The sequence below is a fragment of the Bufo bufo genome, chromosome 1 (assembly GCF_905171765.1).
Source record: "Bufo bufo chromosome 1, aBufBuf1.1, whole genome shotgun sequence".
Taxonomy (NCBI): domain Eukaryota; kingdom Metazoa; phylum Chordata; class Amphibia; order Anura; family Bufonidae; genus Bufo; species Bufo bufo.
In genome coordinates this window covers 783,818,861-783,963,039 of record NC_053389.1, presented here as the reverse complement: position 1 = coordinate 783,963,039, position 144,179 = coordinate 783,818,861, and the positions used below count along the sequence as shown (strand labels likewise).

The following is a 144,179-nucleotide window of genomic DNA, read 5'->3' as shown; positions in this document are numbered from 1 at the left end:
TGCTCCCACTATTGACAATGTTTTGAGGCAAGCCACTCTGGATGGAAATCCAGATTTGATTAAATGGTCTTCTGAAATGTACAATGCATTTGATTATCTGAAATGTTCGCTCATGTCGAGTCCAGGGCTGGGCCTCCCTGACTATAATATGCCCTTCCACATGTTTGCACGCCAAAATTGTAAAACCATGGCGGGTGTACTGACACAAGAAAACGGAGGCAAGTTGCGTCCTTGTGTGTTTTTCTCAAAGGTAATGCCCACCTCTGTCCAGGGGATGCCGGCATGTCTGCGTTCTCTTGCAGCCTGTGCTATGATGGTAGAGTCGGCAAATTCTTTCACAATGTGACATTACACCATTTTGCACACCACTCATGATGTTGTAGGCCTACTCAAGGACATCCGCACTCAACACAGCAGGCAGCTGAGCTTATTGCACTCACTAGGACATGTATTCTACATGCTGATAGACCTGTCACCATTCATACTGAGAGTAGGTACACACATGGGGTAGTGTGGGACCATGATATGATCTGGCAGAGGAGAGGATTCACGGCAGCAGATGGTAAGGATCATGTCTCACAGGGCAATGCGCTGGCAGTTAAGATGGCGAAATGAGTTGCCAAAAGCAACCTCACAGGTTTGTATAACCATTGGGAGATGCCATGTTTGGCATCTCCAACCCCTGAGATGCTGCAAATACTTACTGATCTTCAGTGGTATGTCACTGAACAGGAACAGCAGGACTGGTGTTATCCAGTATTGCAGAAAAATCCTGAGATAGGATTAGTCTGCGAAGAGGGGAAGTTATGCATTCCCCAACACAGTGCTTCCATCTTAAGTAGCACATTTCCACAGAGTAGGACATTCCACAGAGTAGGACATAAACAGCATTGAGATACTCATGGGTAGGCCTTTCCCCACACCATGGGCAAGACGCCCCCTGGTGGTGCAGGAAGGGGACTTGGACCTGATCAGAGAGAAGTACTAATCTGATCAAAGTCCTCAGTCAAACTGAAGAAAAAGTGGCTTGTAAGTCTCCTTCTCTTTCACAGGAATCAACCCGTCCATTCCGGATAGGCAACCAGGTGATGATCAAGATCTTAAAGAAGGGAAAGGAACCAGGAAGTTTCACCTACGGACAACCCACCGAGGTAGTCATGATCACCAGAACAGCGGTCCTCACTGAACAATCGCCCACGTGGATCCACGCCACAAGGATTAAGTTGGTGAAGAAAAGAGAGGTACTAACGGGGGCAGACAGCCCTGACCTCCAACGAGGCCCAGAGGTACTAACGGAGGCAGACAGCCTTGACCTCGAAGAAGATACAGAAGGGGTACTAACGGAGGCAGACAGCCTTGACCCCCAACAAGATGACGCAGTCGGGAAATTCCTCGAGATGGCTGAGATGTAGTGCCTTAATAATTGTAATTTTGTGTCTCCTACTTACTGTCCCATGGCTGTGGAACAGACAGATATACCTGGAAACAGAATGCAGAGGGGAAGACAGTCTATGCAAGACAAAGGAGAACTTATGGCTGTACCTGGCCAAAACTCTGAACTTAACTGACTTTTGTCTCCAAACCACTTTATCGGCATCTAACATTTTGGAGACATGTCTGGTAGCAGTCCCCACCCCACTAGACGTATGGACGGAGCTCCTACGTTCCCAATGGAACGACACAGACTTGGAGGATCATGATGTTAAATATGGATATGTAAATCCTTATCATGCTTGTTATGACTGTCCTACATATGAGAATCTGCAGAGTAATATGATAGAAGTAATTACAGGTCTTGTCACAGCAGCAGAAATATGTTATAACTTCACCTGTGATGAGACACTATTGCCTCCCTGCATACAAGCAAAAATGCAGAATAAGATTAAGCCAAATATTTGTGATAGAGATTTAGGTAGTTGTAAAAAGATAATATCAGGAAAGAATATGCAATGTAATATTACAAAAACAGTACCATCCCTAGACAAACATGTACCTCTACCAGCAGGATGGGTATTGGCCTGTGGGAATACTAGTTACACATACATACCGGCCAATATTACAGAGGGACCCTGTACAATAGCTAGGCTGACATTAGCAATGATACCGCTATTCCCAGCAATGCAGACACGACACACGAGAGACACTTCCCTACAGTTACCAGAAAATTGTGACTATAATGTGAATCTCCTCTCTAAATTAGAATATATGAGTTTAGGGGTATCTTTGATAGGAGTACCAGGGTTGGCCATATATAACCACAGGACAATATCAAAACTTGCCTGTTTTATGATAAAACAGATAAATGTCACTAGTGCAGTTCTGCAAGATATGCTGCTGGATATACAATCGTATGAAAAGGCTATCTTGCAGAATAGGGCAACTATTGACTATTTATTGCTCCAGCATGGTACAGGATGCTCAGCGTTCGCAGGGATGTGTTGTTTCAATTTATTAGATCACTCCCGTGGAATAAAAGATAAAATAGGCCAATTAGAGGAGATGAGAAAACATATAAAACAGGATGTTGACCAAGGTTGGTGGGACTGGCTTTTTGGCTGAATACCTGACTTTGGTCAAATAAGATATGTTTTAGGAGTGGTACTCGCCGTGGTCGCTGCAATAGTGTGTCTCTGCTGTTGTCTGTAGTGTGTGCCCTCCCTTCTAGCCATATGTCAAAAAGGTGGCCGAAAGAGGGGTACACCCAACATCCCTCTATACTCCGGTAGAGGTAGAAGAGGTAAACACAACCTCAACAAAGCCTGAGGATTATACTGCTGGAGGGTATATGGAATACCTAAAGGCTTATAAGCAAACCAAGGAAGAGCAGAGAAAGAACCATATAGTATATATATATATATATATATAAGGTTCTAAGAGGGGATTTGATGGGATATATGTGACTCCATTTTGTCTCATTTAGCCACGTGTATTACATTTGGTTAGTGCACTACAAAACCTCCCTCCCCCTATGGAATGTGAGACACTTCCTTAAACTGTTTCATGAAATCCATACATGTTGAAAGTATGAACAGCCTTCTAGCCATAAAAGGACATCTGGCTCAACTGTATGCTAGCCTATGTGTATATACCTGATTGGTCAAATGCTGTTACTATGAGTCAGCTATGATGTTAATGCAGAGCTTATGTGTGACCATACTATTGGTCAAATACTAATGCTAACATATGATTGGATGTAAAGGAAGCTCAACCCCCTCTATTAAAACTGTTTGCCAGCTGTGAATAAACCAGAATGGATTGGAAATAGACATGTGTTCATGTGGTCTATCTTCTTCATTCTCCCGGTACCGGTAAGACTTAATTCAAGCTGGCCACTGAAATCATGTGTCAGGGACACACCGTTAGGGAAGAGAGTAAATTTTCCTTACAGGGTCTAAATGTGAGAGTTATCCTTTAACACTACTCCTAAAGTCAAAGATACTGCAGCCTTCTTATTGTCCCACAAGCTAGAAGCAGGGAGGGATCATGTGTACTGAAATTCGAAATTACGAATATACAGTATATCACTATATTCTAAATATTCGCGAATTCTTTAAGTGCCTATATTCACGATGAAAATTCGCAATTCGAATATTCGTGATCAACACTAGTGATATATTCCCATTTTTGGTGTGAGGTACACCTGCACTGCATACGTGACAGCAAAATTAATATAGTTAATCTGTCTGTTAGTTCGGTGGGTGACCTCACATAATGAGGAGAGCATCAAATAAGGGACGTGGCCCTGGTCATGGTGCTGCTGGTGCTGGTGGAGCTCCTGTTTCAGGGAGAGGACGTGGTCGATCTGTGCCAGCTACATATCCAAATGAACAGGATGTTCAGCGTCATTTTGTAGGCCCAAATACCGGTGTACGAATGGTGAGACCAGAGCAAGTAGAGGCGGTAGTTGATTGGATGGCTGACAGTGCCTCGAGTTCCTTCACATTGTCTCACATTGTACCCCCTACCCACCCGCGATCCCTGGCCCTGAATGTCAGCATTTCAAAATTCCTGGCCTTTGAAATGCTGTCATTCCATCTGGTGGAGACAGAGACTTTTGGTGTTGCTGAGCCTCAAGCCGGGCGACATCTCGTAGCAGCTCTGGGGCTATCCAGTTTGACACATATCCCTTGCCTGGCGCATTTGTTGAATTTGGTGGTGCAGAGGTTCCTGAAAAATTACCCTGATATGTCAGAGCTAGTGCAGAAAGTGCGGGCTGTCTGTGCACGCTTTCGGCCTTCACACCCTGCTGCTGCTCGCCTGTCAGCGTTGCAGCGTAACTTTGGCCTTCCCGCTCACCGCCTCATATGCGACATACCCACAAGGTGGAACTCCACCTTGCACATGCTGGAGAGACTGTGCGAGAAGCAGCAGGCCATAGTGGAGTTTCAGCTGCAGCACACACGGGTGAGTCACTCTGCAGAACAGTACCACTTCACCACCAACAAGCGGGCCTCCGTGTGGGACGTGATGCGCTGTTTCGAGTACTCCACCAACATGGCCAGTGCCGATGACGCAGTCCTCAGTGTTACAATACCACTTCTATGTCTCCTTGAAAAAACATTTCGGGCGATGATGGAAGAGGATGTGGCTCGCGAGGAAGAGGAGGAGGAAGAGGGATCATTTCCATGGTTATCAGGCCAGTCATTCACAAGTGGCTTGGAGGGTGGGTTCCTGCACCAACGGAGGCCAGGTACTCAACTGTCCAGCCAGGGCACAGTTCTGCAGGATGAGGAGGAGGAAGCGTGTTCACAGCAGGATGGCACCCAAAGCAGCTTATGGGCATCAATGGAGCATGGCTGGGGGGATACAGAGGACACAGACGAAACACAGAGGACAGCTTGTCGTTGCCTCTGGGTAACCTGGCACACATGAGCGACTACATACTGCAGTGCCTATGCAACGACCGCCGAGTTGCCCACATTCTAACCAATGCTGATTACTGGATGGCCATTCTGCTGGATCCCCGCTACAAGGACAACATACTGTCCTTATTTCCATCACTGGAGCATGATCGGAAGATGCGCGAGTACAAGCACACGCTGGTAGACTCACTGCTGATAGCATTCACACCTGACAGCGGGGGCTCAATGGAAGCACAAGGCGAAGGCAGAGGAGGAGGAGGAGGAAGAAGTCGCCAACGCAGCTGTGGCACCGCCAACAGTACGTGAGCACATGCCTACACATACTGACTGATATGTCTGCCCCATTCAACTTCTGGGTCTCCAAATTGGGCACATGGCCTGAGCTTGCCCTTTACGCCTTGGAGGTGCTGGCCTGCCCTGCAGCCAGTGTATTGGCTGAACGTTTGTTTAGCACGGCAGGAGGCGTCATCACAGACAAGCGCAGCCGCCTGTCCACAGCCAATGTGGACAAGCTCACGTTCATTAAAATGAACCTGGCATGGATCCCACAGGACTTGTCCATACCTTGTTCTGAGTAGACAAGTATCCTCCACAAGTAGACAGCCATTGTTATACTCCAGCGCACTTTCTCGCTGCATTCTCTTTTCCATTTCCCAATGTTTTGGGGTCTTCCCAAATTTATAAAATAAATAAATAAATAAATAAAGGGAAAAAAAATTAAAAAACAACAAAAACAGTGTTGGCTACCTCCTCCTCCTCCACCGCCGCTTCCACCGCCTCCTCAACCTCCTACTCCACTTTGACCTCCGCCTCCTTTTTATTTTCTATTCTATGTTATTTTAAGTCATTTCCCTATCCACATTTGTTTGCAGGGAAACTGTCCTGCTATTACCCCCATTTTGCTTCCTTTTGCAGCCCTCAAGCCCTTACTATGACGATTTTACAGCCATTTTAGTGCACCAAAGTTCAGGTCCCCATTGACTTCAATGATGTTCGGGTTCGGGTTCAAGTTCTGGTCAAACCCAGCGAACCCGAACATCCAGGGGTCCGCTCATCCCTATTTATGACCTCTCAGTAGTTTAGAGATAAGGGTAATTAGCTGACTGCACAAAGTAAAAGTGAAAGTACCAGTTACACAGTTAGAAAAACAGTTAACCCTTTGTGACTGAACAGCTCAATATTTTTAATAAAGGCCAATTGAAAATATGATTTTTAGCCAAAAGTAAGTTAAATGCAATCATAAACAAAAATAGATTCCCAAGTTGTACATAGCCTTTAAACTTATTTTTACACTATTTAGACAAAAAAAACTATACATATGTGGTATCGTTGTAATCATACTGACTCAGAGAATGAAGGGTATGAGTCAGTTTGGCCACAATAGGAACGCCGTGGTAGCAAAACCAGTAAAACGGTGGAGGAATCGTGTTTTTTTTTCCAATTCCACGCCATTTGGAATTTTTTTTTACTGCTTCCCATGCCATAATAAATAGTGGCATTAGAAAGTATAATTTGTCCCGCAAAAAATAAACCCTCTGAACGGAAATATAAAACAGTTATGGCTCAAGGAAGATAGGGAAGAAAAATAAAAACACAAAAATGAAAAAACCTCCGGTATCAGACTATGTACACCTTTGAGGGCATTTTTTTATGACTGTATTTTACTCATTTTGGGCTAAAAGTCATGTTTTCAGTTGGTCTTTATTTTAAAAAATGGAGCCGTTCTGTCACAAAGGGTTAACTGTTTGTCTAGCTGTGTGAATGGTACTTTCACTTTCATTTTGGGTGATCTAATAACCCCTATCTCTAAATTACTAAAAGGTCATAAACTCAGATAAGAGCTAAACTTTAATGAGGTCAGAGTTCACAGATAAGGAGCCGTCAGCTCTCTGTCTGATAGAGTAGAGAGAAAATTCAGATCCTGCTACTAGATAAACACAAAGCTGTGCAGGGAAAACGGCTCATCATTTTTAATAAAGACCAATTGATAAAAAGATTTTTTTTGCTCAAAATTAGTACAATGCAATAATAATAATAAAAAAATCACCCACATAGCTTTTAAAGTTACAGTACATCTTTGGTATGTGTTATTTTCTGTTCAGTATGTAAAGCAAGTAGGGGAGGGGGGGGGGGGTTCTATGCTACAGAAAAATAGAAACATAGAAGACAGCAGGTCCATTTAGTCTAGGATAGACATATGTTTATCCCAGGCAGGTTTAAGATAGCTTACTGTCAATTTCTCAACCGCATCTGCTGGTAGTTTGTTCTGGGGCTGGACTACTCTTTCAGTGCAAAAATATTTTCTTACATTGGTTCTGAGTCTCTGACCTTTTCCCCAAGAGACCAGGCCTTTTAGTTTATATGTCCCTTCGGCTAGGTACAGTTGCAAGAAAAAGTATGTGAACCCTTTGGAATGATATGGATTTCTGCACAAATTGGTTATAAAGTGTGATCTGATCTTCATCTAAGTCACAACAATAGACAATTACAGTCTGCTTAAACTAATAACACACAAATAATTAAATGTTACCATTTTTTTTTTAACACACCATGTAAACATTCACAGTGCAGGTGGAAAAAGTATGTGAACCCTTGGATTTAATAACTGGTTGAACCTCCTTTGGCAGCAATAACTTCAACTAAACGTTTCCTGTAGTTGCAGATCAGAAGTGCACAATGTTCAGGAGTAATTCTTGACCTCTTTACAGAACTGTTTCAGTTCGCCAATACTCTTGGGATGTCTGGTGTGAATCGCTTTCTTGAGGTCATGCCACAGCATCTCAATCGGGTTGAGGTCAGGACTCTGACTGGGCCACTCCAGAAGGCGTATTTTCTTCTGTTTTAGCCATTCTGTTGTTTATTTACTTCTATGCTTTGGGTCGTTGCCCTGTTGCAACACCCATCTTCTGTTGAGCTTCAGCTGGTGGACAGATGGCCTTAAGTTCTCCTGCAAAATGTCTTTATAAACTTGGGAAATAATTTTTCCTTTGATGATAGCAATCCGTCCAAGCCCTGACGCAGCAAAGCAGCCCCAAACCATGATGCCCCCACCACCATACTTCACAGTTGGGATGAGGTCTTGATGTTGGTGTGCTGTGCCACTTTTTCTCCACACATAGTGTTGTGTGTTTCTTCCAAAAAACTCAACTTTGGTTTCATCTGTCCACAGAATATTTTGCCAGTACTGCTGTGGAACATCCAGGTGCTCTTGTGCAAACTGTAAACGTGCAGCAATGTATTTTTTGGACAGCAGTGGCTTCCTCTGTGGTATTCTCCCATGAAATCCATTCTTGTTTAGTGTTTTACGTATCGTAGATTCGCTAACAGGGATGTTAGCATATGCCAGAGACTTTTGTAAGTCTTTAGCTGACACTCTAGGATTCTTCTTCACCTCATTAAACAGTCTGCGCTGTGCTCTTGCAGTCATCTTTACAGGACGGCCACTTCAGCAGTGCTGAACTTTCTCCATTTATAGACAAAATTATCTTACTATGGACTGATGAACAGCAAGGCTTTTGGAGATACTTTTATAACCCTTTCCAGCTTTATGCAAGTCAACAATTCTTAATTGTAGGTCTTCTGAGAGCTCTTTTGTGTGAGGCATCATTCACATCAGGCAATGCTTCTTGTGAAAAGCAAACCCAGAACTGGTGTGTGTTTTTTATAGGGCAGGGCAGCTGTAACCAACACCTCCAATCTCATCTCATTGATTGGACTCCAGTTGGCTGACACCTCACTCCAATTAGCTTTTGGAGATGTCATTAGTCTAGGGGTTCACATACTTTTTCCACCTGCACTGTGATTGTTTGCATGGTGTGTTCAATAAAAACATGGTAACATTTAATTCTTTGTGTGTTATTAGTTTAAGCAGACTGTGATTGTCTATTGTTGTGACTTAGATGAAGATCAGATCACATTTTATGACCAATTTGTGCAGAAATCCATATAATTTCAAAGGGTTCACATACTTTTTCTTGCAACTGTACATATCTGCGTCAGAAGCTTCATAGGGAGACTTAGTCACAGATTCCATCAAAAGATTTTTTTACAGTAAAATTAAAGGGGTTCTGCACTTTAATTTAACTGATGATCTATCCTCTGGGCGTGGGCGGGACTAAGCTCTGTTCACTTGAATGGAGCTTAGCCCCGCCCAAACTAGTTAATACTAGTCGTGACGTCAGTGGGCCGGCGGTAAACAGTGAGAAGGCCGCGGCGCTGCTGGAGCGCCGCTGCCTTCTCAAACAGCTAATCGGCGGGGGTCCCGGGTGTTGGACCTCCGCCGATCAGAAGCTGATGATCTATCCAGAGGATAGATCATCAGTTAAAACAAAGTGCAGAACCCCTTTAAGGCAACCATGATGGGACACCATTATAGTCAATAATTATTATTTAAGTATTTAGATTTTTTTTATTCCTTTCGGAACAAAAAATGGAAATACGAGTACAAATGCGGTCATAGCCTAACTGTGGAAGTCCTACTTGGGGAACCACCACTATGACATAAAGATAAAACTTCATCCAGTGATGTCTTCTCTGATGTAGCCCTTCTTTTTCCTCATCTTCTATATTCAGACCAGCCAGCCATTACGTTTTCTTTCAGCTGCCCCTCGTCTCTGGAAAGTTTACCACACAGATACTTGAGATTCCTTGCTTTTCGATCATCCTTCCACCCTCAGTGCCCCAACGTTAGGCTAGTCTCCCACCTGCGGTGTGTATTCCAGAAGACTGTTCCAGCAGAGAACAGCCTGCCGGAATTCTCCAGATCTGGCACTGCTGGATGCAAATGTATTGCCTGCTGGCCCCATTAAGTATAATGGGGTCCGGTGGAGATCTGGTCACCTGTACTATAATGACCCCTTTAATGCTGAACTACTACCCCCTCTGTAGTGCCCCCAGTAATGCCGACATGTATATAAAAATAAATAAAAAATGCTCACTTGGTCCAAGTGCCTAAGGGGGCCGAGAGGACACCCTAAGCAAAAATGTAAAATTGGAACCCTAGGACAAGATAGCCTGCCTGTTGCCCATCTCTCTCACTCAATTCCTATGCTTTATAAGAGAGCAGCTTGTTCACCACCCATCCTTGATATTAGCATAGCTATAGGAGGTGCAGAGGTATCACTTGCACCTAGGTCCTGGGACATAGGGGGAAAGGGGCCCTTCTTGACTTCTATGGGAGAGTATTTTGGGCATGCTCTGTGACCTGTGGAGAGGTCAGGAGGGAGAAGATAAGCTCTGACAATCACCTACTGTGAATGGTGGATCCTGTCTTATTTGTACACAGAGGTGATATCTAGAGATGAGCGAATCAAAGCTGACAAAGTGGAATTCGATCCGATTATCCTAAAATGGCGGCTAAAATGGCGGCTACACGTGTTAGGACATGGGGAAAGGAACTCTGGTTAGGCGAGATGACTCATAATGCCATGCATACAGCCAATCAACAGCCAGCCCGGTGATGTCACAGCCCTATAAATACGGTGCCTATTTTGGATTTAGCCATTTTCTAGCGTTCAGAGTGCATGGACAGACGTGAGAAGGCGCTAAGGACAGCAATAGGAAAAACCAAATTGTGACAAAAAACCCTGAAAAAACTATTTATAAGTGCAGGGAAAGATTATTTGGGATCCAAATAGCTATTATACAGCTCTGTCATTCCAGCAATTTGTTCTTGGGGTACAAGTGCTATGTTTAAAAGCCTTTAGTGGCCTACATCTGTGGAAAAACAAAAATATATACGCAGTTCACTTCTGCAGCTATACAGTCATGTGAAAAAATTAGGACACCCTTTGAAAGCATGTGGTTTTTTGTAACATTTTTAATAAATGGTTATTTCATCTCCGTTTCAACAATACAGAGAGATTAAAGTAATCCGACTAAACAAAGAAAACTGAAGAAAAGTCTTTTCAAGATCTTCTGTAAATGTCATTCTACAAAAATGCCTATTCTAACTGAGGAAAAAGATAGGACACCCTTGCCCCTAATAGCGAGTGTTACCTCCTTTGGCTGAAATAACTGCAGTGAGACGGTTCTTGTAGCCATCTACCAGTCTTCGACATCGGTCTGAGGAAATTTTACCCCACTCCTCAATGCAGAACTTTTTCAGCTGTGAGATGTTTGAGGGGTTTCTTGCACGTACAGCCCTTTTCAAGTCACCCCACAGCATCTCAATGGGATTCAAATCTGGACTTTGACTTGGCCATACCAGGACTCTCCATTTCTTCTTTTTCAGCCAATCTTTGGTTGATTTACTAGTATGTTTTGGGTCATTGTCATGTTGCATGGTCCAGTTCCGCTTCAGCTTTAATTTTCTAACTGATGGTCTCACATGTTCTTCAAGCACCTTCTGATACACAGTAGAATTCATCGTGGATTCTATGATGGTGAGCTGACCAGGTCCTGCTGCAGCAAAGCAGCCCCAAACCATGACACTTCCACCTCCATGCTTCACAGTTGGTATGAGGTTCTTTTCTTGGAATGCTGTGTTTGGTTTACGCCAAACATGTCCTCTGCTGTTGTGTCCAAATAATTCAATTTTGGACTCATCTGTCCAAAGAACATTATTCCAGAAGTCCTGGTCTTTGTCAACTTTATCGCTGGCAAATGTCAGTCTGGCCTCGATGTTTCTCTTGGAAAGCAAAGGTTTCCTCCTTGCACACCTCCCATGCAAGTTAAACTTGTACAGTCTCTTTCTGATTGTAGAGGCATGTACTTCTACATCAACAGTAGCCAGAGCCTGCTGTAGTTCTCGAGATGACACTTTAGGGTTTTTGGATACCTCTTTTAGCATCTTGCGGTCTGCTCTTGGGGTGAACTTGCTGGGGCGACCAGTCCTGGGCATGTTGGCAGTTGTTTTGAAAGCCCTCCACTTGTAGACTATCTTCCGGACAGTGGAATGGCTGATTTCAAAATCTTTTGAGATCTTTTTAAATCCCTTCCCAGACTCATAGGCTGCTACAATCTTTTTTCTGAAGTCCTCTGACAGCTCTTTTGCTCTCACCATGGTGCTCACTCTCACTTCAACAGTCAGGAGCACACCAAACTAAATGTCTGAGGTTTAAATAGGGCAAGCCTCATTCAACATGCAGAGTAACGATCTACTAATTATGTGCACCTGGTGTGATATACCTGTGTGAGATCTGAGCCAATTTAAGAGGGAATACATGTGAGGGTGTCCTATCTTTTTCCTCAGTTAGAATAGGCATTTTTGTAGAATGACATTTACAGAAGATCTTGAAAAGACTTTTCTTCAGTTTTCTTTGTTTAGTTGGATTACTTTAATCTCTCTGTATTGTTGAAACGGAGATGAAATAACCATTTATTAAAAATGTTACAAAAAACCACATGCTTTCAAAGGGTGTCCTAATTTTTTCACATGACTGTATGTGGTGAAAGCGTTTAGTGGCGTATTTCAGTACAAAAAGAAAAATAGATACGCAGTTTACTGTTGCAGTTATTTGCAGTAAAAGCTTTTAGTGGCCTATTTCAGTACAAAAAGAAAAATATATTCTCAGTTCACTTCTACAGTTATATGTGGTGAAAGCGTTTAGTGGCCTATTTCAGTACAGAAAGAAAAATATATTGTCATGACAGTGAGTAGGGATAAGTGCAGCCCTAAACTCCACCCCACCTCTGTCCCTGCCTACTTGCATGGTCCGTCCTAACCGGCGGCGTACAACTTGGCGGCAGTCCCTGTAGTGGTTACCCCGGAGCGTAGAGGGGTTTCTACCGCTGGAGGGTGTCCTTTTCCCAATTATTGAGGAGTCTTCTCAGCATCCAGTAGTGATCCAAGTAAAGAAGCTCTTACAGGAGCTAGTGTGATAGCTGTATAGTTGTCACCCCAATAAGAGACAAGCCTCTAGATTGAGAGTGAAGAAGAACTAACTTTACTGATGGCCACAGCTCGGCCTTTTATGCAGGAACACAAACTACAGTAACCAATCAATATACAGTAAAAGAAAACGCACTCACAAAACAGGGGCTTTGTCACATAGCTTACAAGTAGACACTGGGTCTTTACCAAGACAATGGCCAAGAGTGTTATCTTGTGTATTGTAATGAAGTAGGTCAGTCTTGTGGTTAGAGCAGACTGAATATCTGGAAGTGTGTGTACACATAGATGTCTGCGTCCATTGTTAAGAGTAGGTATCCAAGGCCCTGGCAAAAAAACATCTTTGAAACAGGGGGATCTGTTACAGTCCCTCGCTTAGACAAATGCAGGGGCCTAAGAAGATAAAGAAGTACCGTAACAGAGTCAGGAAAGCCAAGGTCAAAGTCAGGAAGTCACGCAGATACACAGGGAGTCAAAACACAATCCAGAGTAAGAAGCCAAGAGTGCACGTCAATTCCAGGGAGGTCACAAGGTCGAGGTCAAAAACAGAGCCGAGGTCCAAACACACACAGAAAGGCGTAATACAAAATGCCAGTGAGGGTAGCAAGACGATCACAGGCAACCTGTGGCCAGCAGGCTGCCTGTTTAAATAACAGGTGAGTCAGGCTAGCGTCACGTGACTCTGATTGCTCATAACACAACTGAGCACCAATTCATTAACATCAGCGCTCAGATCCCCTGCTGCTCATTGTCTAGGGGATGGAGGATGCCGACCACGCTGAGGAGGCGTTGCGCAGCCGGGTTCTCCCCGCCCCCTGGTCCCCATGGAGACGAGGATGCTGACCACGTTCTCGCTCCGCTGTATGCGCTTGATACCGGCGGCGCTGCAAATGAAGAGCGCGCCGCCGGCTCTCCGTGACAAATATACGCACTTCACTGTTGCAGTTATTTGTGGTGAAAGCATTTTGTGGCCTATTTCAGTACAAAAAGAAAAATATATACGCACTTCACTGTTGCAGTTATTTGTGGTGAAAGCGTTTAGTGGCCTATTTCAGTACAAAAATTAAAATATATACACATTTCACTGTTGCAGTTATTTGTGGTAAAAGCGTTTAGTGACCTATTTCAGTACAGAAAGAAAATATAAACTCACTTCACTGTTGCAGTTATTTGTGGTGAAAGCGTTTAGTGGCCTATTTCAGTACAGAAAGAAAAATATATATGCACTTCACTGTTGCAGTTATTTGTGGTGAAAGCATTTAGTAGCCTATTTCCGTACAAAAATAGAAATATATACGCATTTCACTGTTGTAGTTATTTGTGATGAAAGCGTTTAGTAGCCTATTTCAGTACAAAAATAAAAATATATACACATTTCACTGTTGCAGTTATTTGTGGTGAAAGCGTTTAGTGGCCTATTTCAGTATAAAAATAAAAATATATACGCATTACACTGTTGCAGTTATTTGTTGTGAAAGCGTTTAGTGGCCTATTTCAGTACAAAAAGAAAAATATATTCTCAGTTCACTTCTGCAGTTTTATGTGTTGAAAGCGTTTAGTGGCCTATTTCAGCACAGAAAGAAAAATATATTCGTTGCTTTTAGGGGTGTTTTAATTTGCTTTAACAGAGAAGAGAAGTGCAAGGCCATGCACAGAAGAGTGGCAGAGGCCTAAATGTTTTTGGCGCAGGCAGAGGTCGCAGCAGAGTAAGGGGGCGTGGCAGCAGGAGTCGCAGTGAGAGGCCTGCACTCCCAGTGTCATCTATCGGTCGTGTCCTGACCAGCATCCCACCGGTTCTTGATTGGTTAACTTGGTCATCCACTTCATCCCAAGTGACATCAGACACCCCCAGCCAACAGTCGGTGGGTTTATCAGACACAACCCTTATTTGGCATGGCCCGAGAGCAGGCCCTGTGCCCTCACCTCAACCTGCCTCTGTCCCTTGCTGTTCCCTCAGTCACAGAAGTATTGTATTCTGTGGGCTCAGCTCCACTATACAGCCAGGACAAGCTACTAAAGGACAGTCAGCAGCTACTGCCCAGCCAAGATCTGGAGAAGACATCTGCCACATCCTCCACTTGGCGGGCAAGTAGTGATGAGGAGAGTGGCGTGGGAGCCGATGTTGCGAGCGGTCAGGATCCTGACCCAGAGACAGTTGAGGAGGACATCAGTGACATGGAGACACGTGATGATGTAGCTGATCGCACTTGGGAACCGGGTGACGAAGGGGCTTCATCATCATCGGGAGAAGAGGGCGGCAGCTTGCCCATGATGCAGTGGTGGAGACAGCAAGTCGCTAGCGTGGCCGGGAGTCAGCAGGGTGGCAGCAGTGGGAGGGCGGTAGCCAAACGTGCCTGGGGTAGACCACCTGCTTTGCAGGAGCCTATATGCCCGGGAAGTAGCGGTGCATCGGTTCGTGGAGGCAGCGGCGGTAGCAGTCAGTCAGTGCGTAGTGTTGGGGGTAAAATCACCTACTCGGCCATGTGGCAGTTTTTTGTTAAGCCGCCGGAGGAGGTTAACATGGCCATATGTAGAATATGTGGGCAGAAGGTGAAGCGTGGCCAGGGTGCCAATGTTGGCACCATCGCCCTGCGTCAAGATATGCAGTATCACCATAAAGTGGCCTGGGAGAACCGTGGCTCTGATGTGGTGGTCCAGCCTGCTGCAGCAACTGCGGCATCACCCAGTGGCACGCACGCACTCAGTTTCAGACAGTCAAGGCTCCACCACCTCAGCCGAAGGGAGCTGTCTGTCATTCCCATCTTCTGCTGGTCCAGATGCTCCTGCTCCTCCTACTTCTCTTCAGTCATTCCCTTATCAATCGATCACCAAAGTGATTGCCAAGAGATAGCAGTATGCGTGCACTCATCCAACGGCGCAGAAGGTCAATGTGCTCCTGGCCAAGTTGCTGGTGCTGCAGTCCCTCCCTTTCCAAGTGGTGAACTCTGCACTTTTCAGAGAACTAATGGCTTGTGCCGAGCCGAGGTGGAGAGTCCCAAGGTGTCATTTCTTTGCGAAAAAGGCAGTACCAGCCCTGCACAAATATGTAGAACAGAAGGTGGGTGAGTCCTTGAGCCTGTCGGTGTCTGCCAAAGTGCATGGCAGGGCGGACAGTTGGAGCTGTAACTAAGGTCAGGGACAATACATATCCTTTTTGGCCCACTGGGTGAATGTGGTTCCTGCACAGCCATAAAAGCAACTTGGTCAGGTCACGCCGCTTCCGCCTCCACGTTGTCATGCCGTTGGTCCTGCGACAATGTCCGCCTCTGCCTCCTTATCCTGCACCATGTCCTCAGCCTCCACTGCAGGAAAAAGTCACAGTGCCCCTCCAGCATACCACATGTGCAGGGCACGGCTTTGTCACGCTGTTCTGCACCTGGTTTGCCTTGGCGAACAGAGTCACACAGGGGAGGAACTGCTCCGTGTCCTTTGTCAAGAAATCGAATCCTGGCTTTCTCCCCGACAACTCAAAATCGGAACCATGGTGACCGACAACGCAAAGAATATTGTGTCGGTACTGCGTCAAGGAGGGCTGAGCCATGCGCCCTGCATGGCACACGTGTTCAATCTGGTTGTCAAGCGGTTCCTGAAGTCTTCCACCTATCTTCAAGACATCCTAAAAATGGCCAGGAAACTTTGCATGCACTTCAGCCACTCGTACACCGCAAAAGCACACCCTCCTTGAGCTGCAGCGGCAGAACGGCATCCCCCAAGATAGGCTGATATGCAACGTTTCCACCCGCTGGAATTCCACCCTCCATATGTTGAACGATTTCTTGATGATCCAAGTGGATAGGATATCATTTTGATGTCAGCCAGTGGCAGCTCATGCGTGACAACTGCCGTTTGCTCAGGCCCTTTGAGGACGCCACGTTATTTGTCAGTCGCCAGGACTACGAGATGAACAAAGTCATTCCACTGCTTCATGTCCTGGAACAGATGGTGGTAACAATGACTGGTCAGAGGACAGGAGATGTGGCGACTAGATCTCACGGCCACATGAGCCCTGTGGGGGCTGAACTGGAAGAGGAGGAGGAGGGGGAGGAGGATATTGGAGAACAGGCAATGTGTAGAGAAATGGGTTGTTTTTCTACTCAGCTGACAGGAGAGGAGAAGCATGAGCAGCCAGAGGAGCTACAGAGCGATGAGGAAGACGAGACAGAGGACCCAGACACACCGTGGCAGTATGCACTGGAGATGGAGGCATGGAGTCCCTCCGAGTCACTTGCGCAAATGGCCCGATACATGCTCACTTGTTTGCGTAGTGACAGACGAATTGTCGCCATTCGGCAGAGGGATGACTTCTGTCTCTCCTCCTTGTTGAACCCTCGCTACCGTTCCAAAATGGAGGCCTTTTTTTTCACACCCACTGAGAGGGAGGACAAACTGAACTACTACAGAGACATCCTATGTAGTCAGTTGGCCGCTGCCTATCTGCCCCATCGTCCGTCCTCCCGCAGGTCTGACCGGGGGGGGGGAGGCCCTCTGTGGTCACGTTCCACTGCCATGGCTGCTGGGGAGGGGTGGGGTGGCAGGAGCAGTACCAACTCCATCAGCAGCAGCCTGAGTCTACAGTCACTGATGAGTAGCTTTCTTCACCCGCATAGTGAAGAAACTACTCACCAGCAGCAGCAGCAGCAGCATGTAGACCTGGAGCAGGACCTGAACCAGCAGGTGGTGGCATACTTAGACAGCACCCTGCCAACCCACATTGAAGATCCGCTGGACTACTGGGCAGCCAAACTGGATTTGTGGCCGCAACTAGCAGAGTTTGCCCTGGAAAAGCTGTCCTGCCCGGCCAGTAGTGTAGCATCAGAGCGGGTGTTTAGTGCGGCGGGGGCCATAGTTACCCCAAGGGGAACTCGCCTGTCCACCCAAAATGTGCAGAGACTGACCCTTGTCAAGATGAATCAGGCGTGGATCAGCCAGGATTTCCACCCACCAATGCCTGATGCATCTGATTAGATCATCCATGCCGCCTCACCCAAACCTTGAAAAAAAGAGACCGGTTTCTTCTGGCTACCTGCCTCAGCTACTACTCTGATGCTGCAACCCGCCTGATGCCACACATCTGATGCCAAGTGCTCCTTCTTTCACCCACCTTCGTCAGCGGGTACTGGTATTGCCACCCACCGCCCCACTCTGCCACTTTGTGGTCTCCTGATGCTGATGCTGCCAACTCCACACTATGTCACCTTGACACTCTGTGGTATACTGATGCTGCCATCTCCACACTATGTCACCTTGCCACTCTGTGGTATACTGATGCTGCTGCCATATCCACACTATGTCACCTTGCCACTATGAGGTATCCTGATGCTGCTGCTGCCATCTCCACACTATGTCATCTTGCCACTCTGTGGTATCCTCCTAAAGCTGCCGCCACCTCCAGACTCGGTCATTGTGCCACTCGGTGGCCTCCTCATACTGCTGCCACCTCCAGACTCTGTTATTGTGCCACTCAGTGGCCTCTTTATACTGCTGCCACCTGCAGACTCTGTCATTGTGCCATTCGGTGGCCTCTTTATACTGCTATATAATAAAAAAAAACAAGACAGCACTACTCACTGAGTCCTTTCAGCTAATCCATTTTGTGGTGGTGCCCACAGTATCGAGTCCTGGCCTCTAGGTCTCCTTAAATAATAGCAATGTTGTAGAAAACTGCGGCACTTCAATGATACAAAAATTCTTCTTATTTTATTCACAACGAATGTAGCAACATTGCTACTCTTTATACTGCTGCCACTTCCAGACTCTGTCATTGTGCCACTCGGTGGCCTCCTCATACTGCTGCCAATTCCTGACTCTGTCATTGTGCTACTCGGTGGCCTTCTCCTGATGCTGCCAACTCCAGACTCTGTCACTGTGCCACTCGGTGACCTTCTCCTGATGCTGCTGCTGCCGCCACCTCCAGACTCTATCATTGTGCCACCCGGTGGCTTCCTCATACTGCTGCCACCTCAATACTCTGTCATTGTGCCACTCGGTGGCCTCCTCATACTGCTGCCAACTCCGGACTCTGTCATTGTGCCACTTGGTGGCCTTCTCCTGATGCTGCCAACTCCAGACTCTGTCACTGTGCCACTCGGTGACCTTCTCCTGATGCTGCTGCTGCCGCCACCTCCAGACTCTGTCATTGTGCCACTCGGTGGCCTTCTCATACTGCTGTCATCTCCAGACTCTTTCATTGTGCCACTCGGTGGCCTCCTCATACTGCTGCCACCTCCAGACCCTGTCATTGAAACACTCTGTGGTCTCCTCATGCTGCTTCCACCTCACCACTATGTCATAGATCCACTCTGTGGACTTCTCATGCTATTCCCACCCTCCCCACTTCATGACTGGTCCACTATTTTGGCTTTCGGCCTGGCTGACATCATCATTTATTTGACCTATCCTCTGATCTGTCAGAAGGAAGGAAAAAAGAGACGCACAACGGATCCTGTCTGTGTAGCGCGCTGTAAGGCCTGTATGGTCCCATCAGAATTGGCTTATGATTTGGTAGCCAAAAGCAGGAGTTGGTACTAGTGTTGGTCGAGCACCAAAGTGCTCGGGTGCTCGAGTAGAACACCTCGGGATGCTCGGGTGCTCTACCAAGCACCCGAGCACAATGGAAGTCAATGGGAGAACCCGAGCATTAAACCATGCACCCCTGCTCTGAAGAGGGGAGGGTGTCTGGTTCACATGAAAAGGTCAGAAATTGATGGAAACACCACTGAAATAGTTTGGGAACAGCATGGGGAGGATGTCTAGATGCATCTTTGACTGAACGATGTTGTCCGAGTAGTATGCCAATTTTACAGACTGACAATAATACGCACAAAACCAAAAATAAAATCGATTTTAGAGGAAATATTGTTAGAAAACATTCTTTCCTGTATATTTACTTGTATATAAAGTGCAAGTGCTGCCAAAAGTTGCAAGGAACCGGCACTACAATACACCCTTTATTGCACATAAAGGAGGGCAACATACACACCCTTGAAAAATTATGATTGATGGCCTGCTGTTGACCCTCAAAAACTATTGGAGCAAGGGCCTGCTGATCTGACCATGTAAAACATTAGGGGCGAGAGCTGGCTGCCGATGTGACCATGTAAAACATTAGGGGTGAGGGTCTGATGCTGAGCTGAACCCAGTCTAAAACTTTAGGGTCGAGTGCCTGCTGCTGATCTGACCTTCTAAAATATTAGGGGCGAGGGCCTGCTGCTGAGCTGATCCTCTAAAAAATTTGGGGGCGAGTGCCTGTTGCTGATCTGACCATCTAAAACATTAGGGCCGAGTGCCTGCTGTTGATCTGACCTTCTAAAACATTAGGTGCAAGGGCCTGCTGCTGAGCTGACCCTCTAAAACATTAGGGACTATTGCCTGCTGCTGATCTGACCCACTAAAACATTAGGGGCGAGTGCCTGCTGCTGATCTGACCATCTAAAACATTAGGGGCGAGGATCTAGTGCTGATCTGACCATCTAAAACATTAGGGGTGAGGGTCTGCTGCTGAGCTGACCATCTAAAACATTAGCGGTGAGGGTCTGCTGCTGAGCTGGGCCTCTAAAACATTAGGGGCAAGTGCCTGCTGCTGAGCTGAACATCTAAAATATTAGGGGCGAGGGCCTGCTGGTGACCCTCTAAAACATTAAGAAAAAGGGCCTGCTGGTGACCCTCTAAAACATTATGGGTGAGGGCCTGCTGGTGACCCTCAAAAACATTATGGGCGAGGGCCTGCTGGTGACCCTTTAAAACATTATGGGTGAGGGCCCGCTGCTGAGCTGACCCTCTAAAACATTAGGAGTGAGGACAGCCTAATAAGCATGTTGATATGATGGAAGAGGAGGAAGAGAAAAGTGAGATTGAACCATATACCCTTTTTAGTGGTGAAAGGGGTGCTTGGAAATACAGTGCATTCAATACACCATAAAAACAACATTTAGACTGCCTTTATGTTCAGCCGCTTTCCTCTGGTGGAGTAGAGAAGTCAGGGGCAATCCAGGCATTGTTCATTTTTATAAGAGTCAACCGGTCAGCATTTTCAGTTGAAAGGCGTATGTGCTTATCAGTTATTATGCCCCCAGCAGCACTAAATACACGCTCTGACAAAATGTTGGTGGCGGGGCAGGCCAGCACCTCCAAGGTGTAGAGTGCCAGTTTGTGCCACGTGTCCAGCTTCGACACCCCATAGTTGTAAGGCACAGAGGGATCACTGAGGACGCTGACATCGTCTGCTACATACTCCTTCACCATCTTCCAAAATTCTTCACTCCTTGTGACACTAGGTTGAGGGTGCTAGCGGGGTGTCATAAAACTGTCCCAGGCCTTGGAGAGTGTTGCCCTGCCTCTGTTGAAACTGCTGTGTGTTCCCCTCGTCTTCACTCCAACTACTGCCATATATACTGGTGGACTCAGAGGCCTTTAGAAAACTTGTAGCCATTGGCACACCGCAATGGAAGGTCCCCAGAAGGTAGTATTTCTCCCATAAGCGCATCCCGGAGCTATATGACCACAGACATGTGGTCTAGCAAACAAGGGAAGGGAAGGTACATAACTTATATACTACCCACTGAAGGAATCTTCTGCCGTCAAGCATGTAACCCGTGGCACCCGTGTGCATTTGATGCTACCGCCACGGATTGCATGCAGGCCTGCCTCTTCTCCTCCTCCTCCTACTCCATCTTCCGTCTTCTCCTCGGCTGACTCCTCCTTTTCCACTCCTACCGCCTCTTCCGCTACGCCCCCTAGCTCCCCAGAACCTATTTGACGTGTCAGGTGAGACGTTGCCATGCTGTGCTGTGGCTGTTGTGCCTGCAAGCCAAGACCCACACCGGTCCTGCACTCCTTTCAGCTCTGCGGTCACAGGCCAATCAGTGGCTATCCCCGCTCAATTTGACAGTTGGTTAAGTGGTGTGCGACAACGGTGCCAATCTGCTGAGCACGCTGAAACAGGGCAAAATGACACACGTGCCGTGCATGGCACACGTCCTGAACTTAGTCGTGCAGCGATTTGTTGCAAAATACCCTGGGGTCCAGGACGTCTTGCGGCAGGCCTGGAAAATCTCTGGCCATTTTAGAAGATCTTACACGGCCATGGCTTGCCTTGCTGATGTTTAACGGCGACACCACCTGCCCATCAGACGTCTGATTTGTGACTGTCCGACGCACTGGAACTCCACCTTGTTTATGCTTGATAGGCTGCTCCAGCAGAAACGTGCTGTTAACGACTACCTGTACAAACTCTGCGGCAGGACAGGTTCTGGGGAGCTTGTTTTATTTTCACGGCGTCAGTGGCTGCTCATGCACGACGCATGCAGACTTCTGCAGCCATTTGATGAGATCACCAAACTGGTCATTTGCAGCCAGGGTGCCATCAGTGACATCGTACCTTACACCTTCTTTCTGGAGCGTGCATTGCGTTGTGTCATTGATCAAGCCGTCGAGGAGCAGGAGCAGGAATATGAGGAAGTCGCAATGCTGGATGAATTCAGAGGGGGGGCTACTCCATCTGAGACAACTCAACAGAAGTCTGAAGAGGAGTCAGAGGGGGTTGGTGACGGGGTGGAGGAGGAGCAAGAAGAGCAGAGTTTAAACTTTTCAGGGATCCCTGGTGTTGTCCGTGGCTGGGGGGAGGAGACGGAGGACGACATTATCCTGGATGATGAGCAGGAGCCAGGCCACTCCACCGCTTCCAGTTTAGTGCAAATTGGGGCCTTCATGCTCCAGTGTTTGAGGAGGGACCCCTGTATAAAAAGCATATAGGGCAAGGACCAGTACTGGGTGGCAACGTACTTAGACCCCCGGTACAAACACAAAATGGCGGACATGTTACCAGCATCACAGAGGGCTGTCAGTATGCAGCACTTCCAGGCTTTTCTTTGAGAAATGCTGCATTCTGCTTCAATTCCTGAATCATTTTGCCCACGTAATGTTTGGGGCATGGGCAGGATGCTATATATATGACTCCTTGTGTTTTGCAAGTGATCAATTGTCTTATCACGTATTCTTTTTTGTCATCAGGGTTTGTGATTTTTTTAATACGCGGGATGTATTTACAGAAGGAGCAGTCTCCACATGGTGTTGTTCCACAGTATTTTTCTCTAATTCGAATGTTTCCTGTTCCTTTCTCCTTCAGGTGGCTGTGCACTAGTTGATCTTTCAAGTTTGGGCCTCTCCTATAGGTGACACTTGGATTGACGGTAAGTACTGTTTTGAGATCTCTCTCTGTCTGTATAATGTGCCAATGTTTTTGCAATATACTATATATTTCCTTATTATACCCATCAAAGGTCCCTATACATCGGATGATCTCATTCTTTTTGGGGGGAGTTGTTTTCAGTAAGTCATCCCTATTTGTAGTTTTTGCTCTATTATAGGCTCTTTTTAGGGGTGTTGCCGGGTAGCCTCTTTTTTTAAATCTCTCGAGAAGGTGTCTGCTTTCTCTTTCAAAGGTTACCTCATCGGAACAATTCCTCCGAGCCCGGAAATACTGACCCGTAGGGATTCCCCTCTTGAGTGGCGGAGGATGCCAACTCGTCCAATGTAGGTAGCTGTTAGTGGAGGTTGGTTTTCTGTATACCTCAGTACCAAGATGTCCCTTTCCCATAATTCTTATTTTTAAGTCCAAAAAGACAATTTCTCTCTCCTGTAATTCATACGTATATTTCATACCTATATCGTTATTGTTTAACACCTGGGCGAATTCCCTAAAAAGTGATCGTCCACCATCCCAGAGGATGAGGATGTCGTCTATATACCTGCCCCAAAATATAATGTGGCAGGTATATGACGACATCCCCTCCGTGAAAACTGTGTTGTTTTCCCACCACACTAAAAATAAATTTGCATATGTGGGGGCACAAGATGTCCCCATAGCGGTGCCATTAATCTGTTTATAATATTGTCCCTGAAAGATAAAAAAAATTGTGCTCTAAAACAAATTCCAACATAGATATTACTAGGTGATTGTGCTGGTGAAAATTACTACTTTTCGTGCTAAGAAATTGGTGAACTGCGTTTAGACCAAGTGAATGTTGTATGTTACTGTATAGGGATTCGACATCCAAGCTTGCCAGTATAGTATTTGGTGTCATTGTCATATCATTGATTTTCAGGAGGAGATCTTTAGTGTCTTTAATGTAAGACGGTAGGGTGGTCACAAATGGTCTTAATATTTGGTCTACATAATCACTGATGCCCTGTATCAAATTATCATTCCTGGATACTATCGGTCTCCCTGGGATAGGTGTCTTATTTTTGTGCACCTTGGGGAGTGCATAGAAGGTGGAGATAGTTGGGTCTTTTTTAAGGAGGTACACTAGTTCATCTTTTGTTATTAGATCCCTAGATCTTGCATCCAACAAAAGTGTCTTCAATTCAGTGGTATAATCCTTAGTGGAGTCATTGGGGAGTAATTTGTAGGTCTTTCTATCTCTTAGGAGTCTCTGCACCATGTCCACATAGTCATCTCTATCCTGGATGACTATGTTGCCCCCTTTGTCGCTGGGTTTAATTACGATGTCTTCATTACTCCTGAGTTCTTCCAGCGCTTTCAGTTCATGAATATTCATATTCGAGTCAATATGGTCTTTTCTAATTTTCAGGGATTTGATATCCTGCGTAACCAAACTTACAAAGGTATCAATCTCTTTAAACTGCGCAAATGGTGGAGTAGTCTTGGATTTGGGTTTTAAAGTCGAGAAAGGGGGGTCTGGAATGACACATTGCCCTTCATTCTCTCTCAACAAATCCTCTAGGGTCTGGACACATCTCTCTTCATTTTCATGCATTTTTCTTAGATCCCATTCTGCTTGTTTGTGTACTTTATGTAGGGCTAATTTGCGCGCAAAGAGATTGATGTCCTTAATCCACAAAAACTTGTCACTTTGTGGAACTGGAGAGAAAGTAAGACCTCTACTCAAAAGGGTCCTCTGTGATATTGTCAGGGGGAAACTGGACAGGTTAATGATTTGTTTATCATTCTCCTCCTCTATTGAAGAGATGGCTTCTATTTGCTGTATCCCCATTTCTCTCGATCCCTCAATTGGATCCCTGCCTGCCCTAAAAAAAGGGGGGCTATAGGTGTGCTCATCTGTGTATTTGCCTGTGTTATTGGCGTTTGTGTGACAGATGGATTCAAACCCAAGTTGGGGTTTGAATCCAATGATAAGTAATACTTTTCCTCGCCTGATATAAAATGCGCATAATGGCAATTTTTTGCCATACCTGTCAATACTTTGACACTTTCCAAAATACACATTAATGGTGTAGCTTCTATATTTGATTGAAATACATTAGATTTTGGGAAATCCCCCTGCGCTACCGTTGTCTAAGTTCGTCGACCTACCTAAAGGGAAGGTCCGCTGCTCGGTAATCTATTAAGGTCCTGTTGTCCCCCTTAATTGTAATGATATGTACTACACACGTGTATCGCCCGTATGGGTGATGTGAGAAACCGGCGCTGGGTGACGAGCTTAATAGCGCTCCCAATAGAGCTTTAATGCTTTGCTAATTCTCCTTTTTCGTTGTAAGGCCTGTGGTCTAAAGGGTATACTAGGATTGCCCTGTCAGCTTCCAATATATATATATATATATATATAAAAATATATATATATACAGTCAGGTCTATAAATATTGGGACATCGACACAATTCTAACATTTTTGGCTCTATACACCACCACAATGGATTTGAAATGAAACAAACAAGATGTGCTTTAACTGCAGACTGTCAGCTTTAATTTGAGGGGATTTACATCTTAATCAGGTGAACGGTGTAGGAATTACAACAGTTTGCATATGTGCCTCCCACTTGTTAAGGAACCAAAAGTAATGGGACAGAATAATAATCATAAATCAAACTTTCACTTTTTAATACTTGCTTGCAAATCCTTTGCAGTCAATTACAGCCTGAAGTCTGGAACGCATAGACATCACCAGACGCTGGGTTTCATCCCTGGTGATGCTCTGCCAGGCCTCTACTGCAACTGTCTTCAGTTCCTGCTTGTTCTTGGGGCATTTTCCCTTCAGTTTTGTCTTCAGCAAGTGAAATACATGCTCAATCGGATTCAGGTCAGGTAATTGACTTGGCCATTGCATAACATTCCACTTCTTTCCCTTAAAAAACTCTTTGGTTTCTTTTGCAGTATGCTTTGGGTCATTGTCCATCTGCAGTGTGAAGCGCCGTCCAATGAGTTCTGAAGCATTTGGCTGAATATGAGCACATAATATTGCGCAAAACACTTCAGAATTCATCCTGCTGCTTTTGTCAGCAGTCACATCATCAATAAATACAAGAGAACCAGTTCCATTGGCAGCCATACATGCCCACGCCATGACACTACCACCACCATGCTTCACTGATTAGGTGGTATGCTTAGGATCATGAGCAGTTCCTTTCCTTCTCCATACTCTTCTCTTCCCATCACTCTGGTACAAGTTGATCTTGGTCTCATCTGTCCATAGGATGTTGTTCCAGAACTGTGAAGGCTTTTTTAGATGTCGTTTGGCAAACTCTAATCTGGCCTTCCTGTTTGTGAGGCTCAACAATGGTTTACATCTTGTGGTGAACCCTCTGTATTCACTCTGGTGAAGTCTTCTCTTGATTGTTGACTTTGACACACATACACCTACCTCCTGGAGAGTGTTCTTGATCTGGCCAACTGTTGTGAAGGGTGTTTTCTTCACCAGGGAATGAATTCTTCGGTCATCCACCACAGTTGTTTTCCGTGGTCTTCCGGGTCTTTTGGTGTTGCTGAGCTCACCGATGCGTTCCTTCTTTTTAAGAATGTTCCAAACAGTTGTTTTGGCCACGCCTAATGTTTTTGCTATCTCTATGATGGGTTTGTTTTGTTTTTTCAGCCTAATGATGGCTTGCTTCACTGATGATGATGTATTTATTGATGATGTGACTGTCACGAGGGTATCAAGAGCCACGTCTGACTCCGTTATACCCGGGGTCAGGAAGTCGCAGCGGGTGGCTGCGCGCTCTATATCTAAAGATCACAGTGTTTCTTAGTGATTGTTTTCTGTGTTTGCCTTGCTATCCTTTTTGTCTCTCTCAGGGATCCGTAGCTTCTCCTCCTCAGCTGTTTCTTGTCTGCCACTCCCTACCTCCTTATATTCTCCCCTCACACTTCTCTAGTTGCCAGTTATAGAGCTTCCTGCCTGGACATCTATACTGACCCACTGGAGTGGTTAATCCTGGTTGTCGTTCCTGTGTGCTACCCTCCGGATCCCTGTTTGGCTTATTGTTGTCTCCTGTTGTCGCCCACCTGGGAATATATGTTGAGTCTGTGTTGTCTGTCCTCCCCTTGGTGTTTTCCCTTAGAGTTAGTGGTGCGGACTAGTGTTCCCATCGCCCTGTTCACTACCTAGGGCTCAGCTCAGGGAAAGCCAGGGCTTTAGGCACGTGATCGGCGCACGGGTGAGGAACCCGTCTAGGGACGTCAGGGCAGCCAGGTGCCAGCCGCCAGGTGAGTCAGGGGTCACCATCTTCCCTCTCACTTGGGCAGGGCCTTCCTCGTTCCCTCCCTCTGTGTCACGTATGTGATATCCACGCCGACCGTGATATTATAACTGGCCCTTACTTTTTGAGAAAAAAATAAATAAATATTTTTTGTTTGTTGTTTTTTTTTCTCTCTCTACTTAGAATCCAATATGGATCCTATTGATGCCTTGGCAGAACAGCTTCAAAGCCTGTCTTTGGAGGTGGCAGGATTGAAGGCGTCTGTTCTCCAACAACAGCAGCAAATGCAGCAGACCGCACCCCCAGCGGTGGCTATGGGTAACCAGGTTGTCACTGAACCCAAGGTTGCTCTTCCCGACAGATTTTCTGGGGGAAGGGACAAATTTGCGACGTTCCGTGAGGCCTGCAAATTATATTTTAAGTTGCGCCCTTACTCCTCAGGTCATGAAGAACAGCGGGTAGGGATTGTCATTTCCCTGCTTCAGGGGGATCCGCAATCCTGGGCGTTCTCGTTACCGCCTGGTTCTCAGGCTCTTCGGTCAGTGGAGGGATTTTTTGGGGCTTTGGGTCTCATATATGATGACCCTGACCGAGTCGCCCTGGCTGAGTCGAAGTTACGGAGACTCCTACAGGGAGATCGGTTAGCAGAGGAATATTGCTCAGAGTTCCGTAGGTGGGCTACGGATACTCAGTGGAACGACCCGGCTCTCAGGAGTCAGTTCTGCTCTGGGTTATCTGAAAGGGTTAAGGATGCACTGGCGCTGTATGAGACCCCCCTTTCCCTTGATGCTGTTATGTCCCTCTCTATCAGAATAGATAGACGTCTTAGGGAGAGATCGAAAATTCCGGAGCAATTGGTTACCTCTCCCAAGCAACAGTCAGCCTGTACTGACTTAGATGAGCCTATGCAGCTAGGCGGAACTTCTCGTCAGTTCCGTCCTCCCGAGGTTCGCCGTAGGGGGGGACTTGTTTTTTCTGTGGGGGGAGGGGTCATTTCATTAATGTCTGTCCCTCCTTTCTCAAAAACAAAAGACCGTCGGAAAACTACTAACCCCGGGCTGTGCGGAGGATGTCAGCCGGGGGGTATACGTTTCCTCCATACGAACATCTCAATTTGTGTTACCAGCGGTCATTGTATTTGGTGTTAAGACGGAGTCTATTTCTTTTTTTCTAGACAGTGGAGCAGGGGTAAACTTGATTGATGCCCATTTTGCCCGCACTATGGGTTTGTCTCTCTGTACGCTGCAGAGACCTATTCCCGTATTCGCTATAGATTCTGCTCCTCTGTCTCAGAGAAACCTCACCCACATTGTTCGTAATTTACACCTTCGGGTAGGAGACCACCATAATGAGTGTCTTTCATGTTACGTTCTGGAGGGCCTTCCCTCTCCGGTGGTATTGGGTCTTCCCTGGTTGGTAGCGCACAATCCAGTGGTGGATTGGCAGGCCAGGGAGATATTGGAGTGGAGTGAGCATTGCAGAGAGAATTGCTTAAATAACAATTGCTTAATCGCCTCCATAGCTTCCCTACCTACATTTATTTCGGACTTTGAGGACGTTTTTTCTGAAAAGGGTTGTCAGAAACTACCACCTCATCGTCCTTATGATTGCCCGGTTAACCTGATTCCCGGGGCAAAATTACCCAAGTCCAGGTTGTATAATCTTTCGGGTCCCGAGAGACAAGCCATGAAAGATTATATCTCCGAGAGTCTGGCTAAGGGACACATCAGACCCTCTTCTTCACCCGTGGCTGCAGGGTTTTTCTTTGTTAAAAAGAAAGATGGGGGCCTGCGTCCTTGCTTAGATTTCCGTGAGTTAAACCAGATAACCATCCGTGACCCATACCCTCTTCCTCTCATTCCTGACCTTTTTAATCAGATTGCGGGTGCTAAGTGGTTCTCCAAACTTGATCTTAGGGGGGCCTACAATCTGATTCGTATCAGGGAAGGGGATGAGTGGAAGACAGCTTTTAACACCCCTGAGGGGCATTATGAAAATCTAGTTATGCCTTTCGGTCTGACCAATGCCCCTGCTGTCTTCCAACATTTCGTTAATGATATTTTTAGTCATCTCATCGGCAGGTTTGTAGTCATATACCTAGATGATATCTTAATTTATTTGGCTGATCTGAAAACACATGAGGTGCATGTCAGGCAAGTACTGCAGGTCCTACGGACGAATAAATTATATGCGAAAATTGAAAAATGTGTCTTCGCTGTTCAGGAATTACAGTTCCTGGGATATCTATTATCTGCTTCAGGTTTCCGCATGGATCCTGGGAAGGTCCAGGCAATTTTAGATTGGGATCTTCCTGAGAACCTTAAAGCCCTACAACGGTTTTTGGGTTTCGCTAATTTCTATAGAAAGTTCATTAAAAATTATTCAGTGATCGTTAAACCCCTTACCGACATGACTAGGAAGGGGACGGATTTTTCCAAATGGTCTGACGCCGCTAAAGATGCATTTTCCTCTCTAAAGGAGAGGTTTACCTCGGCACCTGTTCTAATTCAACCTGATGTCTCCCAGCCTTTTATTGTCGAGGTAGATGCGTCAGAGGTGGGAGTGGGAGCTGTATTGTCTCAGGGTCCGTCTCCTGGCAAATGGCGTCCTTGCGCTTTCTTTTCCAAAAAATTATCTTCTGCGGAGAAGAATTATGATATTGGAAATAGGGAACTGTTGGCGATTAAACTGGCGCTTGAAGAGTGGCGTCACTTCTTAGAGGGAGCAATCCACCCCGTCACGGTGATTACGGATCACAAGAACCTTCTGTACCTAGAATCGGCTAAGCGTCTCACCCCTAGACAAGCTAGGTGGTCGCTATTCTTTACCAGATTTAACTTTGTAATCACCTATCGTCCTGGGGCAAAAAATACCAAGGCAGACGCATTATCTCGTAGTTTCCCTGGAGGGGGTAATGTTTGTGATCCGGTACCTATTTTACAAAGAGGAGTGGTTGTCTCTGCTGTACACTCTGTTCTAGAGGGAAAGGTGTTAGAGGCTCAGGGGGACGCCCCGGCCTCTTGCCCCTCAGAGAAATAGTTTGTACCGTTAAACCTGCGTCTTGAATTATTAAAAGAACATCATAATTCGGCACTTGCTGGACACCCAGGTAGTAAAGCAACCTTGGAGCTTTTATCTCGTCGTTTTTGGTGGCCAAGGTTGCGTCAGGATGTAATGGATTTCGTGTCTACTTGTTCTACTTGTGCACGCGCGAAAGTCTCTCATACACGTCCAGCAGGGTCTTTATTGCCACTTTTCATCCCCAATAGGCCATGGACACATCTGTCAATGGATTTCATCACTGACTTACCGTTGTCGGCGGGTAAAACAGTTATCTTGGTAGTAGTAGACAGGTTTAGCAAAATGGTACACTTTATTGCGCTACCCGCACTTCCTAATGCTAAAACTCTCGCTCAGGTGTTTATCAGTGAAATCGTGAAGCTTCACGGGGTCCCTTCCGATGTGGTTTCGGATCGGGGAACCCAGTTTATTTCTAAGTTTTGGAAAGCTTTTTGTTCCCGTTTGGGGGTTCACTTGTCCTTTTCCTCAGCTTTCCATCCTCAGTCGAATGGACAGACTGAGCGTACCAACCAAAACCTAGAAACATATTTAAGGTGTTTTGTGTCTGAAAACCAAGAGTTGTGGTCATCATATTTACCGTTAGCTGAGTTTGCCATAAATAATCATTATCAGGAGTCCACTGGCAAGTCACCATTCCTTGGTGCATACGGTTTTCATCCCCAATTTTGTACTTTCAAAGAGGGGGGGTCTTCTGGGGTTCCCGAAGAGGAAAGGTTTTCTTCATCTCTTTCATCGGTATGGCAGAAGGTGCAAGTTAACTTGAAAAAGATGAGTGGTAAATATAAATGCATGGCCGATAAGAAACGGTCGCCAGGTCCGGACCTAGGAGTGAATGACTATGTGTGGTTGTCTACTAGGAATATTAAGTTGAAGGTTCCTTCTTGGAAACTGGGTCCTAGGTTCATTGGTCCCTATAAAATAGTAGCCGTCATTAACCCTGTGGCTTTTCGCCTGGAGCTACCTCAGACTTTTAAGATCCATAACGTCTTCCATAAATCGTTACTCAAGAAGTATGTTCCACCTCTAGAACCATCGCCGCTGCCACCTCCTCCTGTTATTGTGGATGGTAATCTGGAGTTTCAAATAGCCAGAATTGTTGATTCTTGTCGGGTCCGCCGCTCTCTTCAGTATCTGGTGCATTGGAGGGGTTACGGTCCCGAGGAAAGAATGTGGGTTCCAGCGTCAGAGGTAAACGCCAACAGGTTAATTCAGACTTTCCATGCCTCTCATCCGGAGAGACCTGGTCCTGAGTGTCCGGAGGCCCCTCGTGAAAGGGGGGGTACTGTCACGAGGGTATCAAGAGCCACGTCTGACTCCGTTATACCCGGGGTCAGGAAGTCGCAGCGGGTGGCTGCGCGCTCTATATCTAAAGATCACGGTGTTTCTTAGTGATTGTTTTCTGTGTTTGCCTTGCTATCCTTTTTGTCTCTCTCAGGGATCCGTAGCTTCTCCTCCTCAGCTGTTTCTTGTCTGCCACTCCCTACCTCCTTATATTCTCCCCTCACACTTCTCTAGTTGCCAGTTATAGAGCTTCCTGCCTGGACATCTATACTGACCCACTGGAGTGGTTAATCCTGGTTGTCGTTCCTGTGTGCTACCCTCCGGATCCCTGTTTGGCTTATTGTTGTCTCCTGTTGTCGCCCACCTGGGAATATATGTTGAGTCTGTGTTGTCTGTCCTCCCCTTGGTGTTTTCCCTTAGAGTTAGTGGTGCGGACTAGTGTTCCCATCGCCCTGTTCACTACCTAGGGCTCAGCTCAGGGAAAGCCAGGGCTTTAGGCACGTGATCGGCGCACGGGTGAGGAACCCGTCTAGGGACGTCAGGGCAGCCAGGTGCCAGCCGCCAGGTGAGTCAGGGGTCACCATCTTCCCTCTCACTTGGGCAGGGCCTTCCTCGTTCCCTCCCTCTGTGTCACGTATGTGATAGCCACGCCGACCGTGATAGTGACTGCTGACAAAAGCAGCAGGATGAATTCTGAAGTGTTTCGGGCAATATTATCTGCTCCTATTCAGCCAAATGCTTTAGAACTCATTGGACGGCGCTTCACAGTGCAGATGGACAATGACCCAAAGCATACTGCAAAAGCAACCAAAGAGTTTTTTAAGGGAAAGAAGTGGAATGTTATGCAATGGCCAAGTCATTCACCTGACCTGAATCCGATTGAGCATGCATTTCATTTGCTAAAGACAAAACTGAAGGGAAAATGCCCCAAGAACAAGCAGGAACTGAAGACAGTTGCAGTAGAGGCCTGGCAAAGCATCACCAGGGATGAAACCCAGCGTCTGGTGATGTCTATGCATTCCAGACTTCAGGCTGTAATTGACTGCAAAGGATTTGCAACCAAGTATTAAAAAGTGAAAGTTTGAGTTATGATTATTATTATGTCCCATTACTTTTGGTCCCTTAACAAGTGGGAGGCACATATGAAAACTGTTGTAATTCCTACACCGTTCACCTGATTTGGATGTAAATACCCTCAGATTAAAGCTGACAGTTTGCAGGTAAAGCACATCTTGTTTGTTTCATTCCAAATCCATTGTGGTGGTGTATAGAGACAAAAATGTTAGAATTGTGTTGATGTCCCAATATTTATGGACCTGACTGTATAATTGGGCCATATCGGGGTATATACCGTATATCCAGATATTTTGGCCATAGATCTGGCTTTCCACCAAATTTTGTGTATTACACCTAGTATCCGATATCGGTTACTTTTACTATGGAAAGTACCATCTTCCAAGGCAGATACTAAGCACTGAAGTCATGAAGAAGGACCGAAATTGTTATATGGTCTGAAACGCATTGACGAAACTGTCCTATATTTGAAGATTTTAACCGAATGAATAAAGTTTTTCCTGCTATGACGAGGAGCTGGATTTTCCTTCTACATATTAAGCATTGTCTACCAATAAGATGTTTCACTATTTCCCCAGCCTCAGATGTGTTGTAATTGAGCTGCAATATAATATACCCAAGGATCTGGTATGGCTAATCCTCCTTGTAATTTAGGTCTCTGTAATGTAGATAGTTTTATGCGCGGGATACCTTTTTTCCATATTAGGTCTCTAAAGATCGCGTTAACCCTATAGAAGAACCTAAGTGGAATCCATGTTGGTGCATTGTGAATGAGATATAACAGCTGAGGCATGAGAATCATTTTGATGAGATTGGCTCTGCCAATCACAGTAAGAGGTAATTTGGTCCACGCCTGTATTTTACTTCTGAACCTATCAAGTAACGGTGTCAGATTTAATTCTTCAAATTCTCGCATATCAGCAGATATTCTCACCCCCAAATATTTAAACGATGTAGCAACTCTGAGATCCATTTCATCTACCGGGGTTGAATTTACCTTGTTAGGCATTACGACAGATTTTGACCAATTTATAGTCAGTCCAGACAGCTTGCCAAAATCATTTATGACTTTAATAGCTTCTGGAAGAGATGTTTCCCATTCCTTTTAAAAATAAAAGCAAATCATCCGCATATAATGTGACCTTTTCAGGGAGATTTCCAAATTGAAAACCTTTCACTGAGCACGCAGTTCTCAGAGCTTCTGCAAATGGTTCCACTGCCATCGCAAATAATAGCGGCGACAGCGGACTTCCCTGTTTTGTTCCCCTATAAGTATGAAACAAATCTGAAAGATTGCTATTTACTCTCACTGATGCTCTGGGGCATGCATACAATAATTGTTCCCATCCTATAAACTCAGGGCCAAATCCCATTTTTCTGAGTACAGACCTCAGGTAATTCCATTCCACGCTATCGAATGCTTTGGCCGCATTGAGAGATGCGACCACCGCATTCGAGGTATGATCCTGGCTCGCCTGAATATTTAAATACAATCGTCTGATATTTACCGCTGTTGACATATTTGGCATGAAGCCAGCTTGGTCAGTATGTATGAGAGACATTATTACCATATTTAAACGGTTCGTCAACACTTTTGCTAATATCTTCACATCCACCGGAAGTAAAGATATGGGTCTATAGGAGTCTGCTTCCAAAACATCTTTACCTGGCTTTGGTAATAGCACAATTATGGCCTCATTCATAGATGGCGGTAATCTGCCTTATTCTTTAGCTTCCTTGCATACTTCCAATAACTGAGGTAAGACTATGGAAGCATATGTTTTATATATTTCTGTCGTTATCCCATCTTTTCCTGGGGCTTTGTTAGTAGACATATCACTCAAGGCTATTTCCTTTTCATTTATCGTAATAGGGCCATCCAGCATGTTTCTTTGTTCCTCAGAGAGGGTGTTTATGTGCAATGGTTGAAGGAACCTCTGTAACTCCTCATCTGATGCACACATCTTAGCTTCATATAGAGAAGAGTAAAATGAGTGCATGATTTTAAGTATGTGCTCTGGTGATGTATGAATGTCCCCCTCCTTGTTTTTAAGGGCAGCTATATATGTTGTTGGGCTTTGGAGATCATTTCTACCAATTGGCCTGCTGTTTCCCCTTCTTCGTAGTATCGTTAGCCATGTTTTTAATCCAATTTTATATCTTTAGTTATTTTAAACATATGGATTTGACCTGTATTTGTACTGGCCTTCAGTAAAATTTATAGCTATTGACCGTCTAATATACCTCCGGCCACATAATCGCTTGATCTTTTATGTACGGAGAATGCATAATTTTTGGGGCCTGTAATTTAACTGGCCAACAGTAAAATTTTTATACGGTGACCGCATAATGTACCTCGAGCCACATAATCTGAATTTCTTTTATGTCAGTGACCTAAAATATAACTTTTCTAGGCTCCAACAGAGCACATTTTAGAGAATTTCCCTTTAAGACGCATAAAAATGTCCCCTGATTAAGAAACATATTTTTTGTTGGAATTTTTGTCATTAATCCCCCTCTAGTATGTCACTGTCCATGTTGTGGGACTATTTGTGAACTTCTACTAAGTATTTGGTGGCTGCAAATATGAGCAAAAGGTTTTTCAGGTTCACCTTCCATTAACCACCTCAGCCCCCCTAGCTTAAACCCCCTTAATGACCAGACCACTTTTTACACTTCTGACCTACACTACTTTCACGGTTTATTGCTCGGTCATACAACTCACCACCCAAATGAATTTTACCTCCTTTTCTTCTCACTAATAGAGCTTTCATTTGGTGGTATTTCATTGCTGCTGACATTTTTTTTTTTTTTATATTAATCAAAATTGACCGAAATTTTTGCAAAAAAATGACATTTCTCACTTTGTGTTGTAAAATTTTTCAAATAAAACTACATTTCTATATAAATTTTTCTCTAAATTTATTGTTCTACATGTCTTTGATAGTCTTTGATAAAAAAAAATGCAATAAGTGTATATTTATTGGTTTGGGTAAAAGTTAGAGCCTTTACAAACTATGTACAAACTATGGTGCAAAGAAATAAATTTACGCACTTTGACTTTCTAAGCACCTGTCATGTTTCCTGAGGTTCTACAATGCCCAGACAGTAGAAACAACCCACAAATGACCCCATTTCGAAAAGTAGACACCCTAAGGTATTCGCTGATGTGCATAGTGAGTTCATGGAAGTTTTCATTTTTTGTCACAAGTTAGCGGAAAATGATAAAAAAAAAATTCTTACAAAGTCTCATATTCCACTAACTTGTGACAAAAAATAAAATTTTACATGAACTCACCATACCCCTCACGGAATACCTTGGGATGTCTTATTTCCAAAATGGGGTCACTTGTGGGGTATTTATACTGCCCTGGCATTTTAGGGGCCCTAAAGCGTGAGAAGTAGTTTGGAATCCAAATGCGTAAAAAATGCCCTGTGAAATCCTAAAGATACTCATTGGAATTTGGGCCCCTTTGTGCACCTAGGCTGCAAAAAAGTGTCACACATGTGGTATCGCCGTACTCAGGAGAAGTAGGGCAATGTGTTTTGGGGTGTCTTTTTACATATACCCATGCTGGGTGAGAGAAATATCTCTGTAAAAGACAACTTTTCAAATTTTTTTATACAAAGTTGTCATTTTACAGAGATATTTCTCTCACCCAGCATGGGTATATGTAAAAAGACACTCCAAAACACATTGCTCTACTTCTCCTGAGTACGGCGATACCACATGTGTGACACTTTTTTGCAGCCTAGGTGCGCAAAGGGGACCAAATTCCAATGAGTACCTTTTAGGAGGGCATTTTTAGACATTTGGATTCCAGACTTCTTCTCACGCTTTAGGGCCCCTAAAATGCCAGGGCAGTATAAATACCCCACATGTGACCCCATTTTGGAAAGAAGACACCCTGAGGTATTCCGTGAGGGGCATGGCGAGTTCATAGAAGATTTTTTTTTTGGCACAAGTTAGTGGAAATTGATTTTTTTATTTTTTTTATCACAAAGTCTCCCTTTCCGCTAACTTGGGACAAAAAGTTCAATCTTTCATGGACTCAATATGCCCCTCAGCGAATACCTTGGGGTGTCTTCTTTCCAAAATGGGGTCATTTGTGGGGTGTTTGTACTGCCCTGGCATTTGAGGGTCTCCACAATCATTACATGTATGGCCAGCATTAGGAGTTTCTGCTATTCTCCTTATATTGAGCATACGGGTAATGATATATATTTTTTTTGTTCAGCCTCTGGGCTGAAAGAAAAAATTAACGGTACAGATTTATTCATTCGCATCGATCAATGTGGATGAAAAAATCTCTGCCCAAAAATGTTAAAAAAAAAAAAAGGAGGGGAAAGGCGTCTGCCAGGACACAGGCGCTCCGCCCAACATCCAAACCCACTCAGCCCGTATGCCCTGGCAAACCCGATTTCTCCATTCACATCAATCGATGTGGATGAATAAATCATTGCCGGAAATTATTATTATTTTTTTTATATACAAAGTGTTTGCCAAAGCATATGAACACCGCCCCTCAGCTCATATGCCTCGGCAAACGTATTTTTTTTACTGCAGAGGAGAAATCTCGTCTTGCAGCGCCGCATACACCGACTTTTGTGTAATCTGACAGCAGCGCAATGCTTCTGTCAGAATGCACATCAGTGCTGCAGCTGGTTGATCGGTTGGTCCACCTAGAAGGTAAAAAAACAAAAAAAAAAAAAACAGGCCGCAACGCAATAAATTTATTAACATTAACTCTATATAACATTTGAAACAGAACATGAACTTTTATAAACTTTATTGAACTTTTGGAACATTAACTTTTTTGCTTACCTGTGATTTATTTTTGTTTTTTTGTTTTTACCTTTATAGGACAAACCTCTCCTTCCCCATGGGACAATGTGCAAAGCGCAAATCGCCCAGAGATGTGGCGAAGTACATTATGCACTTTGTCCCAGGTGAAAGGAGAGGTTTGCAGCAGCTCTGTGTGAAAGGGCCCTAAGACCCCTGTGTGCCTGTCCTGTGTCAAGAGGTTTGCAGCAGCTCTGTGTGAAAGGGCCGTAAGACCCCTGTGTGCCTGTCCTGTGTCAAGCAATCCCTATACTAAGTGTACCTGTGTGTGGTAATTCCGGAAACACTCCCTTAAGCATAGGGCAGGGTGGTCAGGGCAGTCAGGACAGAAATAGCGGGTGTCACGCCTTATTCCACTCCTGCTACAGACACGACATCTTTTTCGGGGTGGCGCTTGGTTTGAGGTACCAGCAACAACATTGGGGAAATGTCGCTCATGTAGACGGCTCACTACACTGGTGGTTGGGGCCACAGAACCTCCTGGATACAGGAGGTTCTCGATGATCTCTTCCTGAAATTTGAGGAAGGATCCTGTTCTCCCAGCCTTACTGTAGAGAACAAAACTATTGTACATAGCCAATTGAATTAGGTATACAGACACCTTCTTATACCAGCGTCTGGTCCTGCTGGAGAGTAAATAAGGAGTCAACATCTGGTCATTGAAGTCCACCCCTCCCATGAGCAAATTATAGTTGTGGACACAGAGGGGCTTTTCAATGACTCCAGTTGCTCGTTCAATTTGGATTGTCGTGTCTGCGTGAATGGAGGAGAGCATGTAAACGTCACGCTTGTCTCTCCATTTCACCGTGGGCAGTTCTTCGTTACACAAGGCAGCCCTCTTCCCCCTTGCAAGACGGGTGGTAACGAGCCATTGGGGGAAGCCCCGGCGACTAGGTCGCGCGTTGCCACAGCAGGCAATCTGTTCTAGAAACAATTGCCTGAAGAGGGGCACACTTGTGTAAAAATTGTCCACATAAAGGTGGTACCCCTTGCCAAATAAGGGTGACACCAAGTCCCAGACTGTCTTCCCACTGCTCCCCAGGTAGTCAGGGCAACCGACCGGCTCCAGGGTCTGATTTTTACCCTCATAGACATGAAATTTGTGCATATAGCCTGTGACCCTTTCATAGAGCTTATACAATTTGACCCCATACCGGGCGCGTTTGCTTAGTATGTATTGTTTGAAGCCAAGGCGTCCGGTAAAATGTATCAGGGACTCGTCTATGCAGATGTTTTGCTCAGAGGTATACAAATCTGCAAATTTGGTGTTAAAGTGGTCTATGAGGGGCCGAATTTTGTGGAGCCGGTTAAAAGCTGGGTGGCCTCTGGGACGAGAGGTGCTATTATCACTAAAGTTCAGGAAACGCAGGATGGTCTCAAATCGTGTCTTGGACATGGCAGCAGACAACATGGGCATGTGATGAATTGGGTTTGTGGACCAATATGACCGCAATTCATGCTTTTTTGTCAGGTCCATGTTGAGGAGAAGGCCCAGAAAAGTTTTAAATTCGGAAACTTGGACGGGTTTCCACCGGAAAGACTGGGCATAAAAGCTTCCCGGGTTGGCGGCTATAAATTGAGTGGCATACCGGTTTGTTTCTGCCACGACTAAGTCAAAGAGCTCCGCAGTGAAGAACAGCTCAAAAAACCCCAGTACCGATCCGATCTGAGTTGTCTCAACCCGAACTCCAGACTGGGCGGTGAAATGGGGAACTACTAGTGTGGCTGAAGATGGGGGCTGCCAATCAGGGTTTGCCAGCACCTCAGGGACTCTAGGGGCTCTACAGGCCTGTCTGTGTGGTGGCTGCGACAGGGGAACTACTGCACGTGCTACCGTACCAGCTTCAACTGCCCTTCTGGTGCTCGCCACTTCACCATGTTCTACGGCAGTGCTGGTACTAGGTCCAGGATGGGCTGCGCTGCTGGTGTATACCTCACCACGTAATCCGACAGCGCCAGCCCCACTCTGCTGCTCTTGAAATGGATCCTGCGCAACCTGTGGTCTAGCAACAAGGGGCCGGGTACGACTGGTGCTATCAGGGACCTCAACCTCATCGTCCGAACTTTGGGTCAGACTGCCACTGCTTTCTACAGGTTCGTATTCTGACCCGCTAGATTCGTCAGATGAGGATTCCCATTCCTCATCCGACTGGGTCAGAAGCCTGTAGTCCTCTTCAGAAGAATACCCCTTACTTGCCATTTGGTCAACTAAATTAAGGGGGTATTCCCTGAGACTACCCAAGAAAAAAAGAAAGCCTGTCTTACAAATGGGAGGCTAGCGAAGTACCGGAGGCCGCTGAGATTGATAAAAAATATCAAAACTGATTTTTTTATCGCCGCAGCGCTTGTGTAGTGATTGTGCAGTGATAAAAAAAAATATATATTTTGTCACTGCGGCGGGGTGGGCGTGGGTGAACGCACATGTGGGAGACCGATCAGGCCTGATCGGGCAAACACTGCGTTTTGGGTGGAGGGCGAGCTAAGGTGACACTAATACTATTATAGATCTGACTGTGATCAGTTCTGATCACTTACAGATACTATAAAAGTACAAAAGCTGATTAGCGATACGCTAATCAGCGAATCAGTGACTGCGGTGCGGTGGGCTGGGCGCTAACTGAAGCTAACTACCTACCAAAGGGGCCTAAACTAATCTAAACCTAACAGTCAATACTGGTGAAAAAAAAAAAAGTGACAGTTTACACTGATCACTTTTTTCCCTTTCACTAGTGATTGACAGGGGTGATCAAGGGGTTAATTGGGGTGATGGGGGGGGGGGGTTGATCTGGGGCTAAATGTGTTGTGTTTGGTGGGTACTCACAGTGATGTGTGCTCTCTGCTGGGACCAACCGACGAAAAGGAACCAGCAGAGGAGCACAGAAGCCATTTAACACATTATATTTATAAATATAATGTGTTAAATGGCTTGTGATTCGATTGGCTGGCAGGCGGTGATCATTGGCCGGCAGGCTGGTGACGAACTTCTCCTGCGACTTTTCCCGGCCCGCACTGCGCATGTGCGGGCCGGCTATGCGCGTAATGTCGCGTCTCGCGAGATGACACGCTGATGCGTCTACGAGGAACAAACCAACCGCCCGCAGGACGCATCCCTGCGTTAGGCGGTCGGGAGGCGGTTAAAGTGAATGGGACCCACTGCAAACTTGCGGTTCGCGAACAGTTGATCGGGTTCGCTAACTGTCCCGGCCAATGTTCGTCCATCACTAGTAATGTAACTGTCAGCAGCGGACACTGTCTATGGAAAAAGTACATTGGATGTCACAGATATTTTTAAGCTGCGCACACGTTAGACAGGAGATGTAGCACAGATAATGTTGCTGTCTGCAGTGGCCAAACAATTGCAAGCTATTTAGAGCAGGTTGCGCTAAAAATATATATTTCTGCCAGATACAACTATAGTCCTTATAGGACTTTTGGGTCTCTAACAACTCTGTCACGGGGGCTTTACTTGTATAACCGTTTAATAGAACAGGTTCTGTAGACATCTATGTGGAATCAGCTGACGACGGTGTAAAAGGGGTGCGCTTCTTCTTGACGCTAACATTGACCTGTAAGGCTGACTTCATACTTGAGTGTGAAAAAGGCAGGATTTTTGGTTTTAGTTTAAATATAAAAAATCACATGTGAAATTAAAAATAACATCATCAAAATTAGTTAAAAATATGTTTTATTATGCCATTTTCTGATGACAGATTCCCTTTAAGAAGACCCCAACATTATGATACATATGAGCTCTGTTACAAAATTAGCAGTGAAGTCTAGAAGCTTCAAGTTGTGTATGTCACTGTCACTTAGCAGGGACAGCCGTCTTTGTGTTGATGTCTATGACTTCCGAAAAACGTGTAGCAACTTCACAAACCAAAAACATCCGTGCCTCCCGACAGCTGGGCTTGGAAAAGCTGATTGTCCCAAAAATAGCTTCCCTATTACTTAAGGCAAGTATCGATAAATAAAGTATTGAGGCTCTCATAGTCCATCATGTCTGGTTACTGCAACTCTCCAGCTGTTCACAGGACCCGACCAAGCTTTTCTCTGGCAATCTTGCTAAACATGGGCCGGATCTTGTTAGCAGGAAGCAGAAAGTTTTTCTAGATAAAGTCAACCCTGCAAAAGAAAAGGAGGAAGTTGTTCTAAATGCATTATAGAAGCAGATTTTATGAGCAACACATGGAAGGGATCCCAAAGGAGGCACAGAACCACCACCGTCTCGATGACAGCTTTTTGATTCTTTTTCATGTACCCCCGGGCTGCTGCTACATATCCAGAAGCATAGAGGGAGAGTCTGAAACGTAATATCATATTTTATAGCTTCTGTCCATCATTACTCATAGAGAACTGCTATAGAAAACTAGTCAGAGACGTGAGTATTTTATGTAAGTTACTAATTTACTAAAATTATAGTTGGCTAACGGTCGGCTAATTGAACACAGTCAACTACTGGCTGATTGGGGATTTCTTCTACGGGATTACCTACAGTATTAAGACAAATATTTGCCCTCATGATCTTGACTTTATCTGTGCCTTTATGTGTTCCACCAGAAACCTTACTTACATGTGTCTGAATGGATGTGAGCAGCTTGTCTTATAAGGTTCTTCCACTTTTAGAAAGTTCAGGTTCTTGTAGATTATAATGGTGCCTACAGGGTGGAGTTTGACTGCTACGGGAAGAAATGAAAGCAATTGTTTAAGGGTTTAATAGGACTGTGAGAACAATGTGAATCACAGCTTGAGATTGACAGATACTAATGAACGATTCTTTGCTGCCGCAAACCTCCTTTCTCAACATTAGTAAAAAAAACTAACAAAAAATATTGTCTTTATCTGTACCATAAACTTCATACAAGATCTCAGTGTTGTTGGGTTTTCTTAGGAAGGCTTCTGACAGAAATGAGATCACCAGTTCTAAGAGTTGGTTACTATCAACCCCTTAAGGACACAATAAAATTTGGCCTTTAGGACACAGATTCTTTTTTGCTCTGTCATAACTTCTATATTTTTCATGTAGCTACATGAGGGGTTTATTTTTGTATTTTAAGATGTATTATGGGACACATATAACCAGATTTTGATTACCGTATATACATTTTTCATGAACTGCAAAAAAAATCACTTCCACAATATTTTTTTCTTCCTACTATGCGTTAACATTTTTGTAATTTTTCTGATGTTCTGGAATACATACGCAGTTTCAATGCATAGTAGTCTGTGATATGACATGGACTGACCCTTTTATGTTTATTAGGTCATTTATTATAGCCAGTTTTCAGGACCAGAAAAGTTGCATGTTTTGTCACAATTTTTTTTGCAGGTTTGTGACAAAACTTTTTAGCTTTCTCCAACACCCTCACCAAGAGGTGTGAGTGGGTGGAGGTGGGTCACGGACAGAAGCTCTGTGAATCGACTCATTTAATAACATATGCACCAGAAAACCGCATTGGGTCAAGTTTTTCTTTTATGCTGACCTATGCTATGAAGTGGCAGATGTAAATCACATCCAGCCCTCCCTCTCCTCCGACCCATGTAATCACAGTGTCATAAAGTGTTGACACCAAGTGTAACTTCCAGTTTACAACACTATGGGCAGATTTGTCAAAACTGGTGTAATGCAAAACTGACTTAGTAGCCCATAGCAGCCAATCAGATTCCACCTTTCATTATATAAAGGAGCTCTGAAAAATGAAAGGTGGAATCTTATTGGTTGATATGGGCAACTAAGCCATTTTTCCTTTACACCAGTTTTGATTGATCTCTCCCTATATATTTAGGACACAGGATGGGAAGTGGTTAATATTCCTGTTTATTGTATATGGCTCTGTGCTGTTATATGCTTAGGCAGAAGAGTTTTACTAAGTGAATAGATAGGTATCTTCATAAATTAGGATCTCAACTATATAGTATTAGGCTACTTTCACACTAGCGGCACGGACCTCCGGCAGGCTGTTCCGTTGGGTGAAAAAAAAAAACTACGACATGTCCGACATTTATTCCGGCAGCCTCTCTCCATGCGCTGCCGTGCCTTGCCGGAACTCCGCCCCCATTAAAGTCAATGGGGACAGAGCGGCAGTCCGGAGGCACACTGTCACTAGCGGCAGGACGGATCTGACAGGCTGTTCACCCGACGGAACAGCCTGCCGGAGGTCTGTGCCGCTAGTGTGAAAGTAGCCTTATTTGGTCATTAGGTATTTTTTTTTGTCATACTCAGAGTTTAGTCATATATATATATATATTTACAGTACAGACCAAAAGTTTGGACACACCTTCTCATTCAAAGAGTTTTCTTTATTTTCATGACTATGAAGGCATCAAAACTATGAATTAACACATGTGGAATTATATACATAACAAACAAGTGTGAAACAACTGAAAATATGTCATATTCTAGGTTCTTTTGCTTTGATTACTGCTTTGCACACTCTTGGCATTCTCTTGATGAGCTTCAAGAGGTAGTCCCCTGAAATGGTCTTCCAACAGTCTTGAAGGAGTTCCCAGAGATGCTTAGCACTTGTTGGCCCTTTTGCCTTCACTCTGCGGTCCAGCTCACCCCAAACCATCTCGATTGGGTTCAGGTCCGGTGACTGTGGAGGCCAGGTCATCTGGCGCAGCACCCCATCACTCTCCTTCATGGTCAAATAGCCCTTACTTTCAAAGTTTTCCCAATTTTTCGACTGACTGACCTTCATTTCTTAACCCCTTAAGGACACAGCCTTATTTCACCTTAGGACCAGGCCATTTTTTGCAAATCTGACCAGTGTCACTTTAAGTGCTAAAACTTTAAAATGCTTTGACTTATCCAGGCCATTCTGAGATTGTTTTTTCGTCACATATTGTACTTCATGACACTGGTAAAATGAAGTAAAAAAAAAATATTTTTTTTGCACAAAAAAAATACCTAATTTACCAAAAATTTGGAAAAATTAGCAAATTTGAAAGTTTCAGTTTTCTCTACTTCTGTAATACATAGTAATACCCCCAAAAATTGTGATGACTTTACATTCCCCATATGTCTACTTCATGTTTGAATTATTTTGGGAATGATATTTTATTTTTTGGGGATGTTATAAGGCTTAGAAGTTTAGAAGCAAATCTTGAAATTTTTCAGAAATTTACAAAAACTCAATTTTTAGGGACCAGTTCATGTCTGAAGTCACTTTGCGAGGCTTACATAATAGAAACCACCCAAAAATGACCCCATCTAAGAAACTACACCCCTCAAGGTATTCAAAACTGATTTTGCATACGTTAACCCTTTAGGTGTTGCACAAGAGTTATTGGCAAATGGGGAGGAAATTTAAGAATTTCATTTTTTTGTCAAATTTTTCATTTTAACCCATTTTTTCCACTAACAAAGCAAGAGTTAACAGCTAAACAAGACTGTATCTTTATTGCCCTGACTCTGCCGTTTACAGAAACACCCAATATGTGGCCGTAAACTACTGTATGGCCACACAGCGGGGCGTAGAGTGAAAGGTGCGCCGTTTGGTTTTTGGAAGGCTGATTTTTATGGACTGGCTTATTTACACCATGTCCCATTTGAAGCCCCCTGATGCACCCCTAGAGTAGAAAATCCCTAAAAGTGACCCCATCTAAGAAACTACACCCCTCAAGGTATTCAAAACTGATTTTACATACGTCGTTAACCCTTTAGGTGTTGCACAAGAGTTATTGGCAAATGGCGATGAAATTAGAGAATTTCATTTTTTTGCCTAATTTTCCATTTTAACCCATTTTTTCCACTAACAAAGCAAGGGTTAACAGCCAAACAAGACTGTATCTTTATTGCCCTGACTCTGCTGTTTACAGAAACACCCCATATGTGGCCGTAAACTACTGTACGGCCACACAGCGGGGCGTAGAGGGAAAGGTGCGCCGTTTGGTTTTTGGAGGGCTGATTTTGCTGGACTGTTTTTTTGACACCATGTCCTATTTGAAGCCCCCCTGATGCACCCCTAGAGTAGAAACTCCATAAAAGTGACCCCATCTAAGAAACTACACCCCTCAAGGTATTCAAAACTGATTTTACAAACTTTGTTAACCCTTTAGGTGTTGCACAAGATTTAATGGAAAATAGAGATACAATTTCAAAATTTCACTTTTTTGGCAGATTTTCCATTTTAATATTTTTTTTCCAGTTACAAAGCAAGGGTTAACAGCCAAACAAAACTCATTATTTATGGCCCTGATTCTGTAGTTTACAGAAACACCCCATATGTGGCCGTAAACTACTGTATGGCCTCACAGCGGGGCGTAGAGTGAAAGGTGCGCCGTTTGGTTTTTGGAGGGCTGATTTTGCAGGACTGTTTTTTTGACACCATGTCCCATTTGAAGCCCCCCTGATGCACCCCTAGAGTAGAAACTCCACAAAAGTGACCCCATCTAAGAAACTACACCCCTCAAGGTATTCAAAACTGATTTTACAAACTTTGTTAACCCTTTAGATGTTGCACAAGATTTAATGGAAAATAGAGATACAATTTCAAAATTTCACTTTTTTGGCAGATTTTCCATTTTAATATTTTTTTTCCAGTTACAAAGCAAGGGTTAACAGCCAAACAAAACTCATTATTTATGGCCCTGATTCTGTAGTTTACAGAAACACCCTATATGTGGTCGTAAACTGCTGTACGGGCACACGGCAGGGCGCAGAAGGAAAGGAATGCCATACGGTTTTTGGAAGGCAGATTTTGCTGGACTGGTTTTTTTGACACCATGTCCCATTTGAAGCCCCCCTGATGCACCCCTAGAGTAGAAACTCCAAAAACGTGACCCCATTTTAGAAACTACGGGATAGAGTGGCAGTTTTGTTGGTACTAGTTTAGGGTACATATGATTTTTGGTTGCTCTATATTACACTTTTTGTGCGGCAAGGTAACAAGAAATAGCTTTTTTGGCACCGTTTTTTTTTTGTTATTTACAACATTCATCTGACAGGTTAGATCATGTGGTAATTTTATAGAGCAGGTTGTCACGGACGCGGCGATACCTAATATGTATCCAATTTTTTTTATTTATGTAAGTTTTACAAAATGATTTCATTTTTAAAACAAAATTTTTTCTTTGTGTCTCAATAGTCTAAAAGCTATAGTTTTTTCAGTTTTTGGGCGATTATCTTAAGTAGGGTCTTATTTTTTGATTGGCACTATTCTGGGGTGCATATGACTTTTTGATTGCTTGCTATTACACTTTTTGTGACGTAAGATGACAAAAAATTGCTTTTTTTACACCGTTTTTATTTTTATTTTTTTACGGTGGTCATCTGAGGAGTTAGGTCATGTGATTTTTTTATAGAGCCGGTCGATACGGACTCGGCGATACCTAATATGTATACTTTTTCTTTATTTATGTAAGTTTTACACAATGATTTTATTTTGGGTAGGGTATGATTTTTGCGGGATGAGATGACGGTTTGATTGTTACAATTTTGGCGTACATGCGACTTTTTTGATCACTTTTATTACCTTTTTTGGGCGAAAATGGTGGGCAAAATTTCAATTTCATCATAGTTTTTTATTTTTTATTTTTATGGCGTTCACCGTTCGGGTAAAGTAACATGACCGTTTTATAGATCAGGTCGTTACGGAGGCGGCAATACCTAATATGTGTAGTGTATTTTATTTTTTCTTATTTTTATTCAGTGATAAATTTTTTCACTTTTTTTTGACCCAGACCTACTTGGTTCTTGAAGATCAAGTGGGTCTGATGTCTGTATAATACAGTACAGTACACTATATAGTGTTTTGTACTGTATTTTACACTTTGTCTGAACAGATCTATGCCTTTAGCACAGATCTGTTCAGCACCATGGACAGCAGGATGCCTGAGAAGGCATCCTGTTGCCATCGGAACCTTCCCCGTCTGCTCAGTAGTGGCCAGAACTGCGCAGACGGGGAAGGGTAAGGACAGGGCTGTCGGGGGGCTGTCTGGGGGCTCTCTCCCTCTCCATCGGGGGGCTGCAAAGGCACAGCAGCCCCCCGTTGGGTGAGTGAGGGAGCTCCCTGAGCTGTTAACCTTTTCCATACAGCGGTCCGTACGGACCGCGGTATGGAAAGGGTTAAACGGCTGACATCGTATCGCAGATGTCAGCCGTTTATACCGGGGTGTCAGCAATGTGCTGGCACCCTGGTATACCCACTAGACGCCAACGATTATTCAATGGGAGGCGGGCGGGGGATCGCGATCCCGCCTGCCGCACCGCCCGCCTCCCGCACCGCCCGCACCACCCGCAACCCTCCCCCTGCACCTCCCACCGGGCTAAAATTGATTTGAGCAGGCACCGGGTTCTGATCACAGCCAGCCGCACGACAGTGATCGAAAATATACAGGGCGTACATGTACGCCCTGTGTCCTTAAGTACCAGGGCACAAGGGCGTACCTGTACGCCCTATGTCCTTAAGGGGTTAAAGTAATGATGGCTACTTGTTTTTCTTTACTTAGCTACTTTTTTCTTGCCATAATACAAATTCTAACAGTCTATTCAGTAGGACTATCAGCTGTGTATCCACCTGACTTTTCCTCAACGCCACTGATGGTCCCAACCCCATTTATAAGGCAAGAAATGCCACTTATTAAACCTGACAGGGCACACCTGTGAAGTGAAAACCATTTCAGGGGACTACCTCTTGAAGCTCATCAAGAGAATGCCAAGAGTGTGCAAAGCAGTAATCAAAGCAAAAGGTGGCTACTTTGAAGAACCTAGAATATGACATATTTACAGTTGTTTCACACTTGTTTGTTATGTATATAATTCCACATGTGTTAATTCATAGTTTTGATGCCTTCAGTGTGAATCTACAATTTTCATAGTCATGAAAATAAAGAAAACTCTTTGAATGAGAAGGTGTGTCCAAACTTTTGGTCTGTACTGTATATATATATCCTGGTTTGTTTTAAAGGGGTTGTCCGAGATAATAAAAAATCTCGGATAGGCCCTAAAATGTCTTGAAAATTTTTTATTTTTTTTTTACCTTTTTCTCCAGTGCCATTGCATGTGATTGATGCGGCCAAACACTGTCCTCGACAGTAGACCGATGAGGACAGTGATTAGCTGCTGTGGTCACATGCCGCGCAGCTTGCCGTGCTGAGTAGGTTTACAATACATTCTGGGTATCGACTCTCTTATTTTTTCTTCTATATGGAGAATTTATGGTGGGTGGTGACTGCAGGAAGTCAGTTCCTTATTTATTATTCTGTATTTGTTTTCTGTATGACTCTCAAATGGGCCAAAAGTGCATCATGAAAGTGTCACCAACAGAAGGAAGAAACTCCACAGTTTCACCACACTCATGACTAAACTATCAATGCTCCATGTAGAATGTAATACCAATGCTATAAGGCATGCAATTGCAAACAGAATGAGGTTTCTTTACACGGGCCAATGCCTTTGGGCAATTATGGAGAAGGAGCATTCCTAGGAATGTCCTTTCCCGATAATTGCCCTGTGTAAAGGTGCTGCCGATCAACCGATCCCACTTGTTCATTGGGAGAAAGCATTGCTGATGTGGTCACCTAAATCATCATTTCTGGGCAGCAGATCATCTGCCCAGAAACAATTATTCTCTATGGTGATAAGCAATTACAGCAGCGATCGTTTGTCCCCATACATAGGAGATGACTGCTGCATGTAAATAATTGCCTAATTGCCTGCTGTGTCGGCCTGTGTGGGCCTTTACTCTTGACCAGATTAGTCACAATATCTTGTAACACCAGACTTAAAGTGATTTTCCGGGAGTAAAATATTAATGACCTGTTATCAAGACAGGTCATCAATATCTGACCAGTAGGGGTCCGATTCCTGTCACCCCCAACAATCAGCTCCATTGAGCGCTGTAGCCTCTTCCTAGGCCAGTGACATCACGTTCACTGGTTAGACGGCCTTGGCGCAGCTCAGTCTCAAGCAATGAGCTGGAGTTGCAATACCAAACTATACAATGTATGGCGCTGTGCTTGGTATGCTGTGAGGAGGCCATGGCTCTTGGAGTGGGGGCGGGTGCTGGGAGTCAGACCCCCATTAATCTGGTATTGATGACCTATCCTGAGGATAGGTGATGGAAAAATTGTACTCCCAGAAAACCCCTTTGATTCCTGACATAAACAGTCAATCATGACTGGCCTGTGACACTGTGTTCAGATCAGAACAAGTTTGCCAGTAGTCTACAATGGACAATACTGAGGACTGTGGCCGACAGCAGGAAGTGGCCCGGACTGCACAAGTAGCACATGACACAGTAGACTGAACGACCTACGTGTAGCTAGGTAGCATACAGCACCTCAAACAGCCTATGTTAGTATAAAAAATTGATTAGGTTAACAGACTATTATTATTATAGAAGCATCGGTGGGCTGAGATGACTTCTGGGTACAGAGGTGTGCCAGACAGTATCCTCATTCCCTAGTGATCTGCATCATCTTGTAGTGTCTTGTTGCTGCCCCGATGTGAGCGGGTAATATGCCTATGGTTAACTGGTTGACACTGGGCCAAAAATGGCATGGCCATGTATTCCTGTGGCTCCAATATTTACGGGAAATGAATAGGACTGGATGATGATGCCTAGGTTAAGATTTCTCTAAAATTTAAATATTATGTACTGGATGAGAATACTGGTGGTTTCACTTCTGTCTCACTGGGAAGCCCCGTACTATGTGAGGGGTTTTATAGCATAAAATTCTATATGTTTTGTTCTGGGAAACTGATGTTTAGTGAAATAACGAATGCAAAGTCAGTATGAGTGGACGTACTGCTGTACCAGATCAGAGAATCACAGTATATTGCCTTTGGATTGCACTGTATTCTTATCTAGAAGCAATGCTTATATAGTGACATCAGCATATGTAATGTTAGCGATTCATTTCTTTACCCTTACTAATAAGTTTTGTATGCTTTTTTTTAATGACCAAACTACAGGTCCACCATTAATCCTTTCAGCCCTAGAGTCCTTACCCCCTCCCCTTTTTACATTTTCATTTTTCTCTTCCTGCCTTCCCTGGGCCGTAACTTTTTTATTTTTCCCTTCACATAGCCATATGAGAGCTTGTTTTTGTAGGACAAGGTGCACTTTCTAATTCCACCATTTAATATTGCATACTTTGTAGTGGTGAGCTAGAAAAATATTCCAAATGGGGTGAAATTGGAAAAAGATCGCAATTCCACAACAGTTTTATGGGTTTTGTTTTTACAGCGTTCCCTATACAGTAAAACCAACCTTACTTTTATTCTACAGGTCAGTACGATTACAGCCATACCAAATATGTATATTTTTTTTGTGTTTTAATACTGAAAAAATAATAATCTTTTCGTTGCCATATTTCCTTTTTGTTTTGTAGTTATGTGTACAGAGCTGTGTGGGGGGCCAATTTTGTGTGGAGCGATCTGTACTTTTTTATTGATACCATTTTGGAGGGTGTATGACTTTTTGATCATTTAATAGTCTTTAATATAGAATTTAAGGCAGTAGTTCCCCATTCAGTGGCCACATGTGGATTTTAAACCCCTTTCATGGAGCTGCCCTACAGAAGTCAACCAGGCAGAGCCCTTCGCAGGGTGATACAGAGCAGAGCGTTTTTGGAAAGAATAGGAGCTGCCTTTTCCAGGGGTGTGACTTACATAAAAGGGACATGGCTAAATATATTCAGCCCACAAAATTAATGCCTTTGCCAGGCCAGACCCCTGTGTTACTATCAGACCCCAGATCAGATCAGGCCCCCTGCCTTAATTTCAGACCCCAGACCATATCCTTTAAATATGTTCAGGGCCCCTATATTAATATGTGAGCAAAACATATTGGCACAGAAAAGTGCTGCATTAGCTGTGAATGCCCAGACATCAGGAGTGAACACCACAGCTCTGGAGATCCATACTGGCTAATAAGTAACCTGCGTTCCGTCAGACATTCCTTCACGCCATTGCTGGTTGAGCCATGACTCCTATCCAAAACTCTGCTGCACTACTGATGACTATACCATGCATTACTGCCTGCATTGGGCTGCTAGACTCATATGAGATTTCCCTGTGTTCTGACTTATACAGGACAGGTATTCCTAAATCATCAGCCTCTAAATATCCTCCATCTTTAATGTTTGGTGCCTTCTGATGAAGCTAGGATATGCAACGCACTTTTCATGATCACCCCAACTTTATGTCACGGCGGGGAGTGGGGGAAACTCCCCACAGTACAATGAGGACCCGATAGTAAAGCTACTAGGCCAGGACACCTGGGACAAGGAAGCAGGTCACCTCCTATTGCATCCCTAATCCTTTCCCTTACTCCTCACCATATGAGCTGACCCAGATGGTAGGTGGTCTCATACACAGGAACCTGGGCCCTGAATTGCCCTGACGTTCCCTGAAACAAAGAAAGGGCTGAGACAACCTGTTTATCCCAGAAACGGATGAACAGGAGTCTCACTGACCTAGCTGCAAGGGAAGGGACAGGCAGTGCACAGCTACTGAATCGGCAGGTAAGAGCCCAGAAACAACTCGCAATAACCTGCCGCGGCAACAACGAAGACCGGAACCCCATGCAAACAGGACACATGGCGGCCCCAGGCAGAGCTGCATACTGACTTGTAGTTCCCCCTCCGGGGAACCCTGACATAGAAACATGGAATGTGTCGGCAGATAAGAACCATTTGGCCCATCTAGTCTGCCCAATATACTGAATACTGTGAATAGCCCCTGGCCCTATCTTATATGAAGGATGGCCTTATGCCTTCCGGAGGCACAACACTCAGGGAAAATGTCTAGCAAACATGCTGGACTACAGACACCAACAGACCAGACATGTAACAACGAATAGACATAAAACACCAACCAATACAAACAACACCACACATATAAAAGGGTAGTGAAGGGAAGGTGACACCGGGATGACATTGTAGAAACCTTGATGTTCCACAAGGTGGCCCTCAAGCACTGGGCAGATTGAAGGATCCGGACAGGAGGAAGCTCCAGCACACACCAAGGCTGGAGGACAACTCACCCCAGCCAATAGGCCCCAGGCAATATAAATCTTGTGGCCACACCCAGCCAGGTAGTTAACCCCTCCAGCACCAGACAGGGGTGAAACATGATATGAGGGGCAGTGCACACACAAGCTGCAAACAACATGTAGCCCCTGGCAACGAGCATGCACGACTAACGTGTCACGGCGCACAGCAACAAGACCGTGACACTGCCATGACACTTTATCATCATGTCCAAGTGTATGTCACTTTAACTCCCTCCCCAAAAGTCACATTAAAACTGGAAAAACCCTCCCGAAAATGTCACTTTTTAATTGTAGATTCTGATATTTTAGAGCTCAAGTACATGACCTTAATTGGCCCGGGAAACCTGGTCCGTGTGTTAGCCGTATCTCTCGGGCCGGCCTCAGCTCGCCTGAACTGACTGTATCATAGTCATTTATCATACAAGTTAATATATAGGTTGCACATAGAAACAAATACTAGTCAGCGTAGCTAAAACCCCAGATGGGTCCACTCAGCACAAACCGGATACAACATTTAGTGTGCGTGCGGTGCTCCTGAGGTGGGTGTCCCATTTTTTATGGGTATGTTACATGTGTTATTTGTTACATGAGGGATACTATATGTTGTCTTGGGCATATGTTATATAGGTGTTACTGTACATGCTTGAGCTATATGCAGATCTCAGAAGTGGGGAATACACGTGTATTTATACTTACCCCCATTTGATTGTGTGTAACCTTTGATCTGCATTGGTTCAGGATGTGGATATGTACATACTATTATATTGGCATTACTTTTTACCAGACATAGTCAACTATGTCATCTCCCTCATGCTTTTTTTTTATATCTATATAGAGCCACCTTAGGTGTTTACCGCACTTCATTCTTGATGTTTTTTGTCTCTATTTTTAATTTTTTTGTAACTTTTTAAAATAAAATACATTATATACTCGAAGCCCGTTAAGACAGTTTTTTCTTTTTTATGTTGATGTATCATTTATCATACAGTCAGTTTGTATCTGATCGTGGATCTCTTGTACCCAAGTGTGCGTTCAGTACAGGAGATCCACGATCAGATATGAACTGACGGCATAAAACACTATGATACTCAGAGGATACGAGTACATTTTAACCCCTTATTGAAAGCTAATTTCAGCCTTAAAGGGGTTGTCCGCTTTTTACTATTGATGACTTATCCTCAGGATAGGTCATCAATATCAGAGCGGCGGGGGTCTGACACCTGGCACCCCCACCAATTAGCAAGTGCTGCCTTCTCTGCTCTGTTTACCTGCTCAAGTGCATACCTGCATTACAAGTATGGCGTCCCCATCCACTTCTGAGATGGCTCTGTCTGTTCAAGTGAATACTACAGAGCCTTCCCATAGAAGTGAATTGGGATGCCATATATGTACCCAAAAGTAGCCTCTGAGAGCCTTTTTACAGGGCAGCAGGGGAAGCCCTCTTGTGGCAAGACCCGGTGTTTAATCAGACCGCATCTGTAATATGTAATCATTTACATATCTATATAATTAACATGTCTGCCTAAGACATAACTGCATGCAGAATTTTGCAGCAATCTGACATTTCTGTCTGGGTGCGGTATTTAGTGTACTTACCGTCTCTAAGTGGCGTGGTTCGTTCACTTGGGAATACGGTCACTTTTGCAGCCCAGGAAAGTGGAGGAGACAGGGGCATAGCTATAGGGGAAGCGGCTTCTCCGGGGTCCAAACTCAAAATGGACCTAACAGATTTTATTGTCAGGGCCCCCTTAACAGTATTATACAATCCCATTATACACAGTGATACTGCAGGAAACGGACTGAGCGGTTGCCGGGCCTCATCTGAGGAGGAAATCTCATTCCTCACTGGGAGGAAATCTGAATGGGGCTAGAATCATTCCTCTCCCTGGTGCATGCGCAGAGAAGGTGGATTCAGGAGTTTGCTCTGGCCATATCTCCATCACTTTCCCCATCTGAGGAAGTGATGTCGCGGTCTATAGACGAGACCAGTAAACCTAAGACAGGATGTGACATTGATAGAAGCAGGATTTTCAGAACAGGCACATCACATGACTGGGTTCCTGAGCAACCTATCCACACAGCATTGAGATATTGAGTATATTAGAAACTTTCAGAGGCAAGATATGAGTAGTTATGGTGGGTTCGCGGGGCCTTAGACAACACATATATATTGTCGAGAAACACAGATAAGTACTCTGCTCATGCACTAGCAGATTTTAGGAAGACATTGTATGAGTGAGCCCTCCAATTTGGGATTATACTTACAATATTGTTAATCAAGATCATGGTAGATCTTTTTGTGTCATCGCATTTATAATTATTTATTTTTTATATGTGTACAACCTGGTGTGTGTATGTGTGTGTATGGGGGTTAGTAGGTGGATGTGATCTGTATCTGTAGTAATGGCTATAAAATCTTTTACCTTATGGTTGTGTACTATTTTATCTGTCTTGTAAGACATTGTGCTCTCCTTGTATGTACAAAGACTACCATGCTAACCTAAAGCACCACCTCCTTCAGAGTGCAAGCAGTAGCTCAGCTGTGCAGGGGGAACCGTAGTGCCCCCAGGGGACTACTGCAAAGGGTTCATTTCATGTTAGCAAGTTAAATGTTGTGATTTGCTGTTAAAGAACTTATCTTGCTATGCACTGCATAAACCTAGTAGCAATGTATAGGAAACCAAATGGTTAACATTGGCAGACTGGTTAGGTTGCCAGGGTGATGGACTTAGCTTGCCTCTTGGTTAGGAGTCTAGTCTGAGCATAGCTATAGGAAAGACATGTATGTGACAGTTCCTGCAGACCAGGCCCAAGTCCAGAGAATATCTGTCTCTCAGACTACAGCTGCCAGAGAAAAAAAATATACCACCAGAATACTCCTGAAGGAAAAAGAAGGAGATAAGAAGTCTTATATGGTCCAGAACCACTATCCAGGGTGCAAGTAAGGTACTGCTCATTTATGACAATAGACTTTACTGCTGTGGAAAGGGAATGTTGCTCCAGAACCTGACACACTTTGAGATGGACTGGCCACCTGGATCTGCGCTCTTCAGCTTTGGTACTGCATAGAAGGCTAACACGAACAGTATAGCATGCTTATGGTTACTAAGAGAGGCGGCAAAAGTGTCTTTAGAGAGAGATTCAGGGACTACTAATATCATCAGTGTTGATGCCTGTAATGCAACGTGCCACACCCCAGGGCCGATCATTTCCCAGGTTTATAGAATGCGGCCTTAATAGTCTCTGTGTGTGTTACGGTGCTCCTAACTGGATACAGACTATCCCTAGGGTTAGGCTCCAAATCAATAAAGGGGGATATTGAAGATTTCTCTTGGTTCCAGCTGACTTTGGCATAAACTGGCAGGCAAACTTGATAACTCTGCTTTCTCTCTCTTCTGTGCTAAACTCGGCTTTGCTCTGGTTACTGGACTTTCGGTCGGTTCAGATATCCCTCCTGACACTTAGTAAGTAAATAAGCAAGGAGTCCTGGTGCTCTATGAGCTGCTTCCCTTTTGAGAGACTCCTGCCGCAGCCGGAAAACTTTTTCCCCTTGCTGCTACATCTTCCACACATCTGCATCCATTGCAAGCTTAGCGTTGACTGCACCGGCTGCTACATGTTAGGCACGTCTGGCTCCGACGGTGCCCAGGTTTAGACTTCTCTAAACTAGAACTGCAACCCTTCCTTCTGGTAGGAAGCAGGACTGGCCCACTTCTGCCCAAAGGGGGGAGAATGAAATGGTGAGTTCTATTCTGTCTAGAGGTGTTTCTCTCTGCCAGATATACACTGCCACCTGCTGCTGAACCAGGCATATTACATGTACAAAACAGTTGCATAACAATAATATCAATGCACAGTGGTGAAGGATAGAAATGAGCGAATTTAATATTTTGAAATTTGTTTGCGTTTCGTTTGGTGGTAAAAGCAGAATTGCGTTATGGATTCCGTTAACTCGGACCATATGGCAATTCTATGATGGAATGCATAACGGAATGCCTTTAGAGGCATTCCGTTATTCATTCCATCATAATAAAGTCTATGTCCTGCATAACGGATCCGTCCTGTTTTCGTTATGAAGCAAATCAGTTAAAAGAACATGGCTGAAGAAGTGTTCGTGTAGGCCTTCTCTACTCTACTCAGTGACCAAGCGAAGAAGGGGTCTTCTTGAAATGGACCATGCTTACATTTTATTTGCAGAACGACTTAAAGTATATATGCTAATAAGCTATACAAAGACAACTTGACATTATATTGAGTCCTTCAAGTTGGGTGTAGAAAATGGAGGGAAGAAAACGAGTAATACTTAATTGAATTAATTTTATTCTTACCCTTCTAAAATTGATAGATACTTGGAAAAAAAAAACACATTACAATGTGGTCTGGAATATACAGTGGTGTAACTAAAGCTCTATGGGCTTACAGAACACCCCCTGCATCCAGTCTCCAGTCAGACACATCAAAAAGAATTCAAGTCTTGGACTCAAATGGAACCTGCTGTTAGGGCTAGCTTTTCTTCATTGGGCTCTATCTTGAAGATATAGCCAAGGACTATCCAGTCCTCTCCATAAACAGCAGTCCAGCAGGTCTCATCAGAAGATGCAGTCAGGAAGAAGGGACATGTTTAGCCTGTGATTTGTACAAGTAGGAGGTTCAGTGGCTGACATGGGGTAGAAAGGCAGACAATGTCACCCTGGACCTTGTGACCTCCTGGAAGATATTGCAATGCTTTAAGAGTGGACGGGGCTACTGGTGATCAGAAGCCTCTCCCCTTTTAGGTAGCATGACACATTGGGCTCTGTACAAACTTGCCTGTGGTAGGTATCGTTATGCCCCTGGGGAATATAACCCTATGGTATTTTGTTCAATAACATAAATCTGGTCATAATAAAGTATCCTTAGTATATATGTCTTGAATTCCAAGAAGTGATGGGATTTAAAAGAAAACTTGTAGTTTACCAGACCATCCACAAGAAAATACCCCAACCACCATGGGTCCCAAGCTGATAGACTGAGAGCTAGAACATAAAATGAATATAAACTATGGTAGTTTAACATATGTATGAAACTTCACACCTTAGGAGATTCAGGTAGGGTTTATAAGCACAATTGAAGAAGCTTCATGCAGCAATGAGGGCCCCTCAAATATTGGTTCTGGGCCTTTCATGTCTTAGGCTGGGTTCACACGGGCGTTGCGGGAAAAGGTGCGGGTGCGTTACGGGAACACCCGCGATTTTTCCGCGCGAGTGCAAAACATTGTAATGCGTTTGCACTCGCGTGAGAAAAATCGCGCATGTTTGGTACCCAAACCCGAACTTCTTCACAGAATTTCGGGCTTGGGATCGGTGTTCTGTAGATTAAATTATTTTCCCTTATAACATGGTTATAAGGGAAAATAATAGCATTCTGAATACAGAATGCATAGTAAACTAGCGCTGGAGGGGTTAAAAAAAAATTACAAATAATTTAACTCACCTTAATCCACTTGATCGCGAAGCCCGGCATCTCTTGTGTCTTCATCTTAGCTGTGCAGCAACAGGACCTGTGGTGACGTCACTCCGGTCATCACCTGATCCATCACATGATCTTTTACCATGGTGATGGATCATGTGATGACCGGAGTGACGTCATCAAAGGTCCTATGCCTCACAGCACAGATGAAGACAGAAGAAGGAGATGCCGGCTGCGCGAACAAGTGGACTAAGGTGAGTTAAATTATTATTTATTTATTTTTTAACCCCTCCAGCACCATTGTACTATGAATTCTGTATTCAGAATGCTATTATTTTCCCTTATAACAATGTTATAAGGGAAAATAATAATGATCAGGTCTCCATCCCGATCGCCTCCTAGCAACCGTGCGTGAAAATCGCACCGCATCCGCACTTGCTTGCGGATGCTTGCGATTTTCACGCAACCCCATTCACTTCTATGGGGCCTGCGTTGCATGAAAAACGCAGAATATAGAGCATGCTGCAATTTTCACGCAACGCACAAGTGATGCGTGAAAATTACCGCTCATGTGAACAGCCCCATAGAAATGAATGGGTCGGTATTCAGTGCGGGTGCAATGCGTTCTCCTCCCGCATTGCACCCGCGCGGAATACTCGCCCGTGTGAACGCAGCCTTACAGTCCCATGACATGCACTATACAGTTTCTTCCATAGGTTTTATTCTAAATTTCTTACTTAATTTTTATGTATTGCAGGTGTCATATTTAAAGCAATCTGTAAATCTTCAGAGAATATGAAGCAAAGCCTCATCTTGTGTTGCGTGACCTGTTTTCTTCTATCTGCATTTCCAGGAAATCTAGGTTTGAATCTTTCTTTCTTTTATTTTTACAATACAAAAGTGCTGAGAAAATATATTTCTATTGTGTAGATAACATCGGTGGCGGTAATATAAGATAGCCTAGACTTTTGCAAACAAGTAAATCTCATGAAAACAATGTTCATTTATGTACTGCTATTAAAAATAGGCAACAGTTCAGAAACTACCACCAATGCCTCTTTCAAGACATTTTGACCATGGAAGAAATGTAAACCCTAGATGATCCCATGGCCATTTTATCCACCCATTACTCAAAAAATCCAATTACTTTGGAGGTCCACCGTCATACCCATGATCAAGCCTCCCATAGGATAAAGGAAAGACCATTGGTAGTGGAGCCTTCCTGTATATAAGTATCATATCTATTAAGATTTTTACGCCACCATGGTACAATGATGCATTAAATTTTCTGCCCAATACAGGAATTCCATAAAGTTTACAGCCTCTCTAAAGCGCATCTCCCAGCACAACTAATATTCATATACCTCTTACCTATCCTAGATTAGGGCAATATGGAGGACGGAAATAAAAAAGATCTTGGAGATCTTTCAATTCTGAACATCACACTCAGATACATTTTTTTTAAGATCAGGCATTTTCAGGCTCTGTTCGATGATGGTATTGCATTGTGAGGTGGTTTCCATCAAATAAATGCCATACCACCTGTTAGGGACTAACATTTTACAGGTAGGTTGGGTTTTATAAGTAGGTTGGGAATCCCCATCCACCAGTGCAACCAATGGCTAAATGATGTTGTGGGTAGAACTAAGGCATTACCATTGGCTTCCACGGGTTGGCAGGGTTTGTGTCAACCATGGCATTTAAACCCAGCCATAATGACCTGTACAACTATACTAAAGGGATACAGGGGTGAAAATGCGTGGCTATGGGGGATAGGCAGAAGGAGCAGGGAAACGCTGACTGTGGCGCTTTAGGGGGTATAAAGGCACCAGTATTATTAATGGCACATGGTATGTGGGAGACCATTACAGGTTTTGCATGAGAGGTGGAGAATCTTCAGGTTACACCTTTCATTTGTTTTATATATTCTTTGACGAGGACTCTATTGCATGTATTACATGTATCTCATGGGTTTAACCCTTATTATGAGATTACTTTGTTGGTGAGAGGAAGTTCCTGCCATACAGACAATGATTCTGTGAAAAGCACAACAGAAGCTCAGAAAGACATGTAAAGATCTTGGGTGGTGATTAGGTGAAGATTTTCAGATGTGATTCTGCTAAAATGCTAACTCACTGCACTTCTATAAAACCACAAATGTGTAAAATCACAAACAAGCACAGTCACACATGAGAAAGCACACTTACTCAACAGCAATCATCAAAGGGTTTTTTGAAAACTTAGACACTGATGACCTCTCCTCAGGTTAAGTCATCAGTATCAGATAAGTGGGGGTCTGATCAGCTTTTTGGGAAGCGGCTACCGCAGGATTTAGTGGATGGAAGGTTTCTGGTGCTGGCATACTGTAGCTCAGTTATTCCATTGAAAGGGAGCTGAGCTGCAGTAGCCCAGGAAGACCACTACACAGTGGATGGATCCTTGTGCTTCTGGTTCCATCCACTCTATAGTATCCGCCACCAGCGTCTGTCTGAAATAGCTCATCGGTGAGGGTGCTCCTGAGTATAGGCCATCAGTATCTAACCCCATTTAATGTGACATCTTGAGGTTTTTTCTTCACTCATACAATAGTTTTTCTTCACTCATTCAAACTCATGCAATCGTACCAGCCCCTCCATGATTTGGTGTTACAAATACAATACAAGGGTGAAAAAACAGGTTGAGAAAAAAGTATAAAATCAAATTAAACATAAAAGTATAATGGTTATTGAGACTGTTGGACTTTCTCACAAGAGGATCCTCCGATGAGACCTGATGTAACATACTAGCAATGCCACAAAAATGTTTATTCTGAAGCCCGCTAGAAAGGTACATAATGTAAATTGTAATGAAGGTCCAGATCTTCTTACTGGTGACTGTAGTTATGAGTCATCCACTCCTCGCTGGTGCCCAGCTGTGTCATGCAACCAAGTGACACATGTGGAAGGAAGTCAGTTTCTCTATAAATTTTTATGAGAACATTAAAGGGATTGGGAAAGAATGAGGGCATTTTTGGCAAATCACCTGAACTTGGCTGGCGCTGACAACCCGCTGCTTTTCCTCCTGGCCTGCGATGCTCCGCTGAGCTAGAAAACATGCGTTTTGACACAGCCTGCAGACAATCTCTGGACGATGCTGTATCCAGCTTCCCTTATGTCATGAAAAATGCTCAAATGATGCAAGGGGATCCCCTTTTAAGTGCCTAAATTCTTATGAAAATGCTTCATTGTGGTCTATGTTATTACAGAAACACTGGCAGAGGGATAACTTCAAGATCCTGGGCCCCAATGGAAATTCTGTACCAGGGTCCTCCACCTATCATGTGTCCTTTATATTATGTGGCATGGGACCTTTAGGTCCCTGAGGCTCCAAGACTTTTGGGCTACAGCAGCCTCTGCATCCCTATGCTAAGCTCCAGGACACTGGGCCTCATAGTGATCAGTCAGGTCTCTCCTTTATTTTTCAGCAGAGTGGGCTGTAGACATGTGGTGCCTATAATGGTCCAACCATTTAAAAAAAAGACACATCAGGAGACAAATTGATATGGCACCTTATTTGGGTTCCCATTCATTATTTATCAATTTGCTTACTAGAGCCAGTATAGATTATAATAATATGCCGCTCTTCTCCCTTATTTTATCGTCAGGTTCTAAGTTAACAGACAGTCTGTACTGTGTCCTACAGTATTCAAAAGACATTGTAACGTGTTCATGGTCAGAAAGCCGAATTTCCAGACATTATGTGAACATGTCATTGATGGAAAGAGACAAGTAAGTCACCTCCTCTTGTCATTTACTGTGGCTACTTTATGTTGTCAATAGTAATTACGAATTACAATGGATGGAAGGTCACCCCAGAGATATACAATTTCACAGGTAAAAATCTTTCTCCATACACATCCAAAGTGCACAAAGTGGCTGTCCATATTATATACTGTAAATAGTAACACCAATTATTAATTTGGCTCTGAATTTAAAAATATATAGAGAAGCACTGGCTGGCACTGCTCAGCGCCGGAATGTCCATAGGAATAGTAGAAAACGTGGTGGAATAATGGCCCCTGATGGACTAGTGGTGGTGCTCAATCCCAAGAACACAGTTCACAAGGAGCTCCAGCATGAAGTAATGATGATAGAACTCACCATAGTCGTCTAAATGATCTTTATATTCATCCAAAAGATTATGTAATGGCAGCAGGGGTGCAGAGTGCCACACAAGCATCATAGGCGGTCACGACCGTTTCGCGTCAACACGCTTCCTCAGTCCTTCATTAATTTGGCTCTGACTGTCATTTTAGCTACAAGAGTGCTAACATAAAAATCTGGCAGACCTGGTTTATTGATGACAGATTCAGAGGCCATTGTTAGGTCACTGGATGTCACAGTACAGCGAGATCCGGAGGAGCCAGTGCAGAGGATGGGAAGGGTAGTGGACCTGATAAAGTGTTGTGTCACGGTGTAGTCCCTCTGGGTGTTGCTCTCTGGGGATCGGTGCAATGGAAATTTAGTACTGAAGAATGAGGCCAGAACTAAATGTATAAAAGTCTTTAAGTGCTACGTAGAACTTCTAGAACTTCAAAGACATTCAGTAGCAGCAGATTTTCAGTGCAATATTCTCTGGCACCAGTAAGGAATATACAGGCAGGTTGGGTGGCTGCAGTTTGGCACTATGTAGTACTGGCCCAGTGGTAGTATAGTGATGGGTGTCTTAGCTGTAGTCCCTCACCTCACAGCAGTTCCTGTAAATGCTGATGTAGTGGCTCACTCTACTGTCTTTCATTTCAAGGATTCGCTTGAGGCTTAGATGAGGTTGATCTCTTTAGAGGATCAGGAGCAGGAGCCTAAATGTGAGCTATTTCTCCAGTCCATAGCAGAACAGGAACTCCACCTCGTGGCAGGAAGCAGGGCCAGTCCACTCCTACCAAGAGCGAAAGAACAGGGTGTTTAGCCCTGTTCCTTGCCAACCATTGCCATTCACTACCTAAATGAAAAGAATGGCCATACCATGTAAAATACACAAAATACATCACAATACAATAACTATTAACAATTGTAGTACTCTGAAGTCTGGCATACTACAATAGCAACAATCAACACCCGACGAATGCATCATGGTAGAAGCATAAGGTTTACAGAGGCAACACCATCCCTAATGAGATGCTGTGGTGGCTATTGACTGTGATATCAAAAAGACAACCCACTCCACCTGTAGTGCTACCAAAAGGTATATCTGCAGGAATAAAAACCCTTAGTGACTGCTTGAAAAATGTTATTGTCATTAACTAAGGGGATAATAATAAAATATATAGTAAGCTCTTAAAGGCTATGAACACCTTCAGGTCAATTTGTTTTTTTGATTGCATTTTATTCATTTTGGGCCAAAAAAAATATTTTTTCAATTGGTCTTCTTTAAAAATTTCAGCAGTTCTTGTGATACATACAGTTAAAAATTTGTCTTTTTGCAGACTATCTCTGAGTGCTGACATCTGACAGCTCATGTGAAGTCTTATCTCTTATATCCTGACCTCATAAACACTAATTTAAGCCATATCCTTAGTTAGTTAAGAGTTTAGCCATAATGAGTATTTATGAGATTAGGAGATCAGAGATAAGGCTTCACACGAGCTGTCAGCTGATAGAACCCAGAAATGATAGTCTGCAAATAGACAGATTTTTAGCAATATATATCACAAAAACTGTTGAAAATTGTTAATAAAGAACAGTTGAAAAAATGTTTTTAGCCCAAAATGAGAAAATGCTATCATAAAAAAATGAACAGAAGATATCAATACTAACCTATAGAATACTCCAAGTAGTGGTTGCAGGCATTCAAAATGTTACCTTTTGCCTATAAGGCTATACAAACAGAAGACTTGGAACTGTTCTGTTATGTAAGTAATAATTCTGGACAAACAATCTAAACTAATAACACACAAACAGTTGTACAATTCATGTCTTTTTTGAGCACATTGACTAACCATACACGATGTAGGGGGAAAAAGTACAGTATTTTTGTCCATAAGATGCACCTAGGTTTTAGAGGAGGAGAATAAGAAAAAATTTATTTTTCATTAGACCTCAGATCAGACCCCTAATGTTCTTCAGACCTCAGCTCGGAGCCCCAATCAGACCCCCAATGTTAATAAGACCCTCAATAAGATGTCAGCTCAGACCCCAATGTTAATAAGACCCCAATAACACCTCAGATCCAACCCCCAATCAGACCTCAGCTCAGACCCCAATCTGAATGACCCCCAGTCAGACCTCAGATTAGAGCCCCAATGTAAACAACCCCCCAGAACTCGATTCAGACATCAGATCAGACCCTCCAATGTGAATGACTCCCAGACCTCAGTACAGACCCCCTTGCTCAGAGCAATTAGGATGAAAAAAATCCACTTGACTCTCCTGCTCCGGACGTCACCACCTCCTCTCCTAGAATTCAACTCTCTTCTTTTTGCCACGCGCTCTGCTGTGACCCGTGAGGTAACAGAGCGCCGATGTCCTCATGCTGTGCACAGTCATGGCACAGTCAACGGCAGAGGGCAAAGAAGCCGTGAGTACAGAGCCCAGGGTGCGGTACTAATGAGCGCTTCCATAATGGAGCCAGTTCAGAGGATGGGAAAGGTAGTAGACCTGATAAAGTGTTGTGTCACAGTGTAGTCCCTCTGGGTGTTACTCATATGCAAACTTCTTCACGACCAGCAAGTTGGGCGAGTACTTGCTGGTAGCAGCCGCATCTGCCGCTTCTAGACTTCTTGATAGACAGGGCCAGCGAGCGCTCTCCTCCTCCCGCTGGCCTCGTCTGCTGCTGAATTCCTGCACCTGCGCCGTAACGTTCCTCGATCGGCGCAGGCGTACTGAGTGAAGGACGCGCACTTGCCAGCTCCTTCCTCAGTGCGCCTGCACCGATTACATCACACTACAACCGGAAGAGAAAGAGAAGACTGCCGATTATCACTGATGCCGGCAGTCTTCTCTTCCGGGTGTAGTGTGACGTAATCGGCGCAGGCGCACTGAGGAAGGAGCTGGCAAGCGCGGGTCCTTCACTCAGTACGCCTGCGCTGATCGAGGAACGTTACGGCGCAGGCGCGGGAATTCAGCAGCAGATGGGGCCAATGGGAGGAGGAGAGCGCTCGCTGGCCCTGTCTATCAAAAGAAGATGCGGCGTGTCTAGAAGCGGCAGATGCGGCGGCTACCAGCAAGTACACGCCCAACTTGCTGGTAGTGAAGAAATTTGCATATGATAAAAGTATGATTTTTACAAGAAATAAGCCAGAGACAAAGGTAGGACATGTATGATTGCACTCAGCTGACATTAGCAAATAGCTAATGTCGGCTAATGAAAATTGCACAATGGGGGGTGACAGAAGCCCTTTAAAGTTACAGATTACAGTTAATAAATGTATAATCCTTTGAGCTGCGGGGCCCTGTATATTCTAACCCCAGGCAAGCGTCCCCGTCACCATGGGAACGCCTGGGGGTTAGAATATACCATCGGATTCGAGTTTTCACGATCTCAGTGAGATCGTACTCGGCTGTGCAGCGCTCTCACTTCCGGGAATGGATATGAGCGCGCACGCACGTAGCAGGGCAGCCTGCTCGCGCGTCTCCCGTTCTCCAGCGCAGTCAACAGATAGACGGACCTCTCCTAGCAACGCAGTTTTAGGGTAAGGTGAGAATAGGCGCTAGGGGGGACAAATTTTATGATTTTAATGGTTTAGGAAGAATTAATATAAAATTTGAATATGGCCACTAAGGTGATACTAATCACCTTTATCAAAATATGGAAAAAATAATAATATGACAGTTATACTTTAATTAATACTAGACTGTGGAGAAAAAGACATGGATCGCACCTCCACATGCCATGCATTGATCTATCGCTAGGGTTCAGCGAACCCAAACTTTAGGATTTTTTGACCCCGAACCCAAACATTTCAGTAAAAGTTTGGGTTTGAGTTCGGTGTTCAGCGAGTTAATGCCGTTTTTTGAAAGGCTGCAGAGCAGCCAATCAACAAGCGTTTCACTCGTGTGCCCTTAGAAGCCATCACAGTCATGCCTACTAATGGCATGGCTGTGATTGGCCAGTGCAGCATGTGACCCAGGCTCTATATAAGCTGGAGTTACTCTGCTCTGATTAGTGTAGGGAGAGGATGCTGCTGCTGTGAGGGAGAGAATAGGAAAGAATCAGTTATCAGAAGTGCTTGTTAACTCAGCGATCTACAGCGATTTTGTTTTGTGGGTGCAGTGCACAATTGTTTTACCCTGCTCTGAGCCCACTGACACAGAAAAATAACTTTTATCCGTCTATTAGTTAGGTGGGCGTCGGCGGACATTTTATGCAAGTTCAGTGCACCAGCAAAGCATATTTGCATTTGTGACAGTGAAATACAAGCTTGAAATACTGCAATAATATTCTGTGTTTTAAAAAAAACACCCATTTTGTGCAAGACCCTACATCTGGTGCCTTTGCTGAATTTTTTTTTTTTTTGAACATTCAATTTTTATTGAAAATTTTAACAGGTAAAAGAAAATGACATATTATCCGCTAAAAGCGGGTATACATGTAAATATAATAATAGGTAAGACATGTAGTTAACATGTGAGTGATCATAATCTACAAAAGAATAGGTTATGCAGGAGTGTCAAACTATAACAAAAGGAATAATAATAGTGACCATTTGAAAAAGGGGTAGTAGGACCTTGTTTTATTAGATTTGGTCTCGTATGTACCAGATTGCAATATGAATAGCAATGGGTAGTAAGTTCCCTGAACTCATGAGAGAGAAAGAGATGGTGAAGAGGGTCGATTGGAGCAGGTTAGAAGAGTTTGTCAGGGAGAAGACAGTGAGCTGAATTTAGCCAGATATCTCATCTCTGTTTAAATATGTGTCAATTGTTGTGAGCACGGGCGTACATTCCCTCATACCAACAGTTGTTGTTAATTTCTCTAATAATTCTACGAATAGAGGGGACCTCTTCTTTCTTCCAGTAAAATGCGATTTTTAGTCTAGTGGTAAAGATGATGTGGGCTGTAATTGTTCGAGAATGATAAGGAAAATCGCCTAGTCCAATTGATAAGAGAGCCAATAGTGGAGAAGACCTGCTTCCAAAGAGCCACTATTATGGGACACGTCCACCAAATATGTGTATAAGTACCAATGTGTTTATGGCACCTCCAGCACTCAGGAGGTATGTCTGGGAGGAATCTATTTAAGTAGGCTGGCATGAAGTACCAGTGGTAAAATATCTTCCTGGCATTTTCAAAATGCCATATGTTTTTCGATAATTTAGAAGTGATGGTGTAGGATTCCGTCCACTGGTCATCTGAGATAGTTGTTTGGAGCTCTGATTGCCATTTGTTTTTTAGGTAGTTGACGGAGTCGTTGGATGTGACTTTCAACAATTGATAATCTTTGGAGATACCTTCAAATTATTAGATTGTATCCAATCTTTCAATTTGTTGTTGTCAGAAATTGGATTTGGAGATTTGTGTGATTGCAATAAGTGTCTGACTTGGAGGTATTTGAAAAAGTCTTTGAAGGGTATATTGTATTTCTCTTTCAGTTGGGGGAAAGAAATGAATACATTGTTATCCCATAGTTGTTCGACCCTAGAAATACCTCCAGTCTTCCAATTTGACAGAGATAATTAGTTAATGGCCAATTTGCAAATGTCTAAAGGTGAGTTTTGCAAATTTCGAGAAAGTAGTGATGTGTTGTTAGGGATAGAGTTCCAGACATGAAGGATAACTTTAAGGGTTGAGAGCTAGGGTAGAGTCAGTGTTTTGAAGAAGGATTGAGATGCTAGGTAATTTGAGAATGTGTGGGTTTTTAGATTGTGTAGTTCAATTTGAACCCAGTGTTTAGATGGATCGTTAAATAGTAGAGATCTCATTTGGTCAAGGATCAAAGCTTGGTGGTAGTGTAGCAGAGAGGGGGAATTTATTCCTCCTAGTTTAGTGTGTAATATAAGGGTGGAAGATTTAACTCTGGGCTTCCTTTTCCCCCATAAATAATGAGTGAGAAGCGAGTGTAGCTTATTAAGGTATGATCTGGGAAGGTGTATGGGTACATTTCTCATGATATATATAATCTTGGGGAGAACTATCATTTTTATAGCGGCCTGTCTTCCTAACCATGAGAGGTTTTGTAATTTCAGAAGAGATAAACTTGTTTTAATGGTCTCCAGTAAACGTATAAAGTTATGTTCAAATAGATTGGAGGGAGGATAGGTAAGTTTAATGCCTAAATATGATAGTTAGGATTTAGCTATGGTGCATCCAAAAGTGTTCTTGATGTGAGTTATGGTAGAGATAGGAAGGTCTAAGTTGAGAATTTGGGATTTGGATATATTTACTTTATAGTAAGAGGCTAGACTAAATGATTTCACAATATTGCTAATGGCTTCTAATGAGATCAAAGGGTTAGAAGTGATAATAATTACATCATCTGCAAAAAGTCCAATACAATGTTCCTGGGAGCCTGATTTGATTTCTGCTATTAGAGGGGAGGATCTAATGTGTTCTGCAAAGGGTTCCATGATGAGGGCAAAAATAAGTGGGGAAAGAGGGCATCCCTGACGTGCACCGTTGGTTATGGGGAAGGGGGATGATAAAAAGCCTCAGGTATAAACTAAGGCAGTGGGAGATGAGTAAAGTGCTATTACAGCTGATAAGAAAAAAATGGAAATGCCAAATTTTAAGAGAACAGCTTTTATATATTCCCAATGTACCCTATCGAACGCCTTCTCCGCGTCAAGTGATAGGAGCAGAGAAGGCGCCCGAGTATCTCGCACCACCTCCAACAAATCAATAAATCTTCTTGTACCATCTAAAGATTGACGGTTTTTGACAAACCCTATTTGATCATGGTTAATTATGTTGGGGAGAATATCCACCAATCTTGAGGCTAGTATTTTTGAGTATCTTTTTAGATCCGTATTGAGTAGGGAGATTGGTCTAAAGTTGGAGGGTCTGTCTGGGGTTTTTCCAGGTTTGGGAAGTGTTATAATTGAGGCCTGGGGCATTTCATACTACCTGTTTGTGTTATTTGATTAAAAGTTTGGAGTAAAAAAGGGGTAAGTGTAGTGGCGTATTTTTTGTAATATTTATTGGTTAACCCGTCCGGACCTGGTGATTTATTTAGTTTTAAGGATGATATGCATTTCATTATTTCGTTAGCGGATATTTCTTTGTTGAGTATGTTTATTTGCTGCGTCGTTATTTTGGGAAGAAATATGGAGTCTAATAACCTGTTTATATTGGTAGCATTAGGATGTGGTCCTGGGGATGAAGAGTTGAGATTGTATAAATCGCGATAATATTTTGCAAATTCTTCAGAAATGAGTTTAGGGTTGAGAATTTTGTTGTTGTGTTGATCATAAAGAAAGGGAATTCTGGTTTTGGTTTCTTTAGTTTAGATTTTTCTGGCCAATTGTTTCTTTGCTTTGTTACCTTGGCTATAGTGGAGGGCTTTAGTCCTGCGAAGGTGGAATTCGTAGTTATTTTGAAGGTGTAGATAAAGTTGGTAACGTGCTTTTTTGAGTTTTATTAAGGTGTCGTTATGAGAGGTAGTTTGGAATTTTTCATCTAGTTTTTTCATGTCTGTGTGCTCTCTATCTTTTTTGTATCGAGGCAACTTTTAAAAAATGACCCCTTATGAATGCTTTGTGAGCACACCATAAGGTGGTGTCTGAGACACTATCATTGTCATTCAATTGGAAATATTCTAATAGTGTTGAGGTATTGGATTCTTGAAAGGTCGAGTTTGTTAGTAATGAGTTATTTAAACGCCATGGGGAAGAATGTGGAGAGCTAAATTGTTCAGAAATTTCTAAGGTAATAGGAGTATGGTCTGACCATGTTATGGGAAGGATAGCAGTTTTAGTTACTCTTTGTAACAACCACTTGTCAGATATGAAGAGGTCTATTCTTCAGTAGGACTTATGTGGGTTTGAGAAGAATGTGAAGTCTTTTTCATTAACATGCAAAACTCTCCAAATATCAAGTAGGCCTTCAGAGTGCAGCAGAGACTGTAGCCTGGGCAGGCCTCTATCGTCATGGGGAGGGCTCTTGTCCATGCCAGAGTCTGGGGGCCTTCATCGGGCTGTTCTCAGAATTGCCTGCTCCCGGTGACTGCATTTGTTTCAGACCGGCTCGCGGCACAGGCACAGGTAAGGGCTTATCTGTGCATCGCCGGACTTGTAAGTTAAGATGGCAGCCCGCATGTGTTCGCGGGCGAACACTGCGAACTGGCCATCACTGCTTATTTGTAGATTTGTAGAGTCGGGATAACTTGGTTCTGGTACATTGTATTCTTGAAGATGGTTCCTTGTGTTCGATTGTAGATGATAACTGTTGTTGTAGTAGCTAGAAAAAAAAAAGGTTAAAAACAGGCAAAACATAAAAGTCACTTATAGATATAGTCACTTATAGAAGTATTCAGCTTCATGTAGGGGGGAAGCGTGAAATAGTGGATAGAGAATTTTCAGTAACGAGCATAAAATATCAACTAATGGACAAAGTGTCTAATTCAACGAATCAACAATTCAACAATTCCCACCAAGCCATTTTTGTTCCTGCAGAATGTGGGAAGATTATTTATTGAAGCTGGCAGTGGGTGAGGGAAGAGCACGTATAATGAATAGCTTGAAGTGAAGAAAGTGAAAGGGTGCGCAAGAGCGTCTACTCAATTTCTGGGAGATGATGAGCCGACTCTTTGCCACTCTTGGGAGAGAAGTGCAGGTTTCTTCTTAGGAGGAGAGTTACGTGGAGCTATGTCGCCCTCTTGTGGAGATTCAAGTGTCCAATTCTTTATGGCTGCTTCAGCTTCTTTTGGAGTGATAAAGACATGTGTGGCTCCATTTTTGCGAACTATCAGCTTCATAGGGAATCCCCATTTATAAGGGATATTGAGGTGACGCAGGATTTTTGTGTAGTTTACAAATTCTCTGCGCCGAGATAGTGTGGCAGGAGATAGGTCTGAGAATAAAGAGATTTGTTGAAACCTTTCTGGATATTTTTGGTTTGCTGTCTTTAGGAGAGCTTCTTTTATGTGATAGTAGTGAATCCTTGCCAGAACATTGCGAGGTATATGTGAAGGTAGAGACTTGGGTTTGGTGACCCTGTGGCCTCTGTCTATAATAAGATCTTTATCAGAAGATTCTGGAAGGATAGCCACCTTACTGTCATCACGGAGAGGTGCCCAGATGTTGCCAGGGTGGATTAGTGGGTTGGAAAGCAGCTTATGTTGTCTGTTTCTGACGGTTCTTTGGGCCGCTGTAAGGCTTGGTGTGGAGCTCTTCACCTAGACGTCCTCACAGCTCGGCATCCGGCCACGCCCCCTGCTGCATCGTCACAGTCAAATACAAGCGTTAAATAGTGCTGTTGTAGTCTGGTATTAAAAAAACACCCATTTTGGGCAAGATTATAAATTTGCGGCCTTTGCTGCATTTCTGACAGTCCAATACAAGCGTTACTGCAGTTATATTCTTGGTTTAAAAAAACACAAATTTTTTTCAAGACCCTACTTCTGGGGCCTTTGCTGCATTTGTCACAGTCAAATACTAGCGTTAGATACTGATGTTATATTCTGGTTTTAAAAAAACACCCATTTTGGGCAAGATAATACATTTGTGGCCTTTGTTGCATTTGTCACAGTGTAATACAAGCTTGAAATACTGCAATTATATTCTGTTTTATATTTTTTTTTTGCAACTTTTTTTTTTTTATTCAACATTTTATTAAAAGTATCAGTTGAAAGTATTCATATGCATATGGACATTTTTACATGTACAATAATCATCAATATACATGAGTTGAAAAAGTGTCTCTGACATAGATATAAAGATACATTTATGTTAAACCCACAACATCTTTACCTCCCCTCTCCCCCCAACTTTTTTCCATCTGGATATGACCCACTAATCTTACATTTCTATATCTGTTTGTGTGCTGCTACATAGTTATGTCTTTAACCTACTTTCAATTTCCCCAGTGTCCCTTTCAGGTCTTTCAACAAATACCACTCTGTGTGTTGAAAATTGGTCATAAGGGAGTTAATATCATCTGCAGATAGATGTCTAGACATAAATACATTCCATTTGTCTAAAAACCTGGTTGACTTTAGATTTTTATGTGCTTCCGCCTCCAACTGGTCCATAAGCAAAAAGTGTCTCATTTGACCCTGGAATTCCCTCTCAGACGGTGTCCGTGAATATAGCCAGTTTCGTAATAAACTTCTCACAGCTACAAGTAACGCTCCATCTACTAACCCAGGAACCTTAACATTTTCTGGAAAGATATGAAACAACACCACCTTTGGCTCACAGGGCAGAACTATTTGCCAAGTGTCTTTGATCCAGGATAAAACCCACTCCCAATATAACCGAACTTTTGAACAAAGCCATATACAGTGATCTAGGGTAGCTTTTGGCGTACCACACTTAGGGCATTCAGTTATCCTATTCTTATTAGCATCCGATGATGGGATGTTAAAGGCGTATATTGCTCTATGTATTAATTTTAGTTGAGACTCTCTCCATCCCTCACATGCCACTGCTTTCCTTGTTTTCAACCATCCATGCATGATTTTATCCTTCCAATCCTCCTCTCCCAGCAATGTCTTCCATCCCTTACATAATTGGGCATAGGCCTTAGTAATCTCTCTATCTCTCAAGTGCTTGTAGATTTCTGATAGAGATAGCTTATTCCCCAACTGCTTAAGTAGTATATCAAAGTTATTTGCAGTACACTCACTGCTTACGTCTCTTAATCTGTTTTTGCAAAAATGCTTGAGTTGATAATACTGCAATTCATGACCCCTAGGAAGCCCAAACTTTTCCTGCAGTTCTGGGAAAGTTAGATATCTCGGATCCCTATCATGAAAAAGGTGTCGAAACAGTACAAGCCCCTTATCCCTCCATAAACTAAAAAGTTTATTCTGATTTCCTATCACAAAATCAGGATGATTCCAGAGTGGCATGAATTTAGAAGCTAAAAAGGGTAGGTTATACAGTTTCCTCACCTCCTTCCAGGCTACAATTGTGTCTCTCATTGTCACCGCGGTCTTAATATCTATAGGCAGCGATGCTAATTTGGAGTGTAAAAGCGCACCCAAATCCCAGCCCTGTGCAATTTCTCTTTCCAATTTAATGTTAGAATAGTGAGATGACTGGGCCAACCAATCTTTACAGTGACGAAAAAGGCTTGCCAAGTTGTACCGTCTAATATCTGGGAAACTCACTCCTCCTTTCTCCACGGGTAAGTATAACGTTTTTAACGCCACTCTTGCCCTCTTTTTTGACCATATAAATTGTGAGAAAGCACTATTCAAGATTTTGATGTCTTTGTGACGAATCAAAATAGGCAAAGTCTGCATGGGGTACAATAATTTAGGGAAGCTGACCATTTTTATCAAGTGGCATCTACCCAGAAGTGAAAGAGGTAGGTTCTGCCATCTGTTTAAAGGGAACCTGTCATGTGGATATTTGATTATAATGTAACTAATTATATACAATCATTAACTACTAAAAAGTGCCTTAGATGTATTCACTTACTGGTGTGACAGATGGTTACCTCATAATATACACACAAAGATGCCGCATGCTAATCAGCTGATTGGAGTCCAGCGTGATGTCAGTGAGTCCAGCGTATATTTAATTCAGAGCTATAGCCACTCCCCTGCCCACCTGCTGCTGGTTCATATGGAAAAAAAACTGTCATTCAGCAGCAGATGGGCGGGGAGATTAGGAGCTCATGAATATTCATGACTCATCATTATGAGCTGGAGCTTTTCAATACAAGATGTTGGCAGATTGACTGGGTCAATTAAAGAAAGTGACCCAGCATTGTGCTAAGAGAATCAGTCACTTATTTATGTTGCCCTTAGTTAGGACACCATAAAACTGGTGACAGGTTCCCTTTAAGTCTTGGATAATCTGTTTTATTAGGGGTGTATAATTTAAGCTTTAGAGCGAATGTGGTGAGTGTCCAATTTTAATTCCCAAGTATGTGATATATTGCTTCGCTACTGAAATTAGATATCCTTGAATGTCTTTTGGCCGTCTCGGATCTGGGGTTCCTATGTAAAGCAGTTCACATTTATTAGCATTAACTTTAAATCCTGATGTCATGCCAAAGTCCTCAATTGCTTTAAATATTTTATTTATTTTCTATGTCTTTTTGGGGATTTGCTAAAAATAGTATGATATCATCAGCAAAAAGAGATATTTTCACCTCCTGAGTACCTATTTTAATCCCCTCAAACACGTCAGATTGCTCTAGATATCGTGCAAGAGGTTCCACCGCGATATTAAATAATATTGGGGAAAGGGGACATCCCTGTCTAGTTCCTTTAAGTAACGGAAAGGATTTAGATAAAAATCCTGGTAAGGCTATTTGTGCTTTTGGTTCTGCATATAATGCCGACAAGTACGTTCTGAATGCACCCCTAATATTCATAAAGTCCAGGACTTTCGCCAGCCATTCCCAGCTCTCACGTTATCAAACGCTTTCTTAGCGTCAATTGTTAACAATGCCGGGGAGCTGAAGTCTGATTGTCGCCTATTAACATAATCTAGTACTGACATTACCTTTCTTATGTTAAATACAGCCGACCTTCCTTTCACAAAACCCACCTGCGCCGTACCTATCAAGTCAGGTAGCATATTTGCCAGCCTATTGGCCATAATTTTTGAGAACATTTTTTGGTCAACATTTATTAAGGATATTGGCCTGTACGAAGATGGCAGAAGAGGATCCTTTCCAGGTTTTGGTAAAAGCCGAATGTGGGCTGTATTATTGGGTAACACAGTGATCTGACCTCCCAGTACTTTATTAAAACCTTATTTCAGGAGATGAGCTATATCTTCCCTTAATATCTTATAGAATTCTCCTGTGTATCCGTCCGGACCAGGCGACTTTCCTGACTGAAGGGATTTTATAGTGTCAGAAACTTCCTCTACCGAAATTGGTTTATTTAGTAAACCTAATTGGTCATCTTGGAGTTTTGGGATATTAGCTTGATCTAGTAAAGATATCAAAGGGAGTTGGGGCTGGGAATCAACATCATATAGACTTTGGTAGTATGACCTGAAAATCTCTAAAACATTTTCTGGGTCACTCTGAGCTATTCCTTGTTTATCTGAGACAGTGGGAATATACGTAGGACCCCTTTGCACTCTAGACAATCTAGCTAACAGTCTGCCAGACTTGTTCCCATATGTAAATAGTTTAGACTCTTTTTGCGACCTGTACATACTTTCCCATCGGTTATACCATAGTTCGTAGTTTTTCTTGGCTGTTACCCAATCTAATTTATGTTGATCATTGGGTGAAAGAATAAAAGCTGTATATTTCTTCCTAAGGGATTCCGTGACTTCATCTAGTTTTTTTTTTACTGTTTTTGCTTTCAGTGAGTGTACATATGATATAATTCTTCCTCTCAGCACAGCTTTTTCTGTGTCCCATAAAAGTGTAGGGTTATCAACATGTTGAGCATTATCTGATGTAAATTCCATGTACCACCCCTTTAATAGATCTTTGAAGTTATCGTAATTCCCCAAAAATGCAGGAAATCGCCATATGTAGTCTGAACCCTTGCGAATCTGATCCCTCAAATCTAGCTGTACCGGTGAGTGGTCTGAAAAACCCATGTCCAAAATTTGGGAATTGCGGATTTTGCTATGCATGCTCACAGATATTAATCTCGAGTTAAATTCTCAAGGACTTTCTCTTTTCCTGAGACTCCTTTTTTCGGATTTATCACAGGTTGTCTATCTTCGCCCCGTTCATGACTGCGTTCATGTCCCCCCCTACTATGATGTTGCGTTTTTTAATCACCCCCAGATGTGAACTTAATGAATCAAAAAACTTAACATTTTCACCATTTGGGCCATAAACATTCACTATACATAGTTCCTCACCTGAGGATAATACTGACGCAATTTGCCACCTTCCTTCACCATCTGTTTCATGCTGCACAATCTTGATGTTCAGGGACCTATGAAATAGTATTAGTGTTCCTGCCTTCTTGTTCACAGAGGCAGATCCTATCACCTTTCCCACCCACATCTTCTCCATTAGAACAAAGTCAGCTTCCTCAAGATGGGTTTCTTGTAGCATTGCAATATCTACTTTACATCGCCGCAGGTGCTTCAGGACCATATTGCGTTTTTCAGGGGAGCGAAGACCCTTTACATTCCAGGATATTAATCTCATGACTGTTTTGACACATGGAGAAGACATGGATGAGAAATATGAGCACATATCCAGATGAAAGTAACATCCTCCCCAACCCTTACCCAACATCCCCCCCCCCCCATACAGATCAGAGATTTAAAACTATCTTCTAATCCATGTATAACCATCTCTCCTCTGCCTATTATACACCTCTCTATTGGTATACTGAACTCCACTTTTTTCCGACATGGTCGGCCTATTCTTATATTGCGATATAAGACAATTATTACCCCAGTGTAACATTTATCACAACCTATCAACTTACAAAAGCTATTTTGCTTCGGACTTTATACAGAACTACATGTTAATCAAGACCCTGAACAATGCTAACAATTAAGTTGCACCCTTCCTTCTCCTACTATCTAGAAGAAGAAAATATATTAGAACAATGCAACAGTCACCAATTCTCTAGGTTCCGCTGGGATGTGCGTCTCGTGGTCGCTTGATGGGTTCCGCATATGAAACGCCGTCCTCTGTGTCATACACTCCTCTGCTCCCCTTCTTGTCTTGGCGCGGAAGACGTCCTAATGGCCTTTGATCTGTTAATTCCAGCTCTAGTCGTTGCCGCGCTTCTTCTGATGACGTGTATGTGGATGCTGTACCGTCAGTGTGGAAAACTTTCAATATCGCCGGATAAAGTAGTGCAAATCTAGTGCGTCTTTCATACAGTTCCGAGCATATACTAGAGAACTCCCTTCTCTTCTTCTGTACCTCTGCAGAGTAGTCTCCAAAGATTAGGACTTTTTGGCCTCTTATCTCAAGCGATGAGTTTTGACGTTTGTACATGCGTATGATCGCTGTTTTGTCTGTAAAGTCTAAATACTTCACTATAACTGGTCTTGGTCTCCTTATTAGCGCGGATGGCGCCTTTTGATTACGATCTGTACCACTTCGCAGGTCTGGACCTATATGGTGCGCTCTTTCTACTTTGCGGCCTTTGCTGCATTTCCAGACCCAAGGCTTTTGGAATTTCATGTTCACATATAAGTGCAAGCTCATGGGCTGGGATTGCTTCCTGCAGGCCCAAAATGCGCAGGTTGTTCCTGCGTGAGCGATTCTCCAAGTCATCTACTTTCACTTTAAGAACTTTGGTTTCGCTCACCGTTTTCTCCAACATCATCTAGAGGTCAGAGCAGGATTCCTCAAGCGCTTGTATTCTAGTCTCTGCGCTTTCAAGCCTGTTGCCATGTTCGGCAGTGGTTTTCTGCATGGATTGAAGCGTCTGCCCTACCGTGTTAGCCAGCGATTCCTGTAAGTCAGGTAGGATTCGATTCGCCACCTCTATTGCCAGCCTGACATAATCCACCTGTGTTTCATCTCCCTGCAAGTCAGGCTCTTCTTGTGTAGGTTGATCACCCTGCTTATTCAGCTGTGCGGGCGGGAAAAGTTCCTCCTCATCCGCCTCATGTTCTCGCGCTGCAGGCTTACCCAGCTTCTGGGATTTTGTCTTGTTCCTGGTCCCCATGTTTATAATGTACCGATCCATATGTTCTCACCGGAACGGTAAGTAGAATGGTCCCGGAGTATATCCGGTATTTATGGGGGATTTAGCTTGCAAATCACCGACCTGGACAGAGCCGAGGTTAGCTGCGTCTCTCCATGTCGGCGCCGGAACCGGAAGTCTATATTCTGGTTTTAAAAAAACACCTATTTTTTGCAATACCATACATCTGGGGCCTTTGCTGCATTTGTCACAGTGAAATACAAGCTTGAAATACTGCAATTATATGCTGGGTTTTAAAAAAAACACCCAGTTTGTGCAAGACCCTACATCTGGTGCCTTTGCTGCATTTGTCAAAGTCAAATACAAGCATTAGATAGTGCTGTTATATTCTGGTATTAAAAAAACAACTATTTTGGGCAAGATAATAAATTTGCGGCCTTTGCTGCATTTCTGACAGTCCAATACAAGAGTTAGATACTGCTGTTATATTCTGGTATTAAAAAAACACCCATTTTGGGCAAGATAATACATTTGTGGCCTTTGTTGCATTCTTCACAGTGAAATACAAGCTTGAAATACTTCAATTATATTCTGGGTTTTAAAAAAACACCATTTTTTTTTGCAATACCCTACATCTGGGGCCTTTGCTGCATTTGTCACAGTCAAATACAACCAGTCAATACTGCAGTTACATTGTTGGTTGACAAATTAACATTTTTTGTGACCATGAAGTAATTGTATAAAATTCGCCTGTCACACTGTCGTGTGACCTCAAGAAATTTTTCCTCTTTATAACACCGGCACTGCCTAAGGCCTCCTGCACACGAACGTATTTTTTTGCGGTCCACAAAAACGGGTCCCGTTTTTCCGTGATCCGTGACCGTTTTTTCGTCCGTGGGTCTTCCTTGATTTTTGGAGGATCCACGGACATGAAAAAAAAGTCGTTTTGGTGTCCGCCTGGCCGTGCGGAGCCAAACGGATCCGTCCTGAATTACAATGCAAGTCAATGGGGACGGATCCGTTTGACGTTGACACAATATGGTGCAATTTCAAACTGATCTGTCCCCATTGACTTTCAATGTAAAGTCAGGAGTTAATATACCATCGGATCGGAGTTTTCTCCAATCCGATGGTATATTTTAACTTGAAGCGTCCCCATCACTATGGGAACGCCTCTATGTTAGAATATACCGTCGGATTTGAGTTACATCGTGAAACTCAAATCCGACAGTATATTCTAACACAGAGGCGTTCCCATGGTGATGGGGACGCTTCAGGTTAGAATATACTAAAAGAACTGTGTACATGTCTGCCCCCTGCTGCCTGGCAGGTGCTGCCAGGCAGCAGCCCCCCCCCCCCTGTAGTTAACACATTGGTGGCCAGTGTGGCCGGCCCCCCCCTCCCTCCCCTGTAGTTAACTCATTGGTGGCCAGTGCGGCCGCCCCCCCCCTCCCCTGTAGTTAACTCATTGGTGGCCAGTGGGCCCCCCCCTCCCTCCCCTGTAGTTAACTCGTTGGTGGCCAGTGGGCCTTCTCCCCTCCCTCCCCCTTCTAATTAAAATCTCCCCCCTATCATTGGTGGCAGCGGAGTGTACCGATCGGAGTCCCAGTTTAATCGCTGGGGCTCCGATCGGTAACCATGGCAACCAGGACGCTACTGCAGTCCCGGTTGCCATGGTTACTTAGCAATTTGTAGAACCATTATACTTACCTGCGAGCTGCGATGGTCTGCGTCCGGTCGGGAGCTCCTCCTACTGGTAAGTGACAGGTCCGGCCGGGAGCTCCTCCTACTGGTAAGTGACATGACCTGTTAACTACAGGGGAGTGAGGGGGGGCCCACTGGCCACCAACGAGTTAACTACAGGGGAGGGGGGGGCCGGCCACACTGGCCACCAATGTGTTAACTACAGGGGGAAGGCTGCCCCCTGCTGCCTGGCAGCACCTTCCAGGCAGCAGGGGGCAGTCATGTACACAGTTCTGTTAGTATATTCTAACCTGAAGCATCCCCATCACCATGGGAACGCCTCTGTGTTAGAATATACTGTCGGTTCTGAGTTTTCACAAAGTGAAAACTCAGCTTTGAAAAAGCTTTTATGCAGACGGATCTTCGGATCCGTCTGTATAAAAACTAACCTACGGCCACGGATCACGGACACGGATGCCAATCTTGTGTGCATCCGTGTTCTTTCACGGACCCATTGATTTGAATGGGTCCGTGAACCGTTGGCCGTGAAAAAAATAGGACAGGTCATATTTTTTTCACGGCCAGGAAACACTGATCACGGATGCAGCTGCAAAACGGTGCATTTTGCGATTTTTCCACGGACCCATTGAAAGTCAATGGGTCCGCAAAAAAAAACGGCACAACGGCCACGGGTGCACACAACGGTCGTGTGCATGAGGCCTTACTCTCAGTGAACTTAATTGTTGACTATTGGCAGTTACATTGTCGCCTGACATAAACCATCTGTTAGTTTTGTGGGTGAACGCAAAGAATGAGGAGAGCGTCAAATAAGGGACGTGGCCCAGGTCGTGGTGCTCCTGGTGGAGTGTGCAGACCGACAAGGAGGGCAGGGGTGAAGACTGATTGGAAGATGATGTGGAGGACGATGAGGTCCTCGACCCCACATGGAATGAAGGTCATGCGAGTGACCTGTCTAGTTCGGAGGAAGAGGCGGTGGTCGCACAGAGGTACCTGCACAGCAAAAGAGGGAGCAGGGTGCAAAAGCGTCTGTTACATTCTTGGGTGACATTTTACCATTTTTGCCGTGAATAAACCCCTTCTCTGCATAGGTGACAGGGACCTTATTTGCAGAAAATCGTCTGTTACATTGTCAGGTGACATTTTACCAATTTTGCCGTATACAAACCCCTGCTCTGCATAAGTGACAGGGATCTAATTTTTGTAAAATCATCTGTTCAATTGGTGGGTGACATGAACACAGCTTTGCTGTGAATAAACCCCTGCTCTGCATAGTTGACAGGGCCCAACATTTTCAAATATCGTCTGCTCCATTGTTGGGTGACATTAACCCATTTTTGCCGATGAAAAACCCCTGCTCTACATAGGTGACAGGGACTTAAATTTCTAAAATTCGTCTTTAATTGACGCTCGCCCCCTTCTTTCATTCGATCCTTCTGCTTTAACAACTTGTCCCACATTTCAACTCGATCACATTGCAGCCATTGATCTCTCTTGGATGTGGTATCCCTTTCTCACGCTCCCTCTCAGGCGTGGAACCCTGATTCGCTGCTACCCATGATCAACATGGTAGGCACAGAAAAGAACATCAAAAGTTGATAGAGAAGATATCCAATTCGATCGTGGACGTCACGGGGACGTGCGACATGGTTGAGCAGTATGTGTGCACACACCTACACGTACTGAATGATGGGTCTGCCCCCTTCAACTTCTTGGTCTCCAAATTGGGCACATGGCCTGAGCTTGCCCTTTACGCCTTGGAGGTCCTGGCCTGCCCTGCAGCCAGTGTATTGTCTGAAGGTTTGTTTAGCAATGTTTTGGGGTCTACCCAAATTTAAACAAAAAAATATACAGAGGATAAAAGTAATAGAAAATAGAAAGTATATTATAGTGCATTTGTATTGTGCAGCAGTTGTGGGCGGTTCTGCTGCGATACTGCAGCTATACAGAGGGACAAACGCAATTAGAACAACTAATTGCAACTGGTGTGATATACCAGTTGCCCCGCCATAAACTGATTGAGGCAGGGGTGTGATATACCTATAATATACTTTCTATATAGTGCATTTGTATTGTGCAGCAGTTGTGTGCGGTTCTGCTGCAATACCGCAGCTATACAGAGGGACAAATGCTATTGGAACCACTAATTGCAACTGGTGTGATATACCTGTTGCCCCAAGAAAAACTGATTAAGGAGTCTTCCAGCAAATAATCATTAAGGGGTTTGATAAACCTGCTTCCACAAATACTGCTCTTCTATAGGGACTTTGGCACAGGATCATTTTGAAAATGACAGGCAGAGGAAGAGGCAGGTCATTCCGCAGGGGTGGTAGTGGTCAGGCAGGTGCACCAGGCCGGAGTCTAAGTGGGAAGTTGAAGAAGGTGCGTGCTATTACGTCAAAGGACGCACCAGAGTTGGTTGAGTGGCTCACTCAGCCTTCCGCTTCTGCACCCTCCTTATCCTCTGTATCTGCACCCTCCTCACTCTCTGCTGTGTGCACCCCCTAAGACACCACCACCATAGCCCCTCCACTCGAGTCAGAGGAATTATTTTCTCACCCATTCTTAGACCTTACCGATGCGCAGCCATTCTTGGCATCGCATCAGGAAGAGGAGGTAGCAACGGCCTTCACCCAGTGGTCTGACGACAGTACCCAGATCAGCCCAAGGACAGAGATCTCTAATGTCAGTGGAGGTGAAGGTGACGATGATGACGTGTCGATGGATGTTACATAGGTGCCCAAAAGAGAGGAAGAGGAGGGGAGTTCAGAGGGAGAGACAGAGCAGCAGATAGGGGGTAAAAGTAGGAGAAGCAGGCAGAACTTGCAGTGCACACGAGGCAAAAAGAAGACTGCAAATGTATCTGGAGCGAGCCATCCACCATGCACGGTCACATCTGGCGCTCCCAGGATGCCGTCACATGGCTCCGCAGTTTGGGATTTTTTTAACGTGTCCGCTGTTGACAATAGTGTTGCCATCTGCAGCCTGGGCTGTCAACGCATAAGACGCGGTAAGCCCAACACTCACCTACGGACGACAGCCTTAAGAAGGCACCTGGCCTCCCATCACCGAGCTCAGTGGGAGCAACACCGCCAGAAAACACAAAGCCACACTCCACGTCCTGCCTCTTCTCTTTCTCCTTATTCCTCCCATTTGTCCTCCACTCCACCTTCCACCGTACCTTCGTCGCGTTCATCTGGCAAAAGGCAGGCTTCCGTGGCCCAAATGTTCGAACGTAAAAAAGTTGACGCTGGATAACCCTCCTTCCCAACGGCTGGCCGCTGGCTTGTCGGAACTGCTTGCTTGCCAACTACTGCCATATAAACTGGTGGACTCGGAGGCCTTTAGAAAATTTGTGGCCATTGGCACACCGCAATGGAAGGTCCCGAGAAGGAAATATTTCTCCCAGAAGGGCATCCCAGAGCTATATGGCCACGTTCAGCGGCAAGTTAATGTATCTCTAGCACACAGTGTTGGTGCCAAGATACATCTGACCACAGACAAATGGTCTAGCAAACACGGGCAGGGAATGTACATAAATTTTACTGCCCACTGGGTGAACCTTCTGACGGCTGTAATGCATGCAACACGTGGCACCCGTGTGGATTTGTTACTGCCATGGATTGCATGCAGGCCTGCCTCTTCTCCTCCTCCTACTCCATCCTCCGTCTCCTCCTTGGCTGACTCCTTTTCCACTGCTACCACCTCTTCCGCTGCACCCTCCCCAGCTCCCCAGAACCTATTCGACGTCCCAGGTGAGACGTTGCCATGCTGTGCTGCGGCTGTTGTGCCTGGAAGCCAAGAGCCACACCGGTCCTGCACTCCTTTCAGCTCTGCGGTCACAGGCCGATCAGTGGCTAACCCCACTCAATTTGACAGTTGGTAAAGTGGTATTAAACAACGGTGCCAATCTGCTGAGCGCGCTGAAACAGGGCAAAATGACACACGTGTCGTGCGTAGCACACGTCCTGAACTTAGTCGTGCAGTGATTCGTTGCCAAATACGCCGGGGTCCAGGACGTCTTGCGGCAGGCCAGGAAAATCTCTGGCCATTTTAGAAGATCTTACACTGCCATGGCTCGCCTTGCTGACATTCAGCGGCGACATCACTTGCCCATCAGACGTCTGATTTGTGACTGGCCGACGCCATGGGTGTAGGAACCCCCAAAAATCTGGGGGGACAGCATTTTTGCTCGCCGGGTATATTCTTATTCAGTAAACTGCGGGTTGTTTATATCGTTAAATTTTAAGTGTGTGTGTGTGTGTGAACCCCCCCACACACACACTTACAGTTCTGAAGACTCAGGGGTGCTGACAGGCTTGGCCGGGCAGAAGGAGTGTGGGAGACTGAGGCCTTTTTCTCCAAGCTGCTCCGGATCAGTGCTCTGGGCAGCTGGGCTCAGGGCTGGAAGTGGGCACAATAAGAAAAAAAAATTCATTACACCTCAGGTCAGATCACCAATCAGACCCCCAATGTTAATCAGACCTCAGCTAACAGCCCCAGTAAGATCCCCAATGTTAATAAGACCTCAGATCACACCTCAGCTCAGACCCCAATATGAATGACCCCCAATCAGACCTCAGATAAGAGCCCCATGCCATGCCTCATAGCAGCCCCCAGTGCCTCTTATCAGCCAGTAATAACAGAACCCCCCAATCATGTGCCAGTAATAACAGACCCCCCCAATCATGTGCCAGTAATAACAGACCCCCCCAATCATGTGCCAGTAATACCAGACAGACCCCCAATCATGTGCCAGTAATACCAGACCCCCCCAATCATGTGCCAGTAATACCAGACCCCCCCAATCATGTGCCAGTAATACCAGACCCCCCCAATCATGTGCCAGTAATACCAGACCCCCGAATCATGTGCCAGTAATACCAGACGGTCCAGACCCCCCCCCCCCCCCGCCTCCAGCCATGCCCATGTCCCGCCTCCACCCCTGGTCGCTGTCACACCGCGATCGTTAAGCCCCTGAAGAGGCTCATTAGCATACTATAAGTCTTTATTTTAAGAGAACGGCGGCCTGCGGCAGGCAAGGAGTTATAGAACACACTGTTATGTACTGCTCCAAAAGAAGATACAAGCGGCACTTCTGCTCTCAGTGATGCGGTGCGCGTGTCCCGGAGAAGATCCACAGATAGTTGTATAGTAAGGACCAGCACTCGCTCTAATAGTAATTTCAAGTAGATTTAATGGTCACATACAAGTGATAAGTGACGCGTTTCGGCTACTGTGAGCCTTTGTCAAACATAATGGATACAAGTTGCAAACAATTCAAATAGCCCGCGGTGGAGCCGGAAATGACATCAGGTTACCATGACAACGTTGTAAACAGAGGACACAACAATGCAGAGATAATGATTAAACAAGTGGATGAACAGATAACTATCATTGCTTACCAGGGCACCATGCTTTGCAGTGCTACATTCTATTGATCATCATAATATTATTATAGTATAATGTTCCATACTGGATGCTAGAAACTGTAGCAAACTTATACCGAAGAAAAAAGGAAAAAAAGAACATAATTAATTCTCAGTGCACCATGCTTTACAGTGCCACATTTTGCTAAACCTTATATAATGATGTAAAATACTGAATGCAGCGGTGCTACAATTTTGCGTGGTAAACTTACGCCCTGATCAAGCACTAAATGACACGGATTGGAGTCAAGTTCTCTGTGAAAGAAAGAAAGAGGGAACATGTTGAGAGGGTTACTGCACACTGTAGCTTACAGAAAACTATTTACATCATAATCACGATTTAATCCCTTTGGTTCTAGGGTTTGCAGGCGATGAATCCAAAAGGCTTCTCTTTTTTTGAGCATCTTTCACCCGTCTCCTCCTCTCTGGGCAGTGATACGTGCTCTATTATCTGGAAGCGCAGCTGGGAGATGGCATGTCGGTGTTCCTCAAAATGATGTGGGATGGGGAGTAGTAAATTTTTCTTTCTAATGGTAGATTTATGTTTGCAGAAGCGGTCTTTCATCCTCATGGAGGTCTCACCGACATACACAAGTCCACAGGGACACTTCAAGAGATAGACCACGAAATTGCTATTACAGGTAAAGAAGCCATTTATTTTAAATTTTTTCCCCTGTGTACGGGTGGGTGAAGTGTTCTCCTTTAATGGCACTCGAGCAGTGTATGCATTGAAGGCATGGGTATGTCCCATTCTTGGGTGTTGAGAGCGTGGCCTGGCGCAGGGTATGTCTGTCGCTGCCTACATCAGCCCTGACTAGGATGTCTCGGATATTTTTACACCTTTTGTAGCATATCATAGGTGGGGATTGAAATTCTGTAACATTGGGGTAAGCTCTGCTGAGAATACTCCAATGTTTATTGAGGATAGTCCTGCATTTATTGACCCAAGGGTGGTATTTCACCACGAAGGGAACTCGTGGCTGTTTATCGCTAGTAGTGGAGCTGTCTTTAGGTGGTTTCGCCTGTTGTGTATTTAATAGGTCTTGCGGATAACCTCTGTCACGGAATCTATCTAGCATTTCTTCCTGACGTGCTGTTCTCATATTGGTGTCAGACACTATTCTGTTCACTCTCTGTAGTTGTGACTAGGGGAGTGATTTTTTGACTGCAGGAGGATGGTTACTGGTGAAGTGCAGCAGACTGGTGCGGTCAGTATTCTTGGTATATAGGTCTGTGTGTATCTGCCCCTTCTCATCCTTTATAACCCATGTGTTGAGGAAATTAATTTTAGACATATCTGAATGCATGGTGAACTGCAGTTCCTTCCAAACAGAGTTGATGTACTGCCTGAATTGTTCGAGGGTTCGAATGTCGCCCCGCCACACGCAAATAGGATAGTGTCTGACACCAATATGAGAACAGCACGTCAGGAAGAAATGCTAGACAAGTTTCGTGACAGAGGTTATCCGCAAGACCTATTAAATACACAACAGGCGAAACCACCTAAAGACAGCTCCACTACTAGTGATAAACAGCCACGAGTTCCCTTCGTGGTGAAATACGACCCTTGGGTCAATAAATGCAGGACTATCCTCAATAAACATTGGAGTATTCTCAGCAGAACCTACCCCAATGTTACAGAATTTCAATCCCCACCTATGATATGCTACAAAAGGTGCAAAAATATCCGAGACATCCTAGTCAGGGCTGATGTAGGTAGCGACAGACATACCCAGCGCCAGGCCACCCTCTCAGCACCCAAGAATGGGACATACCCATGCCTTCAATGCATACACTGCTCTAGTGCCATTAAAGGAGAACACTTCACCCACCCGTACACAGTGGAAAAATGTAAAATAAATGGCTTCTTTACCTGTAATAGCAATTTCGTGGACTATCTCTTGAAGTGTCCCTGTGGTCTTGTGTATGTCGGTGAGACCTCCATGAGGATGAAAGACCGCTTCTGCAAACATAAATCTACCATTAGAAAGAAAAATCTATTACTTCCCATCCCATATCATTTTGAGGAACACCGACATGCCATCTCCCAGCTGGGCTTCCAGATAATAGAGCACGTATCACTGCCCAGGAGAGGAGGAGACAGGTGTAAAATGCTCAAAAAAAGAGAAGCCTTTTGGATTCATCGCCTGCAAACCCTAGAACCAAAGGGATTAAATCGTGATTATGATGTAAATAGTTTTCTGTAAGCTACAGTGTGCAGTGACCCTTTCAACATGTTCCCTCTTTCTTTCTTTCACAGAGAACTTGACTCCAATCCGTGTCATTTAGTGCTTGATCAGGGCGTAAGTTTACCACGCAAAATTGTAGCACCGCTGCATTCAGTATTTTACATTATTATATAAGGTTTAGCAAAATGTGGCACTGTAAAGCATGGTGCACTGAGAATTAATTATGTTCTTTTTTTCCTTTTTTCTTCTGTATAACTTTGCTACAGTTTCTAGCATCCAGTATGGAACATTATACTATAATAATATTATGATGATCAATAGAATGTAGCACTGCAAAGCATGGTGCCCTGGTAAGCAATGATAGTTATCTGTTCATCCACTTGTTTAATCATTATCTCTGCATTGTTGTGTCCTCTGTTTACAATGTTGTCATGGTAACCTGATGTCATTTCCGGCTCCACCGCGGGCTATTTGAATTGTTTGCAACTTGTATCCATTATGTTTGACAAAGGCTCACAGTAGCCGAAACGCGTCACTTATCACTTGTATGTGACCATTAAATCTACTTGAAATTACTATTAGAGCGAGTGCTGGTCCTTACTATACAACTGTTATGTACTGCTGACATCAGCCCATCGCTAATGTCAGTCAGCTACATAACGTAACGTTTCTTCTGATGATTGACAGATTCTGAAACCTGTTTAAAGGGTTTCTACCACCAGAAATACCGTTATGTAGCTGACTGATATAGCGATGCGCTAATGTCAGCACTACATAACAGTATGTTTCTAACATTAGTCCCTGCAGCCGTTTTTGCTAAAAAAGCACTTTTATTATATGCTAATGAGCCTCTAGGTGCTATGTGGGCGTAAAATCAGCACCTAGAGGCTCCGTCCACTCACGCTTTATCCCGCCCAGGTCCAGTGTTGTGCCCGCCCAGCTCCTCTTGATTTATGGCACGGTCCGCCGCATCGCTGCCGAAATCCCGTGCCTGCGCCGTTCACTTCTGTCTTCGGGGCAGTGAGTGAATGATGCGATCCTGGTGCCGGATTCCTCACTGCGCCTGTGCCGACTACGTCACTGTGAGGAAGCCGGCATCAGGAGAGCGGCCTTCACTCACTGCGACTGCGCCAAAGACAGAAGTGACCGGCGCAGGCGCGGGATTTTGTCAACGCTGCTGCGAACCGTCACATCAATCAAGAGGAGCGGGGCGGGCAGAACAGGAGACCTGGGCGGGATAAAGCGTGAGTGGACGGAGCCTCTAGGTGCTGATTTTACGCCCACATAGCACCTAGAGGCTCATTAGCATATAATAAAAGTGTTTTTTTTAGCAAAAATGTCTGCAGGGACTAACATTAGAAACAGACTGGTACATTTACACACTTCAAATGTTTTATATACCTTTTTAGAAGTGTCTAGGACAGGTGTCAGGACTGTCTTGGTCACTCTGCAGGCAGGGCACAGTGGGCACTGGGCTGTGCACTACTTGGGCAGGCTGCTGGAGCTGGACTGGAGTCTACTCTGGAGGAGAAGAAGAATGATTTATTTAAATTCTCCCTCCCTGCCTCTCTCTCTGATGTCACTTCCTGTGTGGAGTCTGGACCTGACTTCCTTATCAGAGAGAAGGAGGGAGGGACTGGGAGGCAGAGGAGGAGCGAGGAGGAGGAGCGAGCAGTCCGGAGACTGAACAGTGAGTTAACCGCTGCACTGCCTGGCACTGGCAGCCGCATCACTGACTGTAGTGTAGACTACTGGAGGAGGAGGGAGGAGGGGGGAGGCTCGGGAGCACAGCTCAGCTGATCACCCGGCCACCGCAGAAGTGAGTGACTGATAGTTTTAAATATACGATCGGAGTCTCAGACGGGTGGCAACCCTGGAGCCTGGGGGGGATTTAACCAAACCTGTCTCCCCCCGCATTATTTTCTGGGGGGGATCCGTCCCCCCCGCTTCCTACGCCCATGGCCGACGCGCTGGAACGCCACCTTGTATATGCTTGATAGGCTGCTCCTCCAGCAGAAACGTGCCATTAACGACTACCTGTACGAACTCTGCGGAAGGACAGGTTCTGGGTAGCTTGTTTTTTTTTAACCACGACAGTGGCTACTAATGCACGACGCATGCAGTCTTCTGCGGCCATTTGATGAGATCACCAAACTGGTCAGTCACAGCCAGGGTGCCATCAGTGACATTGTACCTTACGCCTTCTTTCTGGAGCAAGCATTGCATTGTGTCATTGATCAAGCTGTCGAGGAGCAGGAAGATGTGGTAGTCACAATGCTGAATGAATTCCAAGGGGGGGCTACTCCATCTGAGACAAGTCAGCAGGTGTCTGAAGAGGAGTCAGAGGAGGATGGTGCCTGGGGGGAGAGGGAGGAGCAAGAAGAGCAGGCTTTAAACTTTTCTGGGATCCCTGGTGTTGTCCGTGGATGGGGGGAGGAGACCGAGGACGACATTCTGCTGGGCGATGAGCAGGAGCCAGGCCGCTCCACCGCTTCCAATTTAGTGCAAATGGGGGCCTTCATGCTCCAGTGTTTGAAGAGGGAGCCCCGTAAAAAAAGCATAAAGGGCAAGGACCAGTACTGGATGGCAACGTACTTAGACCCCTGGTACAAACACAAAATGGCGGACATGTTACCAGCATCACAGAGGGCTGTTAGAATGCAGCATTTCCAGGCCTTGCTTCGAGAGATGCTGCATTCTGCTGTTGCGGGCGCTGGCAGAGGAATTTCCACCCACAAAAAAACTGTTGCGGGTACCAATCCTACCGCGCATTGTTCTTTTCTGTACGGTGAATGAATAACTTTTGGGCCTTTAGTTCACTGGCCTGCAGTATAATTGATATCCAATGACCGTCCAATATACCTCCAGCCACATAATCACTTGATGTTTTCTGTCTGGTGAATGAATCATTTTTGGGGCCTATAGTCCACTGGCCTGCAGTAAAATTAATATCCAATGACTGTCTAATATACCTCCAGCCACGTAATCACTTGATCTTTTATGTACGGTGAATGCATAATTTTTGGGGCCTGTAATATAACTGGCCAACAGTAAAATTGTTATACGGTGACCGCCTAATGTACCTCCAGCCACATTATCAATTGTTCTTTTCTGTATGGTGAATGAATAATTTTTGGGGCCTGTAGTCCACTGGCCTGCAATAAAATTGATATCCAATGGCCGTCTAATATACCTCCAGCCACATAATCACTTGATGTTTTCTGTCCAGTGAATGAATTATTTTTGGGGCCTGTAGTCCACTGGCCTGAAGTAAAATTGATATCCATTGACCATCTAATATACTTCCAGCCACATAATCACTTAATCTTTTATGTACGGTGAATGCATAGTTTTTGTGGCCTGTATTCTAACTGGCCAACAGTAAAATTGTTATACGTTGACCGCCTAATGTACCTCCAGCCACATAATCACTTGATCTTGAATGTACGGTGAGTGCATAATTTTTGGGGCCTGTAATCTAACTAGCAAACAGTAAAATTGTTATGCTATGACCGCCTAATGTACCTACATCCACATTATCAATTGTTCCTTTCTGTATGCTGAATGAATAATTTTTTGGGCCTGTAATCCACTGGCGTGCAGTAAAATTGATATCCAATGACCATCTAATATACCTCCAGCCACATAATCACTTGATGTTTTCTGTCCGGTGAATAAATAATTTTTGGGGCCTGTAGTCCACTGGCCTGCAGTAAAATTGATTTTCAATGACCGTCTAATATACCTCCAGCCACATAATCACTTGATGTTTTCTGTCCGGTAAATGAATAATTTTTGGGTTCTGTAGTCCACTGGCCTGCAATAAAATTTATATCCAATGACCGTCTAATATAACTCCAGCCACATAATCACTTGATGTTTTCTGTCCGGTGAAGGCCTAATGTATGGGACCTGTACTCCACTGGCCTGCAGTAAAATTGATATCCAATGACCGTCTAATACAGTGTTTCCCAAACAGTGTGCCTCCAGCTGTTGCAAAACTACAACTCCCAGCATGCCCTCACAGCCAAAGGCTGTCCGGGCATGCTGGGAGTTGTCTTTTTGCAACAGCTGGAGGCACACTGGTTGGGAAACACTGGTCTAATATACCTCCGGTCACATAATCACTTGATGTTTTCTGTCCGTTGAATTAATCATTTTTGGGGTCTGTAGTCCACTGGCCTGCAATAAAATTCATATCCAATGACCATCTAATATACCTCCAGCCACATAATCACCTGACATTTTCTGTCCGGTGAATGCCTAATGTTTGAGGCCTGTACTCTACTGGCCTGCAGTAAAATTGATTTCCAATGACCGTCTAATATACCTCCAGTCACATAATCACTTGATGATTTCTGTCCGGTGAATTAATAATTTTTGGGGTCTGTAGTCCACTGGCCTGCAATAAAATTTATATCCAATGAACATCTAATATACCTCCAGCCACATAATCACTTGATGTTTTCTGTCCGGTAAATGCCTAATCTTTCGGGCCTGTACACCTGTGGCCTAAAATAAAATTTTTCTAGGCTCCAGCAGGCCACATTCTTGACAGTTTCCCTTTAAGATGCATAAAAATGGCCCCTGATTAAAATGCATATTTTTTTGTGGGAATTTTTGCCATTGATCCCCCTCTGGTATGTCACTGTCCATGTTGTGGGATGATTTGTGCCCTTCTAGTAAGTATTTGGTGGCTGCAAATATGACCTGAAGGTTTTTCAGGTTCGCCTTCCATTAAAGTGAATAGGGCCCACCACAAACTTGCGGTTCGCAAACATTTGATCGCGAATCGTCCCGGGCAATGCTTGTCTATCACAATTTTTATGTAGTGTTCATTTTCCTCCAAACATAGCGTTGAGTATTTGTGCTAAAAAGTTTTTTGTCTCATATAGCTATAGTACTTTTTACCAAAAGCAATGTGGAACACCCAGGTGGTCTCACACAAACCTGAGATGTGCCACAATGATTTTTTTCATAGCAGTGGCTTCCTTCATGGTATCCATTACTGTTGAGTGAAGTTATCTAAAATTTGATTTGCCTGCTTCGCCAAATTTCACAAAAGAATTCTCTTTGTGGTGAATTACTTCGTCACAAAGCACATTTCTTTGTATGTAGCAGGCATAATGACAGGGAACGGTGATCACACAGTCCCCGTCATTGAGCCCCTCAGATGCCGCGTTCATCGCTGATTACGGCATCTGAGATTAATATTGAGGACTTTCAGGGGTTAACCTGTTAAAAAAAAAAACTCACCTTATCCATTTGATAGCGTAGAGGCTGTCATCTTGATTAAAGACACCTCACACGGTGACATGATGGCATCATGATGGCCAGCATGGTGACATCATACATCACTGCACGAGATTTTGCGTGGTATCTTCAATCAAGATGGCTGGGGTCAGTGTCGGACTGGGGTTCCTAGGGCCCACCAGTAAAATTCATTCCGGCAGCCCACTGTAAAGCTACATACATATACTACCTTCCCACAGTTCCGATTTTTTTTTATACTGTATAGCATCTTAGCCAGCCTATCTATATGTCTTTGCGGTGAATCAAATTTTTCCTGAAATTCGGATCAAAGTCAATTTGTTTGACTTTGATTTGCTCAACGTTCGTATCCATCTATGAACACCATTGTTCTTCATTGTTCTTCAAAACATTAGAACTGAAAAAACAAAAAAAACATAAAACGCAGAAAATAGCACATAAAGAGTAGAAGCAGTAATACTCTGCTTCAGAGTGGTATAGTGGTAGAAAGGGCTTTTGCCCCATAGAAGAGGTGGTGCAAGGGAGCAAGTCATTTTTGAACCTCACAGCACCAAGTATTATTGGGTAGTCCTGCTCAGGCAAGGTTCTAGTCCACCGGAATCTTTGCTTGTCCACGACGAGGATCACCCGCCTGCGGAGTGCCAGCAGGCAGGAGGCCCAGGGCTGACAACTTATGCTCTGCTGCCTGCGGCGATGTGCACACATGGAGTGCGCCTTTATGTGCAACAATGAGCTTCACCGGAAAGCCCCACCGGTAACGGACTTGATTTTCCCACAGGATTTTAGTGAGGGGGGCAAACTCCCTCCTTTTAGCTAGGGTCGCCGCAGATAAGTCCAGGAATATCGAGATGCCATCAAAGGAGCAAGTGGGCTCCGGGTTTATCCAGAGTGCTTTCAGAAAGGCTTCCTTGACCTGGTGCTTGGGGATCCTGTGAATGCGGTCAATGGAAAGGTCCATCTCTGAGAGATTTGGTAAGGCCTCTTTGAGTAAAGTTTGCAGCAGTGAGAGTAGCTGGTCAGGGCCCACTATCTCAGGCACACCGTGGAGTCTGACGTTGTTCCGTCGGCTCTGGTCCTCCATGTCAGCCACTTTGGATGTTAGTTTGCCTACCTCTTCTTCAAGGGCAGCGTTAGCGCCTATCAGCAGATTATGTGAAGCGGTAAGTTCCGCCATCTTGCCTTCTAGATGCGAAGTGCCATCTCCCAGCTGTGTTATTTCGGCTTGTACTTCTCTGAGGACAACGTGAAAGTCCTCTTTTATGGAAGACCGCTAGGAGTCCAACATACTCCGGAGTAGCTCCTCTGTAAGCGGTGAGGAGTTGTCTAATAGCTGTTGGGATGTGGCGCGAACTTCGCTCGGTGAAGAAGCAGAGGAACCGCCACAAGATGGCGAGGAGGGCAGCTTCGGGCTCCCGCTCAACGGCGGAGCTTTGTGGAAGAACTCCGTGAGTTTCGCCAGAGCTTGACGCTTCTTAACTCGCCCCATGAGTTGGCAGGATGTGAGGGGTGATATCTTCATAAATTTGATAGCAGGAAAGGCAGGAACTAAGCCGAGTTGTAGTGCTGGAAGCGAAGCTCCTTAACTAAGCAGCCAGCACCATCAGCGTCCAGGCCATGCCCTTCAGTGTTTTTCTAGTTTTTTTTCTAATAGTGACACATGAACAGAGGTTTTTGCAGTTTGGAGAGTCATCTATAGGTTTTTCGTTGTTACTCTTGTGTTCTTTCTCACCTCTTTTAAGAGTGCCTTTTGTGCTCTTGGATTGATCTTACTATTGTGTCCACTCCTATAGAGAGTAGCCACAGTTCTGAATTTTTTTCATTGTAGATAATTTGTCTAATCGTGGACTAATGTACACCCAGGTCTTTAGAAATGATTTCGTAGCCTTCTCCAGCTTCATGCATCGCACATCTGAGGTCTTCTGAAAGTTGTCAACATCAAGGCATGGTTCACACTAACCAACCTTAATTGAGAACAGATTTGTCAGTAATCATGCTTTGTGTGCCTCTAATGGTCAAAGCACCTGTGAAGCTCCACTTTGTCTTCAGCTTAATTGAAACACCTTTTCCCAATTAGACATTAACATGTGATTCACTAACTTTTTCTCTCTACACTATGAATTTTTACTCAAAGTCATCACAAAAAGATGACATGAAGTATACAACTGTTTAGTTAGATTGTGTTTGTTGACAATAGTGACTACTAATTAATGCAGAATTTCTTTTTCTTGCAACCCTAGATTAGAGGTTTCTTTACACAACTCAATTTAACAGATGATTGTCGGGAAGGAAGCGTTCCTTCCCGACTGTCACGGTGCGGTGTAGGAGGAAACTCCACACCGAACACTGATGGAAAGCGGGAACAGAAACTAGGCGTGGACACAGGGGAATGGGAGCAGGGCACCTCCTAATGCCACCCTCATCCTAGCCCTGACTCCTATCCATATGAGCGGACCTAGATGGTAGGACGACTCATACACTGGAACCTCGGACAATGAGTCGCCCTGATGATCCCGGAAAATAATGTCAGGAACTAGAGACGACCTGTTCCTCAAAGATATGGAGGAACAGGAGTCTCCCACATGCCTAGATGCAAAGGAGAGGGGAAGAAACTAGATCGGCAGGTAAGAAACCAGAACAACTAACACTTACCTGCCGCAGCAACAGTTAGGAAAACCAACATGCCAGTAACTGCCTTAACCCCCATGCAGACAAGGTGCATGGCAGAGCTGCTCACTGACATGTTGTTCCCCCTCTCGGGAACCCTAAAGCCCTCTCACCGAAGGCACAGACAGACAGGGGAGTGTCTAGCATCCATGCAGGACCGTACACACCAAAACAGACCAGACATGGAACAACTACTAGACATACAACACAAACCCTAAACATAAACAACACCATACATAGAAATGGGTAAGGTAGGAAGACATGGTAACAACGGGATGACATTGCTGTCTCACTAGGTGGCTCTCAATAACTGGGCAGATGGAATACCCAGGACAGGAGCATAGCTCCAGCACCAACAGAGGCTGCCAGCAATATAAGAACCTAGTGACCACACCCATCCAGGTAGTTAACCCCACAAGCACCAGACAGGGAAGGGAAACAAAATTTAAAGGAGAAGAGTACACACATGCCCCAGGCAACCAGCATGCACGGCAAACATGTCACGGCAAACAGCACCGAGACCGTGAGACAGCCATGACACCGACAGTCGCCTGCTCGTTATTGAAGGAGACCACAATCTCCTTCACAGTATGGGGGTGGGTGGGCAATTGCTAATACCTTCACTTGTCCCTATACAGAATCATTGTTTGCTGGCAGCAGAGTGTCGTTTAGACAGCACGATCTGCTGCTGGCAAACAATGATTTAGGTGTCTGCACCAACAATTCTATCATGGGTAGTCAGCAGCACCTTTAAACCAGCAGGTTCTCATTAGCGAGCGTTTTTTTTCTCAAAGATCGCCCAGTCTAAAGGGGCCTTTAAAATTGGATGTCTGATGGATGTCTGCTGGGGTCCAATGATCACTAGAACAGATGTTCAAGCCTCAATTTCTCCTCACTGTATGACTGCAGTGAGGAGAAGTTTGAATGGAGAGGTGGTAAGCCCTTATTTTAATGGTCAGTGGAGGTACCAATTGTGGGGCTCCCAGAAATCACACATTTATTACCTATTTTATGGGAATACCCCTAAGACAGACCTAAGCAAGAACTGGTCTTAAAAAGTGCGCAAGCACTTTCAGTGTCCTTGACTGACAATCACAGTTTCATGGAAGACTATCACAAAAAATCATGACCAAACATTACTCTCCAAACACAATAAACTAGTATATATAGTGGATGGGTGTAACGTAAAGTGAATTAGAAAGATTTGAGAATGAATAAGCTTACGCAGGCTACGTGACTAAATATATTTACTAAGTGATTAAATATACGCTAATAAAAATAAATCACATACAGAATAATAAAAAGTAAATAAACATCACTAGCCTAAATGGAGTGGAAACTCCATCGATCATGCTATAACCCATGGCTTTCTACCCCATTATAACACATGACTGACACCCCAGGGTGTACAAGAGAGATTGGGCAATCATACTTACATCCTACCTAGAATGGATGGCCTGGTGGAATCTCCTGAGATAAGGTGGGTAGCAGAGTTTCAACCTTTTAGCTCCCCCTCCACTGTGCATCACGCATGGTCTCTGAGATCACTCAGGAATGTGGTCTTATCAGCACAATGGGGGTTGGGTACTATCTATAACCCACTTCATTACAAGGGAAACTTATAAACTATTACAAAGAGTATTAAACAGAATTAAAGGGGAGAACTAATCAATCACTTAAAAATACCCTTACAATACAATGGGTGATGAAATATTTTTCACCAGGTTGGTTGATGAGACATTCACTTGCAGAAGTGTAGTGCAAGGCCCATTTTATATACATTGTGTAAATTGTAGACATCTCCTGTCTTTCTGTTTTAAAGTGGGGAGAGGCAAGTGTTACGGGAATAAAGTTTATTGACCATTCATTTTACTTTATTATTTGTATTTTTAGCCCTACAGGTATGTGCGAGATGGAACTAGTCAAGCTTACACCAACTCATCTTAACTGGACATGTCATACAAATATTTATTTTCGTGGTCTTTATCATGAGATTCATTTCATATTCGTACCAGACAGAAGTCTGGAGAGTCGCCTTAATGTGTCTAATGAAGGTAAGAGCGTATTTCTCTAGACTAGACTTACTAGACTTAAGTTGGCAAGATTCTCATCACCATCCTACTTCCAACATATACATTGTAGTCCTTCTATGTTGTTAAAGGAGCTGGGTGCCAGGCCTACTATTTTTCTTCAGCATGTTTCTTATTTTGATCTTGGGAACATTGCCCTTAAGCCCCTTTCACAAGGGCGAGATTTCCGCGCGGGTGCAATGCGTGAGGTGAACGCATTGCACCCGCACTGAATCCGGACCAATTCATTTCTATGGGGCTGTGCACATGAGCGGTGATTTTCACGCATCATTTGTGCGTTGCGTGAAAATCGCAGCATGCTCCTCTTTGTGCGTTTTTCACATAACGCAGGCCCCATAGAAATGAATGGGGTTGCGTGAAAATCGCAAGCATCCGCAAGCAAGTGCGGATGCGGATGTGATTTTCACGCAAGGTTGCTAGGTGATGATCGGGATGGGGACCCGATCATTATTATTTTCCCTTATAACATGGTTATAAGGGAAAATAATACATAATCTACACAACACCTAACCCAAACCTGAACTTCTGTGAAGAAGTTCGGGTCTGGGTACCACAGTCGGTTTTTTATCACACGCGTGCAATACGCATTGCACCCGCGCGATAAAAACTGAACAACGGAACGCAATCAATGCTAAGTAAAATAGGGCTGTACACAGACCCATTGAAATGAATGGGTCAGGATTCAGTGCGGGTTCACGTCATGCATTGCACTCGCGTGGAAAACTTGCTCGTATGAACGGGGCCTAAGCATTAGGCTGAGTTCACACGGGCGTGACGGATTTGTTCAGGATGCGGTCCGGGTGTCCTGCGGCAAACCGGTCTCTTCTTACTTCTTTAATCATGAGCTGCCGGCTAAAGGACCTGTGGTGACATCAGATCACATGGTCCAATCACATGGTCCATCACCACGGTGCTCCTCCCCCCTTCTCCATAGTGCCCCCCATAATGTGCCAGTATGGAGGGCCCCCAAAGTGCTCCCCCCTTCTCTATAGTGCCCCCCCATAATGTGCCAGTATATAGGGCCCCCCACCCCCTTCTTGCCATACTATACTAAAAATAATGAAAGCAATAAACTCAATATACTTACCTCTATGCTGCTTTCAATTATGTGATGCAGGCCTCTTCCAGCATGTGTCCCGCGCTGCATGACTCAGGCAGAGCGACGACGTCATCACGCCCAGCCTGCATCGGCCTCTGATAGGCTACAGGCACTAGGCCTGCAATCTATCAGAGGAACGGGCAAGGGAGACGCCTCTCCCTTGCCCCGCCGCACCATTCATCTGTGCCTCTCCCTTGCCCCGCCGCACCATTCATCTCTATCGCTGTCCTGAGGACGGCGATACAGATGAATATAGAGATGAGCGCTTCCACAATGGAAGCGCTCCTCATCGATTCTGCTGCCCTGTCGCCGGTCAGAAAGGGCCCCCCCTCTCACACTTGGCCCCTGTGCAGCCGAACCGGCTGCACAGGCGGTATGTCCGCCCCTGTGAACCAATCTGCCAAGGAAGTACATGCTGATGACCCACATATGCTGTTTTTGTCGGGATGTCATCTTTTTGCTTATCTCTTTCAAGAAAGTCTGAGGACTCACAATGACAGCAGCACATTATTCTATCCATTTGCTAAAAAAATTACCCTGTCAGAAAAAATGCTTTTGTTTCTTTCTCTTTACTCATTTAAAATTCTTTGGATGTTTGCACTGGAACAGGGCAGAAAAGGAGACAGACAGCATTTTGTGTTTGTTGGTTCGTTCCCTTGAGGTGGTGATTATTTACTGTTGATTATTTGATGTATAAATTTTTTTTTTTTTTACAATGGGGGTTACAGTCTCTGTAGATCCCTCTCTGTAGCCTCCCATCTAACACTCTTGCGCCCCTCCTATTGATCCTTAACTCTTTCCTGGTTGATCCACCACTTCCATTTGTTCCTCCTCTGCCTTTCCCCTCTGCTAATCCCTTCACTGGATACCCCTCCATATATCTCTGAGAAAGTCTTCTGCTACCTCCCTACACAAATCTCCGATCTACTCAACACTTTGGGACTTGCTACCCCAGCAAAGCAACCTGAAAATTAACCTCTCCAGGAAAATCGGAAACCTATGATCTGAGCGGCTTCGTCTTCTACCCTTACCTACTGTCTCCTTCCCATTCTCTTGTATATTTTATGCCCCCATTCACATTTCCGTTTTTGACTGAGGTGTTTGCATTTTCCATGTACAGTACACGTACCCATTGATTTGCTGACCTAGGGTCAGTGAAGGAAATCATGGAAACATGAACTACTTTGGTCCGTGATGCTGGCCAAACACACCCATCGAAATATATGGGTCCTGGAAAATCCCCAACATAGCACAGATGGCATCTGTGTTTGGTCCGTGTTGGGTCCATTTTTCATCAATATCAGATCTGTGGGCGTCCGACACCTGGCCCCCCCGACCAATCCGTTATTTTGGGCGGTTCCATCCACTGTGTAGTTTTCAGTGCCAGTGTAATGCAAAACTCTCTTGAGTGGGAGTTGCATTGCCATCCACTGTATCAATTCTGACACTGGTGACAGCTCGAAACAGATGATGGAGTGGGCGGGTGGGGCGGGATGGCAGATACTGTAGATAGGCCATCAATATCTGGGTATCAGAAAACCAAATGAATTCTAGTAATATGCTGAGCCAGAGTGAGTTAGCACTGGTGCCATGCAGCACTGGAGTCCTACGTTCAAATCTGACCAAAGGGAACATCTGCACAGAGTTTGCACAGTGTGTTCTCCTTGTGTTTGTGTGTTTTTTTTTCCAACACTCCAAAGACATATTGAAATGGAACTTAGATTGTGAGCTTTCTGTAAAGTATTGCAGAATATGTCAGAGCTGTATAAGTGAGTCAAATAAATAAATCTGTTCTTTATTCTCCTTATGCACATTTATAGGTGATGAAGCCAAACCAAAAAACTTGCACTGTGAAAGGTTTGATGATGGAATAATAACTTGTTCCTGGGAGGTGCGGCAGGCAGTGGCTGACTCTGTAGACTTCACTCTGTATTACCAGAATCGTTCCAAAAAGTAAGTCCCAAAAACCATCCCATGCACTACAGTGTAGATATGGATATGGTTTTTGCTTCACCTCAGTTATTTCCTTTGCTCCCCTTGCGCCACTGTCAACATTAGTGTTGCGCGCGAATAGCGAATATTAATCGCGAATATCGGCACTTTGAGAATTTGCGAATATTTAGAATAGAGTGATATATATTCGTAATTTCGAATATTCTAGATTTTTTTTTTCATAAGTAACCTCCTTTCTTGCTTGTGGGCCAATGAGAAGGCTGCAATCTTTGTCTGAGCTTAGCAACATCCCTAGCAACCAATAGGAAAGTTGCCTACCCCTTACTATATAAGAACCTCCCCAGCAGCCATTTTCTGCAGTATTTTACAGTTTTGAGAGAGAGACAGCAGTGTTATTGCTGTGCTCTGTGCTTTCCTGTGTCATTACATTAGATAGGTAGTTAGTTAGCTTATATATATAATACAGATAGTTAGTGGGAGATAGTCAGTGTAGGTTATATCCTGATACAGTGTAGGTTAGATAGTGATATAGTGTAGCTGATAGGTTCTGCTGTCCATACATATATACTACATACATAGTGCTGTATGTATGTATGTATGCGAAATTCGCGAATATATGACGAATATTCTACCAAATATTTCGCAAAATATTGCAAATTCGAATATTGCCCCTGCCGCTCATCACTATTCTCTTAGATGCCGCTGTAGCCACTGACTGGCTGCAGTGGTATCAAAGCCCATATTGATAGCAGGGGACCCAAGCAAGACAGCGGCGGCAGGGTAGCAAAGGATCCGGTACCCAGTGGCGTAGATTAGGTAAGTGTGCTTCCATTTGCACGTCTAGCCAGGAGGTAGGGGGGTCTGCCCAAACAGCCCCAAAAAGTGAACATCCCCTTCAAGCCATTTTGCTACTAATATCAGTCCTAGGAGCAGGCGTGTTCCCATACTTCTCATTTCTTCTACTTCAGCTGCTACAGAGTAAATGTAAACAACCTACAAAAAAGAAACCAGCCCAAAACAGTACCCATAAAATATAATAAAGCATTACTGTGTATACAAATAACATTAAAAAAAAAAATTATGGGGTCGCGACCACCATTGACCACAATTGCAAATGGGTGAGTTTATACACTGAGCAAAAATAAAAACACAACACTTTCGGTTTTGCTCCCATTTTGCATGAGCTGAACTCAAAGATCTGAAACATTTTCTACATACACAAAAGACCCATTACTCTCAAATATTGTTCACAAATGTGTCTAAATCTGTGTTAGTGAGCACTTCTCCTTTGCCGAGATAATCCATCCCACCTCACAGGTGTGGCATATCAAGGTGCTTATTATACAGCATGAATATTGCACAGGTGTGCCTTAGACTGCCCACAGTAAAAGGCCACTCTGAAATGTGCAGTTTTGCCTTACTGGGGAGGGGGGTTCAGAAAGCCAGTCAGTATCTGGTGTGGCCACCATTTGCCTCACGCAGTGCAACACATCTCCGTCGCATAGAGTTTATCTGGTTGTTGATTGTGGCCTGTGGAATGTTGGTCCACTCCTCTTCAATAGCTGTGCGAAGTTGCAGAATATTGGCAGGAACTGGAACACCCTGTCATATACGCCGATCCAGAGCATCCCAAACAAACATGCTCAATGGGTGACATGTCCGGTGAGTATGCTGGCCATGCAAGAACTGGGATGTTTCAGCTTCCAGGAATTGTGTACAGATCCTTACACTATGGGGCTGTGCATTATCTTGCTGCAACATGAGGTGATGGTCGTCGATGAATGGCACAACAATGGGCCTCAGGATCTCGTCACGGTATCTCTGTGTATTCAAAATGCCATCAATAAAATGCACCTGTGTTCGTTGTCCATAGCATACGCCCGATCCATAACGTTGATGTCAGCAAATCGCTCACACATAAACGACGCCACACACGCAGGGCCGGCCTTAGGTGTTCAGGCGCCCTGTGCAAGTTTACCTTTTTTTTTTTAAAATATTGTGTGGCACAGTGTATGCTATATGTGTATAACAAACATATTTCACATGAAAACTTACAATTACTTGGCTTGGCCCTTGGGGATCTCGGACGCCACTTCCACACTTTGGCCGGGGGCTCGGCGGAGCTGATGAGGTGTTTTATCCTAATGAGAAAGATTTCATAATAAGGATTTGGAGAAGGGGCAGAGGGATAGCAGAGCAGAGAGAGGCTGGTGCTGCTACTAGGGGATCATACCATGGGGGAGTAATAAAGCCCACCATAATGCCCCCCCCCCAGTAGTAATAATTCTCCTTATAATGTGACAATGCAAAAAATACTCCCTTGTAATGCCCCCATTTGAGCTAATGTCCTCATAGTGCCCCCATAATGTGCCAGTATAAAATACCCCTATATAGTGCCCCTAGTAAATGACCCCATAGTGCTCCACACCCTCCTTCCTCCTAGTGCCCCCCATAATGTACCAGTATAAAATGCTCCAGTAGATGCCCTCAGTGTCCCCCATAATTTGCAAGTATAAAATACCCCGTAGATGACCCCATAGTACTCCTCTCCCCCCTTCCCCATAGTACCCACCATGTGTCCCAGTATAAAATTGTACTGTACAGAGCCCATATAAAATACCCCTTTGTGGCCTCAGTAGATGCCCCTATAGTGCCCCCAACCATGTGCCAGTATTAACAGCCCCCCCGTGCCAGTAATAATAGCCCCCTATGCCAGTAATAGCAGCCTCCCTGTGCCAGTAATAGCAGCCCCCAGTAATAACAGCCCCCCCTGTGCCAGTAATAACAGCCCCCAGTAATAAGAGCCCCTCTGTGCCAGTAATAACAGCCCCCAGTAATAAGAGCCCCTCTGTGTCAGTAATAACAGCACCTCTGTGCCAGTAATAACAGCCTCCGCCAGTAATAACAGCCCCCCCTTTGCCAGTAATAACAGCCCCCCCTTTGCCAGTAATAACAGCCCCCCCTTTGCTAGTAATAACAGCCCCCCCTTTGCCATTAATAACAGCCCCCCCTTTGCCATTAATAACAGCCCCCCCTTTGCCAGTAATACCAGCCCCCCCTTTGCCAGTAATAACAGCCCCCCCTTTGCCATTAATAGCAGCCCCCCCTTTGCCAGTAATAACAGCCCCCCCTTTGCCATTAATAACAGCCCCCCCTTTGCCAGTAATAACAGCCCCCCCCTTTGCCAGTAATAACAGCCCCCCCCTTTGCCAGTAATAACAGCCCCCCCTTTGCCAGTAATAACAGCCCCCCCCTTTGCCAGTAATAACAGCCCCTCCTTTGCCAGTAATAACAGCCCCCCCCTTTGCCAGTAATAACAGCCCCCCCCTTTGCCAGTAATAACAGCCCCCCTTTGCCAGTAATAACAGCCCCCCCTTTGCCCTTAATAACAGCCCCCCCTTTGCCCTTAATAACAGCCCCCCCTTTGCCAGTAATAACAGCCCCCCCTTGCCAGTAATAACAGCCCCCCCTTGCCAGTAATAACAGCCCCCCTTGCCATTAATAACAGCCCCCCCCCTTTGCCAGTAATAACAGCCCCCCCTTTGCCATTAATAACAGCCCCCCCATTTGCCAGTAATAACAGCCCCCCCTTTGCCATTAATAACAGCCCCCCCTTTGCCAGTAATAACAGCCCCCCCTTTGCCAGTAATAACAGCCCCCCCTTTGCCAGTAATAACAGCCCCCCCCCCTTTGCCAGTAATAACAGCCCCCCCCCCCTTTGCCAGAAATAACAGCCCCCCCCCTGCCAGTAATAACAGCCCCCCCCTTTGCCAGTAATAACAGCCCCCCCCTTTGCCAGTAATAACAGCCCCCCCCTTTGCCAGTAATAACAGCCCCCCCGTTTGCCAGTAATAACAGCCCCCCCCCTTTGCCAGTAATAACAGCCCCCCCCCTTTGCCAGTAATAACAGCCCCCCCCCTTTGCCAGTAATAACAGCCCCCCCCCTTTGCCAGTAATAACAGCCCCCCCCCTTTGCCAGTAATAACAGCCCCCCCCCTTTGCCAGTAATAACAGCCCCCCCCCTTTGCCAGTAATAACAGCCCCCCCTTTGCCAGTAATAGTATTGTACATAATAAAAAAAATTAAAAAAAACACATACTTACCTCCATGTCAGCGATGCGATGCAGGCCTCTTCTGGCCTGTGTCCCACGCTGTATGGCTCAGACGGCGCGATGACGTCATCGCGCCGCCTGCGCCGGCCTCTGATAGGCTGCCGGCCTAGTGCCTGCAGCCTATCAGAGGAAGGGAAAGGGACACGCCTCTCCCTCCCCTACCGCAGCACAGCACAGGCAGGCATCTGTATCGCTGTCCTGAGGACAGCGATACAGATGACTGGAGATGAGCGCTTCCACAATGGATGCGCTCATCTCCCTGTGCCCCGCCGCCATTACACTGCGAGCTGTCGGCCGCCGGCGCCCCTGTTGCTATGGCGCCCTGTGCGGCCGCACAGCCCGCCCACCCCAAAGGCAGGCCCTGCACACACGATGTCTGCCATCTGCTCTGAACAGTTAAAACCGGGACTCGTCCGTGAACAGAACGCCTCTCCAACGTGCCAAATGCCATCGAATGTGAGCATTTGCCCACTGAAGTCGGTTACGACGACGAACTGCAGTCAGGTCCAGACCCCGATGAGGACGACGAGCATGCAGATGAGCTTCCCTGAGACGGTTTCTGACAGTTTGTGCAGAAATTCTTGGGTTATGCAAACCGGTTGTTGCTGCAGCTGTACGGATGGCTGGTCTCAGATGATCATGGAGGTGAACATGCTGGATGTGGAGGTCCTGGACTGGTGTGGTTACACGTGGTCTGCGGGTGTGAGGCCGGTTGGATGTACTGTCAAATTCTCTGAAACGCCTTATGGTAGAGAAGTGAACATTCATTGCATGGGCAACAGCTCTGGACATTCCTGCAGTCAGCATGCCAATTGCACGCTCCCTCAAATGTTGCGACATCTGTGACATTGTGCTGTGTGATCAAACTGCACATTTCAGAGTGGCCTTTTATTGTGGGCAGTCTAAGGCACACCTGTGCAATATTTATGCTGTATAATCAGCACCTTGATATGCCACACCTGTGAGGTGGGATGGATTATCTTGACAAAGGAGAAGTGCTCACTAACACAGATTTAGACAGATTTGTGAACAATATTTGAGAGTAATAGGTCTTTTGTGTATGTAGAAAATGTTTCAGATCTTTGAGTTCAGCTCATGCAAAATGGGAACAAACCCGAAAGTGTTGCGTTTATATTTTTGCTCAGTGTATATTGGTATAAGTTTTTTATACTCTGGTCTGGACACAGTTATTACTATTTATTATTGACACTATTTGTAGCTATGTTGTTTACAGGGTACTATCCCAGTGAATGTAGTCCAGACCATTATAATACATACACCTTTCCATATTCACCCCCATTTGTAAATTATGTGATCTCCGGAGGATGGTTTTTCTGCCACCTGTCCTTGCATCATGTGATTTTTTATATTTTTTTTTAATGCTATTTGTATACACAATAAAGCTTTATTGTATTTTATGGGTACTGTTTTAGGCTCATTTCTCTTTTGTAGGTTGTTTGCAGTTTTTGAGCTGGTACCTTGGCTACCATAATAGATGCTGGTAGTGCTCAAGCACAGTTTACTGTCCACCCGTGACTTAGGTGTTATGAGTGCTTGGCCTGTTTGGTCTTTTTTGTTTACAGAGTAAATGTAGTATACATATAGCCATTTAAATTTACAACCAACCTTGTAACATGAGTGGGAGCTGCTGCGTGTTTGTGCCTCTCTGCTCTGTCTTATATGAAGGGGTTTCGGAGTAGGGGACTCACCTTCTTAGATATTATAAGTCCCTAATATGGCATATAACACCAGGCTGTGGAGACAATATTTGTTATCAATTATGGTATGCTGACAATGAGATTTGACTGAAATTTCTTTTATTTTCTTTAGAGAGGAAGCTTGTCAGCCGAGATGCTGGCAGGAGGTCCCTATGTACCTTTTCTGTTCCTGCAACTTCACAGCCGGTGATCCCAATAATCCTATTCAGTTACGAAATATTAGTGTTGGACCGAAGGATGCGGAAACCTCCTTCATAAATTTTGACATTTGCAAAAACAGTAAGTTATAAAGGCAATTTGCTGATTTATTTTAATGATTGAATCATATCTATAGGAGGTACAGAGGTAGCTGTCATACTCAAGGCCTGATGCCTGAGGAGACCCAAAGGCCCCTCTACCGCATAAGAAGACACCAGTATTGTAATTGGCACATGGTAGGTACAATACTTGTAATGGAGCTCAGGAGCTTCAGATTATTCCTCTGGTGACAATACCACATACTGCATTATAGATAGAAAACACATAGAGAAGTGTGTGTCTGGACTGGACTCTTCTGCAGCTGAGCCATGCCATCACAACACCTGCCTTGGGACAGGAGGCAAGAATTTATCTACATCCTTATCCTGGTTTATCTATTGTGCATAAAACTTGAGTTGATACCTTCATGTTTTCCAATGTGCAGGTTCACAGCATAAAGTTGATCAGTGATTTTTTTATTTGTATTTTTTGCAAAACCTCTCAGAAATGCCAAGTTCACCTAGATCTTCATCTAGTTATCAGATAAAGCCCTTTCACGTGAACCAACTATAGGGAATGTACATTCGTAGGAATGTTGGTTCGGCCAAACATAGGGATGTCTAAAAATCCGCTGACAAATGCAACCATAAATTTGATTTCACAATATTCAACCTGTATGGGTGAAGAGCAATCATATCAACTACTGTTTGCTTGCCATGCAGTATGAATCCTATAAAGGCCCCTTAAATGAGTGCCAATCAACTGGTAATATCACCTTGTTATGGTCACGCATTGGCCATGTAAAAGGACCCTAAGGGCACGACTCAATGGTGTGGCGGTCCTCATGGGACCAAGCTATGCCCATTTTGCTGTTAAATCGTGTGGCCTTTGGCAGCTGTAGGTGGTCATGGCTTGGTCTCATGCAGCCAGCTGCATTGTTTGGTCATACCCTAAGTCGTTAAAATGCAAGACAAAGTGTAACACAACAAATTAGATGCTATTTCCTACATTCTCCAGCTTCACTCAGTAGGTGGACAATGCATCAAACGAGGACTGACAGCTACCGATATATACAATTTATAAAAATCTATTTTATATCAGCCTATATATACATACTAGTGTTGAGCGAATCGAAGTTAGCGAAGTGGAGTTCGATCAGAATTTCAGGAAAAATTTGATTTGTCACAAAGCCAAATTTCCTCCTGAAATGGCTGTAAAAAGCAAAAAATACATACTCACCACGACGTCACCACGCTGGCCGGTGCCGATGGCGTCATCACGCGCGAGCAGGGGCGTAGCTATAGGGGGTGCAGAGGTAGCAGTCGCTACCGGGCCCAGGAGCCTGAGGGGGCCCAAAGACCCTTGTGCCGCATGTGAAGACAATGGTATTATAGAAAGTGCATGCTATTCAAGTTACACCTCTGGCTAGAGGTAAGGGGTTAGGTCAATGCCATGGGGGGGGATGCAGTTTCAATTTTTGCCTCAGGCAGCACAAAGGCTATGTGCTTCCCTGCCCCTGGCGACAAAGCACTGAGAGAAGGGGGGCCCAAGCTGAACTCTTTCACCAGGGCCCATGAGCCTTTAGCTACGCCCCTGCGCGCGAGATTTGCCGCGTTCCTACAATCAAGGTGGCCGCAACGCAATGGATGAGGTGAGAATGTATTTTTGATTTTTAACTCCTGATTAACCTTTGAAAGGCATCCATTTTAACATCAGATGCTCCGATCAGTGTGGAACGTAGCATTAGAGGAGTTTAATGACGAGGGCGGTGCAATCGCCGTTCCCCATCATTATGCGAGCCACATACAATGGAAAGCGATTCGTGACTAAGTAATTTGTAACGGATAGAATTTCTTTGTGAACTTTGGCGAAGCAGCCGAATGGAATCTTAGATAACTTCGCTTCTCTCTAATACATGCATTTCGGTTTGTCCCTCAGTCAAACTGCTGCCCAGGATCCTCACCGTTGATGAAAAAAATAAAGGAGAAACTTTTGAAATCCACTGGAAAAACCTGCCAAATGAGAAGACTGAATTCAAATATCATTATGAACTTTGTTACTGGAGAGAGAACGACATGGAGCTAAATGAGGTTGGTCCTATAGAACAGAACGAATAGCAGACGTGGTGCTCGGTACATATGTGTCATCAGAAAATGACCTATTGCTTAAATCAAGTTTTTATGTTAAATGTTTTTTTATACAGTATGATGGAATGGAATGCATGACAATACAAATAACTTGTAGCAAAGATTCACACATTCTGTCCTATCAGCTCAACAGCTGCTCCTAGTAATCCAATAATGTATGACCATCTTTGGTAGGATAGGTCTGGGGCCAAAGAACCTATTATTGTATGTTGATATTGTCTGTTATCTCATTTGTAATCATTGACAGGTCGCTTTTGACTGCCCAGGTGATACCAAAACACTGTCACCGAATAACGACCGCCGCGTACTCCTCACATTGGGAAAGCAGCTTAAACCTAGCAGTAACTACTCTGTGATGGTACGCGTACGATTGGGTGAGAAAAATCCAGACGACTGCTACAAGGGGCCCTGGAGTGAATGGAGCAATGTGCAAACCTTTCACACCAAATCAGGTATCTTCATAACTTTTATAATTAAGTGCAATTCCAATGTTACCTTATGTAAGGATGCAGGAAGAGAAAACATTGATGTTGTATTTCTTATCATTGGAAAGTGTATGTATCACTGAGGCAATGGTTGACCAGCTAATGTGTATTGAGGCCTCTCAACTCTGTCTGATGGTGAATGTTAGGAAAGAAAAGGAACATTCGATTGAATTTCAGCATGTCCCAAGCTGCCGTACACATTAGATAGGTGTCAATGAAATGCTCATCTCTCCCCATCCCTTCTTCAACATGACGGACAAAGCCACTGCCAGGCACTGCTGGTGGCAGCTTATCTCCCCAAAAACAAAAGGATAGGGTATGTCTACTGTATATCCAACCTGTCAACCTTTTCTCTCCTGACATCTGAGGGAATTGAGAGGCTCCTAGACATAGATAGTTGTTCCAGAGGTGTAAAAAAACAGTAGAGGGCTCCTAAGCAAAAATAGTATTTTGGCCACTTGCTTTTTACCAGACAATTTATGAAGAGTGAAGGTTCTCATCATAGTACTCCTCTTCCCTTACTAGGACTTTCTAGTAATATTCTTCATCTAATGGATGAGAATCTATCAGTAATTTTGAGCTAAGGGAACATTGATGCCATTTTTTTTCATACTGATACATGGCTGCTTTGCCTATAGGGGCCCTATGCAGCCAGACTGGTTTAACCAATGGTATGTCTGCTCCTGAAATTGATGGGTTAGGCAGATATGCATCCTATGTTTTTGGCCAGCTTTACTTCTCTGTCCATGTCAAGCATGCATGTGTAGGAAGCTGCCGAGAGAGAATGCTGTCTTAGATATATGGCCAGTTTCAAGGGGTTTTCTCACTTCAACAAATGGTATTTATCATGTAGACAAATTTAATACAAGGCAATTGCTAATGTATTGTGATTGTCCATGTTGCGTCCTTTGCTGGCTTGATTCATTTTCCCATCACATTATAAATTGCTAATTCCAATGGTTACGACCAACCTGAAATCGAGCAATTGTGGACGTGCTTGCAAACTATAGGAAAAGCACTGTCCACCAGAAAGGCCGGAGCTTTTTCCTTTAATTCTTGGATTGCAGGGTGGTCGGCACCCCTGGATATGAACTGTGTAATGTGATGGAAAAAATGAGTCAAGTGCAGCCAGCCAGTACCGCAGGGGCAACACGTGAGGTGCACGGTGGACCGATGAGGGGCCAAATAATAACACAGTTCATCAGTTTACTCACGGTTAGCAGAAAGCCTCCCTGGGCTGGCAGCACAGTGTTGAGGTGGACAGCACGAAATCCTCCGGGGCACACTTTTTGGTAGTGAAGAATCAGCCAAGATGGTGATTGAGGTGCCCTTGATGTCAGGGGTGCTTAGGGTGCTTGTTGCGGCTGAGTCCCTTGATGGTATTTGTCGTGACGCCAGTACCGTTAATGGTGGTACAACCAATAGTGGTGGTAATGAGGTAGACGGTGGTGAGGTACAACTCACAACTTTTACTGATGTTGGTTCCAGTTGCAGTAGGTGCACCAATCAAAATGCAGTCCTTTGTTAGCAGTAGAGTTAATCTGTGAATCCACTGTTTATAGGCTTTCTTAGGCTCTGATTTAGGCTGTGGTTATGGAGTACCTTACTTCAGTTGGTGTGCTCAGTCCTATACCTTGTCTTTTCCCTCCAAGCTGAATATTGGGACAGGTACCTAATCTGTTTCCCAGAATTATGGTGTGGCTGCCAGAAGCTATAAGTCCTCCACCATGCGCAAAGGTGTCTGTGGCCCTAAATAACGGCTATTATCACCGATGAATTTTTCTGATGCTTGGGTCTGTTCCAGGGAGGCAAACTCTCTCCTACTGGTCAGGGATACAAGTATATAGTCCGGCCACAGAAGGAAAACGCTCTTCTGCGCCTCACACATTGGTACTACCATATAGCGAAGTTGGCTCCACTCACTAATCTGTGGTGTGAAGTCTTCACTCTGTATTCTCATCTCTGTTTTAGGTTGAATTCCACTAATCTAATCTAATCTAAAAACTGTCTCACTAGGCCTGACCGAAGTATTTATAGGACCTAAGTTTTTTTATCCCCATCTAGTGGTAAGATGTATAAATTACACCTAATCTGCCTAGTAACAGGGATTTTGCAGATAAGTTAGTACAAAACTATATAGCATAGCATAATACAATTCTTAGGGGAAAAGTGCTTTTAAGCAGTGCCCACACACATGTAGTGGGATGCTGCACAAGCCAGCAAAGGAGGCAATATGGACAATCAGAATACATTACTAAGTGCCTTGTATTAACTTCCTCTACTGTACATGATAAATGTCATTCGCTGAAGTGAGACAACCCTTTTAAAAGGACCTCTACCTCATGTCAATTAGCTTTAAAGGCCTCTAGACATACTAGTGTATTGTCAGCCAAAACCTGCTGAGAATAGAGTGTTCAGCTGACAGTCTAATGAATGTGGGGAGCTCCTGACTCTCCTCCGACAGATGAAGTCAGGGGAGAGAATAGTCGGGCAAAGTGAATATGGAGAGAATAGTCGGGCAAAGTGAATATGGAGAGAATAGTCGGGCAAAGTGAATATTTTCTCCTGATCTTTTCATTCTCCCGGGAGCTAAGCTGCCACCACAAGTTTCTGGCAGCGGCCTTCTCCCCTTTGCCCTTTGAATTCACATACAATTTCGGCTGAGCTGAATATGTATGTGTATTCGGGAGCCGGGAGGGATTTGGAAGAGATAGCTTTCCTGACAAAGAAGAGTTTTACTAGGAGAAGCTGTTAGTACTGTGGGGCTTCGCTCTGGTAGATAGGTTAAGCGGGCGCAGTACAGAGGCAAAATACAAGTTCTTAACTCAAAACGTCAGTGTTTATTAACACTTAAGACAATTGCACAAAACAGCAGGTAACTTTGAAGTCTTGGTGTTAGTTCACACACAATCGAAAGTTCATATAACACAAGTCACCTTGCTGGCAGTTCTGCCTCCAGTAGTCCACAGCAGGCTTTAGGGGGCCTGTTTCCCCAGTGTGCGTCTCTCAGCCCTCCAAAGCCTCAGATCCCAAAAAAAGAGACCTGTCTGCTGAGCCCAGCTGCCTATTTAAGGACAGCCAGGTGCTGCTAAAACCCGGACCGACACTTAAACTCCGGTCCGGTATTTGACCTCACCTGGCTGGAAACCAGCCCAGCCGCACATGCTGGGAGGAAAATACCTGCCTAGCCAGACACAACCCCTCACTGTGTCACACTACGTACATATTTCTTCTTTAATGGGACTAAAGAGGACATTTAGTACATGATACCCCATCTGTATGGAGTTCTCCTCTCCAACAACATAATTTATTTCCGCATTATAAACATGTAGTGCACATCCAAACAAAACCTCAGAAGTGAAAATGGTTTTTAACCAATTTTGGGGATGCTGGAGAACTCCTTACATACAAAGTTTTTGATTTATCTAGAAGCTAGCCCACATCTTCTTCTCAAGTATGTTCTTTACACTATTTTATTGGGATGTCCAAAGGGATGTTAAGCCAATTTCTACTACATGTATCTGGCATACAAGATGTTGTTTTCAATTACTGACATCCTCCAAAGCGTTAACCTCTCTCTGGAGTTGCTCTCCTCTGGACGTAAAGTTCTAGACAGAGATCACCATATTCCTTGACTAGACATACAGGGAAGGGGGGAGCAGATAACCTTTTCGGCTATCATAGAGTTGTATTTGAAAAGTTCATGATTCAGATCATGTTTTCTGATTGAGACTGCTATTTAGGTTATTTAACTTGATTTGCTTTTTTTTCGTAGTTCCAAATACTTTGTTGCTGTGCATTCTGGTCCTGTCAGGTGTGGTCGTTCTTGTAATCTGTGTAGTATATGGATGCAGAGCTTTAATAAGGTGAGTCAACTTCATGTAATAGTAATGGCTGTATTAATGAAGTACATGGTGATGGATTGACCTATTGTGTCCCCAACATGAATATCTTTGTCAAACCCCTGGTCTACATTAAAGAGAAACTCCAGCATGTTCACAACATTTACCATGAATTAAGCCTGTATTACATGGCCCAATGTGGCAGACAATTGTTCAATTGTTGCAATCTCTGCTTGGTAGAGGAGGAGACCACTGCTATTACATGCAGCGTTCTCCTTCACAGCATGGAGAGGAGCGATCACTATGCCACCGTGCTGTATAGTGGTTTGCCGTCGGCAGATCATGATTAGACAGCACAATCTGCTGCCTGCAAACAATTAATGTTTGTGTCAAAAGATTTGGATTGACCGATGAACAAGCGTTCTCTCGTTCATTGAGCAATTGGTGAGTATTACACTGCAAAGAACATAGGAACTATCGTTAGCGATCATCTGCCTAAAAATCGGCAGGTGTAATACATGTAATACAGGCTTAAAGCCTATGTACACCTTTGGGGGAATTTATTTATACTTGTATACTTTATACTATAATTGTACTCATAATTGTACTCATTTTGAGCTAAAAATACTTTTTTAAATTGCCCTTTATTAAAAACATGGCATCCTTTTCACTGTACAGAGGTGAGATGCTCTAGTACAAGCATGTCAAACTCAAAGGCTAACATGGGCCAAAAAAACAAAATTTAAGTTTATGTGGGCCGCATCCAAAAAAAAAAAAAAATCGTACATTTTCATAGAACAACATTGTTGTTTCATGACTGCTGACCCCCAACATCCCGTTGCCCAATAACACAAGTGAGACCTATATATATATATACAAATATTAAACTTCACTATAAGACGCACCTAGGTTTTTGAGGAGGAAAATAAGAAAAAAATATTTTTAACCAAAAGTTGTGCTTTTGGTGGGCTTTGAATTAATGGTGGTCTGTGCATGACACTATTATGGGGGATCTGTGGATGACGCACTGTCATGTGGGGGATCTGTGGATGGCACTGTTATGGGGGATCTGTGGATGGCACTGTTATGGGGGATCTGTGGATAGCACTGTTATGGGGGATCTGTGGATGGCACTGTTATGTGGGATCTGTGGATGGTGCTGTTATGGGGGATCTGTGGATGGCACTGTTATGGGGATCTGTGGATGGCACTGTTATGGGGGATCTGTGGATGGCACTGTTATGGGGGATCTGTGGATGGCACTGTTATGGGGGATCTGTGGATGGCGCTGTTATGGGGGATCTGTGGATGGTGCTGTTATGGGGGATCTGTGGATGGCACTGTTATGGGGATCTGTGGATGGCACTGTTATGGGGGATCTGTGGATGGCACTGTTATGGGGGATCTGTGGATGGCACTGTTATAGGGATCTGTGGATGGTACTGCTATGGGGTGGGATATCTGTGGATGGCATTGTTATGGGGTGGGGGGATCTGTGGATGGCATTGTTATGGGGTGGGGGATCAGTGTATGGTGCTGTTATGAGGGATCTGTGGATGGAATTGTTATGAGGTGGGGGATCTGTGGATGGAACTGTTATGGGGTGGGATATCTGTGGATGGTACTGCTATGGGGTGGGATATCTGTGGATGGCATTGTTATAGGGTGGGGGATCTGTGGATGGAACTGTTATGGGGGGATCTGTGGATGACACTGCTATATGTCATCCACAGTTCCCCCTCATAACAGTGTCCCCCAATACACCGGCCCTCTGCTCACCGAAGTATTTATAAACGTGAATCCTTATCCTGTTATTAAGTTGAACTAACGCTGCCCTCTCCCATGTTCCCCTGTATCCCCCTGTATCCCCACAGCACTTACTTAAGCTTCCATAGCAGGCAGAGCGGACGGCACCAGTAACGTCACTCACTGACGTCGCGCGTCTGCTCCGCCTGCTTCATCCATAAAGTGGGCGGTGCAGGCGCTCGACGTCAGTGAGTGACGTTACTGCTGCCGTCCGCTCTGCCTGCTATTGAAGCTTAAGTGCTATGGGGATACAGGGGAACATGGGAACAGGGGAGAGGGCAGCGTTAGTTCAACTTAATAACAGGATAAGGATTCACGTTTATAAATACTGCGGTGAGCGGCGGGGCCCGGTGTAAGAGTACAGTGACTGCACCGGGCCCCGCCCCTAGTTACGGACTCCAGCCCCTCCTCTCTCCCGGCTCATACATAGCAGTCTGCGATGCTGCATCTTTGCCGGGCCGCAAAGATATTCATTGCGGGCCGCATGCGGCCCGCGGGCCGCATGTTTGACACCCATGCTCTAGTAGGACCCTTTGGATTTTTTGTCTTTTCCGTCAGTTGGGGAGCTGACAGGCTCCTTATCTCTGCTCTCTGACATTATAAACAGTCCTTTTAAATAAGTGTTTATGACCTCTCAGTAATTTAGAGATAAGGTTTATTAGAGATAAATGAAAGTGAAAGTACAAGTCACACAGTTAACCCTTTGTGACAGAACGGTTTGATATCTTTAATAAAGGCCAATTGAAAAAATGATTTTTAGCCAAGAATGAGTAAAATGCAATCATAAAAAAAAAATTGCCTACGAAGGTGTACATAGCCTTTAAGTCTATCACTAGATTATAGACGAGATTTGTGACCCTGATTAGTTTAAGATATGAGCGTTAAAAATCACTTGTCATCTGAATCAGTCCTATTAAACCAGACATACTGCTTGGTGGGGTTGATCTTGCTGATTAAAATTATACCGATCTTGTGAAGATTGATCCAGAGAAAAAAATACTATTATTTTTATGCAAGTGAGGGGTGTGTCCAGACCTGGAAAACTGTAATGCACAGAGTGGTCAGGCCCCTCCCCACTGTGCACTAAAGCCCTTATTTGCATAAGGAATAAAAGTTTTTTTCTCTGGAACACCACATATGATTTTCACAGGACAGGTATCATTTTAATCATGGAAGCCACTGCGTTCCCGCAATTTGACGTAATAGTACGTCATGGTGATCGGGTGGGAATCTGAGCGGTGCACGCCCGATCACTGCAGGGGTATGGCAGTCCCTGGTAGCCGGGCCCCTGCTGTATCCTGTAAAAGCCGATGTCGGCTGATAAACCCCTTCTATGCCATAGAAAGGGTTTGTGTCGGGTGAAGGAGCGCTGCTGTGGGGGGGACTAGATGTGTCAGAAGGCAGCCCGATGCCATGCATGGCATCATGACCTGCCTTCTACGGGTGCCCAGGAGATCCATCCTCAGGCTGGTTCTCCTAGGCAACCTGTTAGTGTATGACTCAGTGGCGTACACTAAGAGGCAATGCATTACAATACAGATGTATTGTAATGCATTGTTGAGGGGATCAGACCCCCAAAAGTGAACGTCAGAAATAAAGTAAAGAAAAAAAAGTAAAAAAAGGGTTTTTAATAAAACTAATAGTTTTTAAGTAAAAAAAGAAAAGAAAAACGCCCCTTTCCCCTTATTTAATTATAAAAAACTAAAATACACATGATACACCCTGTCCGATAAACACCATAAAAAACAAGCCATTTTTGTCACCTTACATCACAAAAAGTGCAACACCAAGCAATCAAAAAGGGTTATGTCCCACAAAATGGTATCAATTAAACCGTCACCTCATCCCGAAAAAAATGAGATCCGACCTAAGACATTCGCCCAAAAAAATAATAATATAGCCCTCAGAACATAGAGACACTAAAACATAATTTTTTTGTTTTTAAAACTGCTATTATTGTGCTAAAGTGAAATACATAAAAAAATATATGTATTAGGTATTGCCACATCTGTAACAACCAGCTCTATAAAAATATCACATGACCTAACCCCTCAGATGAACACCGTAAAAAAATATAAATAAAAACTGTGTAAAAAAAAGCCATTTTTGTCACCTTACATCACAAAAATTGCAACAGCAAGCGATCAAAAAGGCGTATGCCCCCCAAAATAGTACCAATCAAACCGACACCTTATCCAGCAAAAAATGATATCCTACCTAAGACAATCGGTCAAAAAAAGCTATGGCTTTCAGACTATGGAGACACTAAAACATCATTATTTTGGTTTAAAAAATGCTATTATTGTGTAAAACTTAAATAAATAAGAAAAAGTTGACATATTAGGCATTGCCACGTCCGTAATGATCTGCTCTATAAAAAAGTCACATGACCTAATCCCTCAGGTAAACGCTGTAAAAATAAATAAATAAAAACTGCGCCAAAACAAACTTTTTTTTTGTCACCTTGCCCCATAAAGTGTAATAATGATTGATCAAAAAATCATATGTACCCAAAAATGGTACCAATAAAAACATCAACTCTTCCTGCAAAAAACTAGCCCCTGCACAAGACGATCGGCAGAAAAATAAATAAATAAATAGGGCGTTCAGTAAATGGAGACACAATTATTATTATTTTTTTTTCAAAAATGCTTTATTATGTAATACTGAAACAAACAAACATAGAAAGTAGACATATTTGATATCATTGCGTCCGTAACAACCTGCTCTATAAAAATTGCACATGATCTACCCTGTCAGATGAATGTGTGGCTGTCATGGCCCATAAACAGGTAGGAACTAGTGTTAGGGACAACTCCATAGAGGCGACCTTGATGTGGTAAGTGGCTTATTACGCTTTGGCCAAAATGTACACCAATGCCTCATCCGGCATAGAGGCAGGGCAGAATGCTGGTTGCAGAGTGCTATTGCATTTGTATTTTGCACCTGTCAGATGAATGTTGTAAAAAATAAAAAATAAAAACTGTGCCAAAAAACATAATATAGAGCAATTAAAAATCATATGTACCCCAAAATAGTACCAATAAAACTGGCACCTTATCCCCTAGTTTCCAAAATGGGGTCACTTTTTTGTGTTTCTACTGTAAGGGTGCATCAGGGGGGCTTCAAATGGGACATGGCATCTAAAAACCAGTTCAGCTAAATCTGCCTTCCAAAAACAATGGCGTTCCTTTCCTTCTGCGCCCTGCCGTGTGGCAATACAGCAGTTTTTGACCACATGTGGGGTGTTTCTGTAAACTGAAGAATCAGGGTAATAAATATTGAGTTTTGTTTGGCTGTAAAATTTTCCAAAAAAGTGAAATTTAGAAATTTCCATTTTCCATTAATTCTTGTGGAACACCTAAAGAGTTAACAAAGTTTGTAAAATCAGTTTTGAATACCTTGAGGGGTGTAGTTTCTAAAATAGGGTAATTTTTGGGTGGTTTATATTATGTAAGCCCAACAAAGTGACTTCAGACCTGAACTGGTCCTTAAAAAGTGTTTTTTTTTGGAAATTATCTGAAAAATTTCAAGATTTGCTTCTAAACTTCTAATGTCCCCAAAAAGTAAAATGTCATTTTCAAAATGATCCAAACATGAAGTAGACATATGGGGAATGTAAAGTAATAACTATTATATGAGGTATCACTATCTATTATAAAATTAGAGAAATTGAAATTTGAAAGTTTGGGAATTTTTCTAAATTTGGGGTTTTTCACAAATAAAGGTGAAATATATTGACTCAAATTTATGACTATCATGAAGTACAATGTGTCACGAGAAAACAATCTCAGAATGGCTTGGATAAGTAAAAGTGTTCCAAAGTTATTACCACATAAAGTGACACATGTCAGATTTGCAAAAAATGCCTGGGTAGAAGAGCGAAAACTGGCCCAGGGTAGAAGGGGTTAATAGGATTGATCCTGAAGTTAAGTGATGTTTAGGTGTAAACATCAAAACTAATGAGAGATTCTTCCAGAACAGAACTGAAGCTTTCCTGATAAAGGTGGTGGCGCATGCCAGACAGAAGTATAGCTGGGTATAGGCGGGGTAGTGTATATGGACATCTGTGGCGTAGCGTGGGTAGCCAGGACTCGGTCAAGCCAAGTATTGCGCTCCCCCAACCTGTGGCCCCTTTTTACAGATAATGTAGTAGATATCACTTGCAGTCATACGTAACACCACAGATAACACAGTGATAACTCTCTGAGTACAGATAATGTAGTAGATGGGTGTGAGCCCCCAGAATTCAGAACACACACAGTGTGACCTGAAGTCCGGGGCCGGGCTGAGGCAGTGTGGGCCAAATTCTATATCCACCCCCCATCACTACAGAACATACAGGGTAATACAGCGCCTCTTACATCCAGTGACGTCTCCTTTGATGTAGATGTTCTCTTTCCTCATCTTCTCCTTTCAGACCTTCAGACCAGACCACCATTTTTCAGCCATTTCTCGTCTCTGCAGTTTGACCAAAAAAAATCTTAGTTTACTACTTTTCCATCATCCTCCCATCTTCTGGACAAATCATCCTTCCACCCCCAATACTGTGCCGCTGTACTCCCCAATACTATACTGCAGAAACAGATAAACCCCCTGATAATACTAGTACCACACAGATAAGGCTCCCTTCAATAATTATCGGCACACGCTGCCCTAAAATAACTGCGCCCAGCAAATATTGCCCCTGACACTAATAGTGTAAACATAACGTCCTCCAAAAATTATTGTGGTAAGCTGATACTGTGCCAAGGTGCCCCCACAGTAATAGTGCTCTCCAAAGTCCCATCATAGTAATAATTCTCTGCTAGAGCACACATGGTAGTAATAGTGCTCCTACAGTGCCCCCAACATGTCCCCACTGTGCCCCAGAAGTAATAATGCTCCCATAGTGCCCATACTAGTAATCATGTTCCCCATAGACCCCCAGTAGTAATAAAGCCCACTATATTCCCCCCCAGTAGTAATAATTCTCCTTATAATGTGAAAGTACAAAAAATGCCCCCTTATGATGTGTGCCAGTGCAAAAAGTACCCCCTTTGAATGCCCCCAGTTGAACTAATGTACCCATAGTGCCCCCATAATGTGCTAGTATAAAATTCACCTATATAGTTCCCCCAGTAAATTCCCCCATAGTGTTCCTCTCCCCCCTTCCTCCTAGTGCCTCCCATAATGTACCAGTATAAAATGCCCCTATATAGTGCCCCAGTAGATGCCCTCAGTGTCCCACATAATTTGCAGTTATAAAATACCCCTTCTTAGTGCCGCCCGTAGATGACCCCATAGTACTCCTCTCCCCCTTCCCCATAGTACCTACCATAATGTGCCCTAGTATAAAATGCTCCTATACAGATCCCCATATAAAATACCCCTTCTTTGTGGCCTCAGTAGAGGCCCCTATAGTGCCCCCCAATAATATGCCAGTGAGAAGTGCCCCCATAGATGCCCCCATAGTGCAGCCGAATAATGTGCCAGTAAAAAGTGCCCCCATAATGCCCCCCAATAATGTGCCAGTAAGAAGTGCCGCATAGATGCCCCCGATAATGTGCCAGTAAGAAGTGCCCCCCAAAGATGCCCTCCAATCATGTGCAAGTAAAAAGTGCCCCCCCATAGATGCCCCCCAATCATGTGGCAGTAAGAAGTACCCCCCATAGATGCCCCCCCAATCATGTGCCAGTAATAAGTGCCCCCCCCCAATCATGTGCCAGTAATAAGTGTCCCCACAGAGCTCCTCTCCTGTACCATATAAAAAAAAATAACTCACATACTTACCTCCATCAGGCTGGCAGCGGTGCGGTGCAGGCCTCTTCCGGCCTGTGTCCTGCGCTGTACGGCTCAGGCGGCGCGATTTTGCGCCCCCTGCACCGGCCTTTGATAGGCTCGCAGGCCTAGTGCCTGCAGCCTATCAGAGGAACGGGGAAGTGAGACGCCTCTCCCCTGCTCCACAGCATCCATCTGTATCGCAGCCCCCCACTTGTCACCAGGGCCGCGCCGCCTGAGTCGATCACCTCACCTCGCCTAATTGGCGGTACGACCCTGGTGGCGCCCCCTGCAATTTTTACTCCTGTAGCAACAGTCCCCCCGCCCCCCACGCTACGCCACTGATGGCTACTCAAAATCGCTCTCTCAGACCAGGCTCGGCAGCCGTTTCATCTGTTTCCTACACGTACTGTATATACTGTATGAAATGTCACCATATATAATGTCATTGTATAATACTGTTGAGGGGGCCCCAAACAATACATAGTACATAAGGCCGAAAAAAGACATTTGTCCATCCAGTTCGGCCTGTCATCCTGCAAGTTGATCCAGAGGAAGGCAAAAAAAAACTGTGAGGTAGAAGCCAATTTTCCTCACTTTAGGGGAATAAAAAATTCCTTCCCGACTCCAATCAGGCAATCAGAATAACTCCCTGGATCAACGACCCCTCTCTAGTAGCTATAGCCTGTAATATTATTACACTCCAGAAATACATCCAGGCCCCTCTTCAATTCCTTTATTGTACTCACCATCACCACCTCCTCAGGCAGAGAGCTCCATAGTCTCACTGCTCTTACCGTAAAGAACCCTTTTCTATGTTTGTGTACAAACCTTCTTTCCTCCAGACGCAGAGGATGTCCCCTCGTCACAGTCCTGGGGATAAATAGATGATGGGATAGATCTCTGTACTGACCCCTGATATATTTATACATAGTAATTAGATCTCCCCTCAGTCGTCTTTTTTCTAACGTGAATAACCCTAATTTTGATAATCTTTCAGGGTACTGTAGTTGCCCCATTCCAGTTATTACTTTAGTTGCCCTCCTCTGGACCCTCTCCAGCTCTGCTATGTCTGCCTTGTTCACAGGAGCCCAGAACTGTACACAGTACTCCATGTGTGGTCTGACCAGTGATTTGTAAAGTAGTAGGAATATGTTCTCATCACGGGCATCTATGCCCCTTTTGATGCAACCCATTATCTTATTGGCCTTGGCAGCAGCTGCCTGACACTGTTTTTTGCAGCTTAGTTTGCTGTTTATTAAAATTCCTAGATCCTTTTCCATGTCAGTGTTACCGAGTTTTACCATTTAGTATGTACGGGTGACTTGCATTATTCCTTCCCATGTGCATAACTTTACATTTGTCAGTGTTAAACCTCATCTGCCACTTATCTGCCCAAGCCTCCAATCTATCCAGATCCCTCTGTAGTAGTATACTGTCCTCTTCAGTGTTAATTACTTTACACAGTTTAGTGTCATCTGCGAAAATTGATATTTTACTATGCAAACCTTCTACAAGATCATTAATAAATATATTGAAGAGAATAGGGCCCAATACTGACCCCTGAGGTACTCCACTAGTGACAGTGACCCAATCTGAGTATGTACCGTTAATAACCACCCTTTGTTTTCTATCATTGAGCCAGTTACTTACCCACTTACAGACGTTTTCTCCCAGTCCAAGCATTCTCATTTTATATACTAACCTTTTATGTGGTACAGTGTCAAATGCTTTGGAGAAGTCCAGATATACGACATCCATTGATTCGCCGCTGTCAAGTCTAGAACTTACCTCCTCATAGAAACTGATTAAATTAGTTTGACATGACCGATCCCTCACAAAGCCATGCTGATATGGCGATATTTGCTTATTTCTGCTAAGATGCTCTAACATAGCATCTCTCAGAAAACCTTCAAACTGTTTACCCACAACAGATGTTAAACTTACCGGCCTATAGTTTCCAGGCTCTGTTTTTGGACCCTTTTTGAATATTGGCACCACATTTGCCATGCGCCAATCCTGTGGGACATTCCCTGTCAGTATAGAATCTGCAAATATCAGAAATAAGGGTCTGGCTATGACATTACTTAATTCCCTTAGGATACGGGGGTGTATGCCATCCGGTCCTGGCGATTTGTCTATTTTAATCTTTTTAAGTCGCTGTTGTATTTCTTCCTGGGTCAGACAGGACACTTTTAATGGGGAATTTATTTCAACATTCAGCATTTCATCTGACAGTTTATTTTCCTCAGTGAATACTTTGGAGAAAAAAATATTTACCGGCTTTGCTTTCTCCTCATCGCTCTCTGCAACTCCCCCCTCATTACTCTTTAAAGGGCCGACACCTTCAGATTTATACTTTTTAACATTTATTTAATTGAAGAACATTTTAGGGTTAGTTTTACTCTCTTTGGCAATTAATCTCTCGGTCTCTAGTTTGGCCGATTTTATTAGTTTTTTACATGTTCTATTTTTTTCCTTATAGTTTTTCAGTGATTCCGTGTTACCCTCCTGTTTTAGTGTTTTATATGCTTTCTTTTTGTCATTTATTGCTTTCTTTACAGTTCTGTTTATCCACATTGGTTTCTTTTTGTTCCTTAACCTTTTATTCCCATACGGTATGTACCTCTCACAATGAGCTTTTAGGATGCTTTTAAAGATATCCCATTTTGTGGCTGTATTTTTATTTGTGAGGACTTTATCCCATTTAGTTAGGCCTATGGCCTCTCTTAGTTGGCTAAATTTAGCTTTTTTGAAGTTTGGTTCCTCCCTGTAGAAACGCTCTTTTGAATGATAATTGGAAGGTTATTACTTTATGGTCACTATTTCCCAGGTGTCCCCCAACCTGCACGTCTGTTGTTCTGTCAGGTCTATTGGTTAATACTAAGTCCAGTATGACCGTCCCTCTAGTCGGGTCCTGAACCAGTTGGGAGAGGTAATTGTCTTTGGTTATTGCCAAGAACCTGTTTCCTTTATGAGATATACAAGTTTCAGTTTTCCAGTCTATATCTGGGTACTTGAAGTCCCCCATAATAACCACCTCATTATGATTTGCCGCCTTGTCTATCTAATTTAGTAGTAGATTTTCTGTGGACTCTGGTATATTAGGTGGTTTATAGTAAACTCCTATTAGTAATTTATTGTTCTTTTTAGCTCCATATATCTCTACCCACAGTGACTCCACATGTTCATGTCCCTCACTTATATCTTCATGGAGTGTGGGCTTTAGACAGGACTTTACATAAATGCAGACCCCTCCCCCTCTCCGGTTTTGACGATCCTTTCTAAACAGACTGTAACCTTGTACATTAACCGTCCGGTCATAGCTATCATCCAGCCATGTCTCAGTTATTCCCACTATGTCATAGTCCTCCTCACACATCACTAATTCCAGTTCACCAGTTTTATTAGTCAGGCTTCTGGCATTAGTGTACATACATTTGAGAGGTTTATGTATATTTTTTACCCCACACCTTTCCTTCCGAACTGTTCTAGTCCCTCCTTCCATTCCTCCCCCAGTCCCACTACCTTGCCCCCAGTCTCTATCTGCACTATCTTCCCATCCTGTAACATAATTACCCTCCCCCCAGTCCCTAGTTTAAACACTCCTCCAACCTTCTAGCCATCTTTATCCCCAACACAGCTGCCCCTTCCCCATTGAGGTGCAGCCCGTCCCTACGATAGAGCCTGTAGCCGACAGAGAAGTCGGCCCAGTTCTCCAGGAACCCAAACCCCTCCTTCCTACACCAGTTCTTGAGCCACTTGTTAATTTCCCTAATCTCCCGCTGCCTTTCTTGTGTGGCCCGTGGTACAGGTAGTATTTCAGAAAATACTACCTTTGAGGTCCTTGCCCTAAGCTTTTGACCTAAAACCCTGAAATCATTTTTAAGGACTCTCCACCTACCCCTAACTTTGTCATTGGTTCCGATATGGACCATGACTGCTGGATCTTCTCCAGCCCCTCCCAGTAATCTGTCAACCCGATCCGCGATGTGTCGAACTCTAGCGCCAGGAAGACAGCACACTGTTTGACGATCACGGTCTTTGTGACAGATTTCCCTATCTGTTCCCCTAATAATTGAGTCTCCCACTACCAGCACCTGTCTGGCCTGCCCTGCTCTCCTGGTGCCCTGCTTACCGGAGCTGACATTCCCCTGACTGGCAGAGGAAGTGTCCGGCTGCGGCAGTACCGTCCCTGAACTGATATCCCCCTCATCTGCCAAACGTGCAAACTTGTTGGGGTGTGTCAGATCAGGGCTAGCCTCCCTGGCACTCTTCCCTCTACCCCGCTTTCTAACTGTTACCCAGCTAGCTACCTCACTTTCCTCAGCCTCCTCTCTGTCACCCTCCCCCTCATCTACCCCAAAGAGTGCTTGCTCGGTGAGAAGCAAACTCTTTTGCAAATTGTCAATGCCTCTCAGTGTTGCAACTTGCCCATTTAGAGACTCGATTAGCGATTCCAAACGGGTAATTTGCTCACATCTTGAACAAAGATATACACCCTTGAACGGCTGTTCCGGGACTGCATACATCATGCAAGATGTGCACTGGACTGCGCTGTCAATTGTGCAACACATACTAAATGGGGATTACACCACAAAAGCGAAAAATACAATACAATGTAGTAATAAGAAACAGGCTAATTGCAGTCCCCCACTGAAGTCCCTGAATCTAAAGTCACTTAATCTTAAGTCACACACTTAGGCAACCACACTTAATCAACTACGCGGCGCGGTCAAACTCGCGTTATATATCTCCTTATATAAATATAAATGCAGCTCACTACAACAGCCTGGTTTGTTTTCCCTCTGGATTCAAAAACAATAAAATCTTTTAATGCTCTCTTCCCCCTATATGCTTACCATGTCATACTACTTTATTGGTGAAATCAGCTGGGGGCCTCAGGGAACAGATCCACAAATATCAGTTTATCACCATATCGGCCTAAGCATCACACATGAAGCTGGGGTCCTTGTAATATGCTGTAATGTACAGGTGGTTTCCTATTAGTAGAGATGAGCGAAGCTTAGAAAAATTTGATTCAGCTGCCTTCCCGAATTTTGACAAGAAATTCGATTAGTCCCAAATCGTTTTCCATTACCATGGAGCGGAGCGCAATGACAGGGACGGCGATTGCGCCGCCCCCACCAGTTAATCCCTCAGATGCCGCGTTCAACGCTGATCAAGGCATCTGTGACTCACATTGAGCTGCTCAGAGGTTAAAAAATATAAAAAAAATTATACTCATCTCATCCACTTGCTCACGGAAAAGCTGTCAAAGGACCTGAGACGAACGTGATGACCTCACCACGTAATTACGCTGGGCGCACGCGGTGACTAGAGATGTCGCGAACATAAAATTTTCTGTTCGCGAACAGTGAACGCGAATTTTCGCAAATGTTCGCGAACGGGCGAACCGCCATAGACTTCAATAGGCAGGCGAATTTTAAAACCCACAGGGACTCTTTCTGGCAACAATAGTGATGGAAAAGTTGTTTCAAGGGGACTAATACCTGGACTGTGGCATGCCGGAGGGGGATCCATGGCAAAACTCCCATGGAAAATTACGTAGTTGACGCAGAGTCGGGTTTTAATCCATAAAGGGCATAAATCACCTAACATTCCTAAATTGTTTGGAATAACGTGCTTTAAAACATCAGGTATGATGTTGTATCAATCAGGTAGTGTAAGGGTTACGCCCGCTTTACAGTGACAGACCAAACTCCCCGTTTAACGCACCGCAAACAACCGCAAACAGTCCATTTGCACAACCGCAAACTCCCCATTTGCACAAGGTTGGATACCAAGCTAGCCATGTCCCGTTCCTTGTCCTCACTGATGTAATTGAAGGTCTCTTCCTCCACCCTGCCACATACAACACCAAGGGTCCCCGAAAGGTGACAACAAGCCCCCTGGGACGCCTGCTGTGGTTGGTCTTCCACCTCCTCAAAGCTACCTTCCTCCTCTGACTCCTCTTCTTCAGACTCCTCTCTCTGCGTTGCCTCTCTCTGCGTTATTATAAGGTGTGTTAAGTAGTACTATTCTTATCAGTTTAATCCCTGTTACGTCCCCTATCAGGGGACGTGTATATGGAATCGATTTTAGGAACCGGGAGATGGAAAAAGATGCTTGGTCGGTCCTCCTATGTCCAATTTGGGGCACTGCGCGTGCAATCTACTGTGCCACCAGATAGGAGCGGTGTGTTAAGTAGTACTATTCTTATCAGTTTAATCCCTGTTATGTCCCCTATCAGGGGACGTATATATGGAATCGATTTTAGGAACCGGGAGATGGAAAAAGATGCTTGGTCGGTTCTCCTACGTCCAATTTGGGGAACTGCGCGTGCAATCTACTGTGCCACCAGATAGGATTGGTGTGTTACGTAGTACTATTCTTATTAGTTTAATCCCTGTTACGTCCCCTATCAGGGGACGTGTATATGGAATCGATTTTAGGAACCGGGAGATGGAAAAAGATGCTTGGTCGGTCCTCCTACGTCCAATTTGGGGCACTGCGCGTGCAATCTACTGTGCCACCAGATAGGAGCGGTGTGTTAAGTAGTACTATTCTTATCAGTTTAATCCCTGTTATGTCCCCTATCAGGGGACGTGTATATGGAATTGATTTTAGGAACCGGGAGATGGAAAAAGATGCTTGGTCGGTTCTCCTACGTCCAATTTGGGGAACTGCGCGTGCAATTTACTGTGCCACCAGATAGGAGAGGTGTGTTAAGTAGTACTATTCCTATCAGTTTAATCCCTGTTACGTCCACTAGTATTATTATTATTATTATTATTATTATAAGGTGTGTTAAGTAGTACTATTCCTATCAGTTTAATCCCTGTTACGTCCCCTATCAGGGCACGTGTATGGAATAGATTTTAGACAGCCGCAAAGAGTTGTCAATAGTTGACACATTCATTACATAAATTTTATGCCTCTATGCGTCAATCTTGGTGTAGTGATGACTGTGCTCGTGCGCACGTTTGGGAGATTGCAGGCGATGGGGGTTTTTCAAAGCCTATGGTCGTGCTGAGGTAGTTCAGTGACAGTTAAGTGACCCAGAAAACAATGATTCTGCAGTGTGGGCCCATTGTTGGCCTAGTGGGCTTTAATGATCACCTTAGATGATCACAAAGAAAATTAATGTTTTTTCTATGCAAAATTATCCATCCGATCGCTTTTGGTCTGTTCACAATGAAGCAACGACCTTATTATCTGGGTGTGCCAACATTGCCATTGCCAACACACTCCTAGAGGTGGTCGCTTCATTGTGATACGCAAGCCCCTTCACCACAACAAGGTAACGATCACGAAGGGGAATTGACACATGTATGTGCAATTTTTGTTTGGTTTTTGAAGCCACAGTGCAGCACCAGAGGCCAGAAAAATTAGGCTGAAAAATTAGGTATTGTTGCAGCAGCGGCCAGAAAAATTGATGTTTCCCAGGCAGAAAGTGCCCTAAAACATTGCGGCTTGAACCCTACTTGGTTGCGGATAAGTCACGCAAGTCATCCGGCATTCAGAGATAAAATACAGCAGCGTGTGGACCATTTTTTGCCCAAGGCAGCTCATCTCATCTGGCCTTTTTTAGTCGAATATATCGCCCACTGTCAGTCCCTTCGGGATCCATCTCTCATTCATCTTAATAAAGGTGAGGTAATCTAGACTTTTTTGACCTAGGCGACTTCTCTTCTCAGTGACAATACCTCCTGCTGCACTGAAGGTCCTTTCTGACAGGACACTTGAAGCGGGGCAGGCCAGAAGTTCTATCGCAAATTGGGATAGCTCAGGCCACAGGTCAAGCCTGCACACCCAGTAGTCATGGGGTTCATCGCTCCTCAGAGTGTCGATATCTGCAGTTAAGGCGAGGTAGTCTGCTACCTGTCGGTCGAGTCGTTCTCTGAGGGTGGACCCTGAAGGGCTGTGGCTCCGCATGTCCTCCATCAACATCACGTCTGTAAAGCGTCTTGTCCTTGCCGGCGTGGTCATGGTAGGAGGATTACTTTCACCTTTTCCCCTGTTAGATTCCCGTTGTGCTGTGACATCACCCTTATACGCTGTGTAAAGCATACTTTTTAATTTATTTTGGAACTGCTGCATCCTTTCTGACTTGCGGTAATTCGGTAACATTTCAGGCACTTTCTGCTTATACCGGGGGTCTAGTAGCGTGGCCACCCAGTACAGGTCGTTCTCCTTCAGCCTTTTTATACGAGGGTCCCTCAACAGGCACGAAAGCATGAAAGACCCCATTTGCACAAGGTTGGATGCCGAGCTACTCATGTCCCGTTCCTCGTCCTCAGTGATCTCACTGAAGGTATGTTCTTCCCCCCAGCCACGTACAACACCACGGGTACCAGATAGGTGACAACGAGCACCCTGGGATGCCTGTTGTGGTTGGTCTTCCTCCTCCTCCTCAAAGCCACATTCCTCCTCTGACTCCTCACAATCCTCTTCCAGCGTTGCCGCAGGTCCAGCAAGCGATGCTGATAAGGCTGTTTCTGGTGGTGATGGTGACCACAACTCTTCCTCTTCACGCTCATCTACGACCTGATCCAGCACTCTTCGCAGGCCACGCTCCAGGAAGAAAACAAATGGTATGATGTCGCTGATGGTGCCTTCGGTGCGACTGACTAGGTTTGTCACCTCCTCAAGAGGACGCATGAGCCTACAGGCATTGCGCATGAGCGTCCAGTAACGTGGCAAAAAAATTCAGAGCTCCGCAGAGGCTGTCCTAGCACCCAGGTCATACAAATACTCGTTGACAGCTTTTTCTTGTTGGAGCAGGCGGTCGAACATTAGGAGTGTTGAATTCCAACGTGTCAGGCTGTCGAAAATCAAGCGCCTCACTGGCATGTTGTTTCGCCGCTGGATATCTGAAAAGTGCGCCATGGCCGTGTAGGAACGCCTGAAATGGCCACACACCTTCCTGGCCTGCTTCAGGACGTCCTGTAAGCCTGGGTACTTATGCACAAAGCGTTGTACGATCAGATTACACACATGTGCCATGCACGGCACAAGTGTCAACTTGCCCAAATTCAATGCCGCCAACAAATTGCTTCCATTGTCACACATCACTTTGCCGATCTCCAGTTGGTGCGGAGTCAGCCACTGATCCACCTATGCGTTCAGGGCGGACAGGAGTGCTGGTCCGGTGTGACTCTCTGCTTTCAGACAAGTCAAACCCAAGACGACGTGACACTGTTGTATCCGGGATGTGGAATAGCCCCTGGAGAGCTGGGGGGGTGCCGTTGATGTGGAGCAAGGCGCAGCAGCAGAAGAGGACTCAGCCGAGGAGGTTATGGAAGAGGATGGAGTAAGAGGAGTAGAGGAGGTGGCAGCAGGCCTGCCTGCAAGTCGTGGCGGTGTCACCAACTTCTCTGCAGAGCCACGCATTCCATGCTTGGCAGCAGTCAGCAGGTTTACCCAATGCGCAGTGTAGGTGATATACCTGCCCTGACCGTGCTTTGCAGACCAGGTATCAGTGGTCAAATGGACCCTTGCCCCAACACTGTGTGCCAGACATGCAATTACTTCCTTTTGCACAATGGAGTACAGGTTGGGGATTGCCTTTTATGCAAAGAAATTTCGGCCGGGTACCTTCCACTGCGGTGTCCCAACAGCTACAAATTTTTTGAACGCCTCAGACTCCACCAGATTGTATGGTAAAAGCTGGCGGGCTAAGAGTTCAGACAAACCAGCTGTCAGACGCCGGTGACTTTGTGACATTGGCGTCTTACGCTCAAACATGTCCTTGACAGACACCTGACTGTGGGCAGAGGAGCAGGAACTGCTCAAGGCGAGAGACGGAGTGGCGGATGGTTGAGAGGGGGCAAGGAAGACAGCAGTGGTTGACGTGGTTGAAGATGCTGGACCAGGAAGAGGATGACGGCTTTGAGTTTGTGTGCTGCTTGTACTCATGTGTTGATCCCATAGGCGTTTGTGATGTGCGATCATGTGCCTTTGCAAAGCAGTTGTACCTAGGTGGGTGTTGGACTTCCCACGACTCAGTTTCTTTTGGCATAGGTTGCAAATGGCATCGCTGTTGTCAGAGGCAGACACACAAAAAAAATGCCACACTGCTGAGCTCTGCAATGACTGCATTCTGGTGGTGGCAACAGCATGCGTTGATTGGCATGCTGTCTGGCTGACCCCAGGTGCCGATGCATGCTGTCTGACTGTGCTACTAGCTCCTTGCGACGATCTCCCCCTGCTTCCAACTCGTCTCCTCCTCCTCTCTGTCTCCCCATCTGAACTTTCCACCTGTTCTTATTCTCTTCGAGCGGGCACCCACGTGACATCCATGGACACATCGTCATCATCAACCGCTTCACTTGTATCTGACAAATATGCAAAGGAAGCAGCAGCGGGTACAACATCATCATCATCACACCGTACGTCCATGTGTGTAATGCTGCCTGACTGAGACATATCCCTGTTATCTACATCCTCTATAGATCCGCAATAATGGTTGCGCATCACTCATTTCTTCCAACTGATGTGTAAATAACTCCTCTGACAGATCAAGTGAAGCGGCTGTGGTGCTAATGTTGGTGGTGGCGGCAGGCGGGCGAGTGGTAACTTGAGAGGTGCCCGAAGCTGAGCTGGAGGAGGATGGTGCGTCAAGGTTCCGAGCGGAAGCTGTAGAAGATTGGGTGTCCTGTGTTAGCCAGTCAACTATGTCCTCAGAACTTTTCGAGTTCAGGGTACGTGGCCTCTGAACACTGGGCATTATTCTAGGGCCAAAGGGAATCACAGCACCACGACCACGACGGCCCTGCAGGGTGGCCTGCCTCTGCCTGTCATTTTTTTTAGATTTGTTAAGTTGTACTATGCGTGCAAGCTACTGTGACACCAGATATGAGTTGCGCTGGAGACACTATGCACTTGCAGCTGGGCCTTAAACACACAAACACGTGTGTGCAACTGACTGCTATTTATTCACAGTCAAAATTGTTGTTTTTCTTTAAATGCAATCGAATGTGACACCAGATATGAGTTGCGCTGGTGACACTGTGCACTTGCAGGGCATGAAACACACGCGCGTGCTGGCAACTGACTGCTATTATATTACAGTCAATAAAGTTTTTTTTTTTAAATGCAAGCTACTGTGACACCAGATATGAGTGGTGGCACTGGGCAAGTGGGCACAGTATACGCTGTGAGCCTGACACACACGCTGGCAGGAAACTGCAATTAGATTACACAGGAAAAAAAAAAGCAGAGATCAGATGTCCTTACAGCAGAGATCAGATGTCCTTACAGCAGAGATCAGATGTCCTTACAGCAGAGATCAGATGTCCTTACAGCAGAGATCAGATGTCCTTACAGCAGAGATCAGATGTCCTTACAGCAGAGATCAGATGTCCTTACAGCAGAGATCAGATGTCCTTACAGCAGAGATCAGATGTCCTTACAGCAGAGATCAGATGAGTCTTTCAGGAATGTAGTGGACACTGAATACACTGGCCTAGCTATCGATTTCCCAATTAAATCAGCAGCAGCTACACTGTCCCTCCTCTCACTAAGAATGCAGCTTCCGAATGAATCTAAAATGGATGCTGTCCAGGAGGTGGGAGGGTCTGGGAGGGAGGGTATGATGCTGATTGACTGGAATGTGTCTGCTGACTGTGAGGTACAGGGTCAAAGTTTACACAATGATGACGAATAGGGGGCAGACCGAACATTGCATATGTTCGCCCGCCGCGACGATCGCGAACAAGCGATGTTCGCCGGGAACTATTCGCTGGAGTATAGTTCGGGACATCTCTAGCAGTGACCTCATCACTGATATCATCACCACGTGCGCCCAGCGTGGTCACGTGATGAGGTAATCACACTAGGCACTGGTCCTTTGGCGGGTTTTCTTCAATCACGACGGGAGCGGATGGCCTCTCCGTGAGCAAGTAGATGAGGTGAGTATCATTTTTTTTTACTTTCTGTCACCATTTTAGGAAAAATTGATTCGTTACCATGAAGCGCAAGGAAATTTGTCTTCGTTCAACACTACCTATTAGTTACCTCAGTCGTATTACAGTTCTGTTTTACTCTACTTTCCATCACAGGTATAAGAAGCAATGGGATGATAGGATCCCAACCCCCAGCAAGAGTTCCATTATTAAAAGTATACGAAAAACGAAGGTAAGCGACAACATTCACACGGAGGTTGTACATGGTTCACATGTATCTGAACACAAGTACACATTAAAGATGATTTCCACTCACCATAAACCCTACTGATCATAAGACTGATTCAAGTAAGTACTGAAGTTCCCAGAGTTTTCCTCCACAATGATCCCCAATCTCCAGATCAGACCCCAACATCAAATGTTATGTTTGGAATGTTGGTCTTGATGACTTTTGTGATCATGTATACTCAACTTGTCCAAAAACAGTGAGACCCAGCTAAGGGAAGCATGTCCTTTCTGGTGCAGCTCAGGGGAGTGTGTCCTTTCTCAGGGTGTGTGTCTTTTCTGCAACAGCTCTTTCCCTGTAACTGTCTCAGTTTCTAACAGCTGGTGGCAGTTCAAGGATACAGTGGAGCATTTGCGTCCACTGAGGTGGACAGAGAAATAGGGAAAAGAACAAACAGCAAGAGACGCTATACATTTTATCAAATAACTCAGCGACTATACCACATTTTTTACTACATGCAATTACACTAAATATTCAGCTCGAGGTGCTTGTTTGAAAAATGTAGAATATTTTTCATTTGATGCCACCTTTAAATGTAATTTAATTTATTTAAAATTATAATTTTACATTTATATGAAATAGAGTTAATTATTTCGGTAAAGGGATTCTCTGCGAATTCATAAAATAAAATTATTGAAAATACTTAGATATTACTTTATTATAGATATATTCCCAAATACCTTTCATTAGCTATAATAGCTCATTTTGTCTGGGGAGCGATCATTAGGAGGAATAAAATGGCCGCCGTCCTATTAGTGCACACAAAACCTGTCCTAATCACACAGGAGGACAAGTTACTTCAGAACACTGAGGTAAAGAGCTGCCTCATCCTCCTCTCTGCTCTGCTTGTCAGGGATTATGATCCTGAATACAGATGATAACTAAGATCTTCAGCTGAATCTCTGTAGGAATGGAGTTCATGAGGAGATATAAAGTACAGACAGGACAGACTGTGGTAATGTGGCCGACTGTGTACAAGTGCTGCTGCTGCTCATTAGTCATCCTCCCACCCATCTGTCCTCTATGCACTTCAGCTGTCCCCCAATGAACTTGTCCACATGAGAGAGGAGGATAAGGCAGCTCTTTAGATCAGTGCTGTGAAGTAACTTCTCCTGATGTGTGATTAAGACAGGTTTAATGTGTACTAATCGCTAGAGATGTCCCGAACTATTCGCCGGTGAACAGTTCCCGGCGAACATAGCTTGTTTGCGTTCGCCGCGGCGGGTGAACATATGCGATGTTCGGTCCGCCCCCTTTACATCATCATTAAGCAAACTTTGACCCTGTACCTCAGTCAGCAGACACATTCCAGCCAATCAGCATACCCTCCCTCCCAGACCCTCCCACCTCCTATCAAAAAGCAAGGACAGCATCCATCTTAGATTCATTTGGAAGCTGCAGTGTCACAAATTTGACTAAGTTGTAATCGCAATGCGATTAACACAGGTTATATTAATCGCATTGCGATTACAACTTAGAGCTGGGTTCCTAATGGTTGTATTGCTAGAATATAACGAAGATTGAGAATATAGTGCTATATTCGTTATATTCGTCAATTCTAGCAATACAACCATTAGAAAACTCAAATCTATAGTATAGACAAAAAGCTCACCCCTTTGACAAATCTGGAATGGGTGCTCTAGTCTCAGTTGATTCACTCAATCAAACAAGAAGAAATTATTTATAATGTAATCTGAGACTGGCACTCTCACGTCAGAGTTAAATGTCAATCGTAGCAGTAATATCTGGATTATTCACAATATTTATTATATCACATGAAATAAAAACATATAATAAAACCAATCACAATGGAAGGCTTAATAGTTGCTGCAGCAAATATATACAGTGTTAAAATAAATAAGAATATATAAAAAGTCCAATAAAAAATATCCAAAAAAATATCCAAAAAAAGGGAAAACCAAAAATCCCTGGGTAGGGAATAAAGGAACAGTTCTGAACAGATCCACCAAAGCTGTAATGCGGTATTCCCAATCTGTACACTCCTTATGTCTGAGTCAGTCTATTTGACTGTATATTGGGCTGGTTCTCTTATAGATAGTAATAGCAGATGGTTCTCCAGTGGGTATAAATATAAAGAAGAGAATCCAGTTTTTACTCACGGTAACTTTACTTCATCCGCGGTTAAATTGTTTGGCGTCTCACCTTGCTCGTGCGCTGCCGCTGCCTCTCGATCGTTGTGCCGAAATCTCGGGTCTGGTCACGTGACCTAGGCTTGTACTCGCGAGAAGTGGACTTATACTGACCGAGTTTAGGTGGACGATCTTCCGAACTTTTCTTTCTGTTCTGGAGCGCTCCAATTTTTGTATATATTGGAATATTAGCGCACGGGCTTCCAGTGAGGAAGTCCTGTTGGGAATATACTTAGTAGAACCAAACGCGTTTCGGGGATCTTTCCCCTTCCTCAGTGGTCCTCAGATCTAAGTTGTAATCGCAATGCGATTAATACAGGTTATATTAATCGCATTGCGAATTTAACTTAGAGCTGGGTTCCTAATGGTTGTATTGCTGGAATATAACAAAGATTGAGAATATAGTGCTATATTCGTTATATTCGTCAATTCTAGCAATACAACCATTAGGAGCTCAGCTCTAAGTTGAATTAGCAATGAGATTAATGCAGGTTATATTAATCGCATTGCGAATTGAACTTACCACACTCTGCGTCAACTACGTAATTTTCCATGGGAGTTTTGCCATGGATCCCCCTCCAGCATGCCACAGTCCAGGTGTTAGTCCCCTTGAAACAACTTTTCCATCACTATTGTGGCCAGAAAGAGTCCCTGTGGGTTTTAAAATTCGCCTGCCTATTGAAGTCTATGGCGGTTCGCCCGGTTCGCACGTTCACGAACATTTGCGTAAATTCGCGTTCGCCGAATTTTATTTCTACTAATGATTGCTCCCCAGACAAAACAAGCGATTATAACTAATGAAAAGTATTTGGGAATATGTTTAGAATAAAGTAAGATTTAAGTATTTTATTTATTTTTTATTATTAACATATAATATCTCATATTATTTAAATAATATAAGTTAATTAATCATTTAAGGAATATATTAATTGAATTTAACAAAAAATGAATGTGCTGTCAAAATTGCAAATTTCACCTGAAGGGGTTGTCTCACTTCAGCAAATGGCATTTATTTATTTATGTAGAGAAAGTTATTACAAGGCACTTACTAATGTATTGTGATTGTCCATATTGCCTCCTTTGCTGGCTTGATTCATTTTTCCATCCCATTGTACACTTCACTTTCCATATTTACGACCACTCTGCAATCCATCAGCGGTGGTCGTGCTTGCACACTATAGGAGAAAGTGCCGGGACTGTGCATAGGCTGGTGCCTTATCCTATAGTATGCAAGCATGGCCACCACTGCTGAATTGCAGGGTGTGGTTGTGACCACGGAAACGAACAGTGTATAATGATGGAAAAATGAATCCAGCCAGCAAAGGAGGCAATATGGAGAATCACAATACATTAGTAAGTGCCTTGTCTTAAGTCGGTCTACATGATAAATGCCATTTGCTGAAGTGAGACAACCCCTTTAAGGCAACATTTTAGTATGATTTCTAATTCCAAGAAATAGCTTTGCTTTGTTACAATTATTGCTGTTACAATGTTGGTATCCATTAATAAAATTATCTATGTACAGGACAGGTTAGTGATTCGCTATCTAACTTTACAGAATGGACCAAGTTTCCCTTCTGAAGAACATCTCTATGTGGAGCCCTATAACAAAGTATTGATGTAAGTATGCTTCTATGCGGTTGAATAGTAATGCTTCAAGTACCCTCCATATCCTCCTGGAGTATTATTGTGGTTCTCTAACTATCGCCAGACTACAACCCCTCTGTGTACAAGTAGTTTTTCCACAGGTTGGAGAACACTAGTTTAGAGTCTTAGGCTGAGTTCACATCAGAGTTCAGCCTTTCCGTTCTCCTGCTCTGGTATAGGGGCTAGGACCTTCCCCTCGTTGCACTAAAGCTCTCATTTGCATAAAGAACGAAAGTAAATTTTCTTGGGTAAGCTGCAGCCGATTTTCACGAGACAGGTATCATTTTAATCCGCACGGTCAATCCTACCAGACAGTGGTTTAATCGAGTCGATCCTTCTGACAGGTTCTCTTTAAAGTACAATAAATGTGGATGTGGTCTACAAAATCTCCATCCACACGTGGCTGACAAAGCTGTGTGGCATTCAGGGTATGCAGTGAGTTTTCAAATTCACAAAACGCCCGTTCTTTTGTGGTACTGTTGCAAGCAGATTCACTGCAATGAGTAACATACAGATGTTGACGCAGATCCAGTGTAGGTTTTCAGTGGATTTTGGTGAAATCAATCTGTAGTAGAAAAACTCAACTGTGTGTGGATTTACTCTCAATGGTTTCCTCAAAATAGACTCCAATCAGTAGTATGCAAAGTCATATCTCCGTGGACAGCCAGGACCAAACTGGCCCAATTTTTCCACCCAAGGTTGGTCAAGGAACTGAACCGCCATTAGCCACCACTTAAAGGGGTTGTCTCACTTCAGCAAATGTCATTTATCATGTAGATAAAGTTAATAGAAGCCACTTAGTAATGTAATGTGAGTGTCCATATTGTCTCCTTTGCTGGCTGGATTAATTTTTCCATCACATTATTCACAGCTCGTTTCCAGGAGTTACGACCACCCTACAATCCAGCAGCAGTGGTCGTGCTTACACACTATAGGAAATAGTGACTATGGGAATGTGCATAGGTCGTGGCTGTAACCCCTGGAAACAAGCCGTGTATAATGTGATGGAAAAATGTGATGGAAGCAATATGTACAATCACAATACATTAGTAAGGGGCTTGTATTAACTTTCTCTACATAATGAATGTCATTTGCTGAAGTGAGACAACCCCTTTAATGTTGTGTACTACTGATATAAAAAAAATGAAAGCATAATCTTATGCACTTACATTTTAAAAAAATGAATCTGCACAGTAAATTATAAACTCTCCACATGACTAATTTCTAACAATTTTGTACAATTATTTTAATTATTACCGTTATTTTGACTTTTACAGATTATTCCTTGTTATGACCTTTCCAATAAAACTGCAGTTTTTGAAACCAATATCAGGAATGGATTGTAACGTGGGGGGAAGTGTAGGGATCAGCGAATCGGCTTTGGATGAAGCATCCAAAGTCAATTCGCATAAAACTTTGTTCTAATACTGTACGGAGCGGGAGCTCCGCACAGTATTAGAATGTATTGACTCCAATGAGTCGAAGTTATAACTTCATAAATTAATTTGTACAGTAAAAAATACATTTCCCGAACTCGAACAATGTACCACTTGGAACCGAACCCGAGTTCGGGAAATGTTTTTTTTTACAGTGCAAATTAATTTATTAAGTTATTGCGCGAAGTCTCACGAGACTTCGTGAAGCAATAACTTCAGCTAATCGGAGCCAATACATTCTAATACTGTACGGAGCTCCTGCTCCGTACAGTATTAGAACAAAGTTTTATGCGAATCGACTTCGGATGTTTCATCCAAAGTCGATTCGCTCATCCCTAGGGAAGTGCATAGGAAAGATTATACTTCTCTATTTTTCAATTTACTTCTGGTTTTAGTTTCTAGTGTAGTATTAAAAACTACACGTGTGAAAGCGCCTAAATGTGTAAGATGGTTTTTATCTGCTAGGGGTTATATCTAAGCCAATGTTTCCCAGGCATTATGAGTATATAAAGTATACTGTACATGATATCTGTGCATATGCTCATCATTTTCAAGCAGGCTATTCTCAAACTTCCTTTAAGTTTCCTTTATTGTATATTTTTCTTATGCCTAGGTGGGCACCATCAAAAAAAGATATCAGCCTCCTTAAACCAGTTGAGGAACAGATCCCTCGGCCACATAGTGAGTTGCTTCGGGATAATGATACCCAGTGTCTATATCTCTACAATATAGCTACAGAAGATTACCCAACAGCATCTATAACCGATGGGTACAAACCATTTTCAGAGCTAATCGATGAACAGGAGAACAGAGATATGAAGGATTCTCAATTTACAGTTTGTGCCTTTGATGGACCTTACCTGTTCTCTTGAAGTATTGTCTTCTGCCAAAAGCAATTGGACTGGAAAGTAATTTCTAACCAATTTTACTGAAAGTAATTTCTAAGTTATTTTTCTGACTTTATGGAAACACTAGACGGCTGCCATGGGGAACCATCACAAGAGTTTGAAAAGGGCATTACCCAAAGAAAAGACGATATGGGAAGATGTATCAGAATATTTATTATGGATGACGCAGACTGTAACCTTCAGAAGTTCTCCTCATTAACATCTCAATGAGTAATATAGTCTTAAGTCTATACACTCTACAATGGATATTCCACCAACCTATTTCGACACATGTTAGGATTCCTTTCGTACAATTGTCAAGCTGATTATAGGTTGGGCCTGAATATACTCTAAAGAAGAAATGGCCAGCTCTGTAACTCAGGACAAACCTTGGCATATGACAGGCCCCCTTGGACTTTTGGGGGGGCTGTCATAATTTGTGTAAGCATGCTGCAAACTTGTTAAGGTTAGGGTGGGTTTAAGCAGAGGCTGACTGCGGTTTGTATTATATGGGCACATTTTCTGCCTGAAATGAGTACCGATCAGACATATAGCAAGTTTATCAGTGCTTGATTAGCTTAATTTACATGGAGTATCGGCTAAGGCAACTGTCCATTGCCCAGCGAACATTGTGCAGAGGTCATAATTAGTGATGAGCGAAGTATTGAAAAAAATCGATTTGGCTGCTTTGCTGAATTTTACCAAAAAATTCCCTTCGGGAGGAATTACTTAGTCACAAAGCACATTTCTTTGTAAATAGTGGGTACAATGACAGGTAGCAGCGATTGCGCCGCGCCCGTCATTGCACCCCTCATAGCAATAATACAGTGTAAAATAAAAAATAAATAAATAAAATCATACTTACCTCATTCATTTGGTCACGTAGAGCTGGCCGCTGGCATGTTGATTGAAGATCTAGTGCGAAATTTCGGCCTGTAATGACATCATTTCGAGCAAGATCTTCAATCAAGATGGTGGTAAGTCAGCTCTTTGCACTCAAATGGATGAGGTAAGTATGATTATTTTTTACTGCCATTCAGGAAAAATCGATTTTCTACCACGGAGCACAAGTAAATTCGACTTTGCTCAACCCTACTCATAATAATTAGAATAGGGTCTGTGGACAATACTCACTGGGTTACAGTTGCCTGTGCATTTTCAGTTCTCCAAGATCAATGTCAGATCAATTGGTGTTTGGTGGGGGGAAGGGCTGGGGCATACACCGACTGTACGACTTGTACAACAAAGTAAACATATTTTTTTATAATTAAAGGGGTTCTGCAGTTTTTTTAAACTGATGATCTATCCTCTGGATAGATCATCAGCATCTGATCGGCGGGGGTCTGACACCCGGGACCCCTGCCGATCAGCTGTTTAAGAAGGCAGCGGCGCTGGAAGTAGCCCAGTGACGTCACGACTAGTGATGAGCAGCAGGGGCAATATTCGAATTCGCGATATTTCGCAAATATTTGGTAGAATATTCGTCATATATTCGCAAATTCGAGATTATTTTCTTGATCGCAAAAAATCGGCAATGTAATATTCGCGTAATGCGCGCGCAATACAGGCGTGGGTCACTATAGCTAAATTTTTCAAGCTGCTAGAAGTTTCCTGAGACTGGAGAAAATAGTTGCCACGGCATAACATTACAATAGCTTTATATGCAGATAGAGTGCTACAATATAGTCGCAATTGCGAAATCGGCACTAATTATGCGGATATTTTGGCGCAATACGTGCAACGTCACATTTTAACAGGTCTGACTACTTATTAGTGATTGGTGCACTAAGTATTGTTGTGAACTTGTGACATCACAGCACTATGTCTGTATGTATGTATGTATGTATGTATGTATGTAGTATGTATGTATGGACAGCAGCTACACTGTATCACTATCTAACCTACACTGACTATCTCCCACTAACTATCTGCATTATATATAAAGGCTAACTAACTAACTAACTATCTAACTATCTATCTAATGTAATGAAACAGGAAAGCAGAGAGCACAGCAATAACACTGCTGTCTCTCTCAGAACTGTAAAAAACTGCAGAAAATGGCTGCTGGGGAGGTTCTTATATAGTAAGGGGTAGGCAACATTCCTATTGGTTGCTAGGGATGTTGCTAAGCTCAGACAAAGACATTGCATCCTTCTCATTGGCCCACAAGCAAGAAGGGAGGTTACTGATGAAAAAAAAATCTAGAATATTCAAAATTACGAATATATATCACTATATTCTAAATATTCGCGAATTCTTGAAGTGTCGATATTCACAATTAATATTCGCTATTCGAATATTTGCGCCCAACACTAGTCACGACTAGTATCAATGACCTGGGCGGGGCTAAGCTCTGTTCACTTGAATGGAGCTTAGCCCCTGAAGGGGTATAAGTAACTCTATTTTGTCTGTTTTAAGAATGTGTAGTACGATTACATCTAGTTCATGCACAGTTTCAAGTTCCCCTTTTTGTGGAATTTGAGGAACTTCCTGTCTGTGGACAGTTTCTAGAACACTCTACATTCCTTAGTTTAAATAGTCACACCTTATAAGGTCATCCTCACTCAATACATACTAGCCCATATGTGTCTATACCTGATTGGCTAAATGCTGTTACTATGAGTCATCTATTATGTTAATGCTGAGCTCATGTGTATTCATGCTATAGGTTAAAACAAATGCTAACATATGATTGGATGTAAAGGAAGTTCAACCCCCCTCTATTAAGCATTTACATGCTGTTAATAAACAGAGTCAATTTGAACAAGACACGTGTTTAGTGTTCAATCTGATTCATTCTCCTGGTACCAGAAAATACTTAATTCAAGCTTACCACCGAAAGTCTGGTGTCAGGGACACCATAGGCAAAGAGTCTAAATTGCCTAACAGCTTTGGGGGCTCGTCCGGGATCGAGAGGGTCTTCCTCTGATCCGAGGGCACTGGCCACGTCTCGACCCAAGTAAGTTGAACCATCTATTTATGATTTCGGTAGGTTGCTGTGTCAGGGACACAGGCAAAAGCTCAGGGAGCTAAGATGATTATAAGAGACACAGGGAGTCCATATCACTAGAGATAAATATAGTGCACTATAAAGAAATCCTGTTCAGGGAACAGAAGGTTACAAGCTTGGATTAACATATATATATATATATATATATATATATATATATATATATAGTATAAGTATTTTAGAAGTGATAAGATTATCTGTCTGTGTGAGACATTGACCGGGTGGTAAGTGTACGGTCACATCCCACTGTAAAATCATTCTGTTTCCATCACTGCCAACATGTAAACTTTATGTTGCACGGTCTAGTCCCACAAATTACTTCCTAGTTAACCCATGGGTAGACAATTTGACAGGATGTGATATTAATGGAGAATTGACAGTTAAAATGTGAAACAGAATGTTATAGAGAAAGTGTGGCCCCGGACAGCAGGTTGCCCGGCTGGCAACAGGGATAAAAAATCTGTAAGAATTTGTAAAGATAGAGCTTACAGACTGTGGACATCAGAACTCCTGTGATGGTTAAGGGGGGGCTCTGGTGAGTGAGAAAATAGAGCAGTGTCAGGAAGTTAATTGATGGCACTAGCAAGAAAAAAAGTGACCCAGTGTCTGCAATCAGAAAGGGTTTGTGTTAAATGTTCAGAAATGAACTGGTTAAGATTTGTTGCCCTAATAATATGTGTGTGTTTAAATAGGGATGATCCATAGCCCTAGCATTAGAAATTAGAGCAGTAAAAGATGGTCAGTTAATGGATAAGTATTGTTTGGTGCAGTATCTGTAAGAGTTTGAGGAATATTTAAGTTGAACGTTCTGTGATGGACAGATTCACTTCCCCTGCTTTAAACAAAGAAACATTCTTGAAATAAGAAACACAAGGCAAAGGAAATGGGGGAAGGGAATTATATAGAGTAAGTGACGATGTGTGCAAACACTAACTAAGACCACCTGGCATATAAGATGATTTGGGTTTAACAAAATGACTGCATGATTATAACATGTATATTGTCTTCTTATAAGAGTTGATTAATCACAGAGTGAAGACCAGAAGACATTGGAAAACGCAGCTCAATAGTGACAGACCATTAGCAATTCTGGGTGTGGTGTGGCTATCTGTTTCCAGGAAAGCTGTGTTTGTCTGTGCTGCAAGTTTTGAAATGAAACAAAGAAATTGTGTGACTGGAAGACAAATGATTCAGTGGAATGTGAATGGCTGTGGCTTTGAGTTGTAGTGGAGTTGAATATGTGTGAAGACTGAGAGATGTTTTTAGCAGAACTGTGTATGCAATTCAGTTTTTATGTATTAGGGCGTGGTTATGAGCTGTTTGTGAAAATGAGTACATGAAAATGTGAATGCGTATGGAGTACGGTATTTGTTTTCATATAATATGTTTTTGGTTTTTATTGGTGCCAACAGCATTGATCAAGCTGTACATTTTTTTTTTATTGAAGTCAATGAAAAGTTTTTATGGGCCCTTTGTGTGTTCATGTCTGTATTGTCAGATCTGTTTGTTTCAATGTTTGCAGTTACGTGTTACATGTTAAGTGTTGTGCTTAACATCTGAGCTCTGTTCTTATGGGCAGCTGGGACACTAATGACGGACAGAAGGAGGACCACAGAGTCCGACTAAAAGGGGTGGACTTAGATGACAGAGTGGGAGGAAGGAGAATCTGAGCCTTCTATGTGAATTAATGGGGTTTTGACAAAACCTTTCAAAACTGACTCACTACTACTCGAGACCATGGACAGGGAATACATCACAGATCATGTATTTAGCATTATACTAGATTGCCCAGTCAGCCTGTTAGGGAGAGATTTGTTCATTAAGCTTGACTTGCAAGTATCAGCAAAGAATCAGGGCATAAGAGTACACTCAGATCTCATTCCAATCTCTACACCAGTGCCACTGATTCCTGCAAACATACAGAACCACCCAGAACTTAACAACATTAACCCTGCATTATGGTCTTCAAATGAATATGACACAGGATTCATAGATTGCACACCTTACAAAGCTACTGTGAAACCAGGTGTCATCTCAGTGTTCCAGAAACAATACCCGTTGTCAAAAGAGAAACTCAATGGACTTAGGCCAATGATAGAAGAATTCCTACAAAAGGGAATCCTGGAAGAGGTGATTTCACCCTACAGTATGCCCGTGAATCCAGTGACAAAGGCAGATGGTACTACCCGCTTTGTACAGGATTTAAAGGCCATCAACAACATCATTGTGCCTATAGCCCCTGTTGTACCTGATGTCACTCAATTATTATCTGCCATTCCAGCAGATGCTGTTTGGTTCAGTGTCATAGATCTGAAAAATGCATTCCTTTCTATCCCAGTTGATAAGATAACCAGACTACGTGTCATGCCCCACTCTGACGATGTGCGGAGGTCAGCCAGGATTGCAGCACGAGTCTAGTATTTGTTTTGATGCTGTGCTGGATCCGCCTCGCATCAGGTGCACTGGGTGGAGTCATTAGTTTAAATAGTCTCCAGCTAAAGTGCTCTGAGCGGATTATACTCATCATTGTGGTCTTGGAAGCTAGGAAGGAAGGTTGGCTGTTTGTTCCTGCTCTCAGCAGATAAGTGTCTTTTCTTGTTTGGTTGTTTATGTCATCTTACCCATCCAGGTTCTGTGCGAGCTGGCAGCTCCTTTCTCCCCACTTCACCATCTCAGGGAGTTCAGGGTTCTGTTAGTATAGGCTGGTGGACACAGCAAATCTACCATCAAGATTTGTCTGTGGGCTGAGCATTGCAGGGAAAGAGGTCAGGGATAAATTAGGAGGTGACCCTTCC

The 144,179-nt window shown here is 44.1% G+C and overlaps 1 protein-coding gene across 4 annotated transcripts; it reads left to right on the top strand.

The window, feature by feature from the left end:
* The first annotated feature begins 41,585 nt into the window (after positions 1-41,585).
* LOC120986360 lies at positions 41,586-139,329 on the top strand. Of its 4 annotated transcripts, none has more exons than XM_040414884.1 (12): positions 41,586-41,732; positions 58,630-58,734; positions 61,516-61,639; positions 96,704-96,864; positions 99,820-99,952; positions 105,895-106,061; positions 107,958-108,109; positions 108,414-108,618; positions 112,427-112,517; positions 132,125-132,200; positions 135,930-136,024; positions 138,101-139,329. In XM_040414884.1, exons 2-12 carry the CDS (start codon positions 58,668-58,670, stop codon positions 138,357-138,359), a joined length of 1,530 nt encoding a protein of 509 aa, XP_040270818.1. In that variant the 5' UTR covers positions 41,586-41,732; positions 58,630-58,667; the 3' UTR covers positions 138,360-139,329. The 4 variants fall into 4 exon arrangements, with proteins under 4 accessions (XP_040270818.1, XP_040270820.1, XP_040270816.1 ...); XM_040414886.1 differs by having other exon boundaries at positions 41,586-41,803; positions 135,963-136,024; XM_040414882.1 differs by having other exon boundaries at positions 41,586-41,803.
* The last annotated feature ends 4,850 nt before the right edge of the window (positions 139,330-144,179 follow it).

Coding starts and splice junctions, on each gene's coding strand:
- LOC120986360 (XM_040414884.1), top strand. CDS start 58,668: ATGAAGCAAAGCCTCATCTTGTGTTGCGTGACCTGTTTTCTTCTATCT. Junction 58,735..61,515: donor TGCATTTCCAGGAAATCTAG/GTTTGAATCTTT, acceptor TTTTATCGTCAG/GTTCTAAGTTAACAGACAGT. Junction 132,201..135,929: donor AAAGTATACGAAAAACGAAG/GTAAGCGACAAC, acceptor ATCTATGTACAG/GACAGGTTAGTGATTCGCTA.